We start from the raw sequence: 144179 nt of genomic DNA, 5'->3' as shown, positions 1-144179 counted from the left end.
CCCCTCCACGGCATTATAGTGTTCTCTCACCTCCCCTGTCCTGGATATAAACTGCTCACCTCGGCGGCCCAGGTGAGCGAACCAGGTGAGCAGTCTATATCCAGGACAGGGGAGGTGAGAGAACACTATAATGCCGTGGAGGGGGGGAAGTCCGGAGCGGCACCCGCCAGGCAGTCTCTGCGCACGCCTGTGCTGCTTCAGTGTCACAAGGAGGGGAGAAAACCCGGGCCGTCTTTCCGTATGGGCTCAATGGGCTCTTGCCCAAGGGCCCCAGGAGTAAAAGGGCCATAGGCTGATAGCTGAGGGTCCCCTCTTTCCAGGGGTACCAGATTTTTTAAAATCGGCCCAGGGGAACCGGAGATATCCGACTTCAAAGCAGTGGTCCCCATCCAAGCCTGTTAATTGTTCTTCCCAGCCAGATATCTTGGGTTCTGTCTGACTTAGAGTTTTTTTGAGGTTATACTCCAAAAGCTGGGACACTTCCCTTTTAGTGGACACTGGTAGCTTGTCTCTACTGTGCCCAGAACCAGAGATATCAGCCTTCCAGCAGCTGGTCCCTGCTCCAGCTCCACACGCCGGACATGCAGTTTTATATTTTTGTTGGTGGATTGCTCTGGCTCCTGAACTCTGATCCCCAAGTCCCCAGTACCTCCTGAAAGGTGGGACTCTCTAGTGTTTTACCTCATTAAAGCGAAGAAATCTATTTCCAGGAACTGGAGATATCTGCTGTAAATTAAGCTGCCCTGACCCCCGGAAAATTATAAAAACAGGTTATGACTGTGCTGAGGTTAATAAATGATCAGCTGCTCTGATAAATAATAGTGCACAAATAACAATAGTAACAGAGCGCTTGTATAATAATTAAAACTAGGACGCATTACCTGTAAAGCAAAAAAGTGAATTAGTATCTAATGTTTACACTCTTTTGTGGATATTTAAGTGACAGGACTGATAAATGAGGAAAGTGCAGGGCGTCCAGGTGGTGCCAGCAGTAGATGAAATGAACCGCAGCTTTAGATGTTAGTTAGAGAGACGTCTCGCCCTAACTGTCCCTACCTGCTTTTCAGCAGTACTTCGGCTGGTAGCCTCCGTTCTGTGTCCTCCGTGTTGTAGACCGCTGCAACCCGGTGCTGTATGATAGCGCTGCCCGATGAGTGAAGCTGGCGTGTCCGTCCTGATGCCGCAAAGTAATAAGTAGTGATGTGCACCGGACATTTTTCGGGTTTTGTGTTTTGGATTCGGTTCCGCGGCCGTGTTTTGGATTCGGACGCGTTTTGTCAAAACCTCCCTGAAAAATTTTGTCGGATTCGGGTGTGTTTTGGATTCGGGTGTTTTTTTACAAAAACCCCTCAAAAACAGCTTAAATCATAGAATTTGGGGGTCATTTTGATCCCATAATATTATTAACCTCAATAACCATAATTTACACTCATTTTCAGTCTATTCTGAACACCTCACACCTCACAATATTATTTTTAGTCCTAAAATTTGCACCGAGGTCGCTGGATGGCTAATCTAAGCGACACAAGTGGCCAACACAAACACCTGGCCCATCTAGGAGTGGCACTGCAGTGTCAGGCAGGATGGCACTTCAAAAAAATAGTCCCCAAACAGCACATGATGCAAAGAAAAATGAAAGAAAAAAGAGGTGCAAGATGGAATTGTCCTTGGGCCCTCCCACCCACCCTTATGTTGTATAAACAGGACATGCACACTTTAACAAACCCATCATTTCAGCGACAGGGTCTGCCACACAACTGTGACTGAAATGACTGGTTGGTTTGGGCCCCCACCAAAAAAGAAGCAATCAATCTCTCCTTGCACAAACTGGCTCTACAGAGGCAAAATGTCCACCTCCTCCTCATCGTCCGATTCCTCACCCCTTTCACTGTGTACATCCCCCTCCTCACAGATTATTAATTCATCCCCACTGGAATCCACCATCTCAGGTCCCTGTGTACTTTCTGGAGGCAATTGCTGGTGAATGTCTCCACGGAGGAATTGATTATAATTCATTTTGATGAACATCATCTTCTCCACATTTTCTGGAAGTAACCTCGTACGCCGATTGCTGACAAGGTGAGCGGCTGCACTAAACACTCTTTCGGAGTACACACTGGAGGGTGGGCAACTTAGGTAAAATAAAGCCAGTTTCTGCAAGGGCCTCCAAATTGCCTCTTTTTCCTGCCAGTATACGTACGGACTGTCTGACGTGCCTACTTGGATGCGGTCACTCATAATCCTCCACCATTCTTTCAATGGTGAGAGAATCATATACAATGACAGTAGACGACATGTCAGTAATCGTTGGCAGGTCCTTCAGTCCGGACCAGATGTCAGCACTCGCTCCAGACTGCCCTGCATCACCGCCAGCGGGTGGGCTCGGAATTCTTAGCCTTTTCCTCGCTCCCCCAGTTGCGGGAGAATGTGAAGGAGGAGCTGTTGATGGGTCACGTTCTGCTTGACTTGACAATTTTCTCACCAGCAGGTCTTTGAACCTCTGCAGACTTGTGTCTGCCGGAAAGAGAGATCCAACGTAGGTTTTAAATCTAGGATCGAGCACGGTGGCCAAAATGTAGTTCTCTGATTTCAACAGATTGACCACTCGTGAATCCTGGTTAAGCGAATTAAGGGCTCCATCCACAAGTCCCACATGCCTAGCGGAATCGCTCTGTTTTAGCTCCTCCTTCAATGTCTCCAGCTTCTTCTGCAAAAGCCTGATGAGGGGAATGACCTGACTCAGGCTGGCAGTGTCTGAACTGACTTCACGTGTGGCAAGTTCAAAGGGTTGCAGAACCTTGCACAACGTTGAAATCATTCTCCACTGCGCTTGAGTCAGGTGCATTCCCCCTCCTTTGGCTATATCTTAGGCAGATGTATAGGCTTGAATGGCGTTTTGCTGCTCCTCCATCCTCTGAAGCATATAGAGGGTTGAATTCCACCTCGTTACCACCTCTTGCTTCAGATGATGGCAGGGCAGGTTCAGGAATGTTTGCTGGTGCTCCAGTCTTCGGCACGCGGTGGCTGAATGCCGAAAGTGGCCCGCAATTCTTCGGGCCACCGACAGCATCTCTTGTCCCTGTCGTTTTATTAATAATTCTGCACCACCAAATTCAATGTATGTGCTAAACATGGGACGTGCTGGAATTTGCCCAGATGTAATGCACGCACAATATTGCTGGCGTTGTCCGATGTAACAAATCCCCAGGAGAGTCCATTTGGGGTAAGCCATTCTGCGGTGATGTTCCTCAGTTTCCGTAAGAGGTTGTCAGCTGTGTGCCTCTTCTGGAAAGCGGTGATACAAAGCGTAGCCTGCCTAGGAACAAGTTGGCATTTGCGAGATGCTGCTACTGGTGCCGCCGCTGCTGTTCTTGCTGCGGGAGGCAATACATCTACCCAGTGGGCTGTCACAGTCATATAGTCCTGAGTCTGCCCTGCTCCACTTGTCCACATGTCCGTGGTTAAGTGGACATTGGGTACAACTGCATTTTTTAGGACACTGGCGACTCTTTTTCTGAGGTCTGTGTACATTTTCGGTATTGCCTGCCTAGAGAAATGGAACCTAGATGGTATTTGGTACCGGGTACACAGTACCTCAATCAAGTCTGTAGTTGCCTGTGAATTAACGGTGGATAACGGAAACACGTTTATCACCGCTCAGGCTGCCAAGGCCTGAGTTATCCGCTTTGCAGCAGGATGACTGCTGTGATATTTCATCTTCCTCGCAAAGGACTGTTGGACAGTCAATTGCTTACTGGAAGTAGTACAAGTGGTCTTCCGACTTCCCCTCTGGGATGACGATCGACTCCCAGCAGCAACAACAGCAGCGCCAGCAGCAGGAGGCATTACACTCAAGGATGCATCGGAGGAATCCCAGGCAGGAGAGGACTCGTCAGACTTGACAGTGACATGGCCTGCTGGACTATTGGCTTTCCTGGGTAAGGAGGAAATTGACACTGAGGGAGTTGGTGGTGTGGTTTGCAGGAGCTTGGTTACAAGAGGAAGGGATTTAGTGGTCAGTGGACTGCTTCCGCTGTCATCCAAAGTTTTTGAACTTGTCACTGACTTATGATGAATGCGCTGCAGGTGACATATAAGGGAGGATGTTCCGAGGTGGTTAACGTCCTTACCCCTACTTATTACAGCTTGACAAAGGCAACACACGGCTTGACACCTGACACCACATTTGTGTTAAAATAATTCCACACCGAAGAGGTGATTTTTTTTGTAATTTGACCAGGCATGTCAATGGCCATATTCGTCCCACGGACAACAGGTGTCTTCTCGGGTGCCTGACTTAAACAAACCACCTCACCATCAGAATCCTCCTTGTCAATTTCCTCCTCAGTGCCAGCAACACCCATATCCTCATCCTGGTGTACTACAACAGTGACATCTTCAATTTGACTATCTGGAACTGGACTGCGGGTGCTCCTTCCAGCACTTGCAGGGGGCGTGCAAATGGTGGAAGGCACCACCTCTTCCCGTCCAGTGTTGGGAAGGTCAGGCATCGCACCCGACACAATTGGACTCTCCTTGGGGATTTGTGATTTAGAAGAACGCACAGTTCTTTGCTGTGCTTTAGCCAGCTTAAGTCTTTTCATTTTTCTAGCTGGAGGATGAGTGATTCCATCCTCATGTGAAGCTGAACCACTAGCCATGAACATAGGCCAGGGCCTCAGCCGTTCCTTGCCACTCCGTGTCGTAAATGGCATATTGGCAAGTTTACACTTCTCCTCAGACGCTTTTAATTTTGATTTTTGGGTCATTTTACTGAACTTTTGTGTTTTGGATTTTACATGCTCTCTACTATGACATTGGGCATCGGCCTTGGCAGACGACGTTGATGGCATTTCATCGTCTCGGCCATGACTAGTGGCAGCAGCTTCAGCACGAGGTGGAAGTGGATCTTGATCTTTCCCTATATTACCCTCAACATTTTTGTTCTCCATTTTTTAATGTGTGGAATTATATGCCAGTATCAATAGCAATGGCCTACTACTATATATACTGCGCACAACTGAAATGCACAACAGGTATGGATGGATAGTATACTTGACGACACAGAGGTAGGTACAGCAGTGGCCTACTGTACCGTACTGCTATATATTATATACTGGTGGTCAGCAAACTGTGCGGAACTGAAATGCACCACAGGTATGGATGGATAGTATACTTGACGACACAGAGGTAGGTAGAGCAGTGGCCTACTGTACCGTACTGCTATATATTATATACTGGTGGTCAGCAAACTGTGCAAAACTGAAATGCCCCACAGGTATGGATGGATAGTATTCTTGACGACACAGAGGTAGGTAGAGCAGTGGCCTTCTGTACCGTACTCCTATATATTATATACTGGTGGTCAGCAAAATTATGCACTGTACTCCTACTATATACTACATTGCAGCACAGATATGGAGCGTTTTTCAGGCAGAGAACGTATAATAATACTGGTCGTCACTGGTCAGCAATACTCTGCACTGTACTCCTCCTATATAATACTGCTGCTCCCCAGTCCCCACAATAAAGCAGTTTGAGCACAGATATATGCAGCACACTAAGCACAGATATGGACCTTTTTTCAGGCAGAGAACGTATAATACTGGTGGTCACTGGTCAGCAAAACTCTGCACTGTACTCCTCCTATATAATACTGCTGGTCCCCAGTCCCCACAATAAAGTAGTGTGAGCACAGATATATGCAGCACACTGAGCACAGATATGGAGCATTTTGCAGGCAGAGAACGTATAATACTGGTGGTCACTGGTCAGCAAAACTGTGCACTGCACTCCTCCTATATATATAATACTGCTGGTCCCCAGTCCCCACAATAAAGCAGTGTGAGCACAGATATATGCAGCACACTGAGCACAGATATGGAGCGTTTTTCAGGCAGAGAACATATAATACTGGTGGTCACTGGTCAGCAAAACTCTGCACTGTACTCTAGAGATGAGCGCCGGAAATTTTTCGGGTTTTGTGTTTTGGTTTTGGGTTCGGTTCCGCGGCCGTGTTTTGGGTTCGACCGCGTTTTGGCAAAACCTAACTGAATTTTTTTTGTCGGATTCGGGTGTGTTTTGGATTCGGGTGTTTTTTTCCAAAAAACCTAAAAAACAGCTTAAATCATAGAATTTGGGGGTCATTTTGATCCCAAAGTATTATTAACCTCAAAAACCATCATTTCCACTCATTTTCAGTCTATTCTGAATACCTCACACCTCACAATATTATTTTTAGTCCTAAAATTTGCACCGAGGTCGCTGGATGACTAAGGTAAGCGACCCTAGTGGCCGACACAAACACCTGGCCCATCTAGGAGTGGCATTGCAGTGTCACGCAGGATGTCCCTTCCAAAAAACCCTCCCCAAACAGCACATGACGCAAAGAAAAAAAGAGGCGCAATGAGGTAGCTGTGTGAGTAAGATAAGCGACCCTAGTGGCCGACACAAACACCGGGCCCATCTAGGAGTGGCACTGCAGTGTCACGCAGGATGTCCCTTCCAAAAAACCCTCCCCAAACAGCACATGACGCAAAGAAAAAAAGAGGCGCAATGAGGTAGCTGTGTGAGTAAGATAAGCGACCCTAATGGCCGACACAAACACCGGGCCCATCTAGGAGTGGCACTGCAGTGTCACGCAGGATGTCCCTTCCAAAAAACCCTCCCCAAACAGCACATGACGCAAAGAAAAAAAGAGGCGCAATGAGGTAGCTGTGTGAGTAAGATAAGCGACCCTAGTGGCCGACACAAACACCGGGCCCATCTAGGAGTGGCACTGCAGTGTCACTCAGGATGGCGCTTCCAAAAAACACTCCCCAAACAGCACATGACGCCAATAAAAATTAAAGAAAAAAGAGGTGCAAGATGGAATTGTCCTTGGGCCCTCCCACCCACCCTTATGTTGTATAAACAGGACATGCACACTTTAACCAACCCATCATTTCAGTGACAGGGTCTGCCACACGACTGTGACTGATATGACGGGTTGGTTTGGACCCCCACCAAAAAAGAAGCAATTAATCTCTCCTTGCACAAACTGGCTCTACAGAGGCAAGATGTCCACCTCATCATCATCCTCCGATATATCACCGTGTACATCCCCCTCCTCACAGATTATCAATTCGTCCCCACTGGAATCCACCATCTCAGCTCCCTGTGTACTTTGTGGAGGCAATTGCTGCTGGTCAATGTCTCCGCGGAGGAATTGATAATAATTCATTTTAATGAACATCATCTTCTCCACATTTTCTGGATGTAACCTCATACGCCGATTGCTGACAAGGTGAGCGGCGGCACTAAACACTCTTTCGGAGTACACACTTGTGGGAGGGCAACTTAGGTAGAATAAAGCCAGTTTGTGCAAGGGCCTCCAAATTGCCTCTTTTTCCTGCCAGTATAAGTACGGACTGTGAGACGTGCCTACTTGGATGCGGTCACTCATATAATCCTCCACCATTCTTTCAATGTTGAGAGAATCATATGCAGTGACAGTAGACGACATGTCCGTAATCGTTGTCAGGTCCTTCAGTCCGGACCAGATGTCAGCATCAGCAGTCGCTCCAGACTGCCCTGCATCACCGCCAGCGGGTGGGCTCGGAATTCTGAGCCTTTTCCTCGCACCCCCAGTTGCGGGAGAATGTGAAGGAGGAGATGTTGACAGGTCGCGTTCTGCTTGACTTGACAATTTTCTCACCAGCAGGTCTTTCAACCCCAGCAGACTTGTGTCTGCCGGAAAGAGAGATCCAAGGTAGGCTTTAAATCTAGGATCGAGCACGGTGGCCAAAATGTAGTGCTCTGATTTCAACAGATTGACCACCCGTGAATCCTTGTTAAGCGAATTAAGGGCTCCATCCATAAGTCCCACATGCCTAGCGGAATCGCTCCGTGTTAGCTCCTCCTTCAATGTCTCCAGCTTCTTCTGCAAAAGCCTGATGAGGGGAATGACCTGACTCAGGCTGGCAGTGTCTGAACTGACTTCACGTGTGGCAAGTTCAAAGGGCATCAGAACCTTGCACAATGTTGAAATCATTCTCCACAGCGCTTGAGACAGGTGCATTCCACCTCCTATATCGTGCTCAATTGTATAGGCTTGAATGGCCTTTTGCTGCTCCTCCAACCTCTGAAGCATATAGAGGGTTGAATTCCACCTCGTTACCACTTCTTGCTTCATATGATGGCAGGGCAGGTTCAGTAGTTTTTGGTGGTGCTCCAGTCTTCTGTACGTGGTGCCTGTACGCCGAAAGTGTCCCGCAATTCTTCTGGCCACCGACAGCATCTCTTGCACGCCCCTGTCGTTTTTTAAAAAATTCTGCACCACCAAATTCAAGGTATGTGCAAAACATGGGACGTGCTGGAATTTGCCCATATTTAATGCACACACAATATTGCTGGCGTTGTCCGATGCCACAAATCCACAGGAGAGTCCAATTGGGGTAAGCCATTCCGCGATGATCTTCCTCAGTTGCCGTAAGAGGTTTTCAGCTGTGTGCGTATTCTGGAAACCGGTGATACAAAGCGTAGCCTGCCTAGGATAGAGTTGGCGTTTGCGAGATGCTGCTACTGGTGCCGCCGCTGCTGTTCTTGCGGCGGGAGTCCATACATCTACCCAGTGGGCTGTCACAGTCATATAGTCCTGACCCTGCCCTGCTCCACTTGTCCACATGTCCGTGGTTAAGTGGACATTGGGTAAAACTGCATTTTTTAGGACACTGGTGAGTCTTTTTCTGACGTCCGTGTACATTCTCGGTATCGCCTGCCTAGAGAAGTGGAACCTAGATGGTATTTGGTAACGGGGGCACACTGCCTCAATAAATTGTCTAGTTCCCTGTGAACTAACGGCGGATACCGGACGCACGTCTAACACCAACATAGTTGTCAAGGCCTCAGTTATCCGCTTTGCAGCAGGATGACTGCTGTGATATTTCATCTTCCTCGCAAAGGACTGTTGAACAGTCAATTGCTTACTGGAAGTAGTACAAGTGGGCTTACGACTTCCCCTCTGGGATGACCATCGACTCCCAGCAGCAACAACAGCAGCGCCAGCAGCAGTAGGCGTTACACGCAAGGATGCATCGGAGGAATCCCAGGCAGGAGAGGAATCATCAGAATTGCCAGTGACATGGCCTGCAGGACTATTGGCATTCCTGGGGAAGGAGGAAATTGACACTGAGGGAGTTGGTGGGGTGGTTTGCGTGAGCTTGGTTACAAGAGGAAGGGATTTACTGGTCAGTGGACTGCTTCCGCTGTCGCCCAAAGTTTTTGAACTTGTCACTGACTTATTATGAATGCGCTGCAGGTGACGTATAAGGGAGGATGTTCCGAGGTGGTTAACGTCCTTACCCCTACTTATTACAGCTTGACAAAGGCAACACACGGCTTGACACCTGTTGTCCGCATTTCTGTTGAAATACTTCCACACCGAAGAGCTGATTTTTTTGGTATTTTCACCAGGCATGTCAACGGCCATATTCCTCCCACGGACAACAGGTGTCTCCCCGGGTGCCTGACTTAAACAAACCACCTCACCATCAGAATCCTCCTGGTCAATTTCCTCCCCAGCGCCAGCAACACCCATATCCTCCTCATCCTGGTGTACTTTAACACTGACATCTTCAATCTGACTATCAGGAACTGGACTGCGGGTGCTCCTTCCAGCACTTGCAGGGGGCGTGCAAATGGTGGAAGGCGCATGCTCTTCACGTCCAGTGTTGGGAAGGTCAGGCATCGCAACCGACACAATTGGACTCTCCTTGTGGATTTGGGATTTCGAAGAACGCACAGTTCTTTGCGGTGCTACTGCTTTTGCCAGCTTGAGTCTTTTCATTTTTCTAGCGAGAGGCTGAGTGCTTCCATCCTCATGTGAAGCTGAACCACTAGCCATGAACATAGGCCAGGGCCTCAGCCGTTCCTTGCCACTCCGTGTGGTAAATGGCATATTGGCAAGTTTACGCTTCTCCTCCGACAATTTTATTTTAGGTTTTGGAGTCCTTTTTTTACTGATATTTGGTGTTTTGGATTTGACATGCTCTGTACTATGACATTGGGCATCGGCCTTGGCAGACGACGTTGCTGGCATTTCATCGTCTCGGCCATGACTAGTGGCAGCAGCTTCAGCACGAGGTGGAAGTGGATCTTGATCTTTCCCTAATTTTGGAACCTCAACATTTTTGTTCTCCATATTTTAATAGGCACAACTAAAAGGCACCTCAGGTAAACAATGGAGATGGATGGATACTAGTATACAATTATGGATGGACTGCCGAGTGCCGACACAGAGGTAGCTACAGCCGTGGACTACCGTACTGTGTCTGCTGCTAATATAGACTGGATGATAATGAGATGTAGTATGTAAAAAGAAGAAAGAAAAAAAAACCACGGGTAGGTGGTATACAATTATGGATGGACTGCCGAGTGCCGACACAGAGGTAGCTACAGCCGTGGACTACCGTACTGTGTCTGCTGCTAATATAGAATGGTTGATAATGAGATGTAGTATGTATAAAGAAGAAAGAAAAAAAAACCCACGGGTAGGTGGTATACAATTATGGATGGACTGCCGAGTGCCGACACAGAGGTAGCTACAGCCGTGGACTACCGTACTGTGTCTGCTGCTAATATAGACTGGTTGATAATGAGATGTAGTATGTATAAAGAAGAAAGAAAAAAAAAACCACGGGTAGGTGGTATACAATTATGGATGGACTGCCGAGTGCCGACACAGAGGTAGCTACAGCCGTGGACTACCGTACTGTGTCTGCTGCTAATATAGACTGGTTGATAATGAGATGTAGTATGTATAAAGAAGAAAGAAAAAAAAAACCACGGGTAGGTGGTATACAATTATGGATGGACTGCTGAGTGCCGACACAGAGGTAGCTACAGCCGTGGACTACCGTACTGTGTCTGCTGCTAATATAGACTGGTTGATAATGAGATGTAGTATGTATAAAGAAGAAAGAAAAAAAAAACCACGGGTAGGTGGTATACAATTATGGATGGACTGCCGAGTGCCGACACAGAGGTAGCTACAGCCGTGGACTACCGTACTGTGTCTGCTGCTATATAGACTGGATGATAATGAGATGTAGTATGTATAAAGAAGAAAGAAAAAAAAACCACGGGTAGGTGGTATACAATTATGGATGGACTGCCGAGTGCCGACACAGAGGTAGCTACAGCCGTGGACTACCGTACTGTGTCTGCTGCTAATATAGACTGGATGATAATGAGATGTAGTATGTATAAAGAAGAAAGAAAAAAAAACCACGGGTAGGTGGTATACAATTATGGATGGACTGCCGAGTGCCGACACAGAGGTAGCTACAGCCGTGGACTACCGTACTGTGTCTGCTGCTAATATAGACTGGATGATAATGAGATGTAGTATGTATAAAGAAGAAAGAAAAAAAAACCACGGGTAGGTGGTATACAATTATGGATGGACTGCCGAGTGCCGACACAGAGGTAGCTACAGCCGTGGACTACCGTACTGTGTCTGCTGCTAATATAGACTGGTTGATAATGAGATGTAGTATGTATAAAGAAGAAAGAAAAGAAAAAACCACGGGTAGGTGGTATACAATTATGGATGGACTGCCGAGTGCCGACACAGAGGTAGCTACAGATGTGGACTACCGTACTGTGTCTGCTGCTAATATAGACTGGATGATAATGAGATGTAGTATGTATAAAGAAGAAAGAAAAAAAAAAACCACGGGTAGGTGGTGGTATACAATTATGGATGAACTGCCGAGTGCCGACACAGAGATAGCTACAGCCGTGGACTACCGTACTGTACTGTGTCTGCTGCTAATATAGACTGGATGATAATGAGATGTAGTATGTATAAAGAAGAAAGAAAAAAAAAACCACGGGTAGGTGGTATACAATTATGGATGGACTGCCGAGTGCCGACACAGAGGTAGCTACAGCCGTGGACTACCGTACTGTGTCTGCTGCTAATATAGACTGGATGATAATGAGATGTAGTATGTATAAAGAAGAAAGAAATAAAAAACCACGGGTAGGTGGTGGTATACAATTATGGATGGACTGCCGAGTGCCGACACAGAGATAGCTACAGCCGTGGACTACCGTACTGTACTGTGTCTGCTGCTAATATAGACTGGATGATAATGAGATGTAGTATGTATAAAGAAGAAAGAAAAAAAAAAACCACGGGTAGGTGGTATACAATTATGGATGGACTGCCGAGTGCCGACACAGAGGTAGCTACAGCCGTGAACTACCGTACTGTGTCTGCTGCTAGTATAGACTGGATGATAAATAATGATATAAAAATATATATATATATCACTACTGCAGCCGGACAGGTATATATTATATAATGACGGACCTGCTGGACACTGTCTGTCAGCAGAATGAGTTTTTTATAGAATAAAAAAACACCACACAAGTCACACGACGAGTGTTTAACTTTTTCAGGCAGACAATCACAATATACTGGTGGTCAGTGTGGTCAGGTCACTGGTCAGTCACACTGGCAGTGGCACTCTTGCAGCAAAAGTGTGCACTGTTTAATATGTACTCCTGGCTCCTGCTATAACCTATAACTGCTCCCCAGTCTCCCCCACAATTAAGCTGTGTGAGCACAGTCAGATATTATACATAGATGATGCAGCACACTGGGCTGAGCACAGATATGGTATGTGACTGAGTCACTGTGTATCGTTTTTTTCAGGCAGAGAACGGATTATATTAAATAATAATAAAACTGCACTGGTGGTCTCACTGGTCAGTCACTAGTATAACTAACTAACTACTATCAGCAAAATTCTGCACTCTCTGAGTACTCCTCCTAAGCTCCAGTAAATGAAGTGTCTCACTCTCACTCTCCTATCTATTTCTAAACGGAGAGGACGCCAGCCACGTCCTCTCCCTATCAATCTCAATGCACGTGTGAAAATGGCGGCGACGCGCGGCTCCTTATATAGAATCCGAGTCTCGCGATAGAATCCGAGCCTCGCGAGAATCCGACAGCGTCATGATGACGTTCGGGCGCGCTCGGGTTAACCGAGCAAGGCGGGAAGATCCGAGTCGCTCGGACCCGTGTAAAAAAACATGAAGTTCGGGCGGGTTCGGATTCAGAGGAACCGAACCCGCTCATCTCTACTGTACTCCTCCTATATAATACTGCTGGTCCCCAGTCCCCACAATTAAGCAGTGTGAGCACAGATATATGCAGCACACTGAGCACAGATATGGAGCGTTTTTCAGGCAGAGAACGTATAATACTGGTGGTCACTGGTCAGCAAAACTCTGCACTGTACTCCTCCTATATAATACTGCTGGTCCCCAGTCCCCACAATAAAGCAGTGTGAGCACAGATATATGCAGCACACTGAGCACAGATATGGAGCGTTTTTCAGGCAGACAACGTATACTGGTGGTCACTGGTCAGCAAAACTCTGCACTGTACTCCTCCTATAATACTGCTGGTCCCCAGAATAAAGATATTTGCACTGCAGCCCCCTGAAACAAAGTGAGAGGACGCCAGCCACGTCCTCTCACTATCATTTCCAATGCACGAGTGAAAAATGGCGGCGACGCGCGGCTCCTTATCTAGAATCCGAATCTCGCGAGAATCCGACAGCGGGATGATGACGTTCGGGCGCGCTCGGGTTAACCGAGCAAGGCGGAAGGATCCGAGTCTGCCTCGGACCCGTGTAAAAAGGGTGAAGTTCGGGGGGGGGGGGGGGGGGTTCGGATTCCGAGGAACCAAACCCGCTCATCACTAGTAATAAGCACGCGCCAACGCGTTTCTGGCCGTAGCCCAGAAAATTATGAATATTAAGCCCACTCCACTATCCACCCCTCCCCTGTGTATTAGACACCCCCTACCACCCTGGAAGTCATGTACCAGGGCCCCTTCATTCAGCACAATGCCCCCTTCTACAGTTTAGTGTTCTCCTTCCCGCCCCATCAGTGTAGTGGAGGAGTAATCAGCAGGAATTATTTCTCCAGGTCCTACATGCTGAGCGAAAGATAGAACACTCCCTATTGCCCGCGGGACATCAAAGCTGCTGCTGATGGCACCCCCCACCCCTACCGCTGATGTGTGGTAGGGGCCCCAGTGTATTGCTGTGCCCAAGGGCCTACACTGCTGTTAAGACGGCTCTGGAGAAAACAGGAACATTCATGCTTTTGGATATCACAGGATTTTGACATTTTCTTTTCTTATACATACTGTATCCTTTATCAGCAGTGGAAAAGGTGCGTTGTGTGACAGTTGACATAATGATTTGTAAACTGTTATCATAAAGAATGTAGTGATGAAGCAGGGAGGACAGGCAGGGGAAAGCCAGGAGTCCATTAATGTCTGAAGATAACTGGACTAGTAAATAATAGTACGAGTGCAAGCTTTCCACAGGCTAGGGAGCAAACACTGGCCCCACACTCCAAGTATTTTTTTTTGAGAGGATAAGCATAAAGTATAGCGCTAAACACACAGGGCTAAACAACACATAAGGGGGGTAATTCCAAGTTGATCGCAGCAGGAAATTTTTTAGCAGTTGGGCAAAACCATGTGCACTGCAGGGGAGGCAGATATAACATGTGCAGAGAGAGTTAGATTTGGGTGTGGTGTGTTCAATCTGCAATCTTAAATTGCAGTGTAAAAATAAAGCAGCCAGTATTTACCCTGCACAGAAACAAAATAACCCACCCAAATCTAACTCTCTCTGCACATGTTATATCTGCCTTCCCTGCAGTGCACATGGGGGGTAATTCCAGGTTGATCGCAGCAGGATTTTTGATAGCAATTGGGCAAAACCATGTGCACTGCAGGGGAGGCAGATATAACATGTGCAGAAAGAGTTAGATTTGGGTGGGTTATTTTATTTCTGTGCAGGGTAAATACTGGCTGCTTTATTCTTACACTGCAAATTAGATTGCAGACTAAACACACCCCACCCAAATCTAACTCTCTCTGCACATGTTATATCTGCCTCCCCTGCAGTGCACATGGGCCCTCATTCCGAGTTGTTCGCTCGCAAGCTGCTTTTAGCAGATTTACTCACGCTAAGCCGCCGCCTACTGGGAGTGAATCTTAGCTTCTTAAAATTGCGAACGACGTATTCGCAATATTGCGATTACACCTCTCTTAGCAGTTTCTGAGTAGCTCCAGACTTACTCGGCATCTGCGATCAGTTCAGTGCTTGTCGTTCCTGGTTTGACGTCACAAACACACCCAGCGTTCGCCCAGACATTCCTCCGTTTCTCCAGCCACTCCCGCGTTTTTCCCAGAAACGGTAGCGTTTTTCCGCACACACCCATAAAACGGCCAGTTTCCTCCCAGTAACACCCACTTCCTGTCAATCACACTACGATCACCAGAACGATGAAAAAGCCGTGAGTAAAATTCCTACCTGCATAGCAAATTTACTTGGCGCAGTCGCACTGTGGACATAGCGCATGCGCACTAAGCGGAAAATCGCTGCGATGCGAAAAAAATTACAGAGCGAACAATTCGGAATGACCCCCATGGTTTTGCCCAATTGCTATCAAAAATCCTGCTGCGATCAACTTGGAATTACCCCCATGGTTTTGCCCAATTGGTAAAAAATTTCCTGCTGCGATCAACTTGGAATTACCCCCAATATCCTATCCTAATTTTTCCATCCTTTGCTCCCTCATCTACTCATCTTTCTACAAGTTATTATCTTTAGAAAGTTGATGTTTATGAATAGTATTTTACCTCTTTCATGCAAGAAAGTGAAGTGGTCCCTGATTCCCTGTAAATATAGTGAAGAAGGGAGTTAGCTAGAGCATACTGTATGTGTCATGTGGAGTACACAGTTTCTGATGTAGGCAGTGCTTAATAACTACGCTTACAATGGAGAAAGCTTGGTTAGAACTGAAATTCAAACTAAAAAACATTGGATAAATGGAGCTAATCATTTTACTAAACCTGCTACTGTATATATGCAAGAGTACAGGAGAGCTTTTTACATCTGCATTGCAAGGTACAGTATATTATCATCTTACATGCGTGCATACACACTCACAGGCAAACCATTCAAAACTATTATAAGCAACAATTACAGAAATATTTGTGTCAGGTTATGTTCCATAATTTGGGCAGCTCATCCGCTTCTGAGATCCTTTTACATCCCTGCGGCCCATTACACTGCAATGGTAAATAGTGGCATGCAGCACACGTTTTAGTTATGGACGGCTGCCCCCGGGCTGCTAACAGCATAATGACAGCTAAAAAATTCTAGATATAGAATCCCCACGAGCCATTGGGAATGAGAGAACTTGTAGCAAAGCTGACATAAGATATTTAGTGACTGGAGGGGAGAAACCTGCATTTTTCACTATGCAAGGCCAAGCCTGACGTGCTTCTTACTGTAACTGTTTCAGTACTGTACTGCTTTTTAGTCACTAAACTCTGCGCATTGTTTAATGGAAAGCGTGCATAGATTTTTCTCTATAGTGACTCAATAGTGTAACATTTTACTCTCATGTACAACCCTTAGGTTTTGCACCAGTTCATTTGGATGGTTTGGCCAGTGTATGTCAGGACATACATTATGCCTACTCTATGATCCTGGAAGATGCCCATTAGATCTCGACGTGCACTGGGCTGTGTAGAGAGGTGGAAACATTTCATGAGGAATACAGTACCATACAAAGTGATGTCATATCAAAGCGCAACCACCGTCCACATTAGCATTGCCCATTTCATTATACATCATGTATGGCCTAAATTATGGGGCCAGAAAATAGATAGGCATCAGGGCACATCAGTGTGCATGAAGCAACATGGTGGAACAAAATATGTCCCATACAAGTACATGTAAAAGAGCCTTAGGCCACCAGTTCTGAGCAAGTATCGATTACTGATTTGTTAACAGTTATTTATATATCACACACATATTACACAGTGATTTGTAGGGAATATTTAGTCCTTGCCCCAGTGGAGCTTACAATCTATATCCCCTAATACATATACACAGACATACATATACAGTACAGTACAGTAGACTAGAGTTCTTTTTTTTTTTTTTTAAGCAGAAGTGAATTAACCTACTGTATGGCTTTGGAATGTGGAAGTAAACTGAAACATCAGGTGGACACAAATATTAGTACACTCAACTCAAACTAAGGGCCTAATTTATGTTTGTACACAAATGCAATTGCGATTCTCTAGGCTATGCAACTGCTAATGTTAGCAAGTACTGCTGCCTCCCAGAAATGGGATGTCCACCGGAGCCATTGCACATTTATTTGCAGTTGTGTACACATTCGCTGCCTATACACAAAAATGAGGAATAATGTGCCTAAGGGTTGGTCTATGGCTATGCAGGCTGGTCACAGCAGTAGCAGTACCGTCACTATGTTTTCATATGTATGAGCTTACAGCTGACAGCAGATACACACCCCAAAAACTGTCATGACAAGCCTGTGTTTCTCCAACCACTTCCCGTAAACTCCCTGCTAACACCTCCAAATGGTTAGCTGGTCAGTATGGTCAATAATGAAATTCTCAATGCGATAGAGAATGCAGTGGCACATTGGCGCTCACATTGCGATCTCAGCACAAGCGCAGTTTCATTGCATGATAATCAGCCATTGCGTACAAACATGAATTAGACTTTAAGTGCAATCAGGATACTCAACAAAGATATGGTGATGATAAGCAAGGATGAAATCCCTACCCCACCATAAGCTATTCTCAGGACACTAACAAGTGTAGACACTCACATTTTTACCAAATGATTGCTGCTGTGCCAGATCCACCTGCATGTTTCGGCGAACACAGTGTATTTGAGCTGAGTCCCCCCCCCCCCGGTGAGAAGCTACTGCTGGTGAAAGGCTCCTCTCGCTGTTGCTGTGTTACAGATGCAGGAGAAAGGAGAACAAGGAGGTGATGTTAGTGAAGGAGCTAGGGTAGGCCTTCCAGATGAGCCCACTGCTCTGCTAGCCATAACTCAGCGGTGGCCAGCCTCTTAAGTATCTGATGTCACTCATCCGTGCCCTACCCTGTTACATTAGCACCGAGGCAGTGGGGAATCTAGGAAGACTGGGTAATGTCTGTGTCCTACCCACATTGTATCTGGACTCACACATGCACTGTCTGTATTTGTGATCGGGCTGTGGGGATTCTGGGAGATTTGTGTAACTCCCCGCGGCAGCATGGGACCCTGCAGTGAACCATGAGTCTCATGCAAGATACGGGAGGCCAGGCAAGTAAGAATAAAATGTTTGTTTAATCCTATTCTTCTTGCTAAGTGTGTCTGACAGAACATCAACCCCAAAAATTCCCATTAAAAAAACAATAACATACTATGAACAACCTCCTTGTTCCTTTTACTCGACAGCCATCGTATTTTCTTACAGAATGTAAGAATTCAAGCAGGGCCCCCTTACTGCTTTATGGACCTGACTCTTAGTTAGAAGTAAAGAAAAAAACAAGTAACTGTGCAACTGGGCGGGGTGTGACAAACTGAAATCAAAATTACACTGTAAAAATAAAGCAGCCATCATTTGTGGGCCACATGCAAAAGCAGCCAATATTTGCTATGCATGCAAAAAATATAAATGTATTTGACCTCTTGCTTTGCAACATGGTTTGTTCCAGACACAAGGTAACTTGCTGTTTTGTTGCTTTACTCCCAAGTCCGATTTAGGGGTCATTTTCCTAAAGCTTCTAAAAATGAAAAGTGGTGATGTTTCCTATAGCAACCAATCGGATTCTGTCTCTATTGCATCCTAGAAAATGATAGAATCTGATTGGTTGCTATGGGCAACATCAGCACTTTTTTTAATTATAGAAGCTTTAGTGAATTGACCCCTTAGAATCAGGCCCTATATAGTATGTCTGCTAACTCCCAGTCTTGTTATTTATTGTAAGGAGCCACAGAGCTTTTTCAGACCTCAAATTTTACTCCTGCTTGGATGACATTTTAGGATAAATCACTCCCTCTGTAATGTTATTGAATGATTACAACTGATCCACAAATTCTTTTTTTTTTCAATACCATGTCATATATAATCTCATTGGGCTCTATTCAGCAAAGATCTCAACATTTTCCCAATTATTATCTGGCACTATCGACACGTTAAATTATTTTTTCACTCCCCCACCTATTCAGCAAACTTCAAAGTATCAGCGGTTGCTGTAACACGCTCTTCCCGTGAAGTTCTAAAAAGCTTTGTTTTTGGAAATCTAAAAACAAAACCTTCTGTTTTTGGTTCTGCGCATGCTCAGTCATGCTCTTACTTAGCATTGTGAATAGTCTCCTATTCACATTGTTATGACTGCAGTGTGAGGAGCGGCAATTGTATGCCCACTTCCAGCCTCCCAGAAATGTATAAATTGATAAAAATGTGTATATAGGCTTTATATTAGTCTATATTTATTTATATTTATGTGGTTTATACACTGCTCAAAAAAATAAAGGGAACACTAAAATAACACATCCTAGATCTGAATGAATGAAACATTCTTATTAAATACTTTGTTCTTTACATAGTTGAATGTGCTGACAACAAAATCAATAAAAATTATCAATGGAAATCTAATTTATTAACCCATGGAGGTCTGGATTTGGAGTCACACTCAAAATTAAAGTTGAAAAACACACTACAGGCTGATCCAACTTTGATGTAATGTCCTTAAAACAGGTCAAAATGAGGCTCAGTAGTGTGTGTGGCCTCCACGTGCCTGTATGACCTCCCTACAACGCCTGGGCATGCTCCTGATGAGGTGGCGGATGGTCTCCTGAGGGATCTCCTCCCAGACCTGGACTAAAGCATCCGCCAACTCCTGGACAGTCTGTGGTGCAACGTAGCGTTGGTGGATGGAGCGAGACATGATGTCCCAGATGTGCTCAATTGGATTCAGGTCTGGGGAACGGGCGGGCCAGTCCATAGCATCATTGCCTTCGTCTTGCAGGAACTGCTGACACACTCCAGCCACATGAGGTCTAGCATTGTCTTGCATTAGGAGGAACCCAGGGCCAACCGCACCAGCATATGGTCTCACAAGGAGTCTGAGGATCTCATCTCGGTACCTAATGGCAGTCAGACTACTTCTGGCGAGCACATGGAGGGCTGTGCGGCCCCCCAAAGAAATGCCACCCCACACCATTACTGACCCACTGCCAAACCGGTCATGCTGGAGGATGTTACAGGCAGCAGAACATTCTCCTTGGCGTCTCAAGACTCTGTTACGTCTGTCACATGTGCTCAGTGAGAACATGCTTTCATCTGTGAAGAGCACAGGTCGCCAGTGGCGAATTTGCCAATCTTGGTGTTCTCTGGCAAATGCCAAACGTCCTGCACGGTGTTGGGCTGTAAGCACAACCCCCACCTGTGGACGTTGGGCCCTCAGACCACCCTCCTGGAGTCTGTTTCTGATTATTTGAGTAGACACATGCACATTTCTGGCTTGCTGGAGGTCATTTTGTAGGGCTCTGGCAGTGCTCCTCCTGTTCCTCCTTGCACAAAGGCGGAGGTAGCGGTCCTGCTGCTGGGTTGTTGCCCTCCTACGGCCTTCTCCACATCTCCTGATGTACTGGCCTGTCTCCTGGTTGCGCCTCCATGCTCTGGACACTACGCTGACAGACACAGCAAACCTTCTTGCCACAGCTCGCATTGATGTGCCATCCTGGATGAGCTGCACTACCTGGGCCACTTGTGTGGGTTGTAGACTCCGTCTCATGCTACCACTAGAGTGAAAGCACTGCCAGCTTTTAAAAGTGACCAAAACATCAGCCAGAAAGCATAGGAGCTGAGAAGTGGTCTGTGGTCACCACCTGTAGAACAACTCCTTTATTGGGGGTGTCTTGCTAATTGCCTATAATTCCCACTTGTTGTCTATTCCATTTGCACAACAGCATGTGAAATTGATTGTCAATCAGTGTTGCTTCCTAAGTGGACAGTTTGATTTCACAGAAGTGTGATTGACTTGGAGTTACATTGTGTTGTTTAAGTGTTCCCTTTATTTTTTTGAGCAGTGTATATAAAATTTACATATAAACCACTTACATATAAATGTATATAGACTTAGTGTATAATGCCTATATATACACATTTTTATCAATTTACTAGCTTTTGGGAGCTGGGCATATACTTGCTGCTTGTTTCAAGATCCTGCAGGGACTGATGGGAAAATGTCCCTCTGTTCCTGCATTTTTCTGAGATTTATGGATTTTTTTTATATAACGCCATTCTGAAATGGCATTATATAAAGTAAAATTGAATCGGGATGGTTAACGTTTTGATACTTGCTGAATAGCATCAAATGTTAAACCGTAATAGAGATCAATGGATTGCTCCCTACTGTGTGATATTCAGCAAGACGGGTATGAACACAGAAGATAACTGCATTATCTTCACCATAAACCCACTGCTGAAGAATAGGGTTGTTTTAAAAATGCAGAAACACTCATCTCTGCATTATTAGTGAAAAAATAAATGTCCTGAATAGAGCCCAATATAGGAGTTTAATGAACAGGCAAAGAGTAGTAATTTGGGAAAGTTGCTTCTATAAAAGATGGGCAGTAGGAACAAAATGGGCAGTGGTCTCAAGAAGGACAGAGAGCAAGGTCACAGTACAAGCTCAGAGGAGCTATAAGATAGCTCATATCCAGGAATGCTGTAGACAAGCACTATAAACACACATGGATGTGACTTCGCGCACGCATGGAGATGGCCAAATTTATGGGCGTTTTATGGGAGTGTCCATGGCATGTCCTCAAAAGTCGTTCCATACACAACTGCTCGATTGCTCACATAGGAGGTCATACTCAGAGGGAGAAACTGCACCTGCCCTAGGTTGGTGCAAGTTTCAATGGTAGCGTCTGAGGATGCATCAGTCGGTATTGTTGTATGTACGGATGCTGAAAGTGGGAGTATCAGCTTTGCACAGTCGAACGCACAGATAAAAGCAAGGAAAAGACGTTGCAGCGGCATTTGCATAAAGTCATAGATGGGCCACCGCCAATAGACGCAGCTGCAGGCGCTTCTGCATTCACCTCTGACTTTGGCAGATGTCCTCATTAGCTCATAATTGCTCTTTGTGAGTTTGAGTACATACTACGTTATTGGAAACAGCTTAGACTTGTTTTGCAACCCATTTTGAACTAGATATGTTGCTGTAAAATATACAGTTCTTTCTGTTAGATCCGTGGTTCTCAACCTGGGGTACTAGTATTTGCTTTTGTCATTCAGGGGTACTTACATTTTTTTTCTGTATTGACATAGGGGGTCATTCCGAGTTGTTCGCTCGTTATTTTTTTCTCGCAACGGAGCGATTAGTAGCTAATGCGCATGCGCAATGTCCGCAGTGCGACTGCGCCAAGTAAATTTGCTATGCAGTTAGGTATTTTACTCACGGCATTACGAGGTTTTTTCTTCGTTCTGGTGATCGTAATGTGATTGACAGGAAGTGGGTGTTTCTGGGCGGAAACTGGCCGTTTTATGGGAATGTGTGAAAAAACGCTACCGTTTCTGGAAAAAACGCGGGAGTGGCTGGAGAAACGGAGGAGTGTCTGGCCGAACGCTGGGTGTGTTTGTGACGTCAAACCAGGAACGACAAGCACTGAACTGATCGCACTGGCAGAGTAAGTCTCGAGCTACTCAGTAACTGCACAGAGAAGTCTTTTCGCAATATTGCAAATCTTTCGTTCGCAATTTTGATAAGCTAAGATTCACTCCCAGTAGGCGGCGGCTTAGCGTGTGCAAAGCTGCTAAAAGCAGCTTGCGAGCGAACAACTCGGAATGACCCCCATAGTACGATAGTCAGGTAATAATTAGATATAAGAGGAAAGCAGTATTCTAGGCATCTCTAGCCCCATGCTTCATAGAAGGCCCTGAAAACAAAAATAAATATAGTAGTGTATCACTGTAAAAGAAAGCATACTGTATGTGGACTATGATTTAGTTGTCAATTTTACATTTTTACATAGATTTTATTATGTGAGAAATATACACTATGTTCAGTTCATTCTATTCTTGTGTAAATTTTTATACAAATCTTGTTTGTAGCACATTTGAGGGCATATGTATTGAGCCTTGGAGAGTGATACAGTGGAGAGATAAAGTACCAACCAAACAGCTTCTAGACATTTTTCAAATACAAGCTGGCACATGGCAATAAGGAGCTGATTGGTTAGTACCTTGGGGCCTATTCATGAAACAGTGAAGAGTGGAGAAGTGAGCCAGTGGAGAAGTTGCTTATGTATATATAAGTTTATAGAATGCAAATTATAAATGTTATGTCAATGCTGATTGGTTGCCATGGGCGACTTCTCCACTCGCTCACTCCTCCACACTTTTCACTGCTTCATGAATAGACCCCTATGCGGTCTAGTCAATGCTTGTTGGATCCTTTCCGACGGAAAGGATCCGACAATGCAGTATTCAATATGCCAAATCTGAGAGGATTTGGCCGTTCTCAACAATGTCAATCCGACTTCTTTTAAAGTCAGATTGACATTGTCGGAAACAGGGATAAAAGCTGTCGGATTTGTCCGCAAATCCGGCAAAACAAATCTGCCGATCCACGTGTTTTCCGGCAAGTCGGAGTTGCCGACCTGTTGGAAAAATGGCAGCCCAATTGAATAGGTCGGAACACTATCTGATCTAAAAGAGTCGGAAATTTACGTCTTTCCGACAAGATGGCAGTTACAACTTTAATTGAATACATGCCTATATCTCTCTCCACTTTTTCACTCTCTAACCCTTAGTACATTTCTCCCTTATTGATTTTAATGGCATTGCCTTAATATTTTAATTGCAATTATATTCTTTACAAATGTATTGCTTTGCAGATATTGGAGAGTACACATAACGCAAATGGGCTACCAGCCGATACCCATGGTAAAAATTATTAAGAATCACTGTGTTGGATAATTGACCAAGAAAAAAAAAAGTTCATATTAGTTCTGAAGAATGCTAACAGTGAGTTCAGCTCATTCCTTCTGGGAATGTTTCTGAAACAAATCTGACAAGAGATCTGAAATGTGTTTGTCCTAAGGCAAAAAAGCAAGAATAGAAATAACCATGTTTGAAACTAGTAGTGACCAATAAGAACTTGACATTCCTTTATTCTTAGAGATATGGAGCAGGCCATAAAACATGACCCTCTTGGAAAGACACACCTTCCTGCTAACATTATAAAAGAAGGTCCATGCACCAAGGTTACTTGCACTCCTGACTCCTGGGGAGAGTTGTGTAGGAACCTGCTGTTTAATTATTTGTGCTAACCATCACTTACTGTCACAATGAGCTACAGCTTCAGTCAGAGCTCTTCTAGGGGGGGTGTTGGTGTCACCTCTAGGCTTTCTGATGGTATCTACAGAGCAGCTAGTGTACACGGTGGTGGATATGGAGGCTCCAGTAATTATATGTCCAGTGCATCAGCTGGCTCAGCACGTGGCTACAGCTCTGGATTTGGTGGAGGAGCAGGGTTTGGTGGTGGAGCAGGCTATGGTGGAGCAGGCTTTGGTGGAGGAGTAGGTTTTGGTGGAGGATCATCTTTCAAAGCCAGCTTCAGTTCTGGTGGTGGTGGTGGTGGTGGTGGTGGTGGTGGAGATGGATTACTTTCTGGAAACGAGAAGTACACCATGCAAAACCTCAATGACCGTCTTGCTAACTACCTTGACAAAGTGCGGTCCTTAGAGGAGGCAAATAATGATTTGGAGATTAAGATTCGTGACTGGTATATAAAGCAAGGGTCCACAACAATCCGTGAGCAGAACTATGGTAGCTTCTACACCTCTATTGATGAGCTGCGTGATAAGGTATGAATATCTAAATCCATCAACAAAGGTTTAAGGCAATATACTTCATGTCTTGTAGCAACTGATTATTTAGATTTTTTAAAAGGAGGAAATAGTACTGCAAACACAGGATTGCCTTATATTTATCATATGATAAACAGCCTCCATTTTTCTGGTGCATTTTGTTTCAGCTATTTTTCTGTATGCTGCAATCATTACAATTGTAAATGTACAAGGTGTCACTGGATGTGATTTAAGTGGTTTAGTACAGTATGGTCAGAGCAGAATAAAAGCATGATGTGTCCTATGTACTATATCAGATTTTCCAGTTATCAAATTGTGGCTTAAATCTGTTGTTCTCCATAAACCATAATGATCATTAATTTAGATTATTTGTGATTCTATGCCAATAAAACTGTTTAATGTTTGCTAAAGTAAAGTAAAACAATCAGCAAAGACACAACACATATTTTTAATTACTGTTCAACCTGTTCTTATCTATTAGTTTGTGAATTTTCTAATGTTCTTTAATGCTTCATTTCAAGATCTTTGCGGCAACAATCAACAACTCTAAACTGATTCTGGAGATCGATAATGCCAGGCTGGCAGCTGATGACTTCAGGCTTAAGTAAGTGTGTAATTCTGTTCAGAGTACAGTATATAACATTACACAAAATGAGCTGACAGATTCCATCACTAAATCTCTAACACTTTTATAGATAATCTCTACTAACTGTTATCTTATGGCCATAGGTCAAAAAGTATTTTAAATTAAATATAATTTAATTTAATTAGGAAAACAGAATATTGCTTAATGATCATATTTTGAGGAAAATTCTGCTATGCAATTTGCTTCTGCATAGTAAGGAACAAACATAATGTAAATAGCAGCATTTACTATGATTTTTAGTTCTCCCCCTTCCCTTATTCTCAGGTATGAGAATGAACTTTCCCTGCGCCAGAGCGTTGACAATGATATCGTTGGCCTTAAACGTGTCCTGGATGAACTGACAATGACTAGGTCAGATCTAGAACTTCAGATCGAAGGCATCAAGGAAGAACTGGTTTACCTGAAGAAGAACCATGAGGAGGTGAGATAAGATATACAGATATCTGTCTTTAATAATAATAATAATAATAATAATACTATCTTCCAATTGTATAACTATGACCTGGATTTTGCCCTCAAAATGTTCAAAGTGAAGTGCTATGCATGTGACAGAAATCCATTAAGAGTACACAATGCAAAGAAGATCTAAATCATTTCTCCAAAGTAAATCAATACTAAAAGATCCTTGCAAAGTACAACTGCTGTACAATTTGTTAATAAATCAACTTCATGCCATTGTTTCTATCACAATAATTATCTCAAACCGATATTTTTTTAATCTGTTTCCCTATCTAGTGCAAAACCCAATATATATCCAAATGAAAACCAGATTTCTTAAAAAATCAATCAACTTCACATAGTTAAGATTAGAAAAAGACTTTTCTTTCATCACAGCAAAGCCAGGGCTGCACAAAAATTGGTGCTAAAATCCGCCAGACACTGGCCTGAGCAGCAGTGTTGTTACTAGTAGGCATGAGATTTACAGAAAAAAATGATTAGTTAGCACCAATGAGTCCCATACACAGGGCCAGATTAAGGATTGTAGGGGCCCTAGGACAACTATGGTGTGGGGGCCCCCTCCAATCAAATGGCCCCTTGCCCCCTCCTCCCCTCAATATGGCCACAGCACTCCACCTGTATGCTGCACAGTGCACCTACAATTTGACTTTGGACACCCCCCCCCCTCATATCTAAACCTCTTTGCGCATACTTTACTTCCAACTCAAAATCAGCTCAATTGTCTCCGTATTGTTAACCTTATTTACACCACTTATACACGTAACACCTGACCACACAGTAGTGTCCGTTATTCATGTTACACCACACACCAGACAGCAGAGCCCCTTATACACATTGTGCAACAATAGAACCCCTTATAAACATTATGCCACAGTAAAGCCCCTCCTCCTTATCATCATTCCTACTCCACATTCCTCCTCCTCATTCATCATTATTCCTCCTTCTCTCCAGGGCACTGTGGGAATGGACTGTGAGAGACATCATGATGTCTCTGCCAGTCCTAGGAAACACTGCAAGATAAAGAGGAGAGGGCGGAGCACACACACAGACAGGCAGCTGCAGCGCTGCCTGCTGCAGAGAAGGAGCCTGGTGCACCACTACTATTATACAACGGGCGGCAATGCATACAAAGGGGATCGCAGGTGTATATGACCGATAATGCCCACAGGGCAGATGCACTGTGTGCCGAGCACTGTCCGCACCAACCTAGTTATGGCCCTGGCATTAGCTTTGAATATAATCATTTAAAAAAAAAAATGCATACAGCAAGATAATTCTCCCTCCCAGGAACAAAAAAGTAGAAAATAAATCTCACAAAAAATATGCTTACAAAGCCATATATCAGATACAGAGGGGAATCTGCAAATTGCTGCTCAGAGCTTTCTGGCATTTGTAACAGTGATGATCACCCGGGTGCATTCATATTAGCCCTCAGTCACCCATAATTGCTATTGCTTTGACAAGTAGGTCTGTATCTGTGCGCAGTTATGCAAACACGCTCTCCCTGTATGCAGCCAGCATTAGACTGCCCCTCACCTGGCGGTAGATGCTAAATCCTCGTGGGCTAAGGAACCTTTGATGTCAGGGGGCGGAGCAAGGACCCTAGGATACTACTTTCAGTATCCATGCCACCAACTATTACCGTTAGTAATCAGATGGCGAGCGAAGCGGAGCGAGTCACCATGCCCGAAGCAAGCCCGCGAGGGTCCATTTCTGGACCCTTTGCTGAACTTGCTCCTCCCCTTCTCTTGTGTGTCACGTAGGTCAAATGTCCCTTAGCCCACTAGGAAATAGACACAACCCTCACCTGGCCCATCTCTCTAGTCGCAAGTGGGTGCACGGGTTAGATTTGAACAAATATGCACAAATGCAGATGCATGTGTCCTGTTTTATTGGCATGTGCAGAACCAATGTGCATATTTTATGCCATGCAAACTGTCTTTTCATTGCTAATAAGTTACCAGAATGTTTTGCCGCCATAGTTGTTATGAGCTGCTGGAGAAAACTCTGATTAAACAGTAAATATATTTTTCCACTAGGTGACAAGATACTGGACGCTGGCCAGTTATATCAGTGAAATACCGTCTTTTTAAAATATATAGATACCTTGTAACAGCTGCAGTTATAATAAGGGACCACTTAATCCCCTCAATAATAAACAAGACACACAGAGGAATATATAGTGCTGCTGTGCCAAGGTAAACACTATAAAACAATACCACATATTAAAATTTAAAAACATACATTTACTGTACAGGTTAGTACACTCGGCCGGTGTCAACAAATATCATATCACAACTAAAATAATTACAGTTGTGCTCCTAAGAAGCTAAGCTGCAGTTATCTAGTTTTTTCTGCAACAAAATAATCAATTGTTTGTTGTGACAACAATAATTTCAAAGCTCCAGAGTTCCGTATTCGGCTGAGCCACTTGGTTAGATCAGAAGTTCAACACCAGATCTCCAGTAGCCTTTACGCGTTTTTCCGCTTAAAATAATCTCAGCGGCTTCACTAGAAGGACCTTCTGATGAAACTGCTGAGATTCTTTTAAGCAGAGAAACGCGTAAAGGCTACTGGAGGTCTGGTTTTGTGCGTGGGAAAAGCGATCCAAGAAAAGCCGCTACCTAGTGGGAAGAGGAGACCCATCACCGAGCTTTATCAACTTGAATCGGGTGAGAGATAATCGGAGTCTGCCAAGTGAAACCCATGCATATTTGGAGCACTTACTTGGGATGTTATACTAGCAGTCTATTATGACGAGTTCAATTATACTATGCCTTGAAATTTGCTAAAACTGTGGAAGATTCACCACCTGTGGTGAGTCTGAGCAGGCAGAGGCTAGGTCCGAAAGTCTGATCCATTAACACATCTGGGCTATTGATATGTTATCTATTCTGATCTAACCAGGTGGCTCAGATGAATACGGAACTCTGGAGCTTTGAAATTATTGTTGTCATTTACAACAAACAATTTATTATTTTGTTGCAGAAAAAAAAAATTGTTAAGTGCAACTTAGCTTCTTAGGAGCGCAACTGTAATTATTTTAAGCGCTATATTTTTTGCTGTAAATCTCTGATTAGTTTTAAGGCAAATGCATTGGTATTGTCTTAGAACTAACCAAAATTGAGCCAGTGCCTACGAATTGCAGACTATTACATTATTCCCTATATTCCAATGAAGCATTATGGAGCTTAAATTATGTTTTATCTCTATGATAACAAGCATTAATTGACACATGGCCCAGTCCAACCATATTTAGTTCCATGTTGTGCATAATAGAATATACAATTTGGTATTTTAACTTGTATGACTGAGTTGTTAATTTCTATGTTTTTGTAGGAAGTCAGTGAGAAGAAACAGCAAGCTGCCGGAACAGTCAACGTGGAATTGGATGCTGCTCCTGGGGTGGACATGCTCAAGACTCTCAATGATCTCAGAGAACAGTATGAGTACATTGCTGAGAAGAACAGAAAGGAGGCTGAAGCTTGGTTCCTGAGTCAGGTAACTCATGGCACTGTGACACGTGTACCCAGGGGCAGATGGGGATGGAAAACCAGCTCGGGAAATTTATGGAATCAGCCCTAATGGGGGTGCAGTCTGATGAGGGGGTGGGATCTATTGAGGGGAGCGGGATCCCTCCTCATAGGGTCTGATTGTACACAATAGCAGCCTTCCTTGTGTCTTGTGCTTCAGTTGTGTCTGAGACCAGGGGCAGATTGGGAACTGTAAAAGTTTGTAGAAGTGGCTGATATGGGTAGCAAAAGAGGTATAACATAACATGTGCTATGGCAGGATCACTGGATGGCAGAGTTGCTGTACTGCAGAGATGGAATAACAGATTGAATAGGGACAATAATATATACTGGGGGCAGTGGTCTGCCTGTCACGTGTGGGGTGGGGCCACATGACAACTCACAAAACAGGCCTTATGGCCAATCTGCCCCTGTGTGTGTCTCACATGTATTAGAGCTGCTATAGAGTATGTGCTCTGTATGGCAAATAAAAGATACATCCGGTAAATTAGAGTCTATATTTTTTTGTCATCCTTCGTAATAATACAATTAGCATTTTGAAAATGTTAAACCTGTGAATATTTTAGATTTCCTACCTTAGTATGTTAATAATATTGCTGATAAGTAGAGTAGATGTAACTCTTACTGTCTTTGAATTTGTCAGGTTGAAACATTGCAGAATGAGGTTGTCACCAGCACACAGGAAGTGCAATCCAACAAGAGCGAAAGCTCAGAAATAAGGCGTAGTCTTCAAGGTCTAGAGGTTGAACTTCAGTCTCTACTCAGTGCTGTAAGTACCCAAGAAGTTTTTGTTTTCCAAGTACACATAAATGTAAGAAAACATTAATCCTAGACTTGTTTTCTGCAGAGAGCCGGCCTGGAATCTGCAGCAGCGGAAGTAGAGGAACGGTACTCCTACCAGCTCTACCAGATACAGGTTATTATAGGTGGCATTGAGGGACAACTTACTGATCTCCGCTCTGACATTGAACGCCAAAGCCAGGAGTACCAATCTCTACTAAACATCAAGACCAGGCTGGAGCAGGAGATTGCCACATACCATCAACTTTTGGAAGGAGATGGAGCATTGTAAGAACCAGTTTCTGTGTAACTATTATACCTTGCATTCTCAAATGCTCCATACTTATTAAGCTGTGATTACTTTGATTCATCTGTAACTATGTGGATTCCGGCTGAACATTACTGCATGCAAAGCGTAGCATTTATTTATTAACATTTATTTATATTGCACCAGTAAGTACTGTTGCGCTTTAGAATTGGGAGCAGTAGTAAAACAAGGCTGGGAAACAACAGACAGACAAATCGGTAAGAGGGCCCTGGTTGCAATATTACAATCTGTAGTGAAATTGCTTTTTTATACATGAGGATAAGTGCTACATATTGCATATTGGTCCAGTCAGTTTGCAAAGGTTATTCAGTTACAGGTAGGGCATTTAGCATAGCAACTGACTAAAGTGTTTAGAATCCCCATCCACTTTAAGTATCAATCACTACTTTTGAGAACATGCATAATAACTTTTTAAAGTTGTTGGGGTGTGGTGAGGGGAATCAGAGCAGGGCAGCTAATAATCCATCATAGGCTAGCCTATGGGGCCATTGACACCTGCTTTCCTTTTAATTCATCCCGGCGTCAATTATGAGGGTGAGGTGGTCACTGAAATGTGGGATGGGCAGCCTGAGCTGTGTGCCCCTATGTGTGTTTGTGTGAGTGCCCACCCCCAAGTGCACTTGCTTGGCTGTGGAGTTCCACCCGCTTATAACCAGCAATATGGGGAATCTTGTAATTATTTCTTTTTCTGTGTATTTTCCAATATGGCAGCAGAATAATATGTGAATGATCTTTGCTTTAAATGGTCTGGTTGTGATTGTAAACTTAAAGTTGGATCCATGGGCAGACTGGGGCTGTAATTTGCCTTGGCATCCCTCTTTGCGCACACTGAAAAGGGTTATGGTCACGGCTCCCAGGGGGTGTAGCAAGTGTATGCCTGCCAAGCAGAGAACCAGGAGGCGGAGCTGCTTTACCAGGCTTTTGGGCAGGACAGGCCAATCAGGTCATTGGCTCTTTTGGCATTTACTAGATGGCCTGTCCGGTACTGGGGGACCTTGTCGCCCAGTTAGGGTGTACCTTTCTGTGGGGCAGGTGATGTAGAAACTTGCCTAAGAGTACTGTGGCTGAAGTTCAACGATTACAAAAAGCAGCAATCATAATATAAGGGAGTTAGGTGAAAGGTAATTTATGTTACATGACATATGTTGCAAAAGTTACAGGATTTGTTAACCTTAACAAATCCTGTAACTTTTGCAACATATGTCATGTAACACAAATACCATAGTAATATTTTACATTTGGTACGTATTGTTAGAGTATTTGTGTTGTAGTTACAGTATTCCTCTCAGTGTTGGATTTTACCTAGGGAATACAGGGCTGCAGTACCTGATCCCCATACCTGGCAACCTTAATCATTATAGAATCGGGATGCCTGTGTGCAAAGCCGTGCATGCTTCCGAAAAAGGGGAGTGGTCTCAGAAAAAGGGGGCATGGCTTCTGCCACCCACCGCTGGACAGTCCCCAAAAAAGGGGCTGTCCCGCAAAAATTGGGACAGTTGGGGGGATATGCATCCCTCCCAATATGTCTACCACTCCCAGTGAGTATGTGGAGTGGACTGGCAGTGGCTTCACATTGGAGGCCCTTTCTACTAACTAAAAATGGTGATCACCAGCGCTAAGTTGTATACAACTTAGCGCTGGTGATCACCATTTTTACTATATACATTTCTTTGGGGAATTACCATCCCCTACACCAGCAGCTTTTGACAGCGCACTCCTTCTATTCTTTTTCACCTTTCTACTAACTGCATGCTGGACTGGCAGCCTCTCTGGGACTGATGGTCTGGACTGCAATTAGCAAAAAGTGCTTCCAATGTGAAGCCACTTCCTTTCTATTCCACCAGCCTTTTCTTGCTTCTGGTGGCTGCAGCCCATGTAGTCCCTAGAAGATGGTTTGCTTTTTTGTACACACATGCACACACTTGCAGTCCCAGTCCACTGGAAAGGCAGAAGACGCCACTCTTTCCTTTACTTGAATCTTTACAGTAATGACGTTGGAGCATAAGCATTAACATATGTTTTTATGTTCTTTCAGAATTGGCAGTGGAGGTGGAAGTGGAGGAGAACTCAAATCAGGTAAAGAAAATACACATGCAAATAAATAGTAGGTTATAGTATACAATTTATTTTAGTATAGATACACCATGGTGTAAAAGTGTAAGTGTTTAGTAGCCCATAGCAAACAATCAGACTCAAAATGTGGTGCATAATCAGTGTACTCCTATAAATGGTTTTTAGGATTTATATAGCTAATGCTACACTGTGTAGTACTTTAACTCATTCAATAGGACCATATATGTTTGCGACCAGTTGTGGTGGCATATTCTAGCTATGAAACCTACTGTATCAATAATATATATGGAATATCTAGTCTTATCCCTAACTTGAAGGGGAAAAAAATCGCTCACTAGTCATATCACTTTTTTTTTTACCCTTGTTGCAATAATTGCTTAGTTCCGGCTTCAAATGAATTGAGTCTGAGCTGTGTGTGTCACAATATATTAATGGAAAACACTATTTAATCAGGTGACATGGACATATTAATGAAATTCAATGCTATGCTCTTTATAGCAGGGAGTACAAAGTAATTAGGTCATCAGCTGTAATTTTATGTTAATCTTTATTATGTGCAGAGATCTATTACCACTTGTCAACTAACTGCAGAGTCTACTAGTCAAGGGCATCACAAAAAATTTAGCATTATGACATTAATTAGCAAGAATGTCCTTGTGTACTGTATAACATACATGCATTTACACTTAACTGGCATGGTCAGATCTCATGCGACTGCGCCATCCCACCCTCTCCCCCCGTTTTTGATGAGGAGATCCATTCTGCAGATGTTCATAATATGTTTAAATATTTAGAAAAATACTTTTTAAACTTTGTTTTTTAAAATGTATTTTATTTAATAATGTTATTAACAGTTTTGAAGGAAAAAATTGTCAGTTAAGTGGTTTTAATTAATACAGATACTAATATTCCAGCAAATGAAGGTTTACAGGAAATATTTAATCATCATTTAGTAAACTGATTAATAATTAAAATCCTTTTCCAGCATCCAGCACAACAACCACCACTACCACAAAAGTCCAAGCCATTTTAAAGGAGGAAGTTGGTGGAAAAGTAGTTTCATCCACCACCCTGAGGAGATATTAAGACCATGTTGTCAACCAAAGACCAAGTTCCCACCAACTGGCTGAGACGAGACATTTACTTCTACTTCGCCATCCAGGTTCTCGGTGCAAACAGGATAATACAACATTGAACAGAATCAATATGTAGCAGTTTATATACTGTACTTTGGGGACCTTCACACTGTTCACAACACTTTAATGAGAATATGTAGTAGTAGTTATTATACTCCGACATGTTCCATTACCGTTCAAGAATTATGTACTGTATAAATTGCCTGTTTAAATGTCCACCTTGTCTATCCAGGAACAAAGTTTTGCCAATAAAAGGTCTTAATGGGTTGTGCCAAATACATTCATATTGTTTTCATAAAATGCATTTTATTTTAAACTACTATTTGTTCCTCAAATGCTAACAGCTACAGTAATATATATGTCTTATATTTTTTAACCCTCTCCTGCTGGCAATTCTTGCCTAATGCCAGTCACTACAAAGGGCAAATATGAGAAAGGAGACATATTTAAGAGCATACTACCAAGGCCAGGAATATAAAACTTGGTGGACACACTCCGGCATACTTAACATCCTGATAACCTATAGGGGTGTAACTTGCAATCAGCAGGCCTTTCGGTAACAAACCATATATTTTGAGGGGGGAGGTAGGGAGCAAAGGGTGCAACAATGTATGCCTACTTACCACAACAGGCACCCTAACTCTATTCCTCAAAGCATGTGTTGGTGCCAATACAGCATGTAAGTACGGGGGATCCTGAACATATACCGCAAGTACACATCACTAGTACACCTTACTGCCAAGTCCTACACCAGCTGCAAGGGCTGACAAGGTAACTGTTATGCCATTCCAACTGCGCCCAGTTTATGAAGTTAGGGTACTAGGACAGAAGTCAAGTTGGAGCCTATAATTAAGCTTAAGATTTGATCAATAATATGAATAATATGAACGTCACGCAGCTGTCGCGACCTGCCCCAGCCACAGTCCAGACACGCCTCCATAGTCTAGACCACACCCCTTAAATGGAGCATTGACGCCCACAAAATGCGGCGTCGACACCCCGTTCCCACCCTTCTCCAGGTCTTAAACTGCGTTCTCAATAGAACACAGTTTAGGACCTCGCACATGCACATACCAGCGTACGCAGATGTGCAAAAATCACTTTATATCGATTTTTGCATACCAGTGACAGGGTCTAAATTAGACCCTTAATACTGTATTTGCACTTTTGTGACACTATTTCTCACAATTGTGACAGTGTAAACTCGCACAGTGCTGCATGGCGGGATGCATTGCATGGCATATCCATCCTTGGGGGATGATTCAGTCAGGATTGCTGATGTGGTCCTTACTGCATTTACCCCAATGCTCAGGTTCTGCTCTCAGCGCAAATTCTGCTATTTGACACAATTTGAGCATAGGTATATTTTATGATTTATTTTATTTGTCAATTCACATCAGATGCTGCCCCAGTGGAGCTTACAATCTATATTCAGTGTCTCGCACACAACTAGGTTTTTTTTCCCCCTTTGGGAGCCAATTAACCTACCTGATTATTTTTGAATTTTGGTAGGAAACCCACACAAGTACGGGGAGACTATAAAGACTCCACACAGTTAGGGCCATGATGGGAACCAAACCCAAGACCACAGTGCTGTGAGGCAGCAATGTTACCCATTACACCATCTGCACTGCCCAATGTACTGAAGACACATTTGCATATTCTTTAAACTGTTCATATCCTAAGTTGATCATGTCTTAGACTTGTGGAGGTCGCCCCATGAGACGTCACCCTAAAAGACATAGGGACTAATTCAGAACCTGTCGCTGATGTGCAAAAATAGATATGAAGCGATTTTTGCACATCTGCGCATGCATGTGCAAGGTTCTAAACTGCGTTCTCTTCAGAACGTAGTTTAATACCTGGAGGGGGGGCGGGAATGGGGCGTCGACACAGCGCTTTGCGGGTGTCGCTGCTCCGTTTAAGGATTGTGGTCCGGACAACAGAGGTGTGTCCGGACCGCTGCTGGGGCGGGTCACGGCGGCTGTGTGACGTCACACACAGCTGCTGCAACCCTTAACATGGCGGATAGCCATCTGCCTTGGCAGCTAGGCTGTGTAGGCAGAGGGCTACTCGAAACATGTGACAGCACCGCCACTGTGTGATGCTTTCACATGTCTGCAGGGTGGGCTGGAGTTGGCACGCGAGGCCCCGAACGTCAGAGAATTTAATCGTACATGTGCGTTTTTTGCGCACATATACGATCAGGTCTGAATTAGGCCCATAGTCAGCTCGCAGAGACATTACTTAGGCTAATATATTACTAACCTAACCACATTGTCAGATGGCCACTGTATGCCAGCATTGGGCGCGAATATAGTACACACTGGGACACCTGATACCAGGGGCGTAGCCAGAACTTTCTGGGTCCCATTGCAACTTTATGAAGGTGCCCCTGTTCTAGTGCTTCTAGAGAGACTCCTCTCCTCAGCAAATGTTAATGTTATACCCCGTAGTAGTGTCCTAGCTCATGTTATATCACATTGTAGAGCTGCCAGAACACATTATGCCACACAGTATTCTCCACTATGCCACTCAGTATTATTATGACATTATATCATATCACATTACAGTGCCCCCAGTTCATATTATGTCACACTATAGTGCCTCCACTTCATATAGTGCACACATTACAGTGCCCCCAGTTCATATTATGCCATATCACAGCACAGTGCCCAGTTCATATTATGTAACATTAGGATGTCCTCCAGTTAATTTTTAACCACATTATAATGAGCATGTCCAGAGGCATAACTAGATATAGTGTAGATACCAAGACAAAAGTTTGTAAGGGCACCTATGTCTTTCTAAAGTTGGGAGGAGGGACACACGCATGCGCCTCCTGAAATTAGGGGTCGTGCCCTCTCAGATAGAGGGCATGACCTCATGGGAAGTGCCACAATTGTGGGCCACGCCCCATTTTAGCTGCTGTGTGGGGCATGCTGAGTGCTCTGTGAGCTGCTGGCTGTGCCTCCTGTCCCTCTCTCCCGGTGAATAGATGCTGTGTGCATTCTCTACAGTGGGTGAGAAAGGGTCTCCTAACTGCCCCACTGCGAGACATGGTGACACACGGGTGGGACAGCGCCAAAATAAAATGGGACTGTCCCGCCAAAATCAGGACAGTTGGGAGGTATGTTATGTACAACCCATTAGTGTAAAATGTATATAACACATGTAACTCTGACAGGAAGGTGGGCCCTATTCGGCTCTGTGCCCCATAGCAGCTGTACTTCCTGCACCTATGGTAGCTAGCTACCCCCTTGCCTAACACGTCTTCTACTTGCATTGGATGTTTCTTGATTTAACATGCAGATACAATGGCACAAAAATTTGCAAACTCCTAATGGGCCCACTAATGAACAATTAAATGAATATTCTTGTGCATGAGAGAACATCACACTTTGCAGCATTCCTGTGTGAGAAGCATGTTCTAAGCATTATCTAAGCAAACCAGCACCTACAACTGCATTAGCATCTAAACTGCATTAGCAATAGTATTTAGTTGTCTGAAACCTTCTTGTGACTACCCAAAAGGATATGAAAAGTACCCAAATCTCTGAAAAAACAACCCATTCTATAAGCATTTTAACTATGCGTGCCCTATAACAAAATACGGTATGTCTTAAGGTGGGCATACACGTTACATTATTTGGCATATACACCAGATATCAGCTTGACCAGTGCACCACATACTCCCAATGTTAAAATTCAGTACCCCCATGTAACCTGACAGGTATAGATGCCTTATGACTACCCCATACTGCAATATATAATGGCAAACTGCTCTAATCAAACTGGTAACATTCCTCAGGTGCTGCGGAAGGGGTTACTCTAGACAAGAAAAACAGAAGGATTTTTCCCATGCACTCTGAGGGCTGTTAGTAACAAGAACCATACACTATATAATAATAGAAAATTTAGAGCTCTTAGTTACGTATGATTTGCAAAAAATATGATAAGCCTCCAGGCCACTTCACGGCTGCAATCTGAAGATGGTGGTAGCTGCGGGGAGGGGGCAATATCGGGAATCCTTCGCATTTCTGATATTGGTAATTCTGGCAGCATCACTTCCCCCATGAGAGATGCTGTTGCTGGCGGGAATGGGAGAATCACAGCAGGAATGAGAGATACCTGCTGCAATCCCTGCATCAGACATTCAGGGGATAAATAATATTTACGGTTAAACCGAGGAAATTGGTGTTTTCGGGGATGAAGCCGCAAATGTTAATGTACAATAATGAATGGTCCTGGGAAACATTGTGCCTGACATACAAAGGAGTTTTTTTCCCCCAAGAACATTTATTTTTAGCGGTAACAACATGTTCTTGGTGTGAAAAGGCATGAGCACATAATATTCATAATGGTTATAAAGGGTTTGACTTATATTTTGTTAGGTAATAAATTACCATATAGACATTTATCATTCTGTTAATCTTTTCATAGAGAACAAAAATCATAGTATGCTTGACATTGTTACCTTAGCAATTTACAGTTATAGAGCATGTGTAACCTAGATTCCTCATCCTAATATTACGTAGACAAATGATAATTATGTTTTGTGTTACATGAGACAATGAAGCCTATTTAAGTTGTATTTACAACTAGTCTTTAGGTCCGTGTCCCACTGGGTGTGGCAGATACTTCTGTCTGATGTTCATCTCACCAAAATGCACATAAAACCAAAATATCACACATTGTTAAAAACGCCTTTGATGAAGCAGGAATATGTCTGGCATAGATTTTGACGCCTGTAAAATTCCCATAAAATACTTTTCTCTCTGTGATACCTGTAACAGTTCCTATAAAAGGTATAAGGTTCAGTGTTCTCTTTCTAAATTCAAAAATATCGTGAAATAATCTGCTTGTCCAGACCCATCCCTATAAAAGAGATACAAGTTGTATGGTTCGATTTCTAATATTAAAAGGACTGTGCATAGATCTCCATCAGCCTGCCAGACACTTCAAATCACCATGAGCCACAGTGTCAGGAGAGCTTGGTCTCATGCAGGATCTCTCAAAGGAACACAGGGGAATGATTGTAATGTCCCTAAGAAACTCTTCAGACATTTGTCTTTAGCCTGCCACGGAGACTCCCTAGGGAAATTAAGTTTTTATGGTGGGGCAAGACTTAGAAGAACATCTCATGACCCTTTGGACAACATGTATGGATTTGGGGATATACATGGTGGCCATTGCTTTAATATTGCTAGCTTTGGAAGCTGCAGGAATAATGAAGGATTTTTCAGTATCAATGCAAAGGAAACTATGCAGGCTTTGAATGACCGACTGGCATCATACCTGGATAAAGTGGCATCACTGGAGAAAGAAAATGACCAACTGGAAAGGAAAATCAAAGAGTGGTATGAAAGAAATGCCCCACAGCAGCTGCCTGACTTTAGCATGTACTTCAGGACCATGAAGGAACTCCAGAATGAGGTACATACAGTATTGAGTAGCGATTGATGATTTCCTAACATGTATTCCCTAAACCCATTTCCTAAATGTTTACAAGTGCATCTTAACATTTCACTAGGTTTGGGAAAACTTTGGCTGTATATATGACTGTAGCTCCGTAACAACTGGAAAGCCAGAGTTTGCCTTTATTTTGTGTAGCTAGAATTTGTGCGTCTAGTGACAACTAAAGGCATCTCATCAAAGATCAAGTGCATAGAAATTAGTCTTGCTATGCAAGCAGCAAAACACACAAACCACAAAACACCAGAGAAAACACTTCCAAAAAATTATAAAGAGTGCTAAGTAATGTTAAAGTGGCATGACATGCGGTTACCAAGCTTAGCCAGAATTCAAACCAATTTTCTAGTACCATTTTTCTTTTTATGTATATTTTTGTTTTTCCTGAACTGGTCAGAACATCCCATCAGATAACACTAGTAAAGCCTATACACTGTTGGTGGTATTTGGCTGTCATCGTATTGTACTACTTAATCTGTGCATATATGTTTTTTCAAAGAGTTTTATCTGAAAAAAAAAAAAAAAAAAACAGTCTTGAAAAGAATTCAAATAAATAAAGTCATAAAGGGTACATGCTAAGGCAACAAAGTATAAATAGTGGTACTCCGTGTAATATTAGCATGAATAATCCATATACAGTATACTGTATATCTACTCTGGAGGTCCCACTCTTCCCTTCTGGTCATATGTGTGGGCCATTGCATGCAGAGTTGAGATCTGTTTGAGTGCTTAGTTCCATTGTGATAAGAATTATAGCATAACAATGATAACTATCACAGTGGAAATGAAAATCTACTGCATCATGCATGTGCAGTATATGCCAGCCTTAATATGTGATCAGAAGAGTAGGGCAGGCTGAGGGCTCTGGTGAGAAGGGAAATATGTATTGTTGTACCCTTCCTGTAAAATAATTTGCCATGAGGCCTGGTTATTGTGATCTGTAACTCAAAACACAAATCAGATAGCATCACACCATATGAAGTGCTCCCTATGTGCACCCTCTCCACTTTATCTCATCCCTGAAAGAAAAAGAAAAGAAAGATGTAATTATGTGCACCGTAAACATGCCCCTGACCAGGACTGCCATAAGAAATTATGGGGCCTGGGACTGACAAAATAGGCAGCACCCCTTCCCCCCAAAAAAATAAAGTAATGCCCTTTGCATCATAATAAGTCAACACAGTAATTCCCCATATACCATATTACGCCCCCACAGTTATGCCCGTTACCATACTATGCCACCACAGTTATGACCCTGTCACCATCAGACCCGGCGACAGGGAGGGGGTCAAAGGGGATAGCTGTCTCAGGCCCTGACATTGTAAGAAGGCCTCAAGGTCCGGCTGTGCGGTGGCTGCAGCATGGATGTGAAGTTATCTATATAGATTACGCAGCTGCCCGTCCGCTGTAATTAATAACTATTACTAGTACTAACGCGTAAGCGCGCACCCCCCCCCTTGCGCTAGAACCCGTCCACTGCCCCCAGCCCCAGGTCACCTGTCCGGGATGACATAGCTGCGTCCATCGTCCTCTTTGCCCTCCCAGTTTGTGCTGTGGCGACGACCATTTGGGTCTCCACCTTAAGGTGGGTACACACTAATAGATATATCTGCAGATCAATTGATCTGCAGATATATCTATGGACGGATCGGGCAGTGTGCTGTGCTTACACACTCCCTGATCCGTCGGGGACTGACGTCATGAACTGGGCGGGCGTGTACACACGCCCGCCCAGTTCAGCTGTCAATCACCGCCGGCCGCCGCAGCATGTGTACGGGCGGTCGGCCGACCGCCCCGTACACACACAGCGACGCGCCAATATATCGGTAGATATATTAGCCGTCGGCTGTGCTGCGCGACCGACGCGATACGTCTGTGAACGACGTAGTTCACAGACGTTTCGGCCGTACACACTGGCCGACGGTCCCGCGATATATCGGCCGTTCAAGAGAACGGACAATATATCGACCAGTGTGTACGGGCCTTTAGAAGAGTGGTGAGTGGACTGATACATGTGACTGCATGGTGTGCCAATTTCGAAAGAGAAAACATCCTCAGGCAGGCTAGCAGTTTGTGAGGAGCCTGGATGCCTGGCGGCTGTGAGTTAGTAAGTAATAGAGTGCTCTCAAGTTGTTTGGGGCTTAGTTTGGGCACATGGATCAGATGCATGTCAGCTGTATACAGATCACGGAATGTCTGGTGGCTGGTGCAGGGGGATGTGGTTAAGACACCGGTGTTTGGCATACCAACAGTTGGGATGCCGATGCCGGAATCCCGGCACTGATCTGAATGCCGACGCTGGCATCCCAACATCAATTGAAATGCCAGCGCCAGGATGCCAAACACTGGACTACACTACTGGTAAGCCGCGGATGGGGGGGGATTTAGGTTTAGCCTGTGGGCGGAGGAATGGTTTGGGTTATGGAAGCGGGTAAGTGAGTTACAGCTAGGCACCCCCCAATGAGGGTTATGGTTAGGCTGTGGAGAGGTGGGGTTAGGCAGCACGGATTAGGCTGTGCGGGAGGGGGGAGGGTTAGGGTCAAGCTGCGGGAAAGGTGGGTAAGGATGAGAGGGAGGAGGGATAAGGGTTAGCTTAGGTTTGCGGGGACTGTTGGGCGTTTCACCTCCGGGATGCATCTGTCTGTATTGTGACAGCAGGCATCCCAGGCTCTGGGATATCGTATGTATTCCAGTGCAGGCAGCTCACCACAGTGTAAGACTGGTCACAGGTACAGAGGGAATTATGCTAAAGAAAAAATAGTGTACTGCGCTTAATATATAGCTGCTCCATACTAGTAATTGCTTTTAGATATGATATATATAGATGGAGCGCTTGTATGTATAATGTATGGTGTTTTTTTTAAGTCTAATGCTGTAAAAACAAGGTTAAAAATAAGCAAAACACTAACAGTGCAGAGTGCTTCTTTTATGATTTTTTGTTTTTTCTTAAAAAGTCCCGATATCCAAGTCTTCATTGTGTTTGTAGAAGCAATACCATGTGCATACTCTGACTTGGATATCGGGCCTTTTTTAAGAAAAAACAAAAAAATCATAAAAGAGCTGTAAACATTACCTAGAAGCACTCTGCACCTGTTATTGTTTTGCTTATAATTTTAACCTTGTTTTTACAGCATTAGACTTAAAAAAACACCATACACCAGGGTTGGACTGGCCCACAGGGGTACCAGGGAAACCACCGGTAGGCTCCACTGTCCGATGGCCCACTCCTTCCTCTAGGGATCAGGTTCCAGACTGTGCACTTGTATTATACATGGTAGATATGTTGCATTACACTGCACTAAACTATTGTGTATTTCAAACCTCTGTGGTGGCTGACCACACCCCCTTTGTAGGCTGGCCACACCCCTAAGTATGGGCCCCTACAACAGCATTCCCCCGGTGGGCCCTTCATGCCCCAGTCCGACACTGCCATACACTATACATACAAGCGCTCCATCTATATATCATGCGGAGGGAATTATACTAGGAAATGAAGGCCAGCGTCAGATTCTGGGAGTTTTAATTTTGGATTTGACACACATTGCAATGAACACATTATATCAGTCAGTGTTGGGGAGGTGCATGTGAACTTGGCTTCAGAAAGAAGCTGTATAAATATGGACTGTTTCCCATGGAATGTAGTTGGGATCCCGGCGTTCAGGTTCCTGGCAGTCAGAATGCTGGCTCTGGAATCCCGACACCTGTCAGAATGTCAACGCCGGCATCCCAACTGCCGGAATCCCAAACTTAAGTATGCCGGGAAGGGTTAGGGGAAGGCTGTAAGGGGAGGGTTAGGTTTAGGCTGCGGGAACGTATCCTTAAGAAGGATGGTGCTGTAGGAGGTGACGATGAGGCTGGAGGACTGGAACGATACAGGTGAGTAGTGAGGCTGAGAAGAGACGGGGGTGGGGGAGGGGTGTATAAGCCGATGGCTGACTAGCCTGTACCTACCCTGGAGGGATAGGGGGTCCAAAAATGTGAGTGTACCCAGACCCCAAGATTTCTGTTGCCGGCGCTGGTCACCATATTATGCCCACAAAGTAAGAATGCCACAGTACCTGCTCTCAAGGGTTCTGCTCGTTGTCAGGGGTTTGCTCATTGTCAAGGAAACCCAACTGCCGCCACCACATGTCTGCGGTCCCGGCGGGGGCCGCAGTTTGCACATGCCCCTTACAACCTTTTAAAATTGTCACGCCCAAAATGGCCACCACCTCCTCTAGCATTTAAAATAACTGTCTCCTTTGAGGCGTCTGCCATTTTGAGAGGGACATTTTCAATACTAAGAGCAGGGGCCCTCTCAGTAGCGGGCAGCAGCAAGTGGCGGCAGTGGGTGGCATGCCGCCTGGGCCCTCCACTCTCTTTCAGAGTTGCCGGGATTGGGACAGTTGTGCCCCCAGCACCCCCCTGATGGTGGCCTTCCCCCTGACCTGTCCAGCTTCCCCTCCAGAACAGTGCCGTAACTAGACATTTTGGTGCCCTGTGCCAGTAATAGAATTGGTGCCCCCTCTACCACAATATTTAAAACAGGGATATTGTGCACTAAAAAATAGGGGCTTTGCTTTATGGGGAAGGTTGTGTGGTCACAGAATAGTACCAATTCACATTAGACCGCACAGTAGTACCCCTTACATACATTATACCACAGTAGAGGATCTGATACACATTATGCCAGGTAGAGTCCCTTAAACACATATACCAGGTAGAGCCAATGATACACATTATGCCAGGCAGAGTACGCATTATGCCAGGTAAAGCCCACCTAATGCCAGGTAGAGGCCCTGATATACTTCCCGGTAAACCTTCTGCGAACAGTCCCACCCTGCCAGTGGGGACTCTTATAGAGAACCTGCAGCACGGTCTGAGGTGGGGGGATCCCGGATGAAGGGCTACGGAAACACATCGGCTTACTGGAGTAGAGACTCAGGTTCCCGGAGCCGCCTTCCTTTTCAGCCAGCCCAATCACAAGAGACCCGCCGGCAACTTCAGCCCAGGAACCATTGTCTGGAGTCGGCAGCGCTGAGAGTCACAGTCGGACAGAAGGATCTGGAGCGGTAGCGTCTAGTTACCCTTCGTGGAGAGGACCTTTCCCATAAGCCCCTGGGTCCATGTCACAAACTATTTGGAATAGTAACCTGAGGCGAGCAAAGCAAGATACCAAGCCCGAAGCATGGCGAGCGAAGCGAGCCCGCGAGGGTACAGTGGTGCATAGATAAAATTAAATAACCTCAAATGAACGGAGAACGGATAAAACATTAAGGTGCTGTAACGGCGGAAGTTACCTACTGCCCTCTCGTGCTGTCACTTCCTGGTCCTGATTACGAAGGGATCATAGATACAACAGATCAGGAGCTAGCCCAACACAGGAAAGAGGACCCTTTTGAGGGAGTGAGGGCTGCCCATGTCACTGCCTGTCTGTACGGAACGATAAGAGGAGTCACTGCCTGGGGAGTGAAGCAGCTACGGGACCGGAGGAGCAGCCAGCGGACCAGGATTTTGTAGAAGACCACCCATCATGACAAGGACAAGTGGAGGAGCAGCGCCAGAAAGTGATGGGAATTGCAGGCACCGCAGGAGACACCCTGCTCAATCCGGCATCAGGACCCCAGCAAGCATGTGTAGCAGCCAGCTGCAGGACACCAGAAGGATCCCACCCAGAGGATAGTGCTGCTCGGAGAGAGAAGAGAAGATCCCAGTGGAGGATCAGAGGCAACCGGCTGGAGAGAGGACCCTCACCCGGTGTGGTGCTCAGAAGGAGCCGTGTCGTGAGGTTGTGGAAGAGCCGCAGCAAGGGGTGAGACACTGGTCATACCCTAAGCCCTTCCGCTGCATACTCTGCCCCCTTTTCCCCAAGTGCTGTGTTTTCCTTCCATGCCAACTATTCACTAGGTACCAGCAATTTGGCTGAGGCACATAAAGGGGAAATTGCAGACACTGTGGGGGCCTTAGGATGGCTGCCCCTGTTGCACCATCATTATTCCGGCCCTGGCTGCAGGTGTTGCCGGCGATCCTGTGCCCACAGTGCACATGCGCTGTGTGCCAGCCACCGCTTGCACACACCTAGTTATGGCCATGCTGCAGAATATGCATCATTCTGCATCCCAGTATGAACAACCATCTTTGTCTACAAATAAAAATGCTTGCTTCGAAAATCAGATGTATTTTGTACAAAAAAGTCAGAAAAAATTTAGAGCTTAATGATTTGTAAGTGACCTTTATAATGTTGCATACAGGGCCTAATTCAGTAAGGATTGCAATTGCAATCCTTTGCAATGCAAACGCAGGAGGAGGTGCATACCACCTCCTTACTGCATTTGCGACTGCACCACATCTGTGATGAACATCATGACCATTGGTTGTGATGTTCATCTGCGACGGCAGGCTAAGTAATCCTGAGCTTATGTGGGCTTGACATCACAGGTGGCCTTGCAAGGCCAAGGAAACTGCATCCATGACGCCTCACCACTCCTGGAAAATGGGGTGACACTCCCCCTTTTGCCGCAACGCCGTCTGCCCCTGCCACCACCCCTCCCCGTGGATGCCTCTGCCTGTCAATCAGGCAGAGGTGTTTGATTCACCGCTAGGAGATCGCAGGACCCGTTCTGCACAGGCACAGAACGGGTACTGCGCATGCGCGTTTCCAAAACATCGGGAAAATGCAGTAAGGATCGCTTCTGCGATCCATACTGAATTAGTCCCACAGTAAATGCACTATGTTACAATAACCAACATGAAAGGTATGGGATACAGCTTAAAAGAGATGAGTCACGGAAAAGTAAGCTATGTGTCCTCCTAACTGCCATATGATGCTCACAGGAAGCTTATTCTCAGCAACAAAATACTATCCAATATCAAGTACAGCAATGTAAAACAAGAGAATATTAATCCAATGCAGAGCTTCTTATTCCTTTAACATGAGACTAATTATGGTTGCTGTCAGTTTTGTAACCGATTGTTCTGTTTTAACGAACTTTTTTGTAATATACAGTACAATCATTTTTCATTGACATCATAAAGACCAACCTAAAATGTCCTGATAATGTCCTTCTAGTGTAACATGTATAATGTATGTGTCACTGTGGTGTATAATTGTTATTATACTCACTATTGTATTGCTAGTATTTGTAATGCTTGGACTGCAGACAGCTACAGTAGTTTGACTTCCTGAGCCTCAATCCATTCCAGATCTTCAGCATCGCTATAGAAAACGCCCAGGTTTTTCTGCACATGGACAATGCCCGTCTTGCAGGGGATGACATCCAAAACAAGTAAGAACAATAAAGGTAAAAATGTGAGCACTGTTTACAAATCAAGATAAATTATACATTTTTACTTTATATCATGTGAAAAGGACAGAAAATCCTTACAACTTCTATGCACACAGATCAATAGGTATATTACATTTCCTAGAGTAGATCCCATAGTTAGTACCATGGAGTGTGATCAGCCAATAAGGGCTGGATTAAGGGTCACATGGGCCTGGGACTGAAAATGTTCAAGGGGCTAATCTGAGAGGGGAAGGAGCTTTGACCAGTGCTGTGTGGGTGTGATCAGTGACATGTGGGTGTGTACACCCCCTACACTATCAGCCCCAATGTCTCACTAAATACATACAAATAGAAAAATTGCATAGTTTTATGAGAAAACTAGAAATACAATGTTAATACTCATAATGTTGGGCCTATTTTTATGTGAGGCCTGGAGCAGGAGCCACATCTGCCCCATTGTCCGGAATCTCGACAAACACTCAATATTCCCACTCAGTTGGTGGGTCAACGCCTACGCCACCAACTGAGTGGGAATAGAACCTGTGGCGAATAAGCCCCGTCTGCCGGAATATCACACAGTATGTATCCCGATTTACCACATGTTGTGATTGTTTTGGTCCAGTAAACTGTATACTTGGATAATTTGGTTAAGAGACCAGCTTCCTTTTTTTTGTGTCCATCTTCTTAATTTAGGACTAGCTTGGAAATTAGTTGTTATATAGTATTACTAATTATTATATTGCTAATTTAATTATTTTGGGCTTTCAATAAGTTGAATATGAACTTTCACAGAAAAACTTTATAGTGTGTAGTCTTTATCTTGTTCATATACTGTAGTTAATCACATTCTATGTTACACATATATCCAGATTACCCCATAAAATGACAGACAGCATTCTTCTGAATAATTGCTAAAAACACAAATTTTATAAACATCATTAGTTAATAGACAATAAAAAAGTCTAGCGCTGACCGTCTCAGTATTATTAAATTGACACAATGATATCAATAGCCCAAATCTCCTGTAAATAGAGGTGGCAGCAGTTTCTAACACATGGGGTATAACTAGAATCCCGAAACAGTACAAAAGAAAGAAAAATATAAATAGAAGTTCTCTCCGCAATAAAAATGCAATAAAGAAAAATGAACTTTAAAATATCTATACAATAACACAATTCACACTGCCAGTGTATATGACAATTAATACATATCATTTAGAAACAATAATTGAATTATATAAAATATATTATTTAAGAGCAAGCCAGCAAGGTAAAGCACAATTTTTGGAACTGTTACAAGCAACTGTTATTTTGTACTTAGGGGCTGATTTATCACCATCCGCATCCTCAGGTGCAGATGTGAGGTGATAAAATTGACCAAACTCTCAATTAGTGATGTGCACCGGACATTTTTCGGGTTTTGTGTTCTGGTTTTGGATTCGGTTCCGCGGCCGTGTTTTGGATTCGGACGCGTTTTGGCAAAACCTCCCTGAAATTTTTTTGTCGGAATCGGGTGTGTTTTGGATTCAGGTGTTTTTTTTACAAAAACCCCTCAAAAACAGCTTAAATCATAGAATTTGGGGGTAATTTTGATCCCATAGTATTACAGGTTGAGTATCCCATATCCAAATATTCAGAAATACGGAATATTCCGAAATAAGGAATTTTTTGAGTGAGACTGAGATAGTGAAACCTTTGTTTTCTGATGGCTCAATGTACACAAACTTTGTTTAATACACAAATTTATAAAAATATTGTATTAAATGACCTTCAGGCTGTGTGTATAAGCTGTATATGAAACATAAATGAATTGTGTGATTGTACACACACTTTGTTTAATGCACAAAGTTATATCTAGGAGTGGCACTGCAGTGTCAGACAGGATGGCAGATTTAAAAAATAGTCCCCAAACAGCACATGATGCAAAGAAAAAAAGAGGTGCAATGAGGTAGCTGTGTGGCTAAGCTAAGCGACCCAAGTGGCTGACACAAACACCTGGCCCATCTAGGAGTGGCACTGCAGTGTCAGACAGGATGGCAGATTTAAAAAATAGTCCCCAAACAGCACATGGTGCAAAGAAAAAAAGAGGTGCAATGAGGTAGCTGTGTGACTAAGCTAAGCGACCCAAGTGGCCGACACAAACACCTGGCCCATCTAGGAGTGGCACTGCAGTGTCAGACAGGATGGCACTTCAAAAAATAGTCCCCAAACAGCACATGATGCAAAGAAAAAAAAAGGTGCACCAAGGTCGCTGTGTGACTAAGCTAAGCGACCCAAGTGGCCGACACAAACACCTGGCCCATCTAGGAGTGGCACTGCAGTTTTCTATCGAGAGGATGAGTGCTTCCATCCTCATGTGAATCTGAACCACTAGCCATGAACATAGGCCAGGGCCTCAGCCGTTCCTTGCCTCTCCGTGTCGTAAATGGCATATTGGCAAGTTTACGCTTCTCATCAGACGCTTTTAATTTTGATTTTTGGGTCATTTTACTGAACTTTTGTTTTTTGGATTTTACATGCTCTCTACTATGACATTGGGCATCGGCCTTGGCAGACGACGTTGATGGCATTTCAACGTCTCGGCCATGACTAGTGGCAGCAGCTTCAGCACGAGGTGGAAGTGGATCTTGATCTTTCCCTATTTTACCATCCACATTTTTGCTCTCCATTTTTTAATGTTTGGAATTATTTGCCAGTAATATATCAATAGCAATGGCCTACTGTACTGTACTGCTATATATTATATACTGGTGGTCAGCAAAATTCTGCACTGTCCTCCTACTACTGCGCACAACAACTAAAATGCACCACAGGTATGGATGGATAGTATACTTGACGACACAGAGGTAGGTAGAGCAGTGGCCTTCTGTACCGTACTGCTATATATTATATACTGGTGGTCAGCAAAATTATGCACTGTCCTCGTACTACTGCGCACAACAACAAAAATGCACCACAGGTATGGATGGATAGTATACTTGATACCACAGAGGTAGGTAGAGCAGTGGACTACTGTACCGTACTGCTATATATTATATACTGGTGGCCAGCAAAATTATGCACTGTCCTCCTACTACTGCGCGCAACAACTAAAATGCACCACAGGTATGGATGGATAGTATACTTGATGACACAGAGGTAGGTAGAGCAGTGGACTACTGTACCATACTGCTATATATTATATACTGGTGGTCAGCAAAATGATGCACTGTCCTCCTACTACTGCGCGCAACAACTAAAATGCACCACAGGTATGGATGGATAGTATACTTGACGACACAGAGGTAGGTAGAGCAGTGGACTACTGTACCGTACTGATATAATACTGGTGGTCACTGGTCAGCAAAATTCTGCACTGTCCTCCTACTATATACTACAATGCAGCACAGATATGGAGCGTTTTTCAGGCAGAGAACGTATAATACTGGTGGTCACTGGTCAGCAAAACTCTGCACTGTCCTCCTACTATATAATACTGGTGGTCCCCAGTCCCCACAATAAAGCACACTGAGCACAGATATTTGTAGCACACTGAGCACAGATATTGAGCGTTTTTCAGGCAGAGAACGTAGATATTTTCAGCACACTGAGCACAGATATTTGCAAGCACACTGAGCACAGATATTTGCAGCACACTGAGCACAGATATTTGCAGCACACTGAGTACAGATTACGGAGCTTTTCAGGGAGAGAACGCTGCACACGTCCTCTCCCTATCATCTCCAATGCACGAGTGAAAATGGCGGCGACGCGTGGCTCCTTATATAGAATACGAATCTCGTGAGAATACGACAGCGGGATGATGACGTTCGGGCGCGCTCGGGTTAACCAAGCAAGGCGGGAAGATCCGAGTCTGCCTCGGACCCGTGTAAAATGGGTGAAGTTCGGGGGGGTTCGGATTCCGAGGAACCGAACCCGCTCATCTCTACTCTCAATGCGATTATTGATTACATCACATGGATGTATCAATAAACACATGCAGGGACAGTGAGCAAGCTCTGTCCCTGCGATGCCTCTCTGCAGCATTATCATAAAAAATTATCATGAAAAAATACCCTGAGTGTGTGCTGCGCATGCGCCGCCAACATCGCCACTGCCACCACCGCCAGGTTGATCCCCCCGACGCGACTACCACCCCCCCATGCCATTACTCATTCCCAATGACGGGGGTGACATAGGGACACTTGTATGGAGTCCCGAAGGTCAGAGGGGCCCCGTGGAACAGGGACACAAAAAGGGGTCCGCAACATCTATTATCTTTTATACTACTCTCCCGCCAACTAACTGAACTAATTAACACGCAGGCCCCTCCAACCCCGGCTCACCCCCCCACCTTACCCTGTCACTTGGTATGGTCCCGGTTATGATGCTGATGCTGCACTGCCCCTTCCCTGTTGAGCCGAGGAGCAGCAGCTCTGAGCCAGTCCAGCAGGTGTGCCCACAGCCTCCCGAGTCCCTCCAGCATCTGTCACAAGTCTGTGACAGACTTGGTCTGAGGGGGCCTTCACAAACAGCAGCAGCCGCCCGCAGTCCCGTGGCTGTCACTCCAGAAACACCCTGGCTGTGGTGAGTCCCTCGTGGGTCTTGATACTCACAGTGTATATATATATATATATATATAAATATATATATACTGTGTATGTATATTTGTATGTCGAGAGTGGTTAGGGGAGGGGGCCTTACAGATATCATTGTACCGGGCCCCAAGATTTCTGTTGCCGGCCCTATACTTACACGGTGAATGGCATTCTGGTGCTCTCCTGTGGCTTCAGTCACATTATCTCCGGTTCCTGCACTGTGTCCCGGACACCTGACGCTGCAAACTGCTGCAATTCCCGGTTTACAGGAGCCGGAGATCAGCTGACTGGAGCCGGAGGAGCGCACCGATCACTGGGAATCTAAGTATATTTAAAAAAAATAACCTATTTATTATCAGCTTGTGTGTCCATCGGACACACATATACCCCTTTTACACCGCCAGCATATAACACGGGTTATTGCACATGTGCATACAGTCGAGTGGCCCGGTATTCCAACTCAGGTAGTTTGCAGAACACTGGTACAACCCGGTAAACTGTGCAGTGTAAACTTGAGCAGGGTCGCATTGACCTGGCTTCCCATTCATGTGATCTCCATGCGCCGCCCCCGCAGCGTCACTGCTGACATCACCAACCCAGCAATATGCTGGGTTGGAGACTTCAGTGGGAAAGAGGGCTGACTCCTGACTGCGACCCTTGATATTTAGGAAAAAAGCGGTATAAGCTGAGAATAAATAGCGTAGCGCGCCACGGTGCCCACATATCTATTCCTATTTACATGGTCACTTTGTAAGCAGGCTGTTGATACAAGGATGTACTACAATATCCCAGCTGTCGGGATCCCGACTGTCGAGATCCCGGCACCGGGATCCCAACAGCCGGGAAATTGTAGTAGACCCGTTGTATCAACAGCCTGCTCACAAACCATTCATTTTATTGTCATTTTGTAATCTGTATCTGACTAAATTCAAACCTGCACTTCACCTAATTTTAATCAGTCACAGAACCTGTGTAAATCGAATGTGTCCCAGATTAAATAGATATTATGGCTAGAGATGTGCAGTTCGTTTCTCCAGACATCTGATTCCACCAGAACTGAACCAAAACGTGGGCTGATCTCCCGAGGAGGTCCAGTCCGCACCATGTCCCAGTTAAGAATTCGGATTTTAAATATAAATTTCATGTTTTGGATTGCAAAAATTACATGACTTTAGCTGTTTTTAACATTTTAAAAATGTTGAGAAAACATCTGGGGTGCTGGTCCAATGGCTGAGTTCTGCACGTGTTCAGCCAATTATCACTAAAACATCAATGGTTTCCTACTGATGGTCAAAACCATGAACCATCGATGGCACATTCTTCAATGGGCATTACTAGACTTTTGTGTGTATGCCAAAGGTGTGGCCTAATAACATCCAAGGCCACATACCCTGTTGCACACGTTTTGGTGGAGTGCGCTTCATTGCAGCAATTCAGAGATGGACGCAACCACACATCTGTACACAAAGGCCACGTTCATCTGGTCTGCACACGCACAAGGACTCAGTGCACGTACACGACCCTTCTTCTTGTGGCCGCATCCTGGACGAATGTGTCTGCAAGGTGATTGACAGCGAAGGGTATTCAGGAGACAGTGTTGTGGGGTTGTGGCGGCCAAAACGGGGGCATGTCACATACATTTTTAGGGCAGCTTCGTGACGTCACACTCAGCCACACCGATTAAAAAAATGCAGGGGTCAACATCTACTGTAATTGATTAGAATTAAAGTGCGGACCCATCATGAGGCAGCGCCACACATGCAGGGTGGCCTTGCCCTGTGCTGGGTGGCCCCCAACATGTGAGGAGATGGACACAGTTCTTGCTGTGAATGCAACGATCTGCATCCATCTCTGAATAACCCCCCATGTCCCCATTCTAATCACCTTTGAGCTTGCCTAGTGTTAGGGCCCCAGCCTCTCCCGGCAGAGAGTGGATGATGCGTGCTGAAATGGTACCACTTGGGTGGTATGTATTATGTGTTGTTTTTACTGCTGCAGTGCAGAATTAGGTGCGGATTGGTTTTATGCAGCTGTTTCCATAAACACAAAGCAGGTATGTACCTTAAAAACACTTGGCAGAGAAGTAGATGCACTTGTGCTCGAAATCAAGCATCACAAAATTTCATAAATCATCCTTGCTCTCTAATATTGCTTTCACATTGCTATACCGGGTCGCATGGGTCCTTCGCGGGTCCTTCGCGGGTGCTGCCAGGTTGAGACCCCTTTCAGACTGGTGGCACCAACCCAGCAAATTGCCGGGTTGGTGATGTCAGCGGTGATGTGTGTGGATGTGGCACCTGGAAATCAGATCATTTCCATGCGACACCTGTCCCTCTAACACTGTGAACGGGTCCCGGGTCGCATGGACCCGGCAACCCGTTCACACTGCACCTGACCCGGTAATAACCCGGGAATAACTGTGCTTTATTTCTGGGATGAAATACTGGGTCATGTGACCCAGGATTTCAGGATTTACCCCTTTCACACCGCACACCGACCAGCGTTGACCAGGCAATATACCGGGTTATTTGTGTGGTGTGAAATGGGTATTATTTGTCTCTTCAGGAAAAACTGTGTTCATCACACACAGTGAAAACAATACTGTTTTATCGTTTGGATCTTGGAGACTATTCTTATTATTATCCTTTATTTATATAGCGCCACAAGGGATCCGCAGCGCCCATTACACAGTACATAATCAAATAAGCAAACAAGAAAACAGCACTTACAGTTCACTTACAGATGATAGATTTGTCATGCCTGTTGCTATAGTGATCATTTATGTATATGGTAAATAAGTGTTCTGTACTTAGGCCCTCATTTCGAGTTGTTCGCTCTCTAGCCGCTTTTCGCAGCAATGCACACGCTAAGCCGCCGCCCTCTGAGAGTGAATCTTAGCTTAGCTGAATTGCGAACGAAGTATTCGCAATATTGCGAAAAGATTTTACTTTGCAGTTTCTGAGTAACTCGAGACTTACTCTTCCAGTGCGATCAGTTCAGTGCTTGTCGTTCCTGGTTTGACGTCACAAACACACCCAGCGTTCGCCCAGACACTCCCCCGTTTCTCCTGCCACTCCCGCGTTTTCCCCAGAAACGGCAGCGTTTTTTCACACATGCCCATAAAACGGCCAGTTTCCGCCCAGAAACACCCACTTCCTGTCAATCACACTCCGATCACCAGAACGAAGAAAAAACCTCGTAATGCCGTGAGTAAAATACCAAACTTCTTAGCAAATTTACTTGACGCAGCCGCAGTGCGAACATTGCGCATGCGCAGTTAGCGGAAAATCGCACCGATGCGAAGAACGCGCGCGGCAAAAAGGGGGCGTGGTTTCGTTGGAATGGGCGTGGTTTCACATAAAGGGGCGTGGCATTGCAGGAAAAGACTACCTTATACCCCAGTTTTGCAACCTGCACGCCCATACGTTGGCCACCACAGGAAATAAAAATAATCCTGATTCATGCCCCTTACATTATTTGTCATTTTTCCTCCTTATAGTAATGCCCAGTATACATTATGCCACATACTGCAATGGCCCTTAGACATTATGCCGCACACAATAATGCACATGACACAATATGCACACACTGTAATGCCCCCGACACATTATGCCACACAATGTAATGCCTGTGACACATTATGCCACACACCGTAATGCCTGTGACACATTATGACAGGAATCGCAATGCCCGTTATACATTATGCTACACACTGCAATGCCCCTGATACATTATAGCACATACAGTGTCTGTGACACATTATGACACACACCGCAATGTCCGTGATACATTATGCCACACACTGCAATGACCCTGAGACATTATACCACATATCGCAATGCCCGCGATATAGTATACCATACACCGTAATGCCTGTGACACATTATGACACACACCGCAATGTCCGTGATACGTTATGCCACACACCGTAATGCCCATTACACATTAAGTCCTACAGTAAGGCTTCTAATTACTTTTCAATTACCTGCTCGTTGTCAGGGGTTTCATGCACTGGGTGTCATGCTCGTTGCCAGGGGTTTCATGCTCTTGGTTCCATGCACGGTGCCAGGGGTTTTCATGCTCAGGGTGTCATGCTCGTTGCCAGGGGTTTCATGCACTGGGTGTCATGCTCGTTGCCAGGTGTTTCATGCACTGGGTGTCATGCTCGTTGCCAGGTGTTTCATGCACTGGGTGTCATGCTCGTTGCTAGGAGGTAGTCCTTGTTGCTAGGGCTGTGCTCCCAGTGCCACATATGTCCCCAGTGCCAGATATTCCCCCACGGTGCCACATATGCCCCCCAGTGCCACATATGCCCACAGTGCCATATATTCCCCCCCAGTGCCAAATATCCCCCCAGTGCCATATATGCCCCCAGTGCCAGATATTCCCCCCATGCCATATGTGCCACCAGTGCCAGATATTCCCCCCCAGTGCCATATATGCCCCCAGTGCCAGATATTCCCCCCCAGTGCCATATATGCCCCAGTGCCAGATATTCCCCCCAGTGCCATATATGCCCCAGTGCCATATTCCCCCTAGTGCCAGATATTCCCCCCCAGTGCCATATATGCCCCCAGTGCCAGATATTCCCCCCCAGTGCCATATATGCCCCAGTGCCAGATATTCCCCCCAGTGCCATATATGCCCCAGTGCCAGATATTCCCCCCAGTGCCAGATATTCCCCCCCAGTGCCATATATGCCCCCAGTGCCAGATATCCCCCCCCAGTGCCAAATATGCCCCCAGTGCCACATATGCCCCCAGTGCCAGATATTCCCCCCCAGTGCCATATATGCCCCCAGTGCCAGATATTCCCCCCATGCCATATATGCCCCCAGTGCCAGATAATCCCCCCCAGTGCCATATATGCCCCCAGTGCCAGATATTCCCCCCCCAGTGCCATATATGCCCCAGTGCCAGATATTCCCCCCAGTGCCATATATGCCCCAGTGCCAGATATTCCCCCCAGTGCCAGATATTCCCCCCCAGTGCCATATATGCCCCCAGTGCCAGATATTCCCCCCCAGTGCCATATATGCCCCAGTGCCAGATATTCCCCCCCGTGCCATATATGCCCCAGTGCCAGATATTCCCCCCAGTGCCAGATATTCCCCCCCAGTGCCATATATGCCCCCAGTGCCAGATATTCCCCCCCAGTGCCATATATGCCCCAGTGCCAGATATTCCCCCCAGTGCCATGTATGCCCCATTGCCAGATATTCCCCCCCAGTGCCAGATATCTCCCCCCCCCCCGCTTTTTGGAGGGACACGGAGGGCACAGCTCACCTCTCCTGTGTCCCTCCTGCTGCATCATCTCCGGCGGCCGCGGGTCTAATAGGGGGAAGTGCCGGTTCGTGAGCCAATTAGAGCTCACGGACGGCACTTTCCCCTATTAGACCCGCGGCCGCCGGAGATGATGCAGCAGGAGGGACACAGCGAGGCGCGCTGTGCCCTCTGTGTCCCTTCAAAAAGCGGCGGAGGGAAGGAGACTGCATACTGACATGCGGACGCTCGTCCGCATGTCAGTCTGCTGTAAATCAGTGGCGCCCCCGCAGCCCCTCGCCCCAAAGCCACCGCGAGGGCTGCGGGGGCAGTAGTTACGCCACTGGACGTGGTAGGGAACATAGATTGTAAGCTCCACTGGGGCAGGGACTAATGTGAATGGCCAAATATTGTCTGTAAAGCACTGCGGAATATGTGTGTGCTATATAAATAACTGGTAATAATAATAATAATAATAATAATAAATGTCTATTCCAAGCAAGTTTCAATTGGCAGAGGGAAAAAGTAGCAGGTGCACTGTCTCACACTAGCTCAACCTGTAATAACCAGAGGCACTTAGCATATTCCTGGCCAGGACTATGAGCTTACCCACCGCATCAAGGTAGCCTCTCATTGGGTAAGTCCCTAACACTAACTATAGGGGTTCAGGTCCGGGGGGCAGGACACCCCAGATAATAATAAAGGGTTAAAGAGGTAGGAGCAGCTGCTGCTGCATGTGTGAGTAATGTGAGGAGTAAAAGAAAATAATGTGAAAGTGTTACATATATATAAGACAAACTAAGTGCCATAGTGTAATGAAAGTGTTAAATTGCAATGCCCCAAGTTTCAATTGGCTACTGTAGTCTCTACCACCTCTGATCGGAGGCTGTTCCACTTGTCCACTACCCTTTCTGTGAAGTATTTTTTTGTCAAATTTCCCCTGAACCTCCCCCCTCCAGTGTCAGTGCATGTCTACGTGGTCTAATTATTTTCTCCCTTTGAAGAATATTTCCCGCCTGTACCTTGTTAAAACCCTTGTAGATTTTCATGCGCTTTGATGTGCAGTTTGAAAACTGTGAAGACCAACACATTTACCTGCATCAATCAAACACGTCAGGTAATTCTACAGTCCCACTTCTTAGACCCTGCAGGTGTACAAATTGTCCCATTTATAAAACAGGGATTTGCAAAACTGCCACTTATTAGTCAAAGCAAAAGATGTGGTTCTCAACCTACTGTAGGCTTTTACTGTTGGGCCTACTTCTTTAAGGAACAGGGTGAAGTCGATGGGGAGATCAGGTCCCTATACTACAAGTGTTTCATCTGTATTAAATAAAATAATTAATTAATGGAGAGACCCAGGGTTGGACTGGCCCACAGGGGAACAGGGGAAACCACCGGTGGGCCCCACTTCCTGTGGGCCCTCCTCCTCCTCTAGGGATCAGGTTCCAGGCTCTATTCTAGTGCACTTGAATTATGCATCATACTTATGTTACATTATACTTCACAAGAATATGGTTTATTATATATTTACCAAGGGGCACAGAACATGTACTCTGTAATGGTTAGCCAAACCTCTTTGATGGCTGGCCACGCCCCCACTGGAGCCTCGCCACCCCATTAAGCATTGGCCCCTACAACAACATTCCCCCAGTGAGCCCTTCATGCCCCAGTCCGACACTAGAGAGACCTACAATATGATACATTTTTTTTATATATATAAAAATGTACTGTATTAATAGAGGTGGCAATAGTGATCTGAACCTGACTAGCGAATGTGAGAATTAATTTACAATCCCTTTACATGCCCTCCTTACAAGAAATGGTCTCTGTACCTATGATTAGTTAGATGATTCTATGGGGGTCATTGACTGTGTGGTCAGGAAGGATTTAACCCACCTCCATGAGTGTCAAATGAAAACTACAACACTGAGGTGTTGGCTGTGCCTTCTTCTGGTTCAAATCAAACAGGATTTATGAAAGGCTGAACTTGATAAAACTGTTTTTTTTCTTTACCTCATTATGCAATTAGTGTATTGTAAAACCTTTTCCCATAGACATTATTTTTTCCCCCCTATAGATTTGATATGGAGCACAGCGTATATAACAATATTGAAGCAGACATATATAACCTACGCAGAGGTCTTGATGGATTAACTTTGGAAAGATCTGACTTGGAATTCCAGATTGAAAATCTTAGAGAAGAACTGATTTCTTTAAAGAAGAATCATGAAGAGGTAATGAGACTGAAGTATTGTATACTTCAGTGTATGATAGGGAGATCATATGAAACATGGGTCAGCAAACTTTCGCAATCAGTGTAAATATATAAATAAAGAAAAGGGAGACTACTCAGTGTGTAGCTGTACAAGACACAGAAATATATGCACTTGCATACTTCTAAATAATAATAATAGGAGGGGGATGTATTAAGCAGTGAAAAGAGTGGAGAAGTGAGCCAGTGGAGAGGTTGCCCATAGCAATCAATTAGCCGCTCTGTATAATTTTGTATATAATATATAATATGTAATTTATAGATGTTACTTCAATGCTGATTGGTTGCCATGGGCAACTTCTCCACTGACTCACTTGTCCACACTTTTCATTGCTTAGTACATCTACCCTTAGGTGAGGCAGCCACCTTGAAGCACTACAGCGGCAATGCTTAGACAAGATTACACGTAATGTTGGTGCTAAAGAATACTAAAGCGAGATACAGTAAACAATCCTTACAAACTCGTTAGATCCTTACATTGTTCATCCTACACACAAGAATACCAGGTGAAGCAGCCATTTTGGGCGAACTGCATAGGTTTTAATGTGTATGATAAGCTATACATGGAAGGAAGACCTATACAGACATGTCCTTATACATGATACATCTAGCCTCAGTATGCCATGCAGTGTGAGATGCCTGGCACGAGTGAGCAGCCAGGTCCCAAGAAACTTTACAAGCATTGGGTGTCTTTTTTTTGCCGAAAGTCACAACATGATGCACTTAGAATGCACCAGGAGGCTCTGCAGATTAATTTGATACATGTTAATTTGATTTGACACTTGTATATCTTTTGCAATTGATTTTGCAGACAGAGCACACAGGAAAAACGCTGCGGCTGCTACAGTACATTGTAGCACTTCGCATACAGATTCAGAGACTCAGTCACACACAGATATACAAGTGTCGCATATGAAATGAATCTTACCTGCATGGTGACAAAAAATATGCAAAAAAAAAGCCCAACACTAGCAGAGTCTTAAGGGACCTGGCATGCCGAGACCCGAGAGGGGCTGTTTGGTGCTACTGCAATGATGTACAGTATGAGTACACATCTGTAAGGGTAACAGGGAAAACTACTAATAATAAATTGTTCCATATGTGGGCAGGATGAGCAAATTCCAGAGGTGTAATAGACAGTGGAGAATCAGAGTGAAAAACAAACAAACAAAAAGCACACAAAAAACATAGGACAGCACTAAAGGGCATCATACACTAGAACAATAATGCCCGATTTCATCTGATTTCGGGCATTCGGCCTGATATATGGGGTGAAAACTGGCATTTTGGAGGTGTTTCTGATCCGATCTGATCTGATGCGCGTTCCCATGAGCATCGGATCAGATCCTCCAGATTGAACGTGCTGCACTCGTAATATGTCGGTCCCTGCAGGCATGGCTGGGATCGCCCAAGATATATTGTATGCAGAAGGACAGCATACGATGTATCTTGGGTGATCCTGCTGCCCGAGAGGCTGCCGGGGTGATCGCCTGCGACATGTCAGACGGACATGTCGCAATAGTATATGGGGCTCTTAAGACGTGAATGGGGAAGGATGATAGAAAAATGGGGAAGGGACCATGATGGTGTAGTATAGAGACAGGGCAGCCATCAGGGGGGTACTGTGGGGACTGGTGTCCCGGGCCCTTACAGAGAGGGGGGCCCACCCCTTGCTCCTACTACCAATACCTGTAGAACTGCAGAGTGAATACTTCTTAAAACAAGCCTTCAACTGCGGATCAGCTCTCTGTGGTCTGCAACACTCCACCTATATGTAATATCACAATATATGACATCACATAGGTGTGAAGTGGTGTGGCAGAATCTTATTTTTATTTATTTATTTTTTTATTATTATTTTTTTTTGGGGGGGGGGTAGCCTGTCTTTTTTGTTAGTCCTGGGCACCACAATTTCAGATGGCAGTCCTGTATGGATAGATATGAAAAGCATATTGCATACCATACTTGCCTACCCTTTTTTGTCCCCTCTCCGGGAGAAGACCAGAGGGGAGACGCGGAAGGCTACTTTGGGAGGCGAGGCTGGACTGTGATGTCATTACGCACATCCTGTATAACAAAAACTTTCTTTGTAACAAGTACTTACTTCATGACAAGTGGATAGCAATGATGCAATCCACATACAGCATACATATACAGTAATTCTGTCTGTCCAGTCATGGTGTTCACAGTTTCAAACCAGAAACTATGTTGTGCTGAGTGTACTGCTTTATAAGTACAGACTCTTTGTAAATGAAGATAGGTGGACACACTTAGGAAAGAAAATCTAATCTGGATTCAGTTTAAATAGCTTTCATATAACAGCAATATATGTGACTACTAACACTTGCGCTAATTGGGGTTCCCGGTCACTTTACGAAGAAAACGGCGAACAAAAAAACCCCTCATGTCGACCTTTTTTCCATTTTGACCTTATTCAGGTCGACCTAATGACCGTGCCAACGTTTTTCAGGTGTTGACCTAGTCACTGTTGACCAATAGTGGTCGACCTAATGACTGTTGACCTAAGTGTGGTCAAACCTATGATCATCACCCAAGAAGAATAGCCTATAGGTATGTCAGGGATTATATTATGAAAATGAAAATAACATTTATACTTCAGGATATATATAAACAGCATATAAACAGGCAACTATTATAAAAATTGAACTAGGGGCCTAAGCAAATTTACACATTGACCGATGTTCACTCAACTGCGCATGTGCAGCGATCGCAATGCGCATGGATCAAGGTGCTGCTGCAATGACACTCACAATGAGGATTTCATGGAGATGTAATTGACAGGACGTGACCATTTGGAGGTGTTAACGAGTTTGGAAAAATGCAGACATGTCATTGCCGCTTTCGGGCGTGTAGCTGCCATCAGCTGCAAGCTTGTATGTGCAAAAACATAGTGACTGCGTCAAGAGGAGAATTTATAATAAGGCTGTATTGTGGTCATTTCCGGTAGACCGCAACCTTCACCGAAAATGTCCAAGCACTGGGCTGGCAGAATACTCCCGGCAAGCTGCAAGTTATGAGACAGCTGTTGGATGCCAGATCCAGCGCACTCCGGTGTCTCCAGTCCTGCAGTACTGTGCGTGCAGAGAGGAGCCAAGACGCGCACAGAGAAAAACATGAGGTCTTCCAGTGTACTTTATTACAGTATTTTTGTTAATTTTGTATAACATCCACCTACGTTTCCACGACGACGACGACACAGCGTTATTTTAAGTATAGTGTATTACACCCACCTGCTACAATCAAGGGGAGGGGGCACACTGACTGATGATACTTCCCTATGATATTATACTGGTTTGGATGATGCAATTTATCACTCATAGTGAAATGTATCACTCGTTGATAAATGTGCCCATAAGTTCAAGTTAAATTGCGGTATACACTGAACTCTGAACTTTGTGCGTTAGATGCTGCAGTACTTGGGTGCATAGTATGGGCCAGGATTAAATGTGGAAAAACCCTGCTCAGGGTATTGTGAGCTGTGGTGTTGTGTTGGGGCTTTCAAAGTATTGATCAAACGTTCAAAGAATGCCATGTTCATTTGTTGCAATTCCCTATGATGCTCATGCTGCTCTCTACTCATGCGTTCCTGCATTGTCATGACTTGGGTAATAAATGCATTTGGCGCTCGGCCTCTATAAACCTGTCGAGCCTTGCATCCTCCTGTGCGGACATAGCAGTGTCCATCTCTCTGAGTTGTTCAGCAAGGACATTTGTCATGGCTTTAGCTACTTGCTCCGCTTTGTTCAGTTTCTTCCTTCTAGGTGGAACGTTGAAAACTGTGAAAATAAGATTAAAAAAAGAGCGCACATAAAAATAGCAGTGTAAGCAAACATGTGTTTGTAGCATTAACCCACCTACACACTAGCTTAACTCTGCAACAAGTTACATTGATCTATATATAAAGCAGTGAAAACTACACTGCACAAAAAAATAAAGGGAACACTTAAACAACACATCCTGGATCTGAATGAATGAAATATTATTATTAAATACTTTGTTCTTTACATAGTTGAATGTGCTGACAACAAAATCACACAAAAATTATCAATGGAAATCAAATTTATTAACCAATGGAGGTCTGGATTTGGAGTCACACTCAAAATTAAAGTGGAAAAACACACTAGAGGCTGATCCAACTTTGATGTAATGTCCTTAAAACAAGTCAAAATGAGGCTCAGTAGTGTGTGTGGCCTCCACGTGCCTGTATGACCTCCCTACAACGCCTGGGCATGCTCCTGATGAGGTCTGGGAGGGTCTCCTGAGGGATCTCCTCCCAGACCTGGACTAAAGCATCCGCCAACTCCTGGACAGTCTGTGGTCTGTTGGTGGATGGAGCGAGACATGATGTCCCAGATATGCTCAATTGGATTCAGGTCTGGGGAACGGGCGGGCCAGTACATAGCATCAATGCCTTTGTCTTGCAGGAAACTGACACACTCCAGCCACATGAGGTCTAGCATTGTCTTGCATTAGGAGGAACCCAGGGCCAACCGCACCAGCATATGGTCTCACAAGGGGTCTGAGGATCTCATCTCGGTACCTAATGGCAGTCAGGCTACCTCTGGCGAGCACATGGAGGGCTGTGCGGCCCCCCAAGGAAATGCCACCCCACATCATTACTGACCCACTGCCAAACCGGTCATGCTGGAGGATGTTGCAGGCAGCAGAACGTTCTCCTTGGCGTCTCCAGACTCTATCAGGTCTGTCACATGTGCTCAGTGAGAACCTGCTTTCATCTGTGAAGAGCACAGGGCGCCAGTGGCGAATTTGCCAATCTTGGTGTTCTCTGGCAAATGCCAAACGTCCTGCACGGTGTTGGGCTGTAAGCACAACCCCCACCTGTGGACGTCGGGCCCTCATACCACCCTCATGGAGTCTGTTTCTGATCGTTTGAGTAGACACATGCACATTTGTGGCTTGCTGGAGGTCATTTTGCAGGGCTCTGGCAGTGCTCCTCCTGTTCCTCCTTGCACAAAGGCGGAGGTAGCGGTCCTGTTGCTGGGTTGTTGCCCTCCTACGGCCTTCTCCACATCTCCTGATGTACTGGCCTGTCTCCTGGTAGCGCCTCCATGCTCTGGACACTACGCTGACAGACACAGCAAACCTTCTTGCCACAGCTCGCATTGATGTGCCATCCTGGATGAGCTGCACTACCTGAGCCACTTGTGTGGGTTGTAGACTCCGTCTCATGCTACCACTAGAGTGAAAGCACCGCCAGCTTTCAAAAGTGATCAAAACATCAGCCAGAAAGCATAGGAGCTGAGAAGTGGTCTGTGGTCACCGCCTGCAGACCAACTCCTTTATTGGGGGTGTCTTGCTAATTGCCTATAATTTCCACCTGTTGTCTATTCCATTTGCACAACAGCATGTGAAATTGATTGTCAATCAGTGTTGCTTCCTAAGTGGACATTTTGATTTCACAGAAGTGTGATTAACTTGGAGTTACATTGTGTTGTTTAAGTGTTCCCTTTATTTTTTTGAGCAGTGTATATCCCGTGGTTCTCAATGCAGGCATTCTGAGCGTGGCAATCCTGAACATAATTGGTCATTATGGTACCCCTCCTACCCTGTCACCAAGTACATACGTAAGTACATAACTCTAAGTCCCCCTGGTTAGTGGATAACCCCACAGCCTAACTCTAAGCTTCCCCCCTCCCTACCCTAACCCCCCTTCCCTGACTGCATACTCAACTCTCGTGGTCAGATGTTCTGGAACCTGACTGCCAGTATCGTCACCACATGTTGTGAAAAAATTGGGGAAGTGCAGCAGTGGAGAAAACGGCCACCCACCACCCATATTTAACCCTATACTATGCTATGTGTGTTTAAAATTGACAAAATGTACTTACTGTTTTTCTACAAAGTTGGGGTGACAGCGATGGCACTTTTCGCATTCCCACTGTCACTGGACTGAGCTTCCACGGCCTCATCAATGATGTCAGTTATGCTGTCATCATGGCTAGATGTATGCGTGGACAGATGGGTGGATGTGTCATGTTCATGTTCGCTGTTCTCAGGTGTGTCCTCAATTAACAACGGGTAATGGCGGGCAGACTTCACTGGTTGTCTGTGTATCTTCAGGACCTTGACTACCTTCTGTAGCAGTGTACTGTGAACTGGAAGACAGACTCACAGGATTGCAGATAGCTGTGTGTCCAAAGACATTTGCGCAGATATCATAGTATTGCCAGTCGACAGGGCTGTTTCTAGACAATTTGGCACCTAGTGCAAGATTTAAAAATGCGCCCCCCCCCCATTGATATAACAAAAAAATGAGCCCCCCCCCCCCCCCCATAGATATAAAAAGTAAAAGGTATGCGCATGCCGGGGCATGCCCTCGATAAAATGGGCGTGGTCTCTGTAAAATGGGCGTGGTCTCATCTGAAAAGACTACCTTACACCCCAGTTTTTGACCTTGCACCGACAGATCACGGCGAGCACAGGAAAAAAATTAAAAATATATATTATGCCATACACAGCAATGCCCTTGATACATTAAATCCCCATTTTCCACATTACGGCAGGCAAGAGTCCCCATTTTCCACATTATGGCAGGCAAGAGCCCCCATTTTCCACATTACGGCAGGCAAGAGTCCCCATTTTACACATTATGGCAGGCACGTGTACCCATTTTACACATTACGTCAGTCAAGTGTCCCCATTTTACACATTACGGCAGGCAAGAGTCCCCATTTTACACATTACGGCAGGCACGTGTTCCCATTTTACACATTACGGCAGGCAAGTGTCCCCATTTTACACATTACGGCAGGCAAGAGTCCCCATTTTACACAATACGGCAGGCAAGTGTCCTTGTTTTACACATTATGCAGGCAAGTGTCCTCGTTTTACACATTACGCAGGCAAGTGTCCCCGTTTTACACATTACGGCAGGCAAGAGTCCCCATTTTACACATTACGTCAGTCAAGTGTCCCCATTTTACACAATACAGCAGGCAAGTGTCCCCATTTTACACATTACGGCAGGCAAGAGTCCTCATTTTACACATGATGGCAGGCAAGTGTCCCCATTTTACACAATACGGCAGGCAAGTGTCCTTGTTTTACACATTATGCAGGCAAGTGTCCTCGTTTTACACATTACGCAGGCAAGTGTCCCCGTTTTACACATTACGTCAGGCAAGAGTCCCCATTTTACACATTACGTCAGTCAAGTGTCCCCATTTTACACAATACAGCAGGCAAGTGTCCCCATTTTACACATTACGGCAGGCAAGAGTCCTCATTTTACACATGATGGCAGGCAAGTGTCCCCATTTTACACAATACGGCAGGCAAGTGTCCTTGTTTTACACATTATGCAGGCAAGTGTCCTCGTTTTACACATTACGCAGGCAAGTGTCCCCGTTTTACACATTACGGCAGGCAAGAGTCCCCATTTTATACATTACGTCAGTCAAGTGTCCCCATTTTACACAATACAGCAGGCAAGTGTCCCCATTTTACACATTACGGAAGGCAAGAGTCCTCATTTTACACATTACGGCAGGCAAGAGTCCCCATTTTACACATTACAGCAGGCAAGTGTCCCCATTTTACACATTACAGCAGGCAAGTGTCCCCATTTTACACATTACGGCAGGCAAGAGTCCTCATTTTACACATGATGGCAGGCAAGTGTCCCCATTTTCCAAGTGACGGCAGGCAAGTGTCCTTATTTTACACAATACGGCAGGCAAGTGTCCCAATTTCACACATTCCGGCAGGTGGCTGGGGGGGGGGGGGGGAGAGAGACTGACTTACATTTGAAGCGGTTCTTCCCACTCTCTAGCCGCCTCTCCCTCGTCTTCGCGGTGCCGGACGGCTTGGCTTCCCCTCCTCCCTCCTCCCGAGTACCCAGCTCGGGGGGCGGAGATTCGCAAAATGACGCGATTGCGTTGTGACATCACGACGCACCCGCTTCATTCCGCAAAACTCCGCCCCCCGAGCTGGGCACTCGGGAGGAAGGAGGAGGGGCATTCAAAGAGCTCAAGAAGTGCCGCAGCGGGTGCCCAGTGTGGTTGCACAGCTTGCCTGCCGCAAGAAACGGCACTGCCAGTCGATCCTGCCAGCCCCACTCTTTTTACGGTTGTTGTCATGCACCTTCAAGAACTGCTTTTTCTGAGTCTTCATTTTATTAACAACTTTGCAATGTTTTTTTAATAAATAATAGCATCCTTCACTGTGCCTGTTATCTGTCTCTTTATTTCCTTCTCCCCCTTATGCCGAGCAGCTCTCTGATCTCCTGATCAGTCAAGGTAGCCATATTGCCTGTCTCCTCCGCTTCCAGGGTGCTTCCCTGGGCTCTGGATGATGACATCATCTTTTCTCGAGACCTGGGATGAAATACCGGGACGCTCGACCCGGGATATTCTTTCAGTACCCTTTCACACTGAGAAAATTCCCGGGTTGATGCGCGTTCATGTGCAATAACCCGGGAAATATTTGTCAGTGTGAAAGGGGTATTATATACATTAAAGATATATATTTTTTGGGAGATTTAATTCTCACTAAATTGCTGCCACAGTGTTTGGATGCACTCATCACCATGTATTATATACAAACATCAGTAATTTAGCTGTGAATCATTATGGGGTGTGAAGGGAAATGTCATCGCTAAGCATACTGGCAGGCACTTCTTGGCCATTACAAAGAATTTAATCTGTGTAATATACGTTGTTGATTTTAGGTGTTTGACATTCATATTCATAACTGCTATGATCTATGGTATAATTAGAACTTTGAGTCATTCAATTCTTTTATTTGCACTACCAGTCTAAAATGCCTATTTTGAATTTCTACAGGAAGCAAATAGTCTTAAAGCACAACTGGGTGCTAGAGTTAATGTGGAAGTTGACGCGGCACCGGCTGTTGACCTCAATAAAGTCTTGTTGGGGATTCGGAATCAATATGAAAGTTTGGTGGAGCAAAACATGATGGATGTTGAGATCTGGTTTAATACTAAGGTAGATCGATTCAGAGTACATTGCATAGAATCTATCAACATGTAAGATATATATATATATATATATATATATATATATATATATATACATACACATACACATTTTGACATATTACAAATTGCAGTTTGTAATAGAGTGTGAATAGCTGCAAAATTTCCAGAGACCAGTACTAAGGACCTAATTCAGGCCTGATCGTAGATGTGCTAAATTTAGCACATCTACGATCAGTCACACAGACATGCGGGGGGACGGGGGACGCCCAGCACAGGGCTAGTTCGCCCCGCATATCAGGCCCGACCACCTCTTCCCCGTACAAGTACAAAAGAAACGCACAGCGGCGATGCTTTTGTACTTTCGGAGTAGCTCCATACCAGCGCAGCTCCTGCGCTCTGGCAGGAGCTACTTATCGCTGTGAGGGTCGCAGCGGCTGCGTGTGATGTCACGCAGCCAACGCGGCCTCCCCCCCCAATGGTCCGGGCACGCCTGTGTCGCCCCCGGACCGCGCCACCTAAAACGGTGGGCAAATGCCGCCGGCCCGCCCCGCGACCGCCTCTGCCTGTCAATCAGGCAGTGGTGATTGCAGGGCAGCAGCGGCGCATGCGCAGTTAAGACCTGATCGGCTGCTGTGCGAAAACGCAGAACAGCGATCCGGTCTTAATTAGACCCCGAGTTGCCAGATGAATTAGGGTGTGGCAATCACAGTCACAGAAAATGCACCAGGAAAATACTTTTTAAACAACAGAGGTGCCTCTGGCCATAGAGATAGGACGACATGTATTTTCTAGCATGTAAGGGTGCTGTGACCTCTAGTCCTCTTTTAAACAGAAAAAATGCTCATACACACCTTACAAACAATACTTTATTGAAATAACATAACACACTTTATTGAATATCCATCACACATTTCCTCAATGTATTCCTCACCTATTTCCACACTACTGGTCATAGCATCCCTGGATGCCATAACAAACATCTTTTTTTAATTAATTCATATTTATTGAATTTTCAAGTATCAATTGGATTATAGAAAAAAGAAGGCTGACGCGATTCAGCGTGAATGGTATCATAGGCCACCTGGACTGCCCACTTTCTCTCAATAAAGGGTACGTGTAGGTGGCTGTGGGCAGGTGGCAACTGTCTCCAGAAGAATTGTCCATTTTTCCAGGTAGCCAGTAGTGGGTGGCACCTGATTTTTGAAAGTATCTCAGTAGGCAAGTATGACCTTGGGCTGCAGGACATATCATAGCATCATGGTAGTGGTACCATAACTATCAAAGCTAGTGCAGACAGACTAGAATAGGCAAATGTTCCAGCAATGTGTAGTTCTTAAACCACCATACATCGCCATCAGCTTGGTTTCTCAGCCTTGAAATCACAACCTATTCCATCCACGATTTGACAGCCAAACTTACTGGGGGAAAAAAACACTTTTTTCATTCTGTCCCCATTCTGACAGATAGCCTGACAAAGTCTGCTCAATGGTTTTCAACACTAATTTAAGGGGCTGACTAGATTTAAGTGGTTCTTTTCTGCCATCAAATTCTATGTTTCTATATTAATCACTGGACACAATTTTCTATCTATCTATCTATCTATCTATCTATCTATCTATCTATCTATCTATCTATCTATCTATCATGCAATTCTAACTTTCCTATTGTTAATACTCTACAAAAACACAGGGACATGTCAATTATTTATCTTTGAACATAAGATCAAACAACACTTTATCAGATGATACTGCGTTTGAAAGTTCTCTGTCTCCTTTGCATAGAGGGAAGAGTTAAACTGTCAAATGGTTTCAGGATCTGAGCAGCTGCAGTTGTTAAGAAGTGAAGTAATTGATCTGCGCCAAGCAAAACAGAACTTGGAGACCGATCTTCAGACACAACTAAGCACAGTATGTTCTCACTGTTTCTTTATATAAGTCAATGTAAAGAAAGCTTTCAAAATCTGTTTTGCACATAACCATATTATGGACCCTGTTCAGTATGGAACGCAGAGAGACGAAAATCCCAAACAAGTGATTTTTCGGCAATCTGTGCATGCGCCACATCCACACATCGTGTGCGTGGGTCATCAAAGTGTGATCGCATGCCGGAAGGATGTACTTAGGAAGGCCAATCCCGGGACCGGGGGGATCCCGGGATTTAGGCCCAAAAATGGCCACGATTCAATCCCGAGATTGGAAGCTCCAATCCTGGGGATTGAGGGGTCAGTGTTGAGCATCCTCAGGACGCTCAGATGCTGCCCGGCTTCCTCCTCCCAGCTCCCCAGCGCAGCGTGACGTGCAGCGAGAGCAGTGGCGCATGCAGGGGGGGTTTCCGAGTACCTGGAAACCCCCCCTGATGAGACAATTCTTTTATTTTTGAGACGGAGACAGGAGTGTCTCCGTCTCAGTAAAAGCCGCGACCGCGGCCACTTACTGTAGCTGCTGCAGCAGGAGCAGCAGAGAGCTAGAGATGTCCAGGGGGAGCTGCTGGCAGTCCATGCTTAGCTACAGCAGCTCCCTCCGTCCTCACTCACAGTGCCATCCATCTGCTTCCGCCTCCCAGTCCCAGACCCTGGTATGTATAAAATATACAGTATGTACTGTATATGAAGTTTGTGTGTGTATGTATGTATGTATGTATGTATGAATGTACTGTATGTGTGTGTGTGTGTGTGTATGCATGTGTGTTTGTGCTCTATGTAAGTATATATAATCAGTGTGTGTGTGTGTGTGTATGTGTGTGTGTGTATATATACTGTGTGTATATATATATATATATATATATACACACAGTACTTGCGTGGACCGGCACTCCCGCTGCTGGAAAAAGTGTCCCCAGGTGCCCTCTGGTACAGATGAGTTAGACGGGAGGCGGTAAAGCAATCAGCGGCACTCAGGGTCTTGTTGTAGCAAACAGGTGTATTCATGCATTCATGCAGTGATTCTTTAATACACCTGTTTGCTACAACAAGACCCTGAGTGCCGCTGATTGCTTTACCGCCTCTCGTCTATATATATATATATATATATATATTATGAGTTAGTTTAGGTTTTATTAAAAAACTGTCATCAGGAATCCAAACACTAAAAAGGTCTTACCTTAAATACATTAACATATTTTCACATACATTCACTTTGACATTTAAGGCAAGACCTTTTTAATGTTTGGATTCCTGACGACAGTTTTTTAATAAAACCAAAACGTAGAAGCATTTAATATCACGTTTCCTTTATGACCGTGAGTGCCATTGTGTGTGTGTGTGTGTGTGTGTGTGTGTATGTGTGTATGTGTGTATATATATATATATATATACTTCAGCAGTGACTTGGCACTCCGGATGACTGTACAATGTAAGGGTGCCTTCCCATACAAATAGATAGCTGCTTGGTTCTTACAAGTAAGAAAAGAGGCGGCACTCCAGTGGTTAAGAAAAAAATTGAAAATTTGAAGTTTTAGTGATTCTTCATGCCCGTCTTAACCATTGGAGTGCCGCCTCTTTTCTTACTTGCAAGAACCAAGCAGCTATATATGTGTGTGTGTATATATATATATATATATATATATATAAATATTTTTTTTTATATGCACACACATACACACGGTAACCCCGCTTGCTAAATCCTGCATTTGCCCCTGAGTGAGAGGTCACGCTGCACCATCACATGCCACTGGGAGCCGCAGTGAGAGAGCAGCTGAAGTTTCCCACCTGCCTCTGATGTATGGTGAGCTATGTGTGCGGGGCGGGGAGAGGGGGCCGCCACACAGGGAAATGCCAATCTCGGATATCCCAGGAATCCCGGTATTGACCATTTTTCAATCCCAAACCTGGGATTGAAAAAATGGCTTGGGATGTGCTCACATTTTGATTGACAGCGGCGGCCGTTTGGGTGGGGGGGGGGGCTGCATTGAAGGGGCATGGTGGTGTATGACATCACATGCATACCCTCCAACATTGTAAACATAAAAATCGGTACAATATGCCACGGGTAAAAGGGGCGTGGCCATGCCCTTTTTCCTATACTTTCAATGGAAGTTTGGAGAGCCTAAAATCGGTACAGACCATAAAAAAGGTACTGTACCTGCCAAAAAGGTACAGTTGGAGGGTATGCATATGCATGCAGGAGGCATACGCTATTCCCTGGTCAGCAATGCATTCGCAATTAGATTGCCATTACAATGCTGGGTGGGACTTGGCATGCTTGGTGGGCTTGCCCTGTGCTGGGCGGCTCCCAGCATACAATTGCAAGCAGTAGCAGATTTTGTTATTTGGCAGAATCTGCTACTGAACTTAAATAGGGTCCTATATTGGTAAATCAGCTTAGTGACCTATGGCTACATTTTATCAACAATGTACAGGTATTTTATTTATTTATTTATTAACAGTTACTCATAAGCTTCAGCATATTTAATTGCACTTTAAAATTGGGAAGAAATAGTAATAAAACATGACTGGGTAATAACAGACAGATAAGGAGGTATGAGGGCCCTGCTCAGAAGCTTACAATCTATAGGCATATAGTCACTAATACTCAGGGATAAGTACTTGATATTACAGATTGGTTTAGCCAGATTGCAGAGGTTCCTGGTTGGCTGTGTGACCGAGTCACACTGGAATGTTGGCCTAAGGTCAGCGAGATGTGAAAGCGAAGTGAAAAAAGTTATGTGTAGACTGTATGGAGGGGATACAATGCCAGGTATAGCATGTATTATCTTCAATGCATTGGATTTAGGCTTCTAGGAATTCTCCATAGATTAGAGTACAAAGCATATTAAAAGCCATCCCTTGGTAAAACACACTACCTATAACATCTCCTCCCAATTATATAGTTTAGCAGTCCTCCTCACAGCAGCAATTATTTACCTTCCATTTCTCTCTTGTTTTTGGAAGCTTTGGGATACCAATGTGCAGTCCCGCAGGGTCGGTATCTCAAGAAAAAATAGACTGTGCAGGCATGGCAATGTTCACTATATTTTGTACAATCTAGTGCATATCACACGTATTTCTCGTAGTGACTGATATTAGCTTGTGATACCGATCTATGTCCCCCTGAAATACCATCCCAATAGTCAAATGAGCTGTCAAAATCGTCCATACCCAAAATCACACATAGTCAAAATCGCAAGTACTTATAGTCAAAATAGCAAGTAAATATAGTCAAAATTGCTGGTTCTGGGCTATGGGGAGTTCAAGGGAACTCGTATAGTTGAAATTGGACATAGTCAAAATCTCACCATGTGTACGAACCTTTAGACACTTTGGGTGGGATTCAAATGATATATCACGCCCAATTTCCTTTCTAAAATGATCTCTGTTATTGCACATATTGCGCTCATAGTAATCAGGTTTAGCTGTGTAAAGGGTTCGATGCCTCGCTACTCCGGGGGTAGTGAGCTGAAATAAAGATACCACGTTCCTGAGGGCAGAAACAGAACGGGTGTGGAAAGGGGTGAAAAGAACTGAATCCCACTCTTTAACTGAGTACTCTACTGTTTTCCTAGTTAGACAATAAATTCTTACAATATAATCAGTTTGGGGAGTAATAAATCCTTCAATATTTATGAAATAGGGTACCAAAATTGCACATTAATAATTTTAATTAGATTAAATTGAAAATAGTGAATTAATTGGTATTAGATAATATTTTACAGGGACCAAGATGACCCAAAGTCATGGTGGCACAGTTGACTCCTATCCCATACATTAATTGCTGCCTCAAGTTTCTCCAGATTATTTTTTTTCTAGCAATTAATAATGTTTAATTGATAGACTAAAGCTTTTGTTTAAAAGATTTTTCTGAAAATGTCTCCATTTCTTTAGGAAACAATGGTTGATTATGGTTTATGGGTTTATCTAGTAGGTGGTGCTATTTCTTTTACAATGCAGAATTTGCACAACTACAGTGACTATAGTTAAGCTACAGAAGAGGTATAACGTAAGATCTTTTCACACCTTTTTTTTAAATATTATAAAATAGTTTTTAAGTAATACGTTTTTTACATTTGCTCATTTAATTCCTATTTTGACACATTGCAGACATCGGCACTTAATGGCACCTTGACAGAGACAGAGGAGAGTTACAGTTCTCAGCTAGCTCACATACAAGATCTGGTTAATAGTATAGGAGATGAGCTGACAGAGCTACGACATGACCTGAAGTGTCAGAATCATGAGTACAAAGTTTTGATGGATGTCAAGACATGTCTGGAGATGGAAATCAACACATATAGATGTCTGCTGGAAGGAGAAGACACTCTGTATGTAGAAGGGTATTATCTGTGCAGTTACTATCTATCTATCTATCTATCTATCTATCTATCTATCTATCTATCTATCTATCTATCTATCTAATCAATGACTGATCACACATTTATTTACTATTATACAGACATACCCTTTTAACTATATCATCTGTGTGAAACCCTTTTACCCTTTTAACTATATCATCTGTGTGAAGGGAGGGACTATTGTGCTTATCAGTTACATTCATTGGAGGAATTGGATCAGGGAACTTTAATTTTTGTTTATTGAAAGTGTTGATCACAGATTTCAAAAGGTGAGAGTCTAACAAGGTACTGGTTAAAGGAATTTAGGCTTCATCGCAGTATTCCCGTAGGTACTTAAAATAAAATAACATAAGGGGCGTGGTCTCATGGGAAAAGCCAAGTTGTAGTACCCCTTACACATTATGCCCACTGTTGTAGTGCCCCTTACATGTTTTGACCACTGTAGAAGTGCCCCTTACACATTTTGACTACTGACTACATTTTTTATGTACAGGGAAACGCACATCAGACAAAGGTAAACACTATGTTTTCATGCCAAGATTAAACTTTCCACACACTGTTGATCCAGCTATTGTTTATTATATCTGTTTTATATTATAAGTCTGAAAACTGAATTTTCTGTTCATGACAACTGAAGATTTGATGCCTTTTCTCAACTAGGACTCATTGATACACTTATAATCCTTTCAGATTGACAATAGCCGGATCGCACCCGGGAATGTGTACATGGGTGCTTCCCAGGTGCGACCCGGCTTGAGACCCCTTCAGATTTGTGGCCCGACCCGGCATATTGCCGGGTTGGTGACATCACCACTGATGCTACCGAAGGCTGTGCTTGGAGATAATCATCTCCAAGCACCGCCTCCTACTATGCAGAATGCAGAGAACGGGTGCCGGGTCGCCTTGACCTGGCTTACCCATTCACACTGCACGTATCCCTTGTCGATTCCGGCTTCAACCCAGGTCGAGACCTGTGATGAAATGCCGGGATGCTTGACCCGGGATATTCTTTCAGAACCCTACTGTCAGGTCCGGGTGTTTTTGTGAATCCGTTAACCCGGGACCAACCACAGGTGTAGTTGCTGGGCTATGAAGAAAGCAGGGAGGACGAAGAAAGTTCCGATTCATATATTTATTCAAAATAACAATTCAGTAAAGAGTTAACTGACAAGTTGTTAATCATCATATTATACTGAAGTATTGCAGGAATAATATGCAAGAGAAAACTCAAAAATACATAAAAGAAATGTTCATGGAAACATATGCAAAACAAGCTGATGAATAAATGTTGGATTGTCCAAATATAAATGAGCTTTGATGCTGAACTGCAGAATATGATTAACTGGATAATGCAGACATGAAGAGATAACTGTAAGGATTTGCAATGGAGTTTTAAGAGTTAACTGAGAGACTGTGAAGAATTATCCTTGTTATGACAACATAGCAAATATAAACAAGCTTTGATGCTGAACTGCAGAATATGATTAACTGGATAATGCAGACATGAAGAGATAACTGTAAGGATTTGCAATGGAGTTTTGAGAGTTAACTGAGAGACTGTGAAGAATTATCCTTGTTATGACAACATAGCAAATATAAACAAGCTTTGATGCTGAACTGCAGAATGTTATTAACTGGATAATGCAGACATGAAGAGATAACTAAGGATTTGCAATGGAGTTTTGAGAGTTAACTGAGAGACTGAAGAATTATCCTTGTTATGACAACATAGCAAATATAAACAAGCTTTGATGCTGAACTGCAGATTGTGTTTAACTGGTTAATGCAGACATGGAGAATTAACTGTAAGAATTGGCAATGGAGTTTTGAGAGTTAACTGAGAGACTGTGATGAATTATCCTTGTAATGACAACATAGCAAATAAAAGTACTGAATTGGGTTACTTGCGGGTTCCGGAGATCACTGTGAAACTGTAGTAGAAGACAAGGTGATGAATGGGTTACATGCAGAGTTGAACAAACGAACAGCTGAGAGAAACGGAATCCTCCAGACTTTGAATGATAGGCAGACTGACAAGGTAACCTCATGCAGGACACTGGGAATCGAACTATTTCCAATAGGAGTGCAATTAACTGACAGCACAGCAGAGAGCCGGTGGATCTTTCAGCAGTGAAGGCTGCAGACGGACCTCTGGGAACGGAGGCGATATCTGGACCACGGGAATCACACAGGAATGCACGGAGAGAGCTCAGAGCTAGAGCACAGCTTTGATACAACAAAGCACTGGCCCAGAGTAACATAATCCCAGCCTACTTAAAGGCAGCACAAGCACGGGATTGGCTTACACCTGCCCACAGGTGTTTTCACAAGTGCTCTGTATTAGCTATTTGGTCTCCAACATGGCCACCTCCTATACAGCAGACACACCGCAGTGCCTTAGGCCATTTGGTCCCCGCACTCACAGTTCCCAGACTCTGCATTACCTGTGCCATTGATCACGCCGTGTCCCCACACGGGCGCACAGCACCGCGAGCAACCGCACTGGCAACGGATGAACCCCAGAACCCGCAGAGGTAAGAGACCGGTTCGTGACAGTACCCCCTCCTCTAAGGGTGGTCTCCGAACACCTTTGAACCTTATCAGGATTTTTGGAGAAGTATTTCTGTACCAGTCTTGGAGCATGAACATCTTCAGAGAAAACCCAGGATCTTTCCTCTGGACCGTAACCCTTCCAGTCGACCAGAAACTGTAAACGTCCATATCGGGAACGTGAGTCCACAATCTCTTTAACTTCAAATTCCTCATTCTGCAAAGAGTGAACTTTAGGAGATTTGGACTGGGTAGTACGGAACTTATTGAGAATCAAAGGCTTCAGTAAAGATGTATGAAAGGCGTTAGGAATTCTCAAAGACGATGGCAACTTGACTTTGTATGACACAGGGTTGAGTACCTTAACAATGGGAAATGGACCAATAAACTTGGGAGCAAATTTCTTAGAAGGAACTTTGAACTTGAGATTGCGCGTAGAAATCCAAACTTGGTCTCCCACTTTGTAACTCGGTACAGCTTTACGTTTTCTATCTGCAAAAGATTTATAACGAGCGGAAGTTTTGACCAAGGACTTACGTACACAACTCCAGATGCTAGATAGACGTTGAAGCTCTTGATCTGCTGCTGGAACCTCTAGGGCTGGCAATGGATGAAACTCTGGTGGAGAACTTCTTGGACTCTTATGTTGGGCACATTTAGGACATGCTGCTATAAACTCTTGGACATCGGCTTTGAGACGTGGCCACCAATAAGACTGTTGAATAAATTTGAGAGTCTTTAGAACCCCAGGATGACCCATGAAGGAAGAGGAGTGAGCCCAGGTAAGCAGCCGTTTTTGAAGACTTGTGGCGACAAAGGTCTTGCCAGGCGGAGGAACTGGAGAGGTTCGAGTCATTAAGAAGGACGTAGGATTCACAATGGCTTGATTCGTGGTAGCATCATTTAATTCAGAAGAAGCAAAGGACCGGGAAAGGGCATCTGCCTTTTTGTTCTGAGACCCTGGACGATAGGTGAGTTTGAAATCAAATCGTGAGAAGAAAAGCGCCCATCGAGCTTGTCGTGGATTCAAACACTGAGCTGACTGCAGATACAGAAGATTCTTATGATCAGTATAAACTGTAATGCGATGTTGAGCTCCTTCTAGAAGGTATCTCCACTCCTCAAATGCCAACTTGATGGCAAGTAACTCTTGCTCACCGATTGCATAATTACGTTCTGCGGGGAGGAACTTACGGGAGAAATATCCGCAGGGATGGACCTTTTTATCTTCAAAGACTTGTGACAACACAGCTCCTACTGCTTCTGTAGATGCATGCACCTCTAGTAGAAAGGGACGATTCAAATCAGGCTGTCGAAGAATGGGGGCTGACACAAAGGCTTGCTTTAAATCAGAGAAGGCTTTGATTGCTTCAGAAGACCAGTTCGTAGGATTTGCTCCCTTGCGAGTTAGGGCTGTGATAGGAGCAGCTAACGTAGAATAATTCTTAATGAATCTCCTATAGAAATTAGCAAAGCCAAGAAATCGCTGAATCCCCTTGAGAGTTGTAGGAGTGGACCAATCCCGGATAGCTCGCGTCTCTGGGATGGATAGCGGATGAATTTGTCCCCTAGGAGGGGTCTTGCCCGGAACCAGGACGACTGGGCAGTCCCATTCACGATGAGGAGGTAGAGAGTCTGCTGCTTGCTTACTGGAAACATCCGCAAGGGATTGATACACCGGAGGTAGATCGGAAAGGCTAATTGACCGAAGAGGTACAATTGTAGCTACACAGTCCTTGGTACAAGATTTACCCCATGAAAGGACTTCCATGGTTTGCCAATTAAGTTGAGGATTATGTTTCTGCAGCCAAGGTAAACCAAGTATCACATCTTGAGAGGCTTTGGGAATCACGTAGAAGGAGAGGTATTCGGAATGGAGCTCACCAACTTTCATCTTGAGACATACGGTTCGATGAGTAATTATACCATCTGGAATTCGACTTCCATCCACTGCTGTAACAGCAACTGCTGCTTCCAGGGGCATGGTTTGAACTTTAGACCGTATGACAAAGGCTGAGGAGATGAAGTTCTTGGCTGCCCCAGAATCTAGGAGGGCTGAAACTTTCACTGTAGAACTTGGAACTTCTAATTGAATAGACAAGGTTGGCTCTTTCCCAGAACGTGATTCTAAAGTAACTCCTAGCTTAACCTCTCTTGAATAAGCTAGGAGGCGAGAGTTTCCCGGTCGGAGTTTGCAGAATTTAACTAAATGTTCGGAGGACCCACAGTACATGCAGAGGTTACCCTGTCGACGACGAAATTGTTCCTCCTCTGTGAGGCGAGAGTGCCCAATCTGCATAGGTTCTTCAGTCATTACTGGAGACTGTGATGAAGAATCTTGTCGAGGTCTAGGATGATCACGTGGACTGGATCGCTCTGCCCTGGATTTCTCTAAACATCGCTCCCTGTAACGTAGATCAAGTTTGTTACAGAGAGAAATCAATTCATCCAGTTTAATTGGCACATCCCGGATAGTTAAATCATCCTTGATTCTTTCTGAAAGTCCATTCCAAAACGCGGCGATCAGGGCCTCCTCATTCCAGTTTAACTCTGAAGACAACGTGCGAAACTGAATAATATATTGACTGACAGGACGTAAACCTTGACGTAGACGGAGAATCTCCAAGGATGCTGAGGTGGTCCTGCCTGGTTCGTCAAAGATTCTCCGGAAGGAAGATACGAACTCTTTGTAATTAGAGAGGATAGGATCACCTCTCTCCCATAATGGTGATGCCCACTCCAGAGCCTGACCGGAGAGGAGGGCAATAATATATGCAACCTTAGAACGAGCTGATGGGAAACTGGCAGACATCAGTTCAAACTGGATCTCGCATTGATTCAGGAATCCTCTGCAAAGTTTTGGAGTTCCATCAAACTTACTCGGAGAGGGTAACTGCAAGCGGGACGTAGGCAGCGTCACAGGAGAAGCTGTAGTGGTAACTGGGACATCTGGGGTTGGAATCTGGACTTGGAACGTTTTAATAGCCGTATGAAGAGTCTCTAAACGGTCTGCCATAGTTTGCATAAACTGCACTATTTGTGTCTGTATAGACTCCTGGTTTTCCAGACGGGAAAGGATATCTGACGTAGCACCGCCTCCTGCGAATTGGTCACTTGACGGATCCATGTGGCCAGTGCTTACTGTCAGGTCCGGGTGTTTTTGTGAATCCGTTAACCCGGGACCAACCACAGGTGTAGGTGCTGGGCTATGAAGAAAGCAGGGAGGACGAAGAAAGTTCCGATTCATATATTTATTCAAAATAACAATTCAGTAAAGAGTTAACTGACAAGTTGTTAATCATCATATTATACTGAAGTATTGCAGGAATAATATGCAAGAGAAAACTCAAAAATACATAAAAGAAATGTTCATGGAAACATATGCAAAACAAGCTGATGAATAAATGTTGGATTGTCCAAATATAAACGAGCTTTGATGCTGAACTGCAGAATATGATTAACTGGATAATGCAGACATGAAGAGATAACTGTAAGGATTTGCAATGGAGTTTTAAGAGTTAACTGAGAGACTGTGAAGAATTATCCTTGTTATGACAACATAGCAAATATAAACAAGCTTTGATGCTGAACTGCAGAATATGATTAACTGGATAATGCAGACATGAAGAGATAACTGTAAGGATTTGCAATGGAGTTTTGAGAGTTAACTGAGAGACTGTGAAGAATTATCCTTGTTATGACAACATAGCAAATATAAACAAGCTTTGATGCTGAACTGCAGAATGTTATTAACTGGATAATGCAGACATGAAGAGATAACTAAGGATTTGCAATGGAGTTTTGAGAGTTAACTGAGAGACTGAAGAATTATCCTTGTTATGACAACATAGCAAATATAAACAAGCTTTGATGCTGAACTGCAGATTGTGTTTAACTGGTTAATGCAGACATGGAGAATTAACTGTAAGAATTGGCAATGGAGTTTTGAGAGTTAACTGAGAGACTGTGATGAATTATCCTTGTAATGACAACATAGCAAATAAAAGTACTGAATTGGGTTACTTGCGGGTTCCGGAGATCACTGTGAAACTGTAGTAGAAGACAAGGTGATGAATGGGTTACATGCAGAGTTGAACAAACGAACAGCTGAGAGAAACGGAATCCTCCAGACTTTGAATGATAGGCAGACTGACAAGGTAACCTCATGCAGGACACTGGGAATCCAACTATTTCCAATAGGAGTGCAATTAACTGACAGCACAGCAGAGAGCCGGTGGATCTTTCAGCAGTGAAGGCTGCAGACGGACCTCTGGGAACGGAGGCGATATCTGGACCACGGGAATCACACAGGAATGCACGGAGAGAGCTCAGAGCTAGAGCACAGCTTTGATACAACAAAGCACTGGCCCAGAGTAACATAATCCCAGCCTACTTAAAGGCAGCACAAGCACGGGATTGGCTTACACCTGCCCACAGGTGTTTTCACAAGTGCTCTGTATTAGCTATTTGGTCTCCAACATGGCCACCTCCTATACAGCAGACACACCGCAGTGCCTTAGGCCATTTGGTCCCCGCACTCACAGTTCCCAGACTCTGCATTACCTGTGCCATTGATCACGCCGTGTCCCCACACGGGCGCACAGCACCGTGAGCAACCGCACTGGCAACGGATGAACCCCAGAACCCGCAGAGGTAAGAGACCGGTTCGTGACACCTTTCACACTGAGCAAATTCCCGGGTTGATGCGTGTTCATGTGCAATAACCTGGGAAATATTTGTCAGTGTGAAAGGGGTAATAATTAGTCCACAATATGAACCTGAGTACTGTAGTTTAATTTTGTTTATACTTACGGCAGGAACATTTTAACAACTGCAATTGAAGCCACCGAGCAGACAGTCATGCCTGGCACCGTACTATAGTGCTATGAAGAATCTCAAAATAAACGACCCCCTCTAGCAGTCCTTGCTGTCCGACAGCAAGGGCTTCTGGGAGCTGTAGTTTCTCTTGTGTTTTTTCACATTACTGTAGGGGGTGCGCTTCCGGACACGGCTCGCTGAGTCTCCGGGCAGGTTGTGGGACATAGCAGGTATGACTGGTGTTACACATGTTCCTGGCGTAGCTGAGCACGATGCCCTCCTCTATGCTGCTCCCTACTCAGCTGCGTACCCAGCGTATGCGTAAAACCGGCCCTGGGTGTTTTTGAAACAAAAATGCATTTTGTGTTTACACTTCACTAGATATCTCATTATGGTATGCAAACATTCCAAAATACGGAAAAATCCGATATCCAAAATACTGTACTTCTAGTCCCGAGCATTTTAGATATGGGAGACTCGACCTGTATGTGTAAACTAGTGCCAGATAGCTCCAAGAAAAGCATATTGGCATTGGTAATAATGATGTTTACAGTTTTTTAAATTTTCTAAAACGTAGTGTAAAAGTCTGCATATTTTATTTATCCCCTTATTTCTGGAAACAAATACATTACACCATAAGTAATTTACATGGTAATAGAATACATTTCAAAGGCTCTGCCACTTCCCTGCATTTACTGTGGCACTTGAATATACTTAACATACTGTAACTCAACATTTTTAAGATGATTAAAGGACAAATATGCTTTTATCTCTACACCTGGAATGCTGCATTAGTTTTCCATCATCTCCACTGAGAGTACTTTGACAATTATTGAATGCTATATAGCACTTTCATGATTTATATTGTGTTGCTTCACCTTTATTTACCATAGATATGAGAAGTTAAATAGCTATTATTGTAAGTATTTCACTTTTAATGCCAAACTAAACATGGTCACACACTCGTTTTTTCCATTGTGAACAGACAATAGTATTTCTGTGCTGGATTAATTATTTAAAGTTCATTTAAAAATTGCAATTGACTTTTTATTTTAATTATTTGTAACCCTGATCCGCTAATCCACTTTGTTAATCTTTTGTCATTATATAGCATTCAACAGTTCCAGCCTTCAAAATATAAAGGTACAGTAATGTAATACTTTTGTACTTTGCGGTTAGGTCATCTTTCTAATAAATGGTACATTCTTCTGTATTACTGCTATTTTATAGACAGATGTTGTAGAAGGAACCCTTATTGTTGCTATTCTAAAAAGGATCAGAATATAGGGGGTCATTCCGAGTTGATCGCTAACTGCTGTTGTTCGCAGCACAGCGATCAGGCTAAAAATCAGCATTTCTGTGCATGCGTATGTACCGCAATGCGCACGTGCGACTTACAGGTACAAAGGGGGTCATTCCGAGTTGATCGCTCGCTAGCAGTGTTTAGCAGCCGTGCAAACGCTATGCCACCGCCCACTGGGAGTGTATTTTAGCTTAGCAGAAGTGCGAACGTTTTTATCGCAGAGCGCCTGCAAAAAAAATTTGGGTAGTTTCAGAGTAGCTCAAAACCTACTCAGCGCTTGCGATCACTTCAGACTATTCAGTTCTGGATTTGACGTCACACACCCGCCCAGCATTCACCCAGCCACGCCTGCGTTTTCCTTGGCACGCCTGTATTTTTCCGAACACTCCCTGAAAACGGTCAGTTGCCACCCAGGAACGCCCACTTCATGTCGTCAATCACTCTGCGGCAACCAGTGCGACTGAAATGCATCGCTAGACCCTGTGCAAAACTGCATCGTTCGTTGTGCCCGTACGTCGCGCTTGTGCATTGCGCCACATGCGCAGAACTGCCATTTTTTAGCCTGATCACTGTGCTGCGAACAACAGCAGCTAGCGATCAACTCAGAATGACCCCCTATATTCTGATCCTTTTTTAGAATAGCAACTCTGAATGACCACCAAAGTCCTTTGTAGTTTTGCACAGGTTCTAACGAACCTTTCAATCGCACGGCAGAATGCAGGAAGATTGACATGAAGTGGGCGTTTTTGGGTGGCACCCGACCGCTTTTAGGGAGTGCTTAGGAAAACGCAGGCGTGGCTGGGCGAACGCTTGGTTAGAATCCGTCGTTAGAATCAATGCACGCGAAGAGTAACTACAGGGCTGGTCTTGTTTTGTACAAAATTATTTTGTAGCCGCTCTGATGCACAAGCATTTGCACTTCCGCAAAGCGAAAATACACTCCCCGGTGGGCAGGCACAATGCGTTTGCATGGCTGCTAAAAGTAGCTTGCGAGCGATCAACTCAGAATGACCCCCATAGGTCTAGTGCAGCCTTGTAATGCCATCAATTAAAAAAAAAAAAAAAATATGCAGCTGATTATATTACCCATGAGTTCTGTTCATAGAAGCCTTGGGTTAAGTTACCGTACACATGTTATTTTCATCCCGCGGTCACGCAATTCAACTATAAAAGTCTGTTTGTGGCACCCTTGGCAATTTTGAGCACTATTTCTACAATGTGCGACCTGGGAAAGGTGTCTGAAAAGTGGGGAAATCACCCTGAACCCCCAAAAAGTAATAAATAATATAGAAGGCTATTAGTGGCCACAAGCACAGTATTAGGGGCTAGTAAAAGGTGACAAATGGTTGCTTTTTACCCTTATATTAACAGTGGAAACATTTTAGTAAGCAATTATTTTTCATCAAATTAAAGCCTCCAGATTTGAGGTACAAATTTTTTTTATTTTTCATTATTTTTAAGCAATTTTCAATAATAATATTATGAAAAAACTTGTACAGTAAAACCCATTGGCAAGTTCAAAAACCCATTTCCCATATATACAACATGGCAAAATACATGTCCCATATTATTCAACCATTGTTTATCTTTTTTGCTTTTTACAAAACAAATCACCTCCAAGTGCATGATTATTCATTGGAGGTGTGGATCAGAGTCCTGACATTTTTGCTTTAAAATAGTTTTCACCTTTTCAGGGGCTGCAAACAAAAATTTGAGTCAACTTCCATTGAGACCTACATTAACTTAACACAAATTTCTAATTGAAAAGGAAAAAGTCAAAGCTGTAGGTTTTTCACCCATAGTAACACACATTGGGGGTAATTCCAAGTTGATCGCAGCAGGATTTTTGATAGCAATTGGGCAAAACCATGTGCACTGCAGGGGAGGCAGATATAACATGTGCAGAGAGAGTTAGATTTGGGTGGGGTGTGTTCAGTCTAATTTGCAGTGTAAAAATAAAGCAGCCAGTATTTACCCTGCACAGAAATAAAATAACCCACCCAAATCTAACTCTTTCTGCACATGTTATATCTGCCTCCCCTGCAGTGTACATGGTTTTGCCCAATTGCTATCAAAAATCCTGCTGCGATCAACTTGGAATTACCCCCATTATTGGAACCCGTGGCTAACTGAATTGATATAGCAGTTATTATTTTAAAATGAATGGGGTATGAGTAGGAAGGCCAATGAGAATTCACAATGGCCATGCCTATGACTTCTCATTGGTTTTTCTTTTGACACGCCTCTTTAAAATATCACACAACCCTGGTATTCAATCAGGGTTATTATTCTAACCACAGAGCTGGGGCAAAAATGGCTGCATGGCGCAGCACACGAGGGTCAGGATAGAGGAAGTGCTGTAAGCTTCACTTCCATCTTCAATAGTTATACACCGTTGAATGTAACATATTGATATGCATTTTTTAGTGTCACATCACCTTTTAAAATGCACAAAAATGTCATGAACAAATCTATAATTGGTCTTAACATAATTATGGCTCTCAATCTGCTAACCTCAAGTAGCTATTGATTGTTTATTTCAATCTTTTTTTTTTAGGATCACGTACTGGCTTGAAAATTGTATCAATAACAGAGGACTTTAAGGATGGGAAAATTGTATCAAAACACGAGCAAATTCATCATCTCAGTGCTAAAGGAAACTAACTTAGAAAGGACAGAATTGTAGCAATATACTGTAAAGTAATATTAAAAACCATAACAACAATAAAATTGCCCTCATTCTTATTATGTACCATCCACCACTATAGTGTCTCTTATAATTCAGCTTGGAGATCTTCTAAACCCTATATACATATATAGCTGCACTGAAGTTTAGCAAAATACATTTGAAAAATATTTTTAATGTAAAATAAATAATTTTATTACAAAAGTTGTTTTTTTATCGCTCTTTGTGTAGTCTCATTTATCTCATGTGTGTATGTTGCTATGTGTACAGAAGTTTTTGACACTGAGGGCATAACGCTGAGTTGAACCATACAAGTGTACAAGTGTAAGCAGTGTAAATTGTGCAAATTTGCACTACCATGCTCACAAACAGAACACATGTATATGTGGAATGCTTAGTGGCTTGCACCTGCGCTGTGCAGGGGGGGAATGATAAAAGGAAGGGGCGTGCAGTATCAGCCTGAATATAGTAAGGGCATCCTCATGCAAATGCAGTCAGATAGAGATCACATAAACACAGAGATTGACCTGTCAGTAGGCGGGATCCGGTCAAGATGCCGCCGGACGGAATCCCGGCGGTCGAAATACCGACGCCGGAATCCCGACCGCCGCAATCCCGACATATTCTCCCTCCGTGGGTGTCCACGACACCCATAGAGGGAGAATATAATAGTGTGCCGAGCGTAGCGAGGCACCGTGCCCGCAGCGTGGCGAGCGTAGTGAGCCCGCAAGGGGCTGCGTTCCGCTCGCCACCCCTGTCGGGATTGTGTGGTCGGGATTCCGGTGTCGGTATTTCGACCGCCGGGATTCCGACCACCGGCATTTAGTACTGATCCCCAGTAGGCATATCCTGAGGGCTGGTGCAAATATCCTTGCTGATGTTGATGATTAGCATGGACCTTTGCAGTGGTTAAGAAAAGGAAAAATAAGTATAAGAAAACAAAAATATCTGTGTGCACTCCTTATAACACCGATCCTTATAGCCAAGGCTGGTAGTGGCAATATTAAGAGATGGGGGAGTGGAGTTGTTCAGCTTGGGGCTGAATTCTCTATGGGTGGAGAACCCACAAAAACCATTGTGGGCAATACAATAGAAGAAAATAACTCCAGGCTGAAAGCACTAGGGCTCTTCAGATGTAATGGATGTGGGATAACAAAGTGAGATTAATGTAGTATTTTTATGATACTGCACTACTGGCTCCAGCAATCCATACATTCTTCATGTTTATGGGTATGCTTGTGTTTGTAGAACTACAAGTAAACCTGCAAAAAATAAAAATATGTAATCTTTATTAGCCAACATCCACTGTTTAAGGGAAGAGCCCTAATGCTTTCAGAACAGGCATGTTTTCTTTAAAGTGGGTGGGCGTGCTTCTTGTGAATTTAGAACCATGTTGAACAGGCTAGGGCTCTTTAGTATTATAACAGGGAGAACCATGCTACCAGCTTCCCTGCTGTAGTGCCACCACCATTCACAGGCTAGTGCTGGCAGAAGTTCTCTTTACAGGGACCTCATGCTATTTGACCATAGACATCTTAAAGAATGGACACACTGGGCAGCTGTCCAGGGCCCCATAATTCTAGGAGCCTTCAAGCAGGTGTGGGCTAGGCCATGGTGCATCTCCCCTATGGGCTGGTGTCTCATGAGCTTCTTGGAAGGCAGGTAGAGAATGCTGCCCATCTACTTTGATTGTGAATTACACACATTCTCTACCCGCCTCCCAGCCTGCATCCAGAAAGTGAATGGTTTTGAGCATGCTGATTGGTGGATGGCTGGAGCTATCCACCAATCAGAGTGCTGACAGCCATTGACTGTATAAAAGCATGTGGAGAGATGGTGCAAAAGCACTGGAGGGGTAAATTATGTTGTTTTTTTTATATTTGTTTATTCCCATTTCTAGGTGGATTGGGACCCCAATGCATTGCTTTGCCGAGAGCTTACAGTGCTGTTAAGACTGCCCTGTATTGGCCCCCCTGACGTTGCTTATACTTGGGCTGTAAGCACTGGTGTTGGCAAAAAAATTAGTGGGGGTGGGGGTTGGGGATGTTCCTGTGTTAATTTAAATAAAACAAAAACAAACTACATTTAAAACCTATTTTGACATCAAGGTACTGCCTTTGCAATGATTGGAGTCTGAACAGCATGATGCAATGCTTAATACAGTGTCATCATGCCTAATCAATACACATGCATCTATGGGGGGTCATTCTGAGTTGATTGCTAGCTGAAAATGTTCGCTACGCAGTGATGATGCAAAAAACCTGCACTTCTGCGCATGCATATGTGGCGCAATGTGCACGCGCGACGTACTTTCACAACGGTCGATGTAGTTTAACACAAGGTCTAGCGAAGCTTTTCAGTCGCACTGCTGGCCGCAGAGTGATTGACAGGAAGCGGGCGCTTCTGGATGTCAACTGACTGTTATCAGGGAGTGGTCGGAAAAATGCAGATGTGCCAGGAAAAACGCAGGCATGGCTGGGCGAACGCAGGCCGTGTTCGTGATGTCAAAACAGGAACTGAACAGTCTGAAGTGATCGCAAGCGCTGAGTAGGTCTGAAGCTACTCTGAAACTGCACAAAATTATTTTGTAGCCGCTGTGCGATCCTTTCGTTCGCACTTCTGCTAAGCTAAAATACACTCCCAGTGGGAGGCAGCATAGCGTTTGCACAGCTGCTACAAACTGCTAGCGAGCGATCAACTCGGAATGACCCCCTATGCTTCTAGTCTAATTTGCACATCTATGGAGAGCCATACCAATACAAACCTCTGCAGGTTGTAATAAATTAGCAACAACGCTACAAAGGAAATTATGTAACAAAAACAAGTAATGTGAAACAAGGTTTTTTTCTCTAAAGAAATTATTTTCAAGGTTTGACATTTCTTCTTAAACAATATAGCCAAAGAACGGATTATGGGGGTCATTCCGAGTTGATCGTAGCTCTGCTTAATTTAGCACAGCTACGATCGTAAACTCAGACATGCGGGGGGACGCCCAGCACAGGGCTAGTCCGCCCCACATGTCAGTGCCGGCCCCCCCGCTCAAATACAAAAGCATCGCACAGAGGCGATGCTTTTGTATCTGTGGAGTAACTCCCGGCTGGCCGGGAGTTGTGTCTCACTGCCGCTGGCTGCAGCGGCTGCGTGATACGTCAAGCAGCCACCGCGCCACGCCCCCCCAACAATCCAGACGCCTGCATTGGCCGGACCGCGCCTACTAAACGGCGGCTTAACGCCACCGTTCAGCCCCCTCACGCCCATCGACCGCCTCTGTCTCAGAGGTGATCGCTGGGCACCGACGAATGCCATGAGCCGGCGCACTACGGTGCCGGTGCATGCGCAGTTCCGACCTGATCGCTGCGCTGCGACAAACTGCAGTGAGCGATCGGGTCAGAATGACCCACTATGGCCCTCATTCCGAGTTGATCGCTCACTAGCTATTTTTTGCAGAGCAGCGATCAGATAGTCGCTGCCTACGGGGGAGTGTATTTTCGCTTTGCGGCACATGCGCAGTAGACTCCGGCACAATGCCGGAGACTACTGCGCAGTGCAGAGGAGGGGGCCCACCCGGCGTCTGCACTGGGGCCCCCTCCCCTGTTAAAATGCCCCTGTTGGTATATGTATATAGGGGGCACTATATGGAGGGGTATGGGGGTGCAATGTATATATAGGCAGTATATAGTCGGGGTGCAGTGTACATATGTGTCTTTCCCAAACGGAGCTCTGCCGAGCACCCTCCAGTGGCCGCCAGCTGCACTTCAGAGGTGAGGAACAGCATTAACCTTTTATATACAGATGTTTGTGTATGAATTATTATTATAATAATAATAATAATAATAATAATAATAATAATCTTATTATTCTTATTCTTCTTCCTATTATTATTAAATGGAATATGGCACAAAGTGCATTAAAAACAATTTTGAGCCTGGCTCAGCACATGGCCTTTCCAGGGGTCCCACAACATTCGCTGGGAAGTATTCAAATGTTTGAAAAGTCGATTGGGTGTCTGTTTTTTCCTTTCATTAGATAGGAAAAAACAGACACCCAACTGACTTTTCAAACAACTGAATACCCCCCACTGTGTCAGCATTTTAGCAATAGTGTTTTGTGCTTTCATCTCTGTAATCAGGTCGGGTATATCACAATAACACAACCCTTTCCTCTTCATTGATGGACTGAGGAGAACCCTGACCCTCCCTCCCCCAAAGCTTAACCCTAACCCTCCCCGTGGTGCCTAATCCTAACCCACCTCCCCACAGTTTAACCCTAACCCTCCATCTACCCCCATGGTTTACCTCTCTGCAGTCCCAGCAAACCTTCATTCATGGTGTCTGACCCTAACCCTCCCTCCCCATAGCCTAACCCCCCTTGCAGCCTAACCATAACCATCCATCCATCCATCCCACAGCTTAGCTCTCTGCAGTCCCGGCAAACCTTCATTCATGATGCCGGCAGTAATCCCAGTACTTGGATCGGCACTCCAAGCAGTGTTGGGATTCTGGCATCTGTATTCCGACTGGTGGGATCCCAACGCCAGGTTCCTGACCGGATACCACTTCTCTTACCTGATATACAGTACTAAAGGGTTTACTTACTAAGCCTTGGATGGAGAAAAATAAAGTACCAGCCAGTCAGCTCCTACCTGCCATGTCACAGGCTGGGTTTGAAAAATGACAGTTAGGAGGTGATTGGCTGGTGCTTTATCTCTGTCCACTTTATCTCTACCTGAGGCTTAGTAAATAGACCCCTAAGCAGCTAAAGGTGTCCCTGCATGCATATGATGGTATCCAGTCTCTAGGTTGACAGTAACTAGGTCGACAGTGTCTAGGTCGACCACAATTGGTTGACAGTAAGTAGATCGACAGGGTTTCTAGGTCAACAGGGTCTCTAAGTCGACATGTTCTAGATCGACAGGTCAAAAGGTCGACATACATGTCACATTTTTATCTACTTTTTCATACTTTACGATCCACGTGGACTACGATTGGGAATAGTAACCTGTGCCAAGCACAGCGGTAGCAGAGTGAGGCACCCGCTCACCATGCAAGGGGACACGGTGCAGTAATTGGGGTTCCCGGGCACTGTACGGAAAAAACGACACCAAAAATACATTAAAAACTCATGTCGACCTACAGACTCTGTCGACCTAGCATCCCTGTCGACCTGGTTACTATCAACCAATAGTAGTCAACCTAGACACTGTCGACCTAGTTACTATCGACCCTCCACATCACACCCGCATCTGATCACATGATGATACAGCATCCAGTCACTGATAGGCTTGAAAAATAGCTCAAATAACTTCAGTACCGATAAGATTAAAAACTTTCATATACAGTCAGAAATAGCACAGTTAGCCTAATAAGGTGATTGGACATTTGTAACTGGGCACCACAATTACACTGTCCAGCGCTAGCTGCACATACACTACACATAGGGGATAATTCAGACCTGATCATAGCAGCAATTTTGTTAGCAGGTGGTCAAAACCATGTGCACTGCAGGGGGGGGGGGGCAGATATAACATGTGCAGAGAGAGTTAGATTTGGGTGGGGTGTGTTCAAACTGAAATCTAAATTGCAGTGTAAAAATAAAGCAGCCAGTATTTACCCTGCACAGAAACAAAATAACCCACCCAAATCTAACTCTCTTTGCACATGTTATATCTGCCACACCTGCAGTGCACATGGGCCCTCTTTCCAAGTTGTTCGCTCGTTATTTTTCTTTGCATCGGTGCGATTTTCCGCTAACTGCGCATGCGCAATGTTCGCACTGCGGCTGCGTCAAGTAAATTTGCTAAGAAGTTTGGTATTTTGCTCACGGCATTACAAGGTTTTTTCTTCATTCTGGTGATCGTACTGTGATTGACAGGAAGTGGGTGTTTCTGGGCGGAAACTGACCGTTTTATGGGTGTGTGTGAAAAAACGCTGCAGTTTCTGGGAAAAACACGGGAGTGTCTGGAGAAATAGGGGAGTGTCTGGGCGACCGCTGGGTGTGTTTGTGACGTCAAACCAGGAACGAAACTGACTGAACTGATCGCACTGGCAGAGTAAGTGTCGAGCTACTCAGAAATTGCTCAGAAATTTCTATTCGCAATTTTGAGAATCTTTCGTTCGCAATTCTGCTAAGCTAAGATTCACTCCCAGAAGGCGGCGGCTTAGCGTGTGCAATGCTGCTAAAAGCAGCTTGCGAGCGAACAACTCGGAATGAGGGCCATGGTTTTGCCCATCTGCTAACAAATTTGCTGCTACAATCAGGTCTGAATTAGGCCCCTAGTGTCACTAGGTTCAGCACCATATTGCACCTTAGTCTAGCTAAGCTGTGCTCATCTGTATATTTAGGTTCTGTAAATGGTAGACGCTCTTTTGTATAAAGCCTGTGTTTAAGATTTAGTTGTCCTTCATAATACGTGTCTAGGACCATTAGAAATTGTGTTATTAAACTCAACTAAGAATGAAAATTAAGTAACAAAATTCCCCAAAAATAATTAGAAAAGACCAATCACAAACATTTAGTACATGGCTATTATTGAGCCAAATCATTGATATTATAAAATTGATATTGTATGTAATATTTCTTTATACTATTATACTGCTGTGATATACTGTATAATATGTAATTTATATCACTCTTTAATACAATATATTGTCAGACAAGTTTGTTAAGTGTTGTATATCATTTATTAGATTGGGGCATCTGAATTGTTCATTCGCACTAGCAGCCTGCACGCAGTGAGTCACACGCAATCTGCACGCAGTGCGAATGCATGACAATTTCTGGATACCCCTACAGCACATGCGTTACATAGAGAGTATGCACAAAGGTGCTGCTGCGATTGGTTCAGACATTATAGGCAGCATAAAATTGATTGGCGTTCCTTGGCAGTAACTGGTAGGTGACTAGTAGCGCATGCAAAAATGGTCTGTTCAGTGGGTGTATTATGGAATAAACACAAAATCCCTTTTGGATAAGTGGATAAATGATGGGATTAATATCCATATGAGAATAATAGTGAGGCAAATATTTAATAACCATTAAATAATACTAATCCCATTAATCTCTTTATGAGGTTTCTAGTTTCCAGTGAAGCTTATTACTTTTCTGCTCTAAATGAACTCTCTGTTAGAGGTACAGTATGTATTACTACATATCATTCAACACATACCATAGCAGGTATCTAAGGTGTGGGCTTTATAGTCGTACAAACAATACATATAATTTCCTTGCAGCCACATATATTACAAACTGATTTTAATATACATTCATACCATGCAAATGAATAGCCATATATGTTTGCATACAGTAGGCAGGCACCATAACTGTGGGAGGTTGAGCACCTCCAAATTTGTGCCGCTGGTCACATAGCTTTTTTCCTCTGTCTTTCCAATTCCTGGACAAGTATCCTATCAGAGATTTCCTGTGCACCTCTTCAAAATGGTTTGTTCTGAGCCCTTCCCCCTAATATGAGGAGTGTGCACTTCCCACCCCTGGCCCTTGCACATCACAGGTACAAAAAAAGATAATAAATCATAATAAAGCACAGTCAGGCATATAAACTTGTGTGTGTGACATGTGCAAGATTGCGTATGTGTTTCATGTATACATTTTATTCCTGTGTGTGTGTGTGTGTGTGTGTGTGTCAAGGATATTTTTGTGCATGTGTGTATGTGTGGTGTCATGCAAATGTGATTCCTCTGTGAATGACATGCATATCTGTTTATCATGTGTGTGTGTTTGTGCTCCTGTTATACACTTATGTTATACCAGTAACTGTGTTTGTGTGACGCAGGGCCGATGCGGCAGAAGGGGTTACCTAGCAACGGGGACGCCCAAGGCTTCTGTGAGACTCGCAAGAAGTTGTTGAATACTGTATGCAAAAGCACGGCTGCAGGGGATCTTTAAATTAGGGGAGGATTGGCTGTACTGTGGTTCTGATTGGTTCATGCTCCCTTTATATTCCCTGCTTGTCTATCATTCCTTGCTGGTCATAGTTTCCTTGCTGGTCATAGTTTTCTGGATGCAGCAGGACCCCTTGCCTCTTGGTACTAGTTATGGCCTGTGGATACTGTGAAGATACGGATTCTCTGATCACTCAGGTAAACAGTTTAGTAAAGTGGCAAATGCCTTTTATTGTAAAAATACACACACAGTACACAAAACAGTAACTATTACATGCCAGGATGGTATCTTACTTACTAAGTCCCCACAGTAGTTTAGAATTACAGTCTCCTGATGTCATATACCAGCAGTAGTTCTGTGTCCCCTGGTCTGGGATACCAGCTCACACAGTGCCCTTTGCCACTGACGGCACCGCAATGCCTAGTCAGTGTCTCCACTCCAGAGTTACATCCACTCTCTCTGTCCTTCTGTGTAGATCTCCCCCTCAGTGCACGTCCAGTAGCCTCTTGAAACCAGCGGATCCCAACAATGCTTCTAGGCCTCAGCACACTGGCAGCACTACCTTACCAGTAGCTTTCAGAAGCCAAACACATGACATCACTCCTCTCAGGCCAGGAACTTCCGTGCACTCTCTGTTTCCATAGCCTCTGTTATCCTCAAACCTTTGTCTGTCCTACCATAAGGCGACACCTTCTGGCTCTGTATTGGGTGGGTTACATTAAAGGGGCTGACTACAGAACACTTTCAGATAGACCTACTTTAACATGCCCAGGCATGTCCTCTAGCACACAATAGATGTTAACTAAATGAACCTTAATTAATCTGATTGTGTAGCCTGGAATCCATTGTGTGGGGAAGAATGAGGGGGGTGTATGGACTGACATCTGAGACTGGCTGTATCTCCAACAGCAAACACACAGGTTATCAAAGCAGCCACATGGGGGTGACACACACATTATTTTACAAACTATAATACAATAACCAGTACATTCATATATATACATCTTCATATGCATTCTGTACAAAACATCAGGCTAGACATATTATTCCCGGTTAAACACAAACACATATAACAGAGGGATAATGTTTCACAATAATATGTAATGTCCAGTTCTATTGGGAATCCAGGAAGCATGCGGTATAGGTGATAACCAAATTCTGTCCGGTCTCTTTACACTAACGCACTGAATCCAGAAACAGGCTGGCAAAAAGTACTCCCCATGAGCCAGCTGGGGCTGCGTCCGTTACATACCTCCCCTACTTTTCCCAGCCGCTGCGATTCAGTGACAAGAGTAACCCATTTGGGATGGGCAGACATCACATCTGGACCGCCTGGGTCAAACAAGTGTGGGCTTACATTTCCATCTGGCGGTGGAGGGTCTGGGCTCAGCAGTTCACAGTTTTTAAGACCCCCTCCAGTATCCCAGGCACTGTGTTTAAACAGCCAGATTGATGGTGAGTAACCCCTATCATCAGAGGTGCTTCCCTCACCACCCTCCTTTTTGAATGACAACACTCCCTTTATCTTTGGTGCATCAGAGAGGAGAGTGATCTGCATCAACAAGATCTGGTCTCTGGGGTCCTCACTCTCCCTCCCCAACACTATATTCCCTGGGAAGTCCACCTCCATCACCTCTGGTGCATCTGGACAGTGGTTTGCCTCCCCCTCCCCCATTTTGAGTGACGTTACTCCCTCTACTTCTGAGGTATCACAGGGTAGCACAATCTGCATCACCAGCCTTGCATCAGGAAACCTGGCAGGGATAGTCAGTGGCTGGGGCCCTTCTTCTGCACTTAACCACTGGGATGAATTTGGCTGCAGGGGAGCAGCGAGTATCTGTAATTCTTCTCCACGTGCTCCCCCCTCAAAAGCCTCTACCCCCTGTCTTCGGTCTGAAATGTCTTCTACACCCTCAATTGATAATTGCTTGGCCTCCACTAGCATAGTAAACTGGACAGCTGGTTCAGGTGCCACTGGCAGACTAGACCTCACCTGCAGCGGTGAATCCTCGGCCCTTATCAGCTCCTTGGTACCCTTGACACCAACATCTTCTTGGTACTGGCATTCATTCACCAGTTCCTCATCTTCCATCTCTGAAAATGGAAAGCTTGGAAGCTGCACTTCTCCCAGGTCTATTGCTGTATCAAGCAGATCATGACTCTGGGTCTTGTCCTCTGTGTGTGGTGCATTGAGCCCTCCCACCACAGGCACCTTAGCTGACTGGTTAGTCCTTTGTATAGGAATGCTATAGCTCAGCTGTTCCTGATATATTCCTTGCATAGGGTAGCATAGGGTAGCATTCACTGCACTTACCCGCACTCTATGGTCCAGACTCCATGTACGCCTTTCTGGGGATAACTGTCTCCTGGAGTGATCCAACACACGTTGCTCCCTGGTCTGTTCACGCCACCTTAGAGTGGATTCCATCAGCCGACTGCTCGAGCACTCCATCCTCTGACCCAGTCGATGGCTTGGCAAATCTCCTCTATGCAAAATTTCAAACACCAGGTTGCATTGCTGGCCCATTTCCTGGGGCACATCCTGATGGGACAGGGGAGTCTGTAGAGTATTGGACACTGTAGGACTGTTGTCTGGTAATCCCAGCATCTCCTTTATTACCCGCATCCGATCCTCGGGTGTCGCACCATCTCCCAGTGCTTCTAGACGGGCCATTAATACCTCCGGTGTCCTTTCAAATGTTTCTCCAACCTTCCCCTCTCCAAGGGCTTTCAGACGGGGTTGTACTAACCCTCGGGATCCCACCTCCGATCCTCCGCTCTTCCTGCGGTTACTGGCATCGAATGTCCCGGCTGTAGGTCTCAACCACTCCGTCACTTGTTCCTCCTCATCGGACTCCTCAGAATCCTCCTCCTCATCACAAGGGTGTTCTTGATCCCATTTCAGCAATTTCGCAATTAGGGATTCCTTTCCATCTGTTGCGGTCACCTTAATACCTCGTGCTCGACAGACCATATGCAGGAATCTCTTGTTGAGGTTTATGTACACTTCTGTTTCTGCCTCCATGCTGCTGACTTTCCAAACGTGCCACCAACTTTTCAGCAAGATACCTGGCTACTGTGTGCCAAACTGTTTACAAGGCTCTTAGGTGTACTCCGCCGACACCTCTCGCAGCCTTACCCAGGGTAAACCGGGACTGAGTGACCCCACTGCTTGCCACCAATTGTGAAGATACGGATTCTCTGATCACTCAGGTAAACAGTTTAGTAAAGTGGCAAATGCCCTTTATTGTAAAAATACACACACAGTATACTAAAACAGTAACTATTACATGCCCGGATGGTATCTCACTTACTAGGTCCCCACAATAGTATAGGATTACAGATGTATGAGGGGGTATCCATATAGCAGAGCCATCAAGTCTGCACTCCCAGGAAAAGCTTGTCATCCAGTGTCCACAATACGTTCAGACACAATCCTCACTCAGCACACTGGCAGCCTCGTCCTCAGTGCACGTCCAGTAGCCTTTTTGAAACGAGAGGATAACAACAATGCTTCTAGGCCTCAGCACACTGGCAGCACTCTCTTACCAGTAGCTTTCAGAAGCCAAACACATGACATCACTCCTCTCAGGCCAGGAACTTCCGTGCACTCTCTGTTTCCATAGCCTCTGTTATCCTCAAACCTTTGTCTGTCCTACCATAAGTCGACACCTTCTGGCTCTGTATTGGGTGGGTTACATTAAAGGGGCTGACTACAGAACACTTTCAGATAGACCTACTTTAACATGCCCAGGCATGTCCTCTAGCACACAATAGATGTTAACTAAATGAACCTTAATTAATCTGATTGTGTAGCCTGGAATCCATTGTGTGGGGAAGAATGAGGGGGGTGTATGGACTGACATCTGAGACTGGCTGTATCTCCAACAGCAAACACACAGGTTATCAAAGCAGCCACATGGGGGACACACACACATTATTTTACAAACTATAATACAATAACCAGTACATTCATATATATACATCTTCATATGCATTCTGTACAAAACATCAGGCTAGACATATTATTCCCTGTTAAACACAAACACATATAACAGAGGGATAATGTTTCACAATAATATGTGATGTCCAGTTCTATTGGGAATCCAGGCAGCATGCGGTATAGGTGATAACCAAGTTCTGTCCGGTCTCTTTACACTAACGCACTGAATCTAGAAACAGGCTGGCAAAAAGTACTCCCCATGAGCCAGCTGGGGCTGCGTCCATTACAGATACCTTGCCAGGTTACCTTCTATAGTCCACTGCAGAGTTCCTGTGTCCAGCTCCGTGTCAGCTGCATAGTATGTCACATTTATCATATATCATTTCAGCAAGCATATTCCTTGTCTGTTTTCTGTGTAGATCTTTCCATGGTGTATAATTCCTCCTGCATTTCTTCAGTATACCTACTACTCAGTGGCATAGCTACCATAGGTGCAGGGAGTGCAGCTGCTATGGGGCCCAGAACTGAGAGGGTCCACCTTCCCGGTTACAGTTACATGTGTTATATACAAGGGTGTAGCTACCATAGGTCCAGGTAGTGCAGCTGCTATGGGGCCCAGAGCTGAGAGGGGCCACCTTCCCTGTCACAGTTACATGTATTATATACAAGGTGTAGCTACCATAGGTGCAGGGAGTGCAGCTGCTATGGGGCCCAGAACTGAGAGCGGCCACCTTCCCTGTCAGAGTTACATGTGTTATATACAAGGGTGAAGCTACCATTGGTGAAGGTGCTCTGGGGCCCAAAGCTGAGAGGGGCTCACCCTCCTTGTCAATGATACATATTTTATACAGGTTGAGTATCCCATATCCAAATATTCCGAAATACGGAATATTCCGAAATACGGACTTTTTTGCTTGAGAGTGAGATAGTGAAACCTTTGTTTTTTGATGGCTCAATGTACACAAACTTTGTTTAATACACAGAATTATTAAAAATATTGTATTAAATGACATTCAGGCTGTGTGTATAAGGTGTATATGAAACATAAATGAATTGTGTGAATGTAGACACACTTTGTTTAATGCACAAAGTTATAAAAAATATTGGTTGAAATGACCTTCAGGCTGTGTGTATAAGGTGTATATGTAACATAAATGCATTCTGTGCTTAGATTTAGGTCCCATCACCATGATATCTGATTATGGTATGCAGTTATTCCAAAATACGGAAAAATCCCATATCCAAAATACCTCTGGTCCCAAGCATTTTGGATAAGGGAGACTCAACCTGTATACATTTTTCACCATTGCAAGATACATAGGGTCCCTTACATACTTTTGCTTGGGGTATACATGTCTAATTATGTCCCTGGATTGTAATGTGATATAAAATGAACTGGAGGGCATTATAATGTGGCACAATATGAACTGTGGGCACTGTATATCATATGAATTGAGGGTATTGGGTTGCATAATGTGTACTGGCAGCCATAATGTGACATAACTACGGCTCTGCTATGAGTCATACCATTAACATTCACTACTATGGTTCATAAAATTAACTTGTGCACTATTATAGAGCACAAAATTAGCAACTGCTGTAGAGAAGTGTCTCTCTAGAAGCATTGGGATGGGGACCCCTTCAAAATTTTGCTATGGTGCCCACAAAGTTCTGGCTATGCCCCTGCTACTACCTCTAGCTCCACCTGTTGGTTCAGAGTCCTCAGTGTTCTATGCTCTCTCTTTCTCCTAAACTCACTAGCTCATATTCCATCAGTCTTGTCTCTCTCCCATCTTTATATCCTTGGCTCTTCAGATTTTCCCTGGCACCGTAGTGTCATTCTTTTTCTATTTTTGTTGTTTTTGTGCTACTCTGCTCCTCTTTTCCATTCATCTTCTTATCCGCATTGATTCAGGTCACTCAGGGTTAAGCTTGTACTACCACCAGTGGCGTAAGTCCTGGTGGCATTCCAGTACCAGTAGACACATCACGTCTTATGGGAAAAGCAGCTATTATAGGCTTTAAGACATCTGGGGTGTTCTACAAGTCTTAACCTGGGGTGTATAGGGGTCATTGCCCAGAAGATCTCTGAAGCCTCCTTGGAAAGAAGATTCCTCAGTTGTAACAGTCTGAGTAATAAATATGTCATATATCATTATCTTAAATCCATATTTTGATAGCTAGTTAACTTTATTATCATGTCTTGATGAATAAAACCTTTATATCTTCACCACTTCTCTATGATTTACTCATTGCAGAAGGCCATCAATTGACCTTGTTTCAAAAGCACGCATCATTAAAAAAGTATTTTTTAATAAAACAAATTTGTTATTAGCCTTATTCTATGACTGATTGCAAAACTTATATTTTTACTCTTAGGAATAAGTGCAGAAAATACAAAAATGTAGTAAAAAAATGAATAGCAATTAATTACATGACATACATGTCTCACTATTTACTGAAAAATAGCACAGAATAAAAAAATTATTTGACACTATTGAGAACTTCCTCCATTTTTTGGGTAGAAAACTTACCTTAACAGTAGAGATGGGTGAATCGATTAGTTTGATTCAGAAACAAACTGGTAAATATGGGTGTCCTGTCATTGTTTACAAAGTAATAATTACAAATGATTACTATATAACAGGAACACCGCTACTCTGCTACTATTTCCTGATCCGACAACAACAAAAACGGACACTCCCCCTGTCCCATAAATTTTAATGCAGTCCTGGTTAATCAAGACCAATTAAGATTACAGAAAATAAATACATCATTTAAAGATTTACAGTATAACCCCTTCACAAAGTCTAATCTAGTTTAAGCGCTAGATAGCCTGGGCTGTTTCCACTGTATACTAGTTCGGTTTTACTGAAATCCGAACACACCCGAACTTTGGGACTCCGAGTCGAACTGAGTCCCGCCTCAGGTCATCCAGCCAAGTTCTGATGTCGGATCTAAAGATCATATATTGCATGTTTTGGATGGCATGTAGGTCCCTCCCTCGTGATTTCAAACTGGAAACAATAACAGGTCCAAGTTAGATGATTTCAGCTGTTTTATATTCATTTTAAAGAAATCTTCATGCAGATCCAAAACCAAAACACTTGATGATGTTGACATGTTTGTTTCTGTTTATGATATTTGTTTCATCTTAGTAATAGCATTTGACAGTTCAAACATCACTTAAATAATAACAATTTATTGGGCTTATGTGCTAATTCATATTCGAGCAGGGATAACATTCAGAGGGTCATGCAGGGTTACCAACCCAAAACAGTTTCCAGAAAGGTCAATTCCCATTTAAAAAATCACATGTTATCTGGATATTTGTCAGTCCCTTCCGTGACAGAAATTAATCCTAGAGGAGATAGCTTGCCAAGCATGCTGATCCCTATAGTTCCACACCAGCAGGAAAGCCATCAGGTTGGTGACCTTTACCTGTGTTCTGTTTGGTAATGCTAGAATTATAGGATACGACACAAACAGAAATGACCTGGACAGTGACAACTTGACCACAAAATAAAAATCACAAGCACAGTTGTACAGTGTGTGTGTGTGTGTGTGTGTGTGTGTGTGTGTGTTTAAAATACTCAGAGGTTTCATAAATTCAGATGGCATATAACACACCACAATGAAAAAGTCTGTGTACTTTAGCACATAAGCTTGAGCAATAAATCCATTGAAACCCAAGTGTGATTTTGGTGAGAGATTTGAAGTACAGTATATCTAATTAGCCTAAGTGAATATTTATTACATGTCCCTAGCACTAGCAATATAACATCTGGTAATGTTCAAGTTTTGCTATTGACAATGACTCAGAGTCCTAACATCACTCTGAGAAGTAATTTGTCAAGGGTGTGTTAGAATATTCATCAAGGTGCCTGTTCCAATACATGATGACCATGAATTACTCTATTCACTATTTTACTGAGCAATAGTGATTCATGGACTTTAATAATGTATGTACAGGATATGTATACAGGACAGACGACCCAGTACACAAGGCTTTACCAAACTGAATGTCAGATAGAGTTTAACGCAGATAAATGTGACATACTGCACATAAGCTTTAGTAACAATTATACTATTTACAGTCTTACACATGGAATGGGACATTAGAGATGAGGAGGATTTAGGTTGGAGTGATACAGTATGTAAGAAAGACATGACATTGACTGGTTAGTAAAGTATCAACCAGCTACTGTTGAAATGAATAATAAAAGATGCAAACAATGATTTAGCACTTTATAAAGTATTAGCTGGAGGCTGGAGCACATGTTAAGTGTTGGTTACAGATTTGAGACTGTCCCTAAGAATGACATTAGGGAACAGAGCGGTGAAGTTATAAAGGTACCAATTTACAGTAGTAAGCTAAAGAAATAGGAGAATTGCTGCCTTTTAGAGAATTGGGGGTATTTACAGTACCAAAGGTGGAGCTGCTGTCCTCATCTCTAAGCTGCCAAATACAATTCCTATAGGTGTCTATAGTAAGCAATCAGTTTTTGATATTTTTTTATGACAGATTAGACTATTAAAATCATGTGACTGGATAATTATGGCAACACCACCTTTTCTTATTAGTAAAAAACTTTTCAGAAATGGTTAGCAAGGTTGCGTGAGAAAAAGACAGTAGTATATTTAAGTTGCTGCATTTAACACATACTAGTAGTATGTATTAAATGCGGCAACTTAAATCAGTTGTGACATGCTGTAAGTTCAGTGGGCACTAGAAAAAAATGCATATTGTATAAGTTCATTCATCATGCAGCAACAGCCTATATTAGTGATATGTACTATGGGCCTCATTCCGAGTTGATCGCCCGCTGCCGATTTTCGTAGCGCAGCGATCAGTTTACTACTGCGCAGGCGTATGTACTGCAATGCGCATGCGCATCGTACGGGTACAAACAGCATTGTTGCTGTGCAATGCTTCTAGCTACGATTCCATTCGCACAGCCGTTCGCAAGGAGATTGACAGAAAGAGGGCGTTTATGGGTGTCAACTGACCGTTTTCTGGGAGTGGTAGGGAAAACGCAGGCGTGTCCAGGCGTTTGCAGGGCGGGTGTCTGACGTCAATTTCGGGACCGGACAGGCTGAAGTGATCGCAAGGGCTGAGTAAGTTCAGACCTACTCAGAAACTGCAAAAACCTTTTTTTGCACGCTCGGCTGTACATGCGATCACACACTTGCAAAGTGAAAATACACTCCCCCGTGGGCGGCGACTATACGTTTGCACTGCTGCAAAAAGTAGCTAGCGAGCGATCAACTTGGAATGAGGGCCAATGCTGTTAGATCTAGCAACAATTAAAAAGGATAAAATAGCACGTCTTTTAAAGTGCACACAACTCATATAGAAATATTATCAGAATGGCTAGGCACATTCCTGTTTAGGCATGCCCTAGTTAATATACATGTTACAAAGATACAAAGCATGCAGTGCAGCCCCCTGTCCGTCTCCATGGGAACGAGTCCATGCCCCCTGAGTCACGGCATGCCCCCACCCATTTCCATGGAAATGGGGCCTTGCTGCGAGTTCACGCCACCTTGACTCGTGGCACAACCCCATCACTAGTGCGTGCGCACCCCCTTTCCAGGTGCAAACGCTTGGCAGGTCCGAATTCAGCCCCAGTCCATCGCTGGCTAGGGCGATACTGTGTGCTGGGGCTGAAAAGACACTGCGGGCTGGGGAGACACTGCGGGCTGGGGCTGGGGAGACACTGCGGGCTGGGGAGACACTGCAGGCTGGGGAGACACTGTGCGAGCTGAGGCTGAGAAGACACTGTGGGCGGGATGTACTATCACTGATCGCGGGTCATTGCTAGTCATCGTAATGATGCTAATCACATATGAAGTAACATATGCAATTAGTATCGCAATGCAATGCCCGGGGTGCCCTGTGATCAGTGCTACTCCCACGTATAGGGTTTGTGCCGGCCTCTGTCACCTCCCAGCAGCGGGAGGTGATGTGTGCTGGCAGTGTGCTCCTCCTCCTCCCCTCTGCAGCCGGAATGAGACAAGGCTGTGCTGCGGGGGAGAAGGAGGAGGGGGCCAGCGGCAGCGGGAAGTGACGACAGTAAAAAGCCCATAGGCTTCTATAGGGTATTGCCATCAAAAGATGACGATACCCTCAGCAGCGTAAACCTGCTGGTGGGGTCTTATTATATTTGAAATTGCAGTAAAACCCCTGAACAGGGGTTTTACCGCATTTTTCCCTTAGTACATCCCACCCTGTGTGAGCTGGGGGTAGGGAGACACAGTGTGCTGAGGATGAAGAGATACTGTGCAGACTGGGGAGACGTTGTGCAAGTCTGGGCTGGGAAGAAACTTTGTTGTGACTAGAAAGACACTGTGTGGGCTGGGACTGGAGAGACACTGTACTGGGGCTGGAGATACACTGTGTGCTAGGGATGGAGAGACACTGTGTGCTGGGGCTGGGGAGACACTGTGTTCTGGGGCTGGGGAGACACTGTGTCCTGGGGCTGGGGAGACACTGTGTGCTGGGGCTGGGGAGACACTGTGTGCTGGGGCTGGGGAGACACTGTGTGCTGGGGCTGAGGAGACACTGTGTGCTGGGGCTGGGGAGATGTTATGCGAGCTGGGTAGATTAGGGCTGGGAAGACACTTTGTTGGCAGGTGCGAGCTGAAATGGACACTGTGCAGACTGGGGAGACATTGTGCGAGTTGGGGCTGGGAAGATTAGGGCTGGGAGGAACTTTGTTGGGACTAGAAAGACACTGTGTGTGCTGGGGATGGAGAGACACTGTGCGCAGGGGATGGAGAGAAACTGTGCTGGTGATGGAAAGACACTGTGTGTGCTGGGGATGGAGAAACACTGTTTGCTGGTGATGGAAAGACACTGTGTGGGCTGGGGTTGGGGAGACACTGTGTACTAGAGCTGGGGAGACACTCTGTGCTGGGGATGGAGAGATACTGTGTGCTGGAGCTGGGAAAACACTGTGTGCTGGGAATGGAGACACTGTGTGCTGGGAATGGAGAGACCCTGTGTGCTGGGAATGGAGAGACCCTGTGTGCTGGGAATGGAGAGACACTGTGTGCTGGAGCTGGGGAGACACGGGTCCTAATTCAGAGTTAATTGCAACAGCAAATTTGTTAGCAGTTGGTCAAAACCATGGCCCTCATTCCGAGTTGATCGCTCGCTGCCATTTTGTGCAGCACAGTATTCAGGTTACTACTGCGCATGCGTATACACCACAATGCGCACGCGCATCGTACGGGTACAAACAGCATCGTTGCTGTGCAATGCTTCTAGCGACTAATCCATTTGCACAACCGATCACAAGGAGATTGACAGAAAGAGTATTACTTTTAGTACTTGGAACCCTAGAGATTGGGTGGCAATAGAAGAGTTCCGAGTACGGATACGTGAAGCTGCGGTAGAACTGAGATACACAGCTACCCCTAACAAAAATTCCTGACTCTATTTTCCTTCCCAGTGGTCGATTAACACCTGCAAGACTACGGTTTCTTGTGCCCATGGCAGCCGCGTTTGAATGGGCGAATTAGGTCCACCCAGACTCCGATGCCCCCCGGTCTTAATAGGTGACAAGGCGTTAACCGAGACAGAGAAGAACAAGGGGAAAACTAACTAAGACTGACACGACTAAAACAGAGAAGGATACAAAAAAATAACAAAGTAGTTTATGTGCGGCGCGGCCGCCTGGAACAACGCAAATCAAGTAATGTAACCTAACTGCCAAATACAAACCTGTCGTAATAAGGCGAGGACAGCAATGCGGAAACCTCCGCAAAAATGACACAACCAAAAATAGATAAAGACAATACGGCTTCAGCCATAAAGTGTGGCAGAGCCGCTACTCACGACACCACAACAGGTGTGCGCAGGAAACGACCGGAACCCAGAAGCTTTGGATACCAGACCACTTTAAAGGAAGGCAACTTGGAGGACAGCAGGAAAAGATCCCTCAGACAGGACTCAGGAAACTGGACACAGGACACTGGAGTACACAAGCTGGACGCAGGAACACACCAGAGGCAGGAAGACAGGCTCCACAGGAAGCTGCTGACAGGGACCAGGAACAAGCTTACAGGAAGCTAACCAAGAACTGGAACATACAGGTACAATAACAAACTTCTATCACCAGCGCTGGACTGCAGGGCTAGCTGGGTAACAAGGGAAGCATGCCCCAATCAGGATGGCTGGAAGCCAGTCACAAGGTAATGGCCAAAATACTGGCAGGTGAGGCTACACAGACAAGAGCCAGACTGCAGTACACAGACTCACCACATAATGACCAAATTATCTGACAGGTGAGGATTAACACACAGAAAAAAGGCTGCAGTTACAAAGACTCACCACAGACGGCTAACAAGAGTCTTCTAAACAAGTACAAGAGAAATCCTGGCATGCAAACAGATAATTAACATAAAATTCATGAACTAAAAGCAAACAGGAATGAACCACTGCTCGTGGTTCATAACAAAGAGGGCGTCTATGGGTGTCAACTGACCATTTTCTGGGAGTGGTAGGGAAAACGCAGGCATGTCCAGGCTTTTGCAGGGTGGGTGTCTGATGTCAATTCCGGGACCGGACAGGCTAAAGTGATCAAAGGGCTGACTAAGTCCAGAGCTACTCAGAAACTGTAAAAAACTTTTTCGTCCCACTCGGCTGCACAAGCGTTCGCACACTTGCAAAGCAAAAATACACTCCCCTAGATGCGGCTACTATCTGATCGCTGCTATGCAAAAAATAGCTAGCGAGCGATCAACTCAGAATGAGGCCCCATTTGAACTGCAGGGAGGGCAGATATAACATGTGCAGAGAGAGTTAGAGTTGGGTAAGGTGTGTTCAAACTGAAATCTAAATTGTAGTGTAAAAATAAAGCAGCCAGTATTTACCCTGCACAGAAACAATATAACCCACCCAAATCTAACACTCTGCAAATGTTATATCTGCCACACTTGCATTGTACTGTACATGGTTTTGCCCAACTGCTAACAAATTTGCTGCTGCGATCAACTCTGAATTACCCCCACTGTGTGTTGGGGATGGAGAGACACTGTGTGCTGGAGCTGGAGAAACGCTGTGTGCTGGGGATGGAGAGACTGTGTGCTGGGGCTGGGGAGACACTGTGTGCTGGAGCTGGAGAAATGCTGTGCACTGGAGATAGAGAGATACTGTGTGCTGGGGCTGGGGAGACACTGTGTGCTGGAACTGGGGAGACACTGTGTGCTGGGGATGGAGAGACACTTTGTGCTGGAGCTGGAGAAACACTGTGTGCTGGGGATAGAGAGACACTGTGTGCTGGGGATAGAGAGACACTGTGTGCTGGGGATGGAGAGACACTGTGTGCTGGGTATGGAGAGACACTGTGTGCTGAAGCTGGGGAGATACTGTGTGCTGGGGATAGAGAGACACTGTGTGCTGGGGATGGAGAGACACTGTGTGCTGGGGATGGAGAGACACTGTGTGCTGGAGCGGAGAAGACACTGTGTGCTGAAGCTGGGGAGATACTGTGTGCTGGGGATGGAGAGACACTGTGTGCTGGGGATGGAGAGACACTGTGTTCTGGGTATGGAAAGACACTGTGTGCTGGAGCGGGGGAGAAACTGTGTGCTGAAGCTGGGGAGATACTGTGTGCTGGGGATCGAGAGACACTGTGTGCTGGGGATGGAGAGACACTGTGTGCTGGAGCTGGAGAAGACACTGTGTGCTGAAGCTAGGGAGACACTGTGTGCTGGGGATGGAGAGACACTGTGTGCTGGAGATGGAGAGACACTGTGTGCTGGAACTGGGGAGACACTGTGTGCTGACTCTATTTTCCTTCCCAGTGGTCGGGGGATGGAGAGACACTTTGTGCTGGAGCTGTAGAAACACTGTGTGTTGGGGATGGAGAGACACTGTGTGCTGGAGCTGGGGAGACACTGTGTGCTGGGGATGGAGAGACACTGTGTGCTGGGTATGGAGAGACACTGTGTGCTGGAGCGGGGGAGACACTGTGTGCTGAAGCTGGGGAGATAATGTGTGCTGGGGATGGAGAGACACTGTGTGCTGGGGATGGAGAGACACTGTGTGCTGGGGATGGAGAGACACTGTGTGCTGGAGCGGAGAAGACACTGTGTGCTGAAGCTGGGGAGATACTGTGTGCTGGGGATGGAGAGACACTGTGTGCTGGAACTGGGAAGACACTGTGTGCTGGGGATAGAGAGACACTTTGTGCTGAGCTGGAGAAACACTGTGTGCTGGGTATGGAGAGACACTGTGTGCTGGAGCGGGGGAGACACTGTGCTGAAGCTGGGGAGATACTGTGTGCTGGGGATGGAGAGACACTGTGTGCTGGGGATGGAGAGACACTGTGTGCTGGGGATGGAGAGACACTATGTGCTGGAGCAGAGAAGACACTGTGTGCTGAAGCTGGGGAGATACTGTGTGCTGGGGATGGAGAGACACTGTGTGCTGGAACTGGGAAGACACTGTGTGCTGGGGATAGAGAGACACTTTGTGCTGAGCTGGAGAAACACTGTGTGCTGGGTATGGAGAGACACTGTGTGCTGGAGCGGGGGAGACACTGTGCTGAAGCTGGGGAGATACTGTGTGCTGGGGATGGAGAGACACTGTGTGCTGGGGATGGAGAGACACTGTGTGCTGGGGATGGAGAGACACTATGTGCTGGAGCAGAGAAGACACTGTGTGCTGAAGCTGGGGAGATACTGTGTGCTGGGGATGGAGAGACACTGTGTGCTGGAACTGGGAAGACACTGTGTGCTGGGGATAGAGAGACACTTTGTGCTGAGCTGGAGAAACACTGTGTGCTGGGTATGGAGAGACACTGTGTGCTGGAGCGGGGGAGACACTGTGCTGAAGCTGGGGAGATACTGTGTGCTGGGGATGGAGAGACACTGTGTGCTGGGGATGGAGAGACACTGTGTGCTGGGGATGGAGAGACACTATGTGCTGGAGCAGAGAAGACACTGTGTGCTGAAGCTGGGGAGATACTGTGTGCTGGGGATGGAGAGACACTGTGTGCTGGAGATGGAGAGACACTGTGTTCTGGGGATGGAGAGACACTGTGTGCTGGAGCGGGGAGACACTATGTGCTGAAGCTGGGGAGATACTGTGTGCTGGGGATGGAGAGACACTGTGCTGGGGATGGAGAGACACTGTGTGCTGTAGCTGGAGAAGACACTGTGTGCTGAAGCTGTGGAGACACTGTGTGCTGGGGATAGAGAGACACTGTGTGCTGGAGCGGAGAAGACACTGTGTGCTGAAGCTGGGGAGATACTGTGTGCTAGGGATGGAGAGACACTGTGTGCTGGGGATGGAGAGACACTGTGTGCTGGGGATGGAGAGACACTATGTGCTGGAGCAGAGAAGACACTGTGTGCTGAAGCTGGGGAGATACTGTGTGCTGGGGATGGAGAGACACTGTGTGCTGGAGATGGAGAGACACTGTGTTCTGGGGATGGAGAGACACTGTGTGCTGGAGCGGGGAGACACTATGTGCTGAAGCTGGGGAGATACTGTGTGCTGGGGATGGAGAGACACTGTGCTGGGATGGAGAGACACTGTGTGCTGTAGCTGGAGAAGACACTGTGTGCTGAAGCTGTGGAGACACTGTGTGCTGGGGATGGAGAGACACTGTGTGCTGGAGCGGAGAAGACACTGTGTGCTGAAGCTGGGGAGACACTGTGTGCTGGGGATGGAGAGACACTGTGTGCTGGGGATGGAGAGACACTGTGTGCTGGAGCGGGGGAGACACTGTGTGCTGGGGATGGAGAGACTGTGTGCTGGGGATGGAGAGACACTGTGTGCTGGAGATGGAGAGACACTGTGTGCTGGAGCGGAGAAGACACTGTGTGCTGAAGCTGGGGAGACACTGTGTGCTGGGGATGGAGAGACACTGTGTGCTGGGGATGGAGAGACACTGTGTGCTGGAGCGGGGGAGACACTGTGTGCTAGGGATGGAGAGACACTGTGTGCTGGGGATGGCAGTGGCAAACGCAGGATTTGCATGGGGGGGGTTCCAGAACTGGGCGGAGCCAATCACGGGGGTGGGGACTGAGGTGACCCAGTATATGCTGGGTCCGTAAAACTAGTGTGTCTGTGTGTGTGTGTGTGTGTATATATATATATATATATATATATATCTACATATATATATATATATATACACATACACACACACATACATATACACGGGTGGTCTTCAGTATGCCGGCGGTCGGGCTCCCGGCAACCAGCATACCGGCGCCGGGAGCCTGACCGCCGGCATACCGACACTTATTCTCCCTCATGGGGGTCCACGACCCCCCTGGAGGGAGAATAGAATAGTGTGGCGCGCGTAGCGTGGCGAGCGCAGCGAGCCCGCAAGGGGCTCATTTGCGCTCGCCACACTGTTGGTAAGCCGGTGGCCGGCCTCCCGGCGCCGGTATGCTGGTCGCCGGGAGGCCGGCCGCCGGGAGATCGTAGTGAACCCATATACACATATACATAGCATATTAAACATGCATACATATATATATATATATATATATATACACACACACATACAGTACACATATATATACACATGTATATATATATATATATATCATATGTGTGTGTGTGTGTGTGTGTGTGTGTGTGTGTTTATATGTATGTATGTATGTATATACATGTGTATATATGTATGCACATGGATATATATGTACTATAATTAAAATAATGTAAACTTTTATTGCACTTGCAAGTGCCACCAGGAAGACAGCAGGCTGCAGAGGACGCTAGACAGTCATTAATAATACTCATGCAGCTAAAGTGGAGGGGGTTTCTGGGTACTCGGAAACCCCCCCCTGGGTGCGCCATTGGATGGAGAGACACTATGTGGGCTGGGGTTGCAGAGACACTGTGTGCTGGAGCTGGTGAGACACTGTGTGGTCATGGGCTGGAGATACATTATTATGCTGTATATACAGATCATGCATTACTGTAGCATATGGAGCATGATTCAGATCCAAAAGCAACAGAATGCACAGACGTAAAGTACCAATGGCCAGTATCAGATTTTACTTTATTCAGTGTTTTCAACTATAGTACATGATCAATCATCCTGTATTTCAGGCTGGTCAAGCTATAGATGGAGCCATGCTAATTGTGGCTCCGTCTGTGTCTGGGCGCGCCTACCTACGCATGCCCATCGCAGTATCTGGGGCACGCGTGTGTCCATGGGGCATACACACCCCATTCACTTTAATGGGACCGTCTCTGTGCACTCCCAGACTGTGGTCAGGCGCCGTACCGCCTAGTCCCGCCGGGAGTGCACACCTGCGATGGAGCCACACTAGATGAGTATGGCTCCATCTGTATGTCCTTTTTCTGCATTATGACGAGAGACTGGCTGCTTACTCGTGCCATTAGCAATTGCTGCATTCTTTCCTTGAACTTGCATTGGGTCTTCCCCACATAGGAGAGCACACATAGACAAATAATCTGATCTACATCAAAAGTGCTATGACAATCAACATTATGTTGTATAAGAAATTCCTTGCCTGTGTGTGGATGATAAAATGTGTCACTGGTAATTAGGTATTTGAAAGGAAATGCTGTGGTGTTGGTGAACAGAGACCAGATATATATCTGTCTATGGTCTTCATTCCAAGTTAATTGCACGGTAGCAGTTTTTTGCAGCCGTGCATTCAGATAGTCGCCTTATATGGGGGCGTGTATTTTAGCTGTGCAAGTGTGCGATTGCTTGTGCAGGGGAGCTGTGCAAAAAGTTTTTGTGCAGTTTCTGAGTAGCTCTGAACTTACTCAGCCGCTGCGATCACTTCAGCCTGTCAGGTCCCGGAACTGACGTCAGACACCCACCCTGCAAATGCCTGGACCTGCCTGAGTTTTCCACGGCACTCCCATAAAACGGGCAGTTGCCACCCAGAAACGCCTTCTTGCTGTCAATCACCTTGCGATCGTCGATGCGATCGCATTCTTCGTAAGGTCCCACGCTGCCCGGCATTTCATGCGCATTGTGATCGTGGCGCATGTGCAGTTCAGACCCGATCGCACCGCTGCGAACAACTGCAGCGTGCGTTCGGGTCGGAAGGACCCCTATATCTCTGAGAATTTTATCTCTCAAATAACAAGGCATAATAGGTGTCTCCATTAAATGTAGAGAATCATCAGTTTTGTTTATTGGCCACAGCTTTTTAGTAACCTTTTTAATCTCAGGAGATAAAAAATTAAATCTGTTAGCAACAGGAAATGTATTTGTCAACTGTTTCTTCTCCTTTTTTATTAGAAGATCTGATCTATCCATAGACATCACCCGCTCCTTAGTAGCCACAAGAGATTTAAGGGCATGACCTCTAATAACAAATTCAATATCAATTAGCGTATCAATTTGCTAACTAGCAGCATGCCAGTGATCACTGATACATCTTATCCTGATGATTTGGGAATATGGTAACTCCAGTTTTAATTCGAAAGAGTGACAGCTATTCATGTAATAACATGTTCCTGTCAGTCATTTTTGTAAAAACTGATACCATTCTAAGTACGAGTAATTAAGATGAATTGTGTTGATCAATTAACTGTAAAAGTAATTCCTGTGAACCACTACAAACCTAAAATAAATCATATATAAATCGTGTCTAAAATAAAACATTAGAACTATCAATGTCACTGAAAAATAAATCCTGTTCAATATAAAAAATGTAGCAATTAGCATAAGTCGGGGCCACTGAGTACCCCATGGCACATTCTGATTTCTGCAAATAATATGCGTCATCAAATAAAAAAAATATTTTTTGTCAACACAATTTCTTAATAGCTGTAAACATTGTTTTAGAAATGTAGCAGATATGCAGTACAGTCATTAGTCAGAAGTAGATGTTTAACAGCAGCTATACCAACCCCATGGGATATGATGGTATACAGAATTGTTACGTTGGCACTAATAAACCAAACATCAGCTGGCAAGGAATTTAGGGGGACATTTACTAAGCAGTGATAAGAGCGGAGAAGTGAGCCAGTGGAGAAATTGCCCATGGCAACCAATCAGCACTGAAGTAACATCTATAATTTGCATACTATAAAATTATACAGAGCTGCTGATTGGTTGATGGGGCAACTTCTCCACTGGCTCACTTCTCTGGTCTTATCACTGCTTAGTAAATGTCCCCCTTAATGTAGTAAGTTTATTAAAAAACAAAGCAGTGTCCAGTAGGAAAGGTTCATGCTGTTGTACCAAAGGCTGCAAGACAGAATCAAGAAACACTGAAGCTGGATGAGAGAGAAAACCCTGAGCTGAATTTATAGGGTGACCGGGAGACGGATTAATCCCTGTATATATCTTTGGCAGAGTGTACTGTATATCAATGGTGTAATCAAAAACTCTTACAAAAGGACTCTATGTAAATCTTCATTAATAATCGATTGATCTTTAGCCATCAACAGACTTTCAGACAGTTCCCTCTTAAAGATATTTGTTGGATCACCTTGAAGTAAACAATATGTCTCACTATCACTCAACTGTCATAGTATTTTCTTTGTATATTCAGCCAAATTCTGTAATACAATCATCCCCCCTTTGTCCACTGGTTGGATAATCAAGTTATTATTTGATGCCAAAGATTTTAACACATTACGCTCTAAGGGGATTAGATTAGGATGTAGAGAAGATGGATTATGGATGACATCATCCACATCATGATCTAATAATCTCATAAAATTTCAGAAATTGTTTTATCTGTAAGGGAATACATTCATTGCGGGGCACAGGATTTTTCTTCTTGTCCCCAAAAAATTTAAATTTCCTTTGCAATCTGAATTTTTCTACATGCCATTGTAATTTGTTAAAATCACTAGTAGATATAAATGATAAGCCCATGTTTTTTTACACATCCCCTGCCATTTATTCTGTACCCCTATTCTGGGATATCTACTGCTTGTGAAGCATTTTTTCTTTGTGTAGTTACCCCTAAAGGGGCCAACAGATGTTTATGGGGATTAGTTTTAGAACTTCTGGCAGTACTCAACAACTCCTGTGATGATGCTGTATCATAGGCAGTTTTAGGGTATCTCCACTTACGATAAGAGAAGCATTCTCCTTCATTTGTAAGACCCACTGAAAGCCATTGGTAGACTTTATGATGTTTATAGTCTAAATCGACTTTCTGTAGTTTCCCTTTTTTGAATTTGATTAAGTCTCATCTGTAAACTGCAATCTGGTTCTCCAGTTTACCAATCCAATTAGTGTCTCAATTTTTCCTTTAGTCAATAACAGTTCCTTATTAGATTGATCGGTCACAAGCAAAATGAAATCATAGGAACATTTATTTAAAATGCCTATCCACTTTTTACAAAAATTGAGATCATAGTTGCCAATGGTCGGGCAGTTCTTGACCCTTAACCCATGAGGGACTTTTTCAATCTATAATAGTCAATAAGTGTAAGAGCATTATAGTGAAAACCTATTTCTTTCTTTTTGAGCCTGAGAAGATCTCGATAAATGACCTCAGAGGTAATGGCCTCTGGAGCATCATCAAAGCAATCTTTATGCAGAATCTCTTAAGCCTCTATGTCTGAAGGGATGAAGTTAAAATGCCGACTGTTGGGATCCTGGTGTTCAGGAGACATCCGCCCGGTATTCCCATTGGGTTGGTGGGTCCACACCACCAACCGAGTGGGAATAGAACCCAAAGCGTGGGGAGTGCACTCGCTGCTGGCATTCTGGCAGACGGGATGTTGTTGTCGGTATACTGACAGCCGGCATCCCGTCTGATGGTATATCATATCAGATACGGTCTGAATATCCAAATACCTCCCAACTGGATATAATAAGGGGTTAAATGGCAACTTGTCACAAGGTGATTCAGCCACAATAGAAAAGTCAGTTCACGTATACTGACTTAGAATATACAGTATATTCAATATGTATCCACAACCAACCTGGTTTTGCCTTGTAAATGTTTGCCACTTTACAAATACATGCATTCTCGCACAAACCTCCTTTCTCTCCGGCGTCTTCCACCCTATTGCATTTACCCCAGAGTGAGAATCCTATCCACGAGATAGGAGTACCTCTGGAGACCACTGTGTTGTGTACCGCAGCTGTAATGTATGCAGTAGTACTGTGCAAAAGAAAATATATAATAATAGTGAATTTTTTTGTCAGAGGGATTGTGTGTGGCATACATTCATTTTGACAAATGTAACTATGCTTTACTGCCCAACTGATGCCAGCTCCACAGATCACCATCTAATTTCTAAACCTGCATGCAAATGGGGTTTTGGTCATGTAGCTACAGACTGTACTCACTGTACCTTGAGAAGAAGAGGACTGAGCTGGATATGTGCAGAATGTGCTGATCTCCAGGGTTAGGTGCCAAGAGAATACAGGTACATCTACACTAGCTCACAGATCGACATGGGGTTACTTATTATTATTATTATTATCATTATTATCTCTTTCTGGTATTAAACCTAATACATATGAGCTTTATTTCATTATATGCACACGTTTAGAATTACAGTAAATATTATTTTACGACCTACTCATCAATGCTAAAATACTTAAATCAAACAATGTGTCAGTGTGTTAAATACACTTGTAAGAGCTATGAATATTTTGTTATTGTTTGGTTATAGCAGATACAGTATAATAAATAAGTCAATAAATTAACAGGATAATAAATTATATGTTTATTTCATGTGCTAATTATTTTTCTCCATACATGCACATTCATGATGAAGATGTGTAAACTGAATGCCACTTGTGAGACATTTATTGTGGCCTTGTTATGTTCTGATGACCAAGTGACTATCACAGTTTGTCAGGCACACATTCAGGGAGTGTATCTGAATGAATAACAATAGTAATTTCATCAGTGACTGTACAGCCATATTCCCCCACCCTAATGGAAGCCTTATAAACATTCTACTACGCCTGTTATGCTTTATAAAAGGGTTTCAACCAACAAAGATCACTTGAAGTTCTTAGCTCAAATTGCAGTGTAAAACTAGATCCTTTTTTGACATCACAATGAGCCAAAGTATCAAGCAGATTCAATCTGGATCTATCAAAGGAAGTTGCCAAAAATCCGAACATAGCACTCCTGTACATCAAACAGGAACCATTATTTACCACCATGGAGAAAGTCATCCAGTACCTCATGGAGGTCACTTCAGATCTCCCAGTGTCCATGGAGGATCAGGTGGAAAAGGGATTAGCCTCTCCAGACATTTTTCTCATGGATGTAGCTTTGGAAATGTATATGGCTACAGTCATGGAAATCACTTTGTGACCCATGAGCTTCATGGTGTTTTCAACAATGATGGTCTGTTCTGCTTTAATGAGAAGGAAACAATGCAGCTACTGAATAATCGATTGGCTTCATACATGGAGAAAGTCTGTTCCCTGGAGCAGAACAATGAGCAGCTAGAGAGGAACATCCGAGAATGGTATGACAGGAACCAACCCAATGGTCTCCCTGATGTTAGCAAGTTCTTCAAGATCATACAGGAGCTCCAAACACAGGTATACTGGTTACAGACAACACATATAGATGTAGAAAGTAACATATAGGATGTTTTGCCAGGAAAGAAAATTGGGATGAAAGTACAAGTAAAATGTAAAGGGCCACAAAATATACATTAGAAGATGATTTATATGAAATCATTAGTAATAACATTTACAAATATGTGTGTGTGTATGTATATATATATATGGAATAGATGTCTGGCACTCCAATAATAGTAAATATTATGGATGCTCCGGTGCCCTGCTCTCTAAAGTAAGTATGCGGCAAGACATAAGAACACTGTCTGTGGTGTATTTAAAAGTCTCCATGAGTGCCAGCCCGTCTTCTTGCCGCATATATATATATATATATATATATATATATATACATACATACATACATACATACATACACTACATATTCTGCTGTATATATGATTTTATGAGTTTACCAGAGCAGTGATATCTAAGTAAAGTTCCTGAACAGTGAGTAATCCCTTTGATGCAGCCCTCACTCTTATCTTGACGTGGCTGACAGTGTAAAACATTAACTAGTATTTAGCTAACTAATTATCTAATTATCTGTTTAATGAATATGCAATTATTATTTTACATTATATATGGAAACCACATAACTTTAAATATTGATGTTTATTTAACTTAGAATTTGAAAGTATCTCTACTGCATTTTATTTCTACAGGGCAACTTATTTTCTTTCTTGATAATAACCAGTGATTTTAGTGAATGTTGTTTCTAAAAATTACATGTTTAGTTTAACATTTTAAATGACTAAATAAGCATCACTGCTCACTATGGGCTTATCCTAATCTTAGGGAAGCTCATTTAAAATAATTATACTTTATGATAAATCTCACTTATTCTTTATATGTTTGTTAATCCACCACTGTTTATGTACGCTTTTTCATAAATGTATTAGTAAGCCAACGTGCAGGTTAGTATGTTATTCTAGTAAGGGTTCTTGCACACAGGAGCAGATACTTGGGAGCAGATGTATTATAATGGAATAAATAATGCCACTATAGCTGTACTTACTTCGCCTCATGTAAAGCTGCATGGGCACTGGGCTTTTATTTTTGTTTAATTGTTCATACAACATCCACATATTCTATAGTAATTCTACCACTATACACTGCGATCACAGACAGACTTACAGCCCCAATAGCAATTATGCTATTATGAGGCATTCTAGTAATGTAATACCCCTTTTACACCGCCAGTATATAACACGGGTTATTTCACATGAACGTGCATAACCTGTGTTGCTGCATGGTGTAAAAGGGTCGAGTTGGAATAATCCGCGTCGAGTAACCCGGTATTCCAACTCCGGTAGTTTGCAGGGTTGAACTCGGGTTGAACCCGGCCAACTGTGCTGTGTTAGCGAGAGCCTGGTCGTATTGACCTGGCTTCCCGTTCACAGTGAATGTACGGGCAGCGCTTGGTGATCATGTGATCTCCAAGTGCCGCCGCCACCGTGTCACCGCTGATGTCACCAACCAGGCAATATGCCCCTTTTTTACTACATACGAGCAAAGATATAAAAGGACACATCTGCTGGCACTGTATAAGTAAATGTTAAGAAATATGTAATAAATAATTTTATACTATTCAAAACAATTTGCATTGGGCATAAATTAGCTGGACAGAAGGGGGCATATGTAATAGGGTCCGAGTTTGCCGGAGATGTGGGATGCCAGATGATCTCGGACAATTTTTTTAAGTGGAATCGGCCGGAATCCTGCAACTACGGCAAACTTGGACCCTATCACATATGCCCCCTGGGGATCAGTATGAGATCCTGTCACCCCTGATGCCGAATGTCAGGATGCCGACATCGGCATTCCAAGTGGTGGAATGCTGGCAGGGAAGGAGGGGGGCGAGCACAAAGAAACCCCTTGTGGGATCGGTGTGGATCTACGCTTGCCACAGGTTATTTTCTCCCTCTGTGGGTGTCATGGACAGCCATAGAGTTGGAATCACCTACTGCGCCGGTATACTAGCCCTGGTATGATGGCCCTGTTGGGATCCCGGCGTTGGTATTGTGACAGCCTTGATCCCGACTATCGGTATGCTGACCGTACTGGCAAATGGGCTCCTTATCGTGAATCCAAATACTGAATATGGGCATACAGAAGTGTAGAATGTGGAGACATGATTTGTATACTTTCTCATTTCAAATGTGACCTAATTCCAGAGCGAATACGGTGTCTGCATGAGGTGGAACCAAAATAGAACAAACAAGTTGTGCATTTTAGATTGCTCTAGACTGTTTTATTGTATTGATTTTTGTTTGCTTATATTTCCCTTATCAATTAATACTGCATTTTGATTTATTTTTAGATCCCAAAAGCCCATGTAGAAAATGCTAAAGTGTTCTTGGACATGGACAATGCAAAAATGGCTGCTGATGACATTAGGAATAAGTATGTTACCCACCACAGAGAATTAGATGCATACTGGTCTGATATATTTGGGCAATATGGAAGATGTAATGGTTAGCATTACTGCCTCACAGCACAGAGGTCATGGGTTCGATTCCCACCATGGCCCTAACTGTGTGGAGTTTGTATATTCTCCCTGTACTTGCGTGGGTTTCCTCTGGGTACTCTGGTTTCCTCCCACAATCCTAAAAATATACTGGTAGTTTAATTGTCTCCCAACAAAATTAACCCTAGCGTGAATGTGTCTGTGTGTACATGTGATAGGTAATATAGATTGTAAGCTCCACTGGGGCAGGGACTGATGTGAATGGGCAAATATTCTCTGTAAAGCGCTGCGGAATATGTGTACGCTATATAAATAACTAGTAATACATAATAAATAAATAATATATTTCAAGGATTCCTAATGCATAATGGAAGAATTTAATGAAATAAAGTTGCAAGATAGAATTCTGAGAATATTCTGTAAATTGTTTCTCTCGACGGAACAACAAGATGTTATATAAATACTGAGAGCTAGTAGTTTATAAAGAAATAAAATAAAATGAAAATAGGTTTAAAGTGTACCGTTTCACCTATTCTCTGTAAAAATGTCCACAGTAGTGTATCAATTATTATTATTATTATTATTATTATTATCCTTGCAATCAGCGGCATCTCGCTGCCCATGCTGCAGTTTAGTAATGAGGGGAGGATGAAAAAAAAACTGCACATGCGCACAAGACCTTTTTTAAACTGACTCACTGAATCAGCTGCTCTACCACAGCTTCTTGGGCTGCACATAGAAGCACATTACTGCCGGCGTGTCAGCACACTGACTTCCTGCTGGAAGCTCTTACTGTGCTAATCACACTCTGTACTGGCAGTCCCACAGGGTGGGAGGATTTTTCTCCACTGAGGGCCTGATTCAATAAGGATTGCAAAAGCAAAGCTGGTCGCAGCAGCTTTGCATTTGTAGTCCTCAGCAATGCAAATGCAGGAGGAGGTGTATACTACCTGTTCCATGCATTTGTGATGTGATCACATATCAGATGAACATCGCGACCATCAGTCGCGATGTTCATCTGTGACGGCAGTTTGAGTAAACTTCTGGTTACTTAAACTGCACAATACGCGAACATCAGAAACCCGCGCAGAATGAATCAGGCCCTGAGACTCCAGCCCAAGTAGCAGGCAGGGCTTCCAATAGGAAGCCACTGCACAACTTAGGGTGTGTACACACGGTGAGATCCTTGCTATGTTAGATTTTTACTTGCGATTTCCCTTGAACTCCCCGGAGCCCAGATAGGACAGATTTTGACTAACTTTTCTTGAGATATGGACTATGTGTGCTTACGATTTTGGCTTATGTGAGATTTTGGCTTATGTGAGATGTCATTGACATGTGAGATGAACTAGATAGTACACCGATCTAGCAAGGATTGACTTGCCTGCACAGTCTATCTTTTCTTGCGATGCCGACCTGGCGGGGCCGCGCATCGGGATCGCAAGGTGACTTTCACCTTGCGATTTTCATTAACTTTTCTTGCGATTTTGACTATATAGTCAAAATCTCAAGAAAAAATCTCACCGTGTGTACACACCTTAACTCCTCATCAACAGGCACACAGGATGACTGTCTCCTGCTCCTAGTTGTGTCTGCCCTGCACTGAGGAGAGAGGACAGCTCACGGGAAAGGAAGGGGGGTGCAGGGGGATGGTAGCGCAATGGTGGATTTCTAGTGGGGGTGGGGTAGGAGCTGTCCTGCAGCCCCTAGGTAGAATCCCACCACTAATTGCTATACATATGTTGTTTTTTAGTACAACTATTTGTTCGTGGTATCGTTATGTATTTACTGGAATTCTATTTTCCATCCTTTTAGATTTGAGCTGGAGATGAGACTGAGAAGTAACATTGAAGCTGATGTGAATGGTCTTCGCAGAGTCCTAGAAAGAATAAACATGGAGATATGTGACCTACAAATGTACATTCACAGTCTTCATGACGAGCTTGAAGAACTGAACAAGAACCATCAGGAGGTAATGAGTGGGGCCAAAGGTTTTGTGAAAAGGGGACAACTATGAAATCACTGAATGATTTTTCTGTTTTGTGCATACAGGAGGTGAATTGTCTGCGCACTCAGCTGGGCGCCAGAGTCAGTGTTGAAGTGAATGCTGCTCCATGTGTGGATCTAAACAGTGTCTTGTCTGACATCCGGCAGCAATATGAAAGTCTCATGGACAGAAATCTGCGAGAAGTTGAGGAAATTTTCCGTGCAAGGGTAATCTTATCTAATAACTTTTACTGACCGCTACCTCTAATAACCACATAGCACACCATACCTTCCTGCATGTCCCATATCACCTACAGATGTAGCCAACTATGTAACCAGGCTCATTCAGGCCGTGGCACGGTTGCATAGGCACACTTGCCCTTGGTGCAACGTAGTGGGCTGGGCTGCTACTAGTTGCATTTACAATCACTCCATTGAAAACCTGGATTGCGGGTGAGCATATATGCATGCACTTGTCAGCGTTCATGTGCATTATGTCAAATGAGTCGCACCCTCGGCTAGCAGCAGCCACAACCAGCGTGGCTACATCTGTGTGTATTGCTACACTCTTTAGACCTAGACTCAGTAAAAATAAAAATTTGATATAAAGGAGGGAATTGAATCAGCTGAGTTATCTTGCTTGCAGTGTGAGTGAGGCTACAGTAAATGCCTCACATACGGTAGCTCGGAAATTGTGCCGGCACATCCAGACCATTGCTATGGCATATTGCCCCCATCTTGGTTAAATAAATCCACCCTTAAAAGTGTTTTTACATCACTTGGGAAACCACATTCAGAGATATTCAGTATTTTTATAATAGATTCTTCATTCATTAAGATAAACAAACATACAGTATAGTATACTATAGTGTAAAAGACATTAGGGTCTATTCATGAAGCAGTGAAAACAGTGGAGAAACCGACCAGTGGAGAAGTTGCCTATGGCAATCAATCAGCATCTCCCTTACATTTTACAAATGTACTTGATAAAGGCTTCCTTCAAAGCTGATTGGTTGCTATGGGCAACTTCTCTACTGGTCCTTTTCTCCACCCTTTTCACTGCTTCATGAATAGACCCTATTGCTTTCAACTGTTTGTGGAGTTATCCCCATTGCAACTGTAGAAATGAGTTAACGCATAATAATGGCTCATTTGCCCTATGTGTATACTGTGTTATATTGTTATAATTTTAGAGCGAAGAACTAAACCGTGAGATGGTTTCTGGGGCTGAACTGTTGCAGTCAGTTAATTGCAACCTTATTGAATTGAAGCGCTGTGTGCAGAATCTGGAAATCGAACTTCAGAGCCAAATAAGCATGGTATACCAATTATTACACATCATTTTTATGAGAGTGTAGTGTAAGAATGTTTAACCAATATTTTTGCCATTGATTAGAAGGTTACTGCACTTTTTATTTTTTTAATGTGAATTTATTAACCTCTTGCCTGGCATGGTCGCATCAGATGTGACCAGTCAGAAAGCTCACTGTGCGGCTACAGGAATAGAAGCTTCTTGCACTTGCCTCCAGTCCCTCTGCTTCCTGGTTCCATCCCCCACAGTGCCTGCTGTGCTGTTGACCGGTCAGCCAGGCAGCATCCCCCACCCAGCAGCTGCAGACATTAGCAGCCGCTGGGGAAATGTAAAAATAAGCAGCCCTCACCTGCCCTGGGGAGCTCTGAAGGCTGCAGAGAGGATCTGATACTGGGAAACGGAACTTGTGATGGTCGCAATGTTCCGATCATCGATTGTCACAATGTTGCAACCATCGATGTTTCTACCAATATGTTTTAAAACTTTTTTTTATTTAAAGAAAATTGTATTGGTCATACCTTAAATAATTGTTCTTAACCTAATTCAATCAACAACAAAAACCGACAATATCTGAGTGGTTTTTGGAAAAAATATTTGTCAGTTAAGTGGTTAAACTAAAAGGGTTTTATTCATCAGTCCATAGCCAATATTATTTTAGTCAGATTTACTGTACAGTATGTCATTACTACAAACCAGACATTACTATGACATGGCTACAAGAAAAGCAAAGGGATTAATGTGCTAATGTATAATAATTAATATTCTAAATCAGGGACATAGCCAGAACTTTGTGGGCCTTGTAGCAACATTTTGAAGAGACACCTCTCTCCACAGCAGTTGTTCATTTTATGCACCATTGTAGTGCCCTAGTTAATGATATATGCCATAGTATGTCCCATAGTAGTGCCCTAGTTCACATTATACCACACAGTGCCCCCAGTGCATCTTATGTCACATTGTACTGCTGCCAACACACGTTACACAATGCCCACAGTTCACATTATGCCATACAGTGCATAGCAGGAATTTCTGGGAAACTGGTAGACCACTTTATAACTTAGGTGCAATTGAGTCACGCCCCAGAGGTGACCCCCTTAGCTTCTGGGCCCCATACAATGGCACCCTCTGCAGCTACACCCGTGCTCTAAATTTGCTTTTTTTTTTCCTCTAGAAATGTGCTTTGGAGGATTCCCTGGCTGAGACTGAAGCCAGCTTCACTTCCCAGCTTGCCCAATTACAATGTTTCATCAACAATATTGAGTCTGAACTAGCGCAGATACGATGTGACCTGACACACCTAAATACTGAATACAAGATTCTCATGGACCAGAAGAATCACCTGGAGAAGGAAATTGCTGCATATAAATGTCTTCTAGAGGGACATGACAACCAGTATGTAAAAGAGTAGTAGTTATTATAGTTATTATTAGTTGTTGTTATTATTATTATTATTAGTAGTAGTAGTAGTAGTAGTAGTAGTAGTATTCATAACTAACTTATAGTTATTAAGCACCAAGTACACATAGTCATTGTGTAGTCAGAAAAACACAACTTACTTTAGTTGAAATAACAGGGGGCCAGATGTTCTAAGCCTAACTTTTCAAACACGGGGGCCATTCAGAGATGGAGGCAGATCTTGCTTCTATAAGATCTTCGTCTATCTACTTACATGTTGGTGGCCGCCCAGCACAAGGCAAGGCCGCCCAGCATGTTTGTGGTGCCGTCCCGCGATGCGTTCTCAATTTAATTGTGAACGCATTGATTTGAGGATGATCCTTGGCTGCACTGGCAGGTGGTCTGGCGCCTTTACATGCAGCTGCCCCAAAAATGGTCTGGACATGCCTGCGTTGTCTTGACCACGCCCAGCAAATGCCACGTGCCGCCTCCTGACTCCCGCAGCTGTCAATCACTAGGCAATCGCATCCTTCCGGGATGCGGTCGCATGGTGAAAGGTCGTGTATGTGCACTATGCCCAGTGCACATGCGCAGACCCGATAGACACAGCCAAACACAGCGGCTGCGTCCATCTCTGAATAAAGCCCACCGACTGTAACATGGCAGTTAGGAGCTGATTAGCTGGTACTTCTATGTCTATACCACTCTCCAAGGCTTAGTATATAGGGCTTAATTCAGACCTGATTGCTGCTGTGTGTTTTCGCACAGCGTGCGATCAGGTCTGAACTGCGCATGCGCCGGCGCCGCTATCAGCATCTCAGCCCAGCGATCATCTTTGCCTGTTTGACAGGAAGAGGCGATCGCTGGGTGGGAGGGGGTGGGCCGGCTGCCTTTGCCCTCCATTTTTTTGGGGGGAAGGCGTGGCGGCTGCATGACGTCAACACGCAGCTGCTTCGACGCGGGATGCCACAAGTAGCTCCCTGCCAGCACGCAGGAGCTGCACAGGTAGGGAGCTACTTGTCAAGAACAAAAGCATTGCCGCTGTGCGATGCTTTTATACTTGTGCGGTCGGTGGGGTGTAGGGCCTGACATGTGGGGCGGACTAGCCCCGTGCTGGGCGTCCCCCCGCATGTCAGAGTAAATGATTGTAGCCGTGTGGCTGTGATAAACTCTGAATTAGGCCCTTAGACGCCAGAGTGTGATGAGCATTATATATAAAATCTAAATATCATTGTAATGATAATATATATACATATAACATAATATATTTGGACATCAGTAATGTTACTGATAATAGACTTGGCATGTCCTCAAACACAAATAATTCTTATGTACAAACAACATTATGTCAATTAAGAATTTTATTTGAAATCATATGTAATAATGTTTCTTTCTCTGCAGTGCTGGAAGCCGCAGCAATATTGGTAAGATAATGAAAATCATGTCTAAATAACTTACATGAAGTGGATAGCTGACAGGCAGGGATACTGTATTTATGACTTCAGTAATACTGACATTTGTGGTAGAGAAGCTCTGCAAATTACTATTTTTTATATGTGGACAAATTTAACAAAAATGTGATAATGAATTCCATTCTTAATTTGAATATCAGATCTGCATTTTATTTCTCGGAAGAAGGTAATTGGTAACAATATGAGTGTCAAAGTAGGGTGAGCCACCAATAAACTTGGTCCAATCTTATTAATCCTTGAAAATGCTAATTATCATAGAATAGGGATTTCTAGTTATTGTAAGCATCAATATAAAGGGAAGATATTTAAAAAATAAAATATAAAGTATGAAAAAATTGCACAAAAAGGTAATGCAAAGGTTTTAGTTACCTTAAGGAGCTATCAAAATATATGAATCCTTAGTCAGTAGTGCTGACTTCTCTCTATAGAACCGTCCTAAACAGAGATAAAGAATTTAAATGAAACTCTCTGTCTTTAACAATGTTTTTATTTCAGAAGATGACCGTAGTGTGAAAGCTCATTACAACACAGATCAAGTTCGACAGAATAGTGTTAAGATCAACCTGTGATGTCACCAGACTGTAGAGTGAAGACACTGCTCACTGTACGCTCCCAAGTTATGGCCTTACCCTGACCTATCTAATTTTATTATTCTTTTGTTCTGTACAACGTTTGGTTAATAATCCTCGGAAACTCGTTTGAAAACGCCCTTGGATAAAAATAAATATATATATATATATATATATATTTATATTTGTATGCAGTGGTTTTCTAGGATGGAGCTCGTGTCCCCCCTCCCCTCCTTATGGAAGAAACCAGGCGGCACTCATCGGTCTTAGTAGAAAGTATTCCTTAGTGCATCATGCTATGAAAAACTTCATAGGTTGCCGATATTTCAACGCCGCTAAGGGTGTTTTTTTTCAAGGCTCTATGCTTGTTTGTCTCACTAGCATAGAGCTTTGAGAAAATGTCCTGCGCGGCGTTAGAACATCGGCAACCTATGCCTTTTTTCATAGCATGATGCACTAAAGAATGCTTTCTACTAAGATCGCTGAGTGCCGTCTGGTTTCTTCCATAAGGAGGGGACACTCACACACGAGCTCCATCGTAGGAAACCACTGCATTTCTATAACTTCTGTAAGGAGGGCACGGCAGCATTTATTCACAATAGAGAGTGCCCATTCCATACCAGCACTATATTATATATATATATACATACATGCATAAAGCAAAAAATTGTTATTGCATTTATTTGAACCCTGTCACAATAGAGTACTACTATATTCACTACAAAATATTGTTGTCTATTAGAAAAACAGAAGTTAAGGCCTTATCCTCATCCATCTGATTTTCTTATTTCCTTGTTCTCTAGAAAGTTTGGTTAATAATTTTCGGAAACTCTTTTGAAACTTCCTTGACTAAAAGAAAATAAATATTTCTGCTAAAGCAAAAATTGTTATTATGTTTATTTGAACATCATCACAATAGTGTACTACTTTATTCAGTATACTAGACTGTTTTCGTGAATATGGTACTTTAAACAAAAATATTAGTAATGCAAAATATGTCTAAATGCAAAATTAAAAATAAAACAACAGAGGAAACAGAATCACATGTGTTATATACAAGGGCGTAGCTACCATAGGTGCAGGGGGTGCAGCTGCTAATGGGTCCAGAGCTGAGAGGGGCCACCTTCCCTGACACAGTGACATGTATTATATACAAGAGTGTAGCTACCATAGGTGCAGGGGGTGCAGCTGCTAATGGGCTCAGAGCTGAGAGGGGCCCACCTTCCCTGTCACAGTTACATGTGTTATATACAAGAGTGTAGCTACCATAGGTGCAGGGGGTGCAGCTGCTAATGGGCTCAGAGCTGAGAGGGGCCCACCTTCCCTGTCACAGTTACATGTGTTATATACAAGAGTGTAGCTACCATAGGTGCAGGGGGTGCAGCTGCTAATGGGCTCAGAGCTGAGAGGGGCCCACCTTCCCTGTCACAGTTACATGTGTTATATACAAGAGTGTAGCTACCATATTATCACTGACCTGGTTTGAAAGTGTTGTGGACTCGGGGTTTCTTCCGGTGACCGGGAAGAGGAACCACTACTGGGTCGCAGAAGATAAGGCCGGATGTAGGTCTTCCTCATGCAGGATTCGGACGGTAGGCAGAAGGTACGGGTGGGCGCTTGAAGGACTCCTGAAAGACAAGACTTGTAAAGGTGCTGATGAATTGGTGGAGAGTACCAAAAGCTCGCTGTGAGTGGTGTTGTGGTGCTAGAGGCACTGAGGTGCTAGAGGCACTGAAATGCAAGAGGTACTGAGGTGTTTTGAAGGCGCTGAGGCGCTTAGAGACGCTGAGGTGCTTGGAGGCACAGAGGTGCTGAGGCACGGAGGTGCTGGAGGCACGGAGGTGCTGAGGCACGGAGGTGCTGGAGGCACGGAGGTGCTGAGGCACGGAGGTTCTGGAGGCACGGAGATGCTGAGGCACGGAGGTGCTGAGGCACGGAGGTGCTGGAGGCACGGAGATACTGAGGCACGGAGGTGCTGGAGGCACGGAGATACTGAGGCACGGAGGTGCTGAGGCATGGAGATGCTGAGGCACGGAGGTGCTGAGGCACGGAGATGCTGAAGCACGGAAATGCTGAGGCACGGAAATGCTGAGGCACGGAGGTGCTGAGGCACGGAGATGCTGAAGCACGGAAATGCTGAGGCACGGAAATGCTGAGGCACGGAGGTGCTGAGGCACGGAGGTGCTGGAGGCACGGAGATACTGAGGCACGGAAATGCTGAGGCACGGAGGTCTGGAGATCACAGGTACAGCAGTAGTAGCGATGATACTCAGGCGCCGGAGCTCTGCCTGGCGTCTGAATTTGTACTTCCCGCCAGCACCCGATTGGAGAGGCACTGATGACGTCACCCGTCCCCAGTGAGCATCGGGCGCACCCACGACGTCCTCGCTACAGGTGCCGGACGGAGCGCCGGAAGGCAGAGGCCGCCAGCGGGGACGACCGCCCTGGCAGCCAGCAGCCTCGGAGGGACAAGCCCGGTGGCCGCGGCGGTGATATGACAGTACCCCCTCCTCTAGGAGTGGCCGCTGGACACTTTCCTGGTTTTGTAGGACGTCTAGAATGGAAAATCCGGATTAGTCGAGGAGCCGAAACCTCAGAAGCCTTTATCCAACTTCTCTCCTCAGGACCGTACCCATTCCATTCCACCAGATATTGCAGATTCTTGTGAAGGTAACGAGAGTCTAGAATTGTTTTGATCTCGAAGTCTGTTCCTGTTTCAGCTTCCACTGAGGTGGGGCTAGAGGACTTTGAATGAAAATGATTAAGGACGAGAGGACGAAGAAGAGAAACATGGAAGGCATTTGGAATACGTAGGTGAGAAGGTAAACCCAACTTACAGACCACAGGATTCAGGACTTGTAGCACAGGGTAAGGACCGATGAATCTTGGAGCAAACTTCATAGTGGGTACCTTCAACCGGAGATTATGTGTGGACAGCCATACCCTATCACCAACCTTGTATTGAGGAGCGGCTCGTCGTTTCTTATCAGCGAAGAACTTGTATCGGACAAAAACCTTTTTTTTTTTTAAACAATAGTTTTTATTTTATGTTTTATAAACACAAACATACAAGCCGGATACATCAGTACAAGTGGAGTCCAACACACGCAGGAGTTGACTGAGAAGAGCGTTAGATATAAATATGTCTGTATTTTGTCAGTACAACAGTTTATACATTGTCTTATTCATATCCTTCGGAATCCAGCTTTATACGAATATATACCAACATTTAGAGAAAGAAAAGGTAGAATAGAGTGTAGAGAGAAACAACACAAAGAGACACATAAGGGTTAACAAAGACACGGGTCAAGTTCCTTTAGTGGGAACGCTCCTATTACAGCAGACTAAACATCGTATAGCAGTATAAGTAGCATGTCTAAAATATTACAGTATTACTCAGGTATCCTCCGATTGTGAGGACTGTAGGTGTGTAAAGTCTATGGGGCTTGTGTCAACCATAGGCAGCCCTTTCTGCTCTCGGAATTCTTTCCACTTCAACCAAGAACTCATTACTGAAGCTGATGAGGTTGAATAAATGGCTCCCGCTTATTCAAATAGAAAGTGTTTATGCGTACTGGAGACTATGGATTGAATAGTGGGTATATTTGATGTTTTCCAATGTTGACCCAAACCAGCCTTGGTCGAAATGAGAATATGGCCAGCAATGTATCTATCACAATGTAAGAGGTCAGGAGATGTGTAATGGAATAATGCAAACATAGGATTCATAGGAACCTCCACCCCCAATACCTCCCGGAGAAGAGAGAATACCTCGGCCCACAGCGGTCTCACAGCGGGACAATCCCAAAAGACGTGTAAGATGTTACCAACGTGGCCACATCCCCTCCAGCACAGTCTGGAAACCGAGGGCCAAATGGTATGTAGCCGCTGTGGAGTGAAGTATGCCCCTTGGCACAGTTTAAAATACATTTCAGAGTGTTGTAAACATCTCGATATTCTAAAGCACTTTGAAAAAATACCATCCCACTCCTCCTCCCGCAGAATAATCGAGAGATCCCTTTCCCACTTCAACTGCGGGGGAGTCTTTCCCTGTTTAGATAGGAGAACTATATATTGATACCATTTAGATATCCCACCGCTATGTTCTTGTGAGGACAGTCTAAGGCGAAGGGAGGCCGGTAGGGGGACGGGGGTCACTCCTTCCCTCCCACAAGATTGCAACCAGTGTCGGATCTGAAGGTATTTAAAGAGGTCTTGCCTCCGAATACCCGTTTGGCTTACTAATCTAGAAAAGGGCACCAGAGCTCTCTCTAAGTATAGGTCCCCTAAATGCTCGATCCCAGCTGCAATCCAAGCCTCCAACCCAAGGTTGGGAATGAGGCTTGAAATAGTCTTAGTTTGTAAGTCAGCTGCGGGGAGTAGGACTTTCGGATCTAACGCAGCAGTCGCATGCCAACTTTTCAAGGTGCATCTAACCGACTCCCCTGGGCCCGATTGTTTTGTGATACTATGGGAAGGCAGCAAAAATAAATCTCTCAGGTCGGTCGATCCTAAAAAGGATCGTTCAATAATGACCCACGGTTTAGGGCTGTGTAAGTTAAACCAATCTCGAGCTTGACTAAGAAGGCAAGCGGAGTGGTATGCCTCTAAATTTGGGTAGGCCACCCCTCCCATCGCCTTGGGCAACATCAGGACCTGTCTGGCTATGCGGGGCTTGGACCCCTTCTAAATGTACTGGGAAAAGATCGTATTAGCCTTTGTCAAAAGAGGCCTGGGGAAATTACGGGGTATAGCTCGGAACAAATAAAGTAGTTTGGGGAGTAATATCATCTTGATCGCATTAATTCTTCCTAGCCAAGAAATTTCATGGAGGGACCACTCTTTTATTAACTTATCGAAAGCGGCATAGAGGGGCAAATAGTTACATTCATACAGATCTCTATCCAATGAGAGGTGAATTCCTAAGTATTTAATGGATCTGACCTGCCAGGCGTATCGGTATTGATCTTTAAGTCGGGCCACAATGCGTGGCGGTATGTGGAGTGGAAAGGCTTCTGTTTTGGTTGTGTTCAGCTTATAATATGAAATTCTGGAGTACCGCTCCAGAATAGCGTGGAGTGCAGTTATTGAGGTTTCCGGGTGAGTTAAACACAACAAAATGTCGTCAGCGAATAGGCTGATCTTATGAGTCAGATCTCCTATCTCAGGACCCGATATCTTTGGTTCAGACCTAATGATCTCGGCCAACGGCTCAATAGCTAAAGCAAATACAAGGGGTGACATGGGGCAGCCCTGGCTAGTTCCGTTAGTAATTGAAAAATTCCTTGATAAGCAACCATTAACAAACACCCTTGCAGAGGGGGCAGAGTACAGGGCGAAAATAGAATCCATGAACCTCCCAGCCAGCCCAAATTTGTGTAAAACAGCTCTTAGATAACCCCAATGGAGTCTGTCAAATGCCTTTTCGGCGTCGAGTGAGATTATAAGAAGGGGCTTTTTATGCACATCACAGTGTTCTAATATGTTAAACACCCTGCGTGTGTTGTCCGGCGCCTGCCTCCCCGGTACAAATCCCACCTGGTCAGCAGCTATGAGGGAAGGGAGTAGAGGGGCTAGGCGATTAGCTACTAGTTTTGCGAAGAGCTTAATGTCTGTGTTCAAGAGGGCTATGGGACGGTAGTTTTGTACTGCCGTGGGGGGCTTGCCTGGTTTTGGGATAGCTACTATTTGTGCCTCCAGCATCTCTCTTGGGAGCTCCCCCACGTCAGATGCCTCGTTGAAAACAGACAGTAGTAAGGGGGCTAGTTCCTTCTGATATGTTTTATAGAAATTAGAGGGGAAGCCATCAGGACCAGGGGCCTTGTCTTTCGGAAGAGCTGCGATAGCCGCATCCAGCTCCTCCGCAGTCCAAGGGGAGCCAAGGGACAGGCAGGTCGCCGTGTCTAATGCCGGCAGGGAAATCTCTCTCAGGAATAGTTGGATATCCAACTCCCTGGGCTGGGGGGTAGTCGGGTCGGACTTTAAATTATAGAGTTGGGAGTAGTACTCTGCAAAGGTGTTTGCAATATCATAGGGGTCAGATACCCTAGATCCCTTATTGGAACAGACATAGTGTATCCTGGCCCTAGCTCGCTTGCTCTGGAGCTTCCTAGCCAGAAGGCGTCCCGCTTTATTGCCGAGTACATAGTACTTCTGGTTTAATCGGGCAATATTACGCTGCAACTCTCTAAGTGAGAAAAGGTTTACTCTCTCCCGGGCAGCTAATAATTGTTTATGGATGGCTTTATTTAAAGGGTTTGCTTTATGCAATAGTTCCAGTCTAACGGCCTCTGTATCTGCATGCAGGCGTTCCGCCTGCTGAGAGCGTTTAAGTCTGGCGGCAGTCTGAATGGCTGAGCCCCGGATCACCGCCTTAAAAGAGCACCAATTGTTAAAAATCGAGGTGTCATCTGATTTGTTGGTATCGAGATATAATTGTATAGATTTACGAATAGTGAGAAGTGCTTCAGGGTTATTGAGAAAGAGTCTTCCCAATCTCCAGGGCCCTGGTGGGAGTCCGCCCTTCCCCAACTCCCAGTTTACCTCTACCGGGGAGTGATCAGACCAAGTCATAGGTAGGATTTTAATTTCCCGAATAGCTGGTAGGGTCTCTTTATTTGTCAGGGCGAGGTCGATCCTGGAGTAGGAAGAGTGAACATGCGAGTAGAAGGAGTAGTCACGTTCAGTGGGGTGTTTAGTTCTCCATGCATCGTACAGATCGAACTCTCCTAATACCTGGCGGAGGTTAGGCCTCCCGTCCCGGGCACTTCGACTCCCTCTCAAGGTGCTTCTAATTGGATTAGATCTATCTAATAAAGGGTCTACAACTAGATTGAAATCCCCCAAGATCATAATTGCCCCTTTAGCGTGTTTTTGTATCAGGGAGCAAAGTCTCTTGCAGAAGCTAAGTTGACCTGAATTTGGGGCATAACATGATACTAAGGTGACTATTGTGTTTTCCAATTGTCCTATTAATATGAGATATCTGCCCTCAGGGTCTTTAATTTGGGATTCTAGTGTAAAAGAGGAATGCAGAGAGAAGAGTATCGCTACCCCAGCCTTTTTTGTAGGTCCATTTGCCATATAACAAGTAGGGAACCTATTGTCGTAAAATCTGGGGGGATACGCTTTCCTAAAGTGGGTTTCTTGAACCGCAACTACATTTGCATTCATTTTATAAAAGGAGGATAGCGCTAACTTGCGTTTCTGTGGGGAATTTAATCCCTTAACATTTAGTGAAACTAACCTGACCATAGCTGAGGAGTAAGGGAGCTTGTCAATCGCTGAATCCGATGACTAGGAACAAATCCCTGGGGAAGACAAGACACATGGGGGAGACATACAGGGGAAGACAAAGGAGAAATGCAAAAGAGAGAAAAGAAACAGGTCCCATAAAGATATGGGGCCACAGTAAGGCGCCACAACATCCAGCGCCTCACCATCTGAAATAGAGAGGTTGGTGGTCAACCTCCCCGCAACTTAACAACTATGGATCATAGTTCTCTATATATATACACCCACACGGCATGCAGCACCAATAACCAGGGGATGTAGGACCGTAGTGACCGTAATACATTACTAATAATTAAGCCTAGTACGTTTGTCTTAACGGGTTGTTTCTTAGTGAGAAAATTAGGAAACAAGATTATATATCAAATGGAATTTGCAATTCTCATAAGTAATCTCACACTAACTTGAGATATTTAACAGCCCATAACAATCAACATACTTGCAGTGGCCAATTTAAACATTAAACAGAATGAAAGGGTCTCTGCAGTTAAGTCAATGGCCTGGGACTGCAGTCCAGTCAGAGGCAGTAATAGTAGGTAGGTGCGGACATGATACCGCTACTTCTCCGCTATCGACCAATCCTGCTGGAGTCGTTGGTCAGGGGAACTGGACTTACGATCTTCCCCCAGATTCCATTTACGTAGAAGCTTAATACCTTCATCAACTGATGCCACCGCTATAGTAGAGCCATCTCTGGAGATCAGCAGACGTGTGGGGAATCCCCATCTATAAAGTATGCCCGCTTTTCGAAGAACAGTAGTAACCGGTTGTAGAGAACGTCTTTTGCTGAGAGTGTACTGCGACAGGTCTCCATACAGTTGGAGGTTACCCAAGGCATCCGCTGTATCAGAGGAGAGTCTCACCGCTTTAAGCAGAGCTTCCTTTATATGGTAAAAGTGAACCCGCATCAGCACATCTTTAGTCGAACCCTCTGGAGCACCTCGAGCCTTCGGGAGCCTATGTATTCGATCTAATAGGAGATCTGAGGAGCTGGCGGAAGGTAACAATTTTTTGAATATCTCCAAAGTATAATCATGAAGACTGCTGTTTGAAATCAAGTCGGGGACCCCTCTGAGTTTTAAGTTGTTCCTGCGCGAGCGATCTTCCAAATCCGCTGCTTTATCACGCAGAAAGTTCACTTCACCCTCCAAGGTGTCATGAGAGTCTATCAGTGAGTTATGGGAGCCGACTACTTCACTCATCTTCGTTTCCAGCTGACCTGTTCTCTCACCCAGATCGTCGATGGAGCTCTGGCAGGATTTCAGCATGGTTTTGAACTCAGATGTCACGTCATCTTTGAACTGGTGTAGTAAAAGTTTCATACTGCCCACCGTCAGAGCCTTACTGTCCTCAAGATGTATTGGAGAGGGTGCATCCCTGGCAGGGGGCACGGAGGTCGATGGAGGAGACCGCATGTGTTGGGGAGAGGGGACTACTGCAGGGGTCCCAGCCTCTGGTGTTTTGTTTCGGTACGGTGAAGGTTTAAAGAAGAGGACTCGATTAATCTGCTTAGAGGCTTTATTCTTCTTTGGAGGCATGACTTCAGGAATCACTGAGAGGTGCGTATATCGGTATATGAGAAAAATCTTTTACTTCAATCCAGCAGGTTCAGGGCTCCGTGTGGGTATGTATCAGCTAAAACAGTTGCGGGGAGGTATTAGGAGAACATCCCGGACAAAAGATCACATCTCAGGACAGCAAGAACAGGACCGTAGCCCAGTAACACGCTTCTATATTGCTTCCTTGCGGAGACTGTCAGTCGTTGATTCCGCCCCTTGGTCTCAGACAAATAGATTCACCCTGCGATGTTAAGGTGTCCCCAAATGTCCAGCTTCGGACGGTCCCGTGCTGCAGGCTCACAGCCGTGAGTTTCCGCTGAAAAGGAGACCTCAGGGTCCCCCACTCCTCCCCAGGGCCGCAGCTCACCTCTCAGAGGCGCACCATGCGCCAGGTCACCCGCTCTGCTCGTCTGTGAAGGGGTCTCAGTGTTTAAGCTGGCCGCCGCCTCCGGAGCTCCGGGCCGTCCGCGCTCAGATCTCCCGCTTCTGCCGCCGTCCGTCTCTCCCACGCAGCGTGTCCAGCACCAGCAGCTCGGGGAGGGGATCCGTCCCCAGAATCTCAGGAACGGACAGTGGGTCCCAATTCACCACTGTTTTCGGCGACCCGTCCGGCTTCAGGAGTGTTTTTCAAATTGAGGCCCAGGCTTCAGTATGGTGGCTAGGCCGCAATCCGCGGGAGCCAGAAAACCGGCTTCCCGATTCCGCAGCACTAGACCACTTCTTTGGGGGGGCACCCACAATCACCAGGGCACTAGTTGGGGAGGTTTTGCCGAGCAGGGGGTATTTTAAAGGGTTTAAAAACCACTATTATAGAGGAGCTCTCTGTTCCTGCTTCCTCCTTGTTCAGGCTCCAGACCACGCCCCACAGAAACCTTTTTAAGACTAGCATGAATCCTACACCAAATTTGTCTGAAGTGTAGTAGAGTGGATGTTACAGCTGGAACCTCTTCTGTCGGAAGACTTGGTAACTCCGGAACTCGTGGATGGAACCCATAGTTGACGAAGAACGGAGACTCACCAGTGGAAGAATGAAATGAATGGTTATGGGCAAACTCCGCCAAAGGTAACAACTCCACCCAGTTGTCCTGTGAAGGGGAGAGATAAAGGCGAAGGAAAGTCTCTAGATCTTGATTGACTCGTTCCGTTTGTCCATTCGTTTGGGGATGATAAGCGGATGAAAACTTAAGTTTAATCTGTATGGCCGAGCAGAGGCTTTACAAAACCTTGCGGTGAACTGTACCCCTCGATCAGAGACTATTTCCTGAGGTAACCCATGTAACCGGAAATGTTCGCGGATGAATAGTAGAGCTAGTTTAGGAGCTGTCGGCAGACCAGTCAATGGAACGAAGTGCGCCATCTTCGAGAAACGGTCGACGATCACCCAGACGGTGTTGCAACCTTTGGAACAGGGCAAGTTAGTGATGAAGTCCATGGAAATGTGAGTCCAGGGTTTCATAGGAATGGGCAGAGGACGAAGCAACCCAGCTGGAGGCAGATTTATGTTGTGTACACTGTGGACAAGAATTAACGTAATCCTGTACATCCTTCCTCATGGTGTCCCACCAGTAAGATCTTTGCAGAAACTTGTACATCTTCTGGGCGCCGGGATGACCGGAAAACTTGGAGATATGGGCCCACTGTAGTATTCTCGTCCGGAATCTAGCTGGTACGGACATTCTTCCAGGAGAAGGAGCTGGAGTAGTTGAAGCAGCAGAGACAGAAATTGGATTTAGAATTAAACTCCGCTCGAAGGAATCATCCTCGTCTGTGGAAATTTGTGAACGGGACAGCGCATCCGCTTTAATATTGAGAGTCCCAGCCCGGTACTTGATAACTAAAGAAAATCTAGTAAAGAAAAGTGCCCATCTCGCTTGGCGAGGATTCAAGCATTGTGCGGATTTGATATACAACAAATTTTTGTGATCCGTGTAAATGGTAATCACATGTTTGGCCCCTTCCAAGAGATATCTCCACTCTTCCAAGGCAGATTTAATTGCCAAAAGTTCCTGGTCTCCAATAGTGTAATTTCGTTCGGCCGGAGAGAATTTACGAGAGTGGAAGCCACACGGATGTAATTTCTTATCTGAGGATTAATGAGAGAGAACGGCCCCAACTCCCACCGAAGAGGCGTCAACTTCTAGGAAGAAAGGTTCATCGAAATTTGGTTGTTGGAGAACTGGAGCGGACATGAAAGCTGACTTCAAGTGGGAAAAAGCCTCAATGGCTTCAGAAGGCCACAAACTTGGATTAGAGCCCTTTCTCATCAAGGCAGTAATGGGCGCAACAATGGTGGAGAAACCCCTAACGAATTTCCTGTAGTAATTCGCAAAGCCCAGGAATCTTTGTATTGCTTTTAAAGAGGGAGGCTGAGTCCAGTCACGAATGGCAGAGAGCTTCTCCGGATCCATGCGAAGCTCCGTCCCCGAGATGATATAACCGAGGAATGGAATTGATGTTACTTCAAAGGTACATTTGGAGAACTTAGCATAGAGATGATTCTCTCGTAAACTGTGGAGCACTTCTTTGACTTAAGTCCTGTGTTCAACAAGATCTTTGGAAAAAATCAGTATGTCGTCTAAATATACCACAACACTTTGATATAACATGTCTCGGAAGATTTAGTTGACGAATACCTGGAAGACAGCAGGAGCATTACTAAGGCCAAACGGCATCACCAGGTATTCATAATGCCCATCCCGGGTATTGAAGGCGGTCTTCCATTCATCCCCTTCTTGGATGCGTATAAGATTATAAGCTCCCCTCAAGTCGAGTTTGGAGAAAACGCGGGTGCCACGAACCCTATCAAATAATTCTGTGATTAGTGGCAAGGGGTATTTATTCTTGATGGTGATATCGTTTAAACCGCGGTAGTCGATACATGGTCTCAACCCCCCGTCCTTCTTCTTCACGAAAAAGAAGCCCGCTCCAGCAGGGGAGGAAGAGGGGCGAATTAATCCCTTGAGCAGATTGGACTTAATATAGTCCGACATAGCTTGAGTCTCGGGAAGTGACAGAGAATATGTGCGGCCACGGGGTGGCATCTTCCCAGGGATAAGGTCAATAGGGCAGTCCCAAGACCTATGAGGTGGTAACTGATCAGCCGCCTGTTCCGAAAACACATCCTTGAACCCTTGATACGCCTTCGGAATATGCTCTTCATCCGACTTAGAAGAGACACGGAGCGGACAAACGGGAGTGAGACAGTTAGCATGACAAAAAGGACTCCAAGACAGAATTTGAGAAGACTTCCAGTCAATGTGGGGATTATGAATTTTGAGCCAAGGCATTCCAAGGACCAGATCGTGATGCATTTCCGGAATCACCAAGAGTTCCAGACATTCTTGATGTAGAGCCCCGACCTGCAGCTTAACTGGCTCCGTGCGCCACGTTATGAGACCCTTGGAAATTCTAGTACCGTTGATAGCCGTCAACGAAATAGGCCGCTCGATAGGCCATACCTTTAAATCCATGCTTTGGACACAGGAGGAAGAAACTAAATTCCCCGCAGCTCCGGAATCCAACAGGGCCTCGCAAGACTTGGAAACTGAATTGGTGATTAAAGACACAGGAAGCAAACAATCCAAAATAGGAGAAGATTTAGTCGTGACCCCCAACTTGACTCCTCCGGAACAAGCTAGGCCTGCCCGTTTCCCGGACGGGATTTACAAAACTTGAGGAAATGATCTGCGGCTCCACAGTAAAGGCAGAGTTTACCCTCACAACGACGCTGTCGTTCCTCCGGAGACAGTCGGGATCGGTTAACTTGCATGGGTTCGTCCGAGCTGGGCACAGCCGCCGGTCTAGGAGTAGAATGCCGGAACCTGGGACGATCTGAACGGCTACGTTCTCTTCCACGCTCCTGCATCCGAAGATCCACCTTGACGCAAAGGGAGATCAACTCTTCTAATGGATCAGGCAGATCCCTAGTAACCAACTCATCTTTCAGACGGTCGGAAAGACCGTTCCAGAAGGCAGCCCTCAGAGCGTCATTATTCCAGCGAAGTTCAGAGGCAATGGACTGGAAATTAACCACGTACTGACCCACGGGGCGGGAGCCCTGACGAACACGGAGCAAGTCGGAAGAAGCAGTAGTCATCCTGCCGGGCTCGTCGAAGATTCTTCGAAAGGACGTGATGAAGTTGGTGTAGTTGGAAACCACAGGATCAGATCGTTCCCATAACTGAGACACCCAATCCAACGCTGACCCTTCAAGCAGGGAAATGATATACGCTACTTTAGAGCGATGCGTAAGGAAATTGTGAGAGAGAAGCTCGAAGTGCACCTCGCACTGATTTAGAAAACCACGGCAATTCTTTGGGTTTCCATTATAGCGGGAAGGAGTAGGCAGCTGAAGACGAGACCTGGTACCAGCCGGAGGTTGAGCATTACTGGAAACAGCAACTGGAGCAGTTACGGGAACTGGAACCGGAATTACGGAAGCTAGGGATGCTTGAATTTGATCCAATCGGCCGGACAATTCCTGGAGATATTGCATCACCTGGCCCTGTGTCGCCTCTTGACTCTGAACTCGGGAAGCCAAACTTTGGATGGCGCTCGACTCTGTGGTCCGATCCCCCGGGTCCATGGGGCCTGAGTATACTATCACTGACCTGGTTTGGAAGTGTTGTGGACTCGGGGTTTCTTCCGGTGACCGGGAAGAGGAACCACTACTGGGTCGCAGAAGAGAAGGCTGGATGTAGGTCTTCCTCATGCAGGATTTGGACGGTAGGCAGAAGGTACGGGTGGGCGCTTGAAGGACTCCTGAAAGACAAGACTTGTAAAGGTGCTGATGAATTGGTGGAGAGTACCAAAAGCTCGCTGTGAGCGGTGTTGTGGTGCTAGAGGCACTGAGGTGCTAGAGGCACTGAAATGCAAGAGGTACTGAGGTGTTTTGAAGGCGCTGAGGCGCTTAGAGACGCTGAGGTGCTTGGAGGCACAGAGGTGCTGAGGCACGGAGGTGCTGGAGGCACGGAGGTGCTGAGGCACGGAGGTGCTGAGGCACGGAGATGCTGAGGCACGGAGGTGCTGAGGCACGGAGATACTGAGGTACGGAGGTGCTGAGGCACGGAGGTGCTGGAGGCACGGAGATACTGAGGCACGGAGGTGCTGAGGCACGGAGGTGCTGAGGCACGGAGGTGCTGAGGCACGGAGATGCTGAGGCACGGAGGTGCTGAGGCACGGAGATGCTGAAGCACCGAAATGCTAAAGCACGGAAATGTTGAGGCACGGAGATGCTGAAGCACGGAAATGCTGAGGCACGGAAATGCTGAGGCACGGAGGTGCTGAGGCACGGAGGTGCTGGAGGCACGGAGATACTGAGGCACGGAAATGCTGGAGCACGGAGGTCTGGAGATCACAGGTACAGCAGTAGTAGCGATGATACTCAGGCGCCGGAGCTCTGCCCGGCGTCTGAATTTGTACTTCCCGCCAGCACCCGATTGGAGAGGCGCTGATGACGTCACCCGTCCCCAGTAAGCGTCGGGCGCACCCACGACGTCCTCGCTATGGGCGCCGGACGGAGCGCCGGAAGGCAGAGGCCGCCTGCGGGGACGACCGCCCGGGCAGCCAGCAGCCTCGGAGGGACAAGCCCGGCGGCCGCAGCGGTGATATGACACATATGTGCACGGGGTGCAGCTGCTTTGAGGCCCAGAGCTGAGAGGGGCCATCTTCCCTGTCACAGTGATATATGTTATATACAGGGTGTAGCTACCATAGCTGCGAGGAGTGCAGTTGCTATGGGGCCCAGTGCTGAGAGGGGCCACCTTCCCTGTCACAGTTACATGTGTTATATACAAGGGTGTAGCTACCATAGGTGCAGGGGGTGCAGCTGCTTTGGGGTCCAGGGCTGACAGGGGCCCACCTTCCCTGTCACAGTGACATGTGTTATTTACATTTTTTCACTAGGGCACTACTACTGTATGGTGCATAAAATGTACTATATTACAAAATTATGCGGCTTAAAATGAACAAGAACTGTGAAGAGAGATGTATCTCTAGAAGAATTGGGGAGCCGCCAATCCAAAATGTTGCTATGGGGCCAACAAAGTCCTGGCTATGCCACTGGTTGTAGGGAAGTGTGTATATTACAAAAGGACACTAAAAGAGTCATGCATCCAACTCTGTATGAAACCTATAGTCCAGTGGCCATTATTATTTCTGACAAAGATAGTCATGAATGCCATCCCTCGTCATCACTGCATCTACAGTCCCATGCTAAGGTATTCACCCTGCTTGGCTTTTTACCTATTTTTTTACATTACAACCTGTAATTTAATTTATTTTTTTATGTGAATATTATGTGATGGATATGCACAAAATAGTCTAAGTTGGTGAAATAAAATGAGAAGAATTTATATATAAAAAATTTTGGCATGTGCATATGTATTCACATCCTTTGCTATGAAGCTCCTCAAAAGATCTGATGCAACCAATTACCTTCAGAAGTCACATAATTAGTGAAATGAAGTCTACCTGTGTGCAATCTAAGTGTCACATGCTCTGTCAGTATAAACTAGTAATGAGCGGGTTCGGTTCCTCGGAATCAGAACCCCCCCCGAACTTCACCCATTTTACACGGTTCCGAGGCAGACTCGGATCCTCCCGCCTTGCTCAGTTAACCCGAGCGCGCACGAACGTCATCATCCCGCTGTCGGATTCTCGCGAGATTCGTATTCTATGTAAGGAGCCGCGCGTCGCCGCCATTTTCACTCATGCATTGGATATGATAGGGAGAGGACGTGCAGCGTGCTCTCAGTTTCTGTGTTCAGTGTGCTGCAAATATCTGTGCTCAGTGTGCTGCAAATATCTGTGCTCAGTGTGCTTGCAAATATCTGTGCTCAGTGTGCTGAAAATATCTACGGGGGTCATTCCGAGTTGTTCGCTCGTTGCCGATTTTCGCTATATTGTGAAAAGTCGCTTACTGCGCATGCGCAAGGTTCGCAGAGCGCATGCACTTAGTTATTTTACACAAAAGTTAGTTATTTTACTCACGGCATAACGAGGATTTTTCATCGTTCCGGTGATCGTACTGTGATTGACAGGAAGTGGGTGTTTCTGGGCGGAAACTGGCCGTTTTCTGGGCGTGTGCGAAAAAACGCTGGCGTTTCTGGGAAAAATGCGGGAGTGTCTGAAGAAACGGGGGAGTGTCTGGGCGAACGCTGGGTGTGTTTGTGACGTCAAACCAGGAACGAAACTGACTGAACTGATCGCAATGGCTGAGTAAGTCTGGAGCTACTCAGAAACTGCTAAGAAATGTCTATTTGCAATTCTGCTAATCTTTCGTTCACAATTCTGGTAAGCTAAGATACACTCCCAGAGGGCGGCGGCTTAGCGTGTGCAATGCTGCTAAAAGCAGCTAGCGAGCGAACAACTCGGAATGAGGGCCTACGTTCTCTGCCTGAAAAACGCTCCATATCTGTGCTGCACTGTAGTATATAGTAGGAGGACAGTGCAGAATTTTGCTGACTAGTGACCACCAGTATTATATAGCAGTACGGTACAGTAGTCCACTGCTCTACCTACCTCTGTGTCATCAAGTATACTATCCATCCATACCTGTGGTGCATTTTAGTTGTGCGCAGTATATATAGTAGGAGGACAGTGCAGAATTTTGCTGACCACCAGTATATAATATATAGCAGTACGGTACAGTAGGCCACTGCTCTACCTACCTCTGTGTCGTCAAGTATACTATCCATCCATACCTGTGGTGCATTTTAGTTGTGCGCAGTATATATAGTAGGAGGACAGTGCAGAATTTTGCTGTCCACAAGTATATAATATATAGCAGTATGGTACAGTAGTCCACTGATCTATCTACCTCTGTGTCGTCAAGTATACTATCCATCCATACATGTGGTGCATTTTAGTTGTGCGCAGTATATATAGTAGGAGGACAGTGCAGAATTTTGGTGACCACCAGTATATAATATATAGCAGTACGGTACAGTAGGCCACTGCTCTACCTACCTCTGTGTCGTCAAGTATACTATCCATCCATACCTGTGGTGCATTTTAGTTGTGCGCAGTATATATAGTAGGAGGACAGTGCAGAAATTTGCTGACCACCAGTATATAATATATAGCAGTACGGTACAGTAGGCCACTGCTCTACCTACCACTGTGTCGTCAAGTATACTATCCATCCATACCAGTGGTGCATTTTAGTTGTGCGCAGTATATATAGTAGGAGGACAGTGCAGAATTTTGCTGACCACCAGTATATAATATATAGCAGTAATGTACAGTAGTTCACTGCTCTACCTACCTCTGTGTCGTCAAGTATACTATCCATCCATACCTGTGGTGCATTTTAGTTGTCCGCAGTATATATAGTAGGAAGACAGTGCAGAATTTTGCTAACCACCAGTATATAATATATAGCAGTACGGTACAGTAGGCCACTGCTCTACCTACCTCTGTGTCGTCAAGTATACTATCCATCCATACCTGTGGTGCATTTTAGTTGTTAGCAGTATATAAAGTAGGAGGACAGTGCAGAATTTTGCTGACCACCAGTATATAATATATAGCAGTACGGTACAGTAGGCCACTGCTCTACCTACCTCTGTGTCATCAAGTATACTATCCATCCATACCTGTGGTGCATTTTAGTTGTGCGCAGTATATATAGTAGGAGGACAGTGCAGAATTTTGCTGACCACAAGTATATAATATATAGCAGTACGGTACAGTAGGCCATTGCTATTGATATATTACTGGCATATAATTCCACACATTAAAAAATGGAGAACAAAAATGTGAAGGGTAAAATAGGGAAAGATCAAGACCAACTTCCACCTCGTGCTGAAGCTGCTGCCACTAGTCATGGCCGAGACGATGAAATGCCATCAACGTCGTCTGCCAAGGCCGATGCCCAATGTCATAGTAGAGAGCATGTAAAATCCAAAAAACAAAAGTTAAGTAAAATGACCCAAAAATCAAAATTAAAAGCACCTGATGAGAAGCGTAAACTTGCCAATATGCCATTTACGACACGGAGTGGCAAGGAACGGCTGAGGCCCTGGCCTATGTTCATGGCTAGTGGTTCAGATTCACATGAGGATGGAAGCACTCATCCTCTTGCTAGAAAAATGAAAAGACTTAAGCTGGCAAAAGCACAGCAAAGAACTGTGCGTTCTTCTAAATCACAAATCCCCAAGGAGAGTCCAATTGTGTCGGTTGCGATGCCTGACCTTCCCAACACTGGACGGGAAGAGGTGGCGCCTTCCACCATTTGCACGCCCCCTGCAAGTGCTGGAAGGAGCACCGCAGTCCAGTTCCTGATAGTCAAATTGAAGATGTCACTGTTGAAGTACACCAGGATGAGGATATTGGTGTTGCTAGCGCTGAGGAGGAAATTGACAAGGAGGATTCTGATGGTGAGGTGGTTTGCTTAAGTCAGGCACCCGGGGAGACACCTGTTGTCTGTGGGACGAATATGGCCATTGACATGCCTGGTCAAATTACAAAAAAAATCACCTCGTCGGTGTGGAATAATTTTAACAGAAATGCGGACAACATTTGTCAAGCCGTGTGTTGCCTTTGTCAAGCTGTAATAAGTAGGGGTAAGGACGTTAACCACCTAGGAACATCCTCCCTTATACGTCACCTGGAGCGCATTCATCAGAAGTCATTGACAAGTTCAAAAACTTTGGGTGACAGCGAAAGCAGTCCACTGACAACTAAATCCCTTCCTCTTGTAACCAAGCTCCTGCAAACCACACCACCAACTCCCTCAGTGTCAATTTCCTCCTAACACAGGAAAGCAAATAGTCCTGCAGGCCATGTCACTGTCAAGTCTGACGAGTCCTCTCCTGCCTGGGATTCCTCCGATGCATCCTTGAGTGTAATGCCTACTACTGCTGGCGCTGCTGTTGTTGCTGCTGGGAGTCGATCGTCATCCCAGAGGGGAAGTCGGAAGACCACTTGTACTACTTCCAGTAAGCAATTGACTGTCCAACAGTCCTTTGCGAGGAAGATGAAATATCACAGCAGTCATCCAGCTGCAAAGCGGATAACTCAGGCCTTGGCAGCCTGGGTGGTGTTAAACGTGTTTCCGGTATCCACCGTTAATTTACAGAGAACTAGAGAATTGATTGAGGTACTGTGTCCCCGGTACCAAATACCATCTAGGTTCCACTTCTCTAGGCAGGTGATACCGAGAATGTACACAGACGTCAGAAAAAGAGTTACCAGTGTCCTAAAAAAATGCAGTTGTACCCAATGTCCACTTAACCACGGACATGTGGACAAGTGGAACAGGGCAGACTCAGGACTATATGACTGTGACAGCCCACTGGGTAGATGTATTGCCTCCCGCAGCAAGAACAGCAGCGGCGGCACAAGTAGCAGCATATCGCAAACGCCAACTCGTTCCTAAGCATGCTACGCTTTGTATCACCGCTTTCCATAAGAGGCACACAGCTGACAACCACTTACGGAAACTGAGGAACATCATCGCAGAATGGCTTACCCCAATTGGACTCTCCTGGGGATTTGTGACATCGGACAACACCACCAATATTGTGCGTGCATTACATGTGGGCAAATTCCAGCACGTCCCATG

General features: G+C 44.8%; 3 protein-coding genes across 5 annotated transcripts; all 3 read left to right on the top strand.

Annotated features, from left to right (window-relative positions):
- The first annotated feature begins 24257 nt into the window (after positions 1-24257).
- On the top strand, positions 24258-33763 carry LOC135055590 (keratin, type I cytoskeletal 19-like). Of its 3 annotated transcripts, none has more exons than XM_063959823.1 (8): positions 24258-24776; positions 25301-25383; positions 25690-25846; positions 29224-29385; positions 30061-30186; positions 30265-30485; positions 32561-32601; positions 33584-33763. In XM_063959823.1, the coding sequence occupies exons 1-8, from the start codon at positions 24258-24260 to the stop codon at positions 33682-33684; spliced, it is 1410 nt and encodes a 469-aa protein (XP_063815893.1). In that variant the 3' UTR covers positions 33685-33763. The 3 variants fall into 3 exon arrangements, with proteins under 3 accessions (XP_063815893.1, XP_063815895.1, XP_063815894.1); XM_063959825.1 differs by lacking the exon at positions 32561-32601 and adding an exon at positions 31059-31064 and having other exon boundaries at positions 33591-33763; XM_063959824.1 differs by lacking the exon at positions 32561-32601 and adding an exon at positions 30997-31022.
- Positions 33764-38999: 5236 nt separating this feature from the next.
- On the top strand, positions 39000-85265 carry LOC135057787 (keratin, type I cytoskeletal 17-like). The gene is made up of 8 exons (XM_063963541.1): positions 39000-39170; positions 46389-46471; positions 58389-58545; positions 67409-67570; positions 69345-69470; positions 73598-73818; positions 82328-82359; positions 85077-85265. The coding sequence occupies exons 1-8, from the start codon at positions 39000-39002 to the stop codon at positions 85181-85183; spliced, it is 1059 nt and encodes a 352-aa protein (XP_063819611.1). The 3' UTR covers positions 85184-85265.
- A 29781-nt stretch (positions 85266-115046) lies between these two features.
- LOC135057275 (keratin, type I cytoskeletal 19-like) lies at positions 115047-124763 on the top strand. The gene is made up of 8 exons (XM_063963166.1): positions 115047-115541; positions 117883-117965; positions 119845-120001; positions 120082-120243; positions 121209-121334; positions 122499-122719; positions 124124-124146; positions 124690-124763. The coding sequence occupies exons 1-8, from the start codon at positions 115047-115049 to the stop codon at positions 124761-124763; spliced, it is 1341 nt and encodes a 446-aa protein (XP_063819236.1).
- Positions 124764-144179: the final 19416 nt, after the last annotated feature.

This window comes from Pseudophryne corroboree, chromosome 3 (assembly GCF_028390025.1).
Source record: "Pseudophryne corroboree isolate aPseCor3 chromosome 3, aPseCor3.hap2, whole genome shotgun sequence".
NCBI classification, from domain to species: Eukaryota; Metazoa; Chordata; class Amphibia; order Anura; family Myobatrachidae; genus Pseudophryne; species Pseudophryne corroboree.
This window is presented reverse-complemented; position numbering and strand designations above follow the sequence as displayed.

Excerpts from the sequence above, each read along its gene's own strand:
- LOC135055590 (XM_063959823.1), top strand. The coding sequence starts at position 24,258 with ATGAGCTACAGCTTCAGTCAGAGCTCTTCTAGGGGGGGTGTTGGTGTC. Across the intron at positions 24,777-25,300 it reads TTGATGAGCTGCGTGATAAG|ATCTTTGCGGCAACAATCAA; the intron begins GTATGAATATCT and ends CTTCATTTCAAG. Across the intron at positions 29,386-30,060 it reads AAGCTTGGTTCCTGAGTCAG|GTTGAAACATTGCAGAATGA; the intron begins GTAACTCATGGC and ends TGAATTTGTCAG.
- LOC135057275 (XM_063963166.1), top strand. The coding sequence starts at position 115,047 with ATGAGCCAAAGTATCAAGCAGATTCAATCTGGATCTATCAAAGGAAGT. Across the intron at positions 115,542-117,882 it reads TACAGGAGCTCCAAACACAG|ATCCCAAAAGCCCATGTAGA; the intron begins GTATACTGGTTA and ends ATTTATTTTTAG. Across the intron at positions 120,002-120,081 it reads TGAACAAGAACCATCAGGAG|GAGGTGAATTGTCTGCGCAC; the intron begins GTAATGAGTGGG and ends TTGTGCATACAG.
- LOC135057787 (XM_063963541.1), top strand. The coding sequence starts at position 39,000 with ATGCAGGCTTTGAATGACCGACTGGCATCATACCTGGATAAAGTGGCA. Across the intron at positions 67,571-69,344 it reads AGATCTGGTTTAATACTAAG|AGGGAAGAGTTAAACTGTCA; the intron begins GTAGATCGATTC and ends TCCTTTGCATAG. Across the intron at positions 69,471-73,597 it reads TTCAGACACAACTAAGCACA|ACATCGGCACTTAATGGCAC; the intron begins GTATGTTCTCAC and ends GACACATTGCAG.